Source organism: Geotrypetes seraphini, chromosome 2, assembly GCF_902459505.1.
Source record: "Geotrypetes seraphini chromosome 2, aGeoSer1.1, whole genome shotgun sequence".
NCBI lineage: Eukaryota > Metazoa > Chordata > Amphibia > Gymnophiona > Dermophiidae > Geotrypetes > Geotrypetes seraphini.
The window spans coordinates 108,855,572-108,972,638 of record NC_047085.1 but is presented as its reverse complement, the minus strand read 5'-3'; the positions used below and the strand labels follow the sequence as shown (position 1 = coordinate 108,972,638).

General features: G+C 43.8%; 2 protein-coding genes across 5 annotated transcripts in view; both read right to left on the bottom strand.

Annotated features, from left to right (window-relative positions):
• The window catches only part of GGH (gamma-glutamyl hydrolase), a 63,127-nt gene extending 43,745 nt beyond the window's left edge, over positions 1-19,382 (bottom strand). Inside the window, exons 1-2 of one of the 2 annotated variants that reach the window (XM_033929809.1) lie at positions 19,325-19,382; positions 4,220-4,334 (exon numbers count right to left, since the gene is read on the bottom strand). In XM_033929809.1, coding sequence (XP_033785700.1) covers positions 4,220-4,334; positions 19,325-19,367 — 158 coding nt within the window. In that variant the 5' untranslated portion in view covers positions 19,368-19,382. Of the gene's footprint in view, positions 1-4,219; positions 4,335-18,557; positions 18,757-19,324 lie in introns of those variants that run through there. The other variant, XM_033929808.1, reaches the window with a different exon arrangement.
• A 38,272-nt stretch (positions 19,383-57,654) lies between these two features.
• TTPA (alpha tocopherol transfer protein) lies at positions 57,655-116,830 on the bottom strand. 3 transcript variants are annotated; one of them, XM_033933432.1, is made up of 5 exons: positions 116,449-116,830; positions 83,003-83,156; positions 75,373-75,566; positions 59,227-59,337; positions 57,655-58,173 (listed from the first exon to the last, which is right to left on the bottom strand). In XM_033933432.1, exons 1-5 carry the CDS (start codon positions 116,650-116,652, stop codon positions 57,988-57,990), a joined length of 849 nt encoding a protein of 282 aa, XP_033789323.1. In that variant the 5' UTR covers positions 116,653-116,830; the 3' UTR covers positions 57,655-57,987. The 3 variants fall into 3 exon arrangements, with proteins under 3 accessions (XP_033789323.1, XP_033789326.1, XP_033789324.1); XM_033933435.1 differs by having other exon boundaries at positions 75,523-75,566; positions 116,449-116,823; XM_033933433.1 differs by having other exon boundaries at positions 83,030-83,156; positions 116,449-116,823.
• Positions 116,831-117,067: the final 237 nt, after the last annotated feature.

Genomic DNA, 117,067 nt, shown 5'->3' with positions numbered 1-117,067 from the left:
TAGGAACCAGGGAGGAATTAAAGACCATCATTGATAGAGGGTGGTGTTGTTCCTTATTCCCCTGCCCAGAACCCAGCTGGTTAACTTGGGAGATTACCCTTATTCAGGGAGTCAGGTGTTATTACTCTGGAGTGCCTTTAAACTGCAGGCTGTATTAAAGCCATACAGATCGATGAGAAGAAAGTGAACCAGTGCTGGGAGGCCACTAGGGCCTACCCAGGCTTGTCCAGGGGATTCCTGGACTTAAGAAACTTCTAAATGCCTTAAAGCTGCAAGGACTGAGATATAAGTGGCAGCTGGACTTTGAGTAGCTGAAAGACAGTTTGGACATTTTGGGGGTTTTTTTTCTTCTTTTGTTTATGCTGGACTTCTGAGAAGTGTTTATCAGAAGACAGAATTGAGACTGACTTAGGAGGCTGCCTAGGTGACTTGTATAAATGGAACCATGCAATGTCTGCTAATAAAAGACTTTTTTTTTTTTTTTGCCACTACCTGATGTTATTTTATTTCTCTGCTGCCAGTATTCAATGATCCCCATAAACAGCTTGGATTTGCGCCTGCGACGGGAGCTGGGATGAGGAGAACTAACCAAATTCCTCAGCCCTGTCACAGTATATAAGCAAAATATAGATCCAAAGAAACTCTGAACTTTTCTGGAGTCCCAAAGAACAATTTCTGAGCCTGAAACAACAGACCCAGAAAGCTCCCAAGCTAGGAGAACTTGAACAGGATATTAATTAGTGCTGCTAAATATGTGACATGAGGCAATAGACAAAAAAAACAAAAACCCCATCGCCAAAAGAGCCTATCCAAATTACAGACAAAGGTTTTTGGTGTTTCCCATAAGGAAATATTTAAAAGGGCCACCATCCATAGAAACATAGCAGATAAAGGCCAAATGGCCCATCCAGTCTACCCATCCATAGTAACCATTATCTCGTCCTCTAAGAAATTCCACATGTCTATCCCAGGCATTCTTGAAATCAGACACAGTCTCTGTCTCCACAACCTCTACCGGGAGATTGTTCCATGCATTTACCACCCTTTCTGTAAAAAAGTATTTTCTTAGATTATCTGTGCCTACTTCACCTCTTATTTATTTGGGATCGTATAAAATAACATACAAAATCATACAAAATACAGCTATTTGATTTTTAATTTGAAAAAAACACGATCATATCGGTGTATATTATCAAAAGCGCTTCACTGGCTTCCATTTGAGGCTAGAGTGTTATTTAAATTTGGATTGCATTAGTTTTATAAGTTTTATTTGGCTTAGCACCGGCATACCTTGTTTCCTCATTTTTAGTTTTTTTTTTTTTTTTAAGAAAAATATCCGTAGATCTGGTTGATTTTATTTTCCTTCAGCAAATGCATGTCGTTACAAAAAATTTTTGGATATGACCCTAGCATTCCAAGCAGGATTAATGAATCTTGTTTCTCCATTTCTTACTATCAATTTTGAAAAGATCTTAAAACCCATTTATTTAAACAATATAATATACATTATTGATTTTCATTTTATTATGTAGTTCAGTGTTCTTCAACCACCGGTCCATGGACCAGTGCCGGTCCACAGAAATTTCCTGCCGTTCCACAGGGCCAGCACGTGCATCAGGCCCAAAACAGTGTTCTTCAACTGCCGGTCCACGGTGCGATCAATGCGGCGTTATTTTCGAGCCAGCTCCCTCTTTCTAACTGATTCAGTGCACAAAGCACTGTAACATCATAGGGAAGGCTTCCAGATGAGGCACGGGACGTGCAAGGTGCAATTAGTATTATTATGGGGGCGGGGTCTGGGGTGGAGATTGGGTAGAGATGGGCGGGGTCTGGCCCACGACTTAGCCCAGTGTTCTTCAACTGCTGGTCCACGGACCGATGCCGGTCCACAGAATAATTCTTTTATTTCTGACGGTCCATAGGTGTAAAAAGGTTGAAAAATACTGATGTAGTTATAATGTACTTTTTATCTTTATCTGTACTTATTTTAGTCGATATTATGTTATCTTTATTCATTAGTTTTAATGCTTGTATTAGTTATTATGTATGATGTTATTATGTTGTATGCTGAGTACCTAATTGTGTAAACCGCTATGAACTGCTGCTTAGGCAGTATATAAAAATAAATTATTATTATTAACTTCATCTTATGCCCTCTCATTCCAGAGCATCCTTTCAAATGAAAGAGACTCGACTTATGTGTATTTATGCCACATAGGTATTTAAACGTCTATCATATCTCTCCTCTCCTGCCTTTCCTCCAAAGTATACAGAGTGAGATCTTTAAGTCTGTCCCTCTATGCCTTATGACGAAGACCATGCACCATTTCAGTAGCCTTCCTCTGGACAGACTCCATCCTTTTTATATCTTTTGAAGGTACAGCCTCTAGAATAGTACACAGGTGTGACCTCCAGAATTTTTGGCTTGTATCCAGTTACTGGTGCTAACATTTGCAGGCTGGAGCAAACAGCCCAGTGAGTTGGTTGGATTATGATCCTAGGAAGCAATTCCTACCAGTGCAATGCAATGTGAGCCTATTCTATGAACACAGTCAAACAGAAGAGGCAAGGGAGGTGTCTTTTCAACCAATGACAAAGTCTTTATTGAAACAATAATGGTTCTATTATTGTTTCAATAAAGACTTTATCATTGGTTGAAAAGACACCTCCCTTGCCTCTTCTGTTTGAATGTGTTTACTTGCAAGCGAGGTGTTCTGCTTCCTATTGTTAACCAGGTATGAGTAAGCATACCATACATTTACATACCTGCAGTTAACGCCAGCCATAGACTTAGCTTAACCATGAACCCGTAACTGTGGCAAAGATACCCATAACTTACAGTATTCTGTGAGTTAAATGTGGAAGTGGGAGCCCTATCAACACTCCACATATATCCAGCCCTTGCATTTACCCACTATCCCTTGAATTTATGGTGCTTTATGGTTTATGGGGTTTTTTTTTTTATATCCCACTTTGTACAAAGCGAGTTACAAAACACATACATAATAAAACACACACATACATATACATTAAAATGCGTAACCATAAACATATATTGCCACCCCAATAAACATTAACACACCAAAATCATCATAAAAAAATGCAATCGTCATAACATCTTTTTAACTACTCACTCTCTTGCACCCATCCCCATCTGTAAAGCCTATTCATGATTACTGACCAAAAAGATTAAAAGTATTTCATTTCTAATTTCAGTACCCATATTTCATTTGACAAAACAAATGGCATTTATCAAACGCTTAAAAACACTCAAACTCCCTTGTTGGAAGACTAGGCATCCAAGTGGCAGATGAAATTTAATGTGGACAAATACAAAATGATGCACATTGGGAAGAATCACAGTTACCAGATGCTAGGGCCCACCTTGGGGGTTAGCGCCCAAGAAAAGGATCTGGGTGTCTATAAGCTGTGCCTAACTAAGGGCTCCTTTTACTAAGGTGCAATAGCGGTTTTAGCGCGCGTTAGAGCTTGCGTTAGTATTTTTCGTTTAGCGCGCGTTAATCTTCAGCGTGCGCTAAAAACGCTAGCGCCCCTTAGTAAAAGGAGCCCTAAGTGTGGTTTACAGGATACTGCTCAGCAAATTTTTTTAGGTGCCATATACAGAATTTACCTCTATGCCTCTTACATGTGCTGATACAAAATAACACTTCACTTCCCCGCTCTTGTGTCTACGTGTACGCACATGACAATATTCTGTATATTTACATGCTCAAGTGGCATAAAATGTGGGCACCCTTTTATGGAATAACCTTCTTACCATCCATCACTAGTACTAATTTTTCTTATAATCCTTGCATTTGTTGCAACAATCTCTTTGATGCTGCTTCTGATGGCGTTTCTTCACTATTGTGTGGTGAACCCACTGAAATCAAAATCATTCAATGCCTATGTAATAATTTTTAAAAGCAAGATTGTACTAATGATTAAAACTGACACAGAGACTTATTCATGAAGTATAACAACAGTTCCATGATTTATGATGGTTCGTTAGAGATAAAATATTTTGTTAAGATTTGGAGACTGGTGGGTATTGAGTTACACCGGTAAAAAAAATGTTTTTGGATCACAAGTGTTATTAATACTTTTACACATAACATAGACATGCCCAATTAATTATGAGCCACAAAAATATACACTTGTGTGCTTCCATCGGGGCTTGGTTATAAAGTTACACAAAGCACAAGGAATTAAAGATTACCTTATGGGTACTACTCTTGCTCCAGCAGATTCCAGGGTCTTCACATAAGAAGCAGCGATGTAGGATTTTCCAATAGATAAGAATTCTTTTATGTGGATCTCCTGTGCCAATATACCTACAGCAACAAAGATATTAAGAATTCAATTAACACATACATACTGTAGAGGGAAATTCTATATATGGCGCCAAACATAGGATCCACAAAGGAGGCATGGCTATAGGGAGCCAGAGACATCCCTTAAAATGTGTGCAGTGTTATAGCATTCAAGATATCTGTGTTCAACTTACTTGCCAGGATTTATGCCTGGCTTCAGTTGGTGTAACTCTTCGTGCCCATATTTGAGAATGGATCCCAGTGCTATGCACTATTCTACAAAGGATGCTGATCCCAGAAAGCCTATTATAGAACACCGTTCAAAACTGATTTTTTTGGCACTAAATTTTGAATACCATTTATAGAATTTTCCCCATAATATTTGGACTTAAGACCAATGAGTGTCAACAGTTATATCCCAAGCCAAGTTCTGCTGCTGCTCTGACTTGGCTATCACATAGAGGAAAAAAGCTCCAGCTAAATGCAAATAAAATATTAGAAACAGAGAAACATGATGGCAGACAAAGGCCAAATGGCCCATCCAGTTTGCCCATCCGCAGTAACCATTATCGCTTCCTCTCTCTAAGAGATCCCATGTGTCTATCCCATGCCTTCTTGAATTCAGTCAGAAACATTCTCCGTCTCCACCACTTCCTCCAGGAGACTGTTCCACACATCTACCACCCTTCTGTAAAAAAGTATTTCCTTAGATTACTCCTGAGCCTATCACCTCCGATCGACTCCGCGATCGACTCGCATTGCCTTCCTGAGCTACTGGTCGATCACGATCGACGTGTTGGGCACCCCTGCGCCATGGTATAATGTATTGCAGTAATCCAGCCTGGAAATAACCAAGGAATGAATTAGAACATTAAGAGCTTTTGGTTCTAAGACTTTGGCTAAGGATCTAATGAGATGTAGTTTATAAAAACAGTTTTTAACTACGGAGCTAATCTGATCATGGAAGGATAATTTATGGTCCAATAATACTCCCAGTATTTTTGTCGTTGTTACTTTTTGTAGTGGGAAATTGTCTAAGAGTAATTGTGATGAAAATGTAAGATCCTTTTTCCATGTGAAAAACATTATTGAAGATTTAGATCAGTGGTTCCCAAACCTGTCCTGGGGGACCCCCAGCCAGTCAGGTTTTCAAGATATCCCTAATGAATATGCATGAGAGAGATTTGCATATAATGGAAGTGACAGGTATGCAAATCTCTCTCATGCATATTCATTAGGGATATCTTAAAAACCTGACTGGCTGGGGGTCCCCCAGGACAGGTTTGGGAACCACTGATTTAGATGAATTCAGGGCCAGCATGTTGTCTTTTAGCCATTGATTAATTTATTTTAACTTATTGTTTATATTTGTTACCTCATTAGAATCAGCAAAAGCGGAGAATCCAATGGATTGACTTAAAATGAGAAGTAGTGCTAAAAAGATATTGAATGGAAGAAGGGACAAAATTGAACCTTGAGGGATACCATAAGAGTTTGTATAGTTATTTGATGATGAATTGTTGAAGATAACTTTAGCTGACCTATCTTGAAAGTATGATTTAAACTAATTTAGAACTTGGTCATAAATATCAATGGAAGACAGTCTCTTGATGAGTAAATGATGGTCAATGGTGTCAAATGCTGCTGATAAATCGAGTGAAATCAGAAGTACAGATTTGTGGTGATCTAAGTAATATTGAATGTTAGTTGTAAGACCTATCATAGAGTGTTCTGTTGAATGATTAGATCTGAAACATGTCTGATTGGGATGAAGTGTATGAGTTTTTTCAATAAAGTTGCTTACATGATCAAAAATAACTTTTTCTATTAGTTTAGTGATAAATGGTAAATTGGCAATAGGTCGGTAATTTGATTCAATTGAATCTTTAGGATTTTTTATTATTGGACGGATGATTGCTTCTTTCCATTCTTTTGGAATAAATCCTGTGGTTAAACTATTTTCAATTATTATCTGAATGAAAGGACTAAAGAAGGAAAAGAAACGTTTTATAAAAAAGGGAGAAATTGAGTTAGAGCCTGCGCCTTTGACGTTGATACTTTGTAACAATTGTTTAAGGACCTCTAAGGTAGGTATTTGAAAATTGGTACATTTTGAAATAGGTAAAATTTGTGTTGGTTCCGTGTCTACATCAAAATTGCTTTTTGAACTAATGCTATCTCTAATTTTATTAACTTTTTTTACAAAATAGTTTACTAGATTTTGTGCTATTGGTTTATCTTCTAGTTCAGGGTTTTCTATTATTTTTGGAGCTGTAAGATTTTTTAAAATGGCATACCTCTTACTATGCACCCTAGCATCGTTCTAGCTTTCGCCATCACCTTTTCAACTTGCTTGGCCACCTTAAGATCACATACAACCACACCCAAGTCCCACTCTTCTGTTGTGCATACAAGTTCTTCACCCCCTAAACTGTACTGTTCCTTCAGGATTTTGCAGTCCAAATGCATGACCTCGCATTTCTTAGTATTACATTTTAGCTGCCAAATTTCAGATCATTTTTCAAGATTCGCTAGGTCTTTCTTCATGTTATTCACACCCTCTGGGGTGTCTACTCTATTGCAGATTTTGGTATCATCCGCAAAGAGGCAAATCTTACCTGACAGTCCTTCAGCAATATCGCTTATAAAAATGTTAAAAAGAACAGGCCCAAGAACAGAAACTTGAGGCACACCACTGGTAACAGCCCTTTCCTCAGAGCGATCTCCATTAACTAACACCCTCTGTCATCTTCCACTCAACCAGTTCTTGACCCAGCCCTGTCACTTTGGGGCCCATCCCGAGGGTACTCAGTTTATTTATTAGCCTTCTGTGTGGAACACTGTCAAAGGCTTTGCTAAAATCTAAATACACCACATCTCGCGTACTCCCTCTATCCAATTCTCTGGTCATCCAGTCAAAGAAATTGATCAGATTTGTTTGACAAGACCTACCTCTAGTGAATCCATGTTGCTTCCGGTCCTGTAATCCACAGGATTCCAGAAACTTCACCATTCTCTGTTTTAAGTGTTTCCATTAATGAGCTTACCACAGAAGTCAGACTTACTGGCCTGTAATTTCTAGCTTCTTCCTCATTTTTGTGTAGAGGGACAACATCCGCCTTTCTCCAGTTCTCCGGCATCATAGCCCAATTGTGCTTAATATTATTTGGATTGAGCTCACACCTTTTCATTCTCAATTGAAATCAAATTACATTTGTATTTTCCTGTACCCAGCAGGCTTGTAATTTGAGTTTATACTTAAGACAATGAAGAGTGATTTTTTTGGGGGGATGCCTCTAATGTCCGCCAGCCGCTGGAGAACCCATCAGTGCTGCTTCAGAGGGATGCCTCCTCCATCCGCCGGCCAGCCCTCCACGTCGGATGCCCCCCGCATGCTGGAGAGCCCCCAACCAAGTCCACGCAGCCGAGCGCCGCCCCACCCGCACACCACGCACAACACTGATGATTGATGCTGTGCGCGTCACACGCAACGCGCAGGCGGGATGGCACCCGGCTGCGCAGGCCCAAACAGAGGTCCTCCAACCTGCGGAAGGCACACAACATGGAAGGCTGGCCGGAAGACGGAAGAGGAATCCCCTGAAGCGGCGCTTCCTGGACTGTAAGTGCTCGTTTATCGGGGCAGTGCTTGGTTTGTGAGTCAAAAATTTGCTGAGTGTTTTGCTCGTCTTGTAAAACACTCGTAAACCGGGTAACTCGCAAACCGAGGTTCCACTGTATCTTGTTTTGAGATACAGCAACCAGAATTGAATGGTTACAGATCATTAACAGCAGATCAGCAATTTCATGTTTGAGTTCTTTCAGTACCTTGGGATGTTTAATATCTGGTCCAGGTGATTTATCACTCTTTAACTTGTCGATTTGGCTCAGTACATCTTCCAAGTTCACCAAGATTTCTTTCAATTCCTCTGCATCGTCACCCTTAAAAACCATTTCTGGTTTATGTAGATTTCTTACATCTTTTTCCATAAAGACTGAAGCAAAGAATTCATTCTAATCTAATCTTTCCTCTTATAAACTGCATCATCCACAATACAATGGAGCTTGACGTGGTTTACAATAAGATTTCAATCTAACATTTAAACTAAACTAAAACTTAGTTTTATAGATTGGGTCATCTACCAAATGGAGCTCGACTCGGTTAACAGTAAATGGTAACATAATACAAAAGAACAAAAAGCAGAAGAACTAAATTGAAAAAAAGTGGTTAATTTTCAAAATGTTTAACAAACAAGAAAGTCTTAAGAGCTTTCCGGAAAAGGAAGAAGGGTCCTAAACTTCTTAGTACAAGCAGTAAATTATTTCAAAGCTCACTCAGTTTGAAAGCGAAAGAATAACTGAATTTCCTGATAGATCTATTTTTACCCCTAAGGGAAGGAAAAAAAAAAAGCTTTAATTATTTTAGAACTTCTGGCAAGATGAGATCTATGCACATTCCAGTCTAAAGGAAACAAAGTAGTGAAAATACCAAATAGGATCTTGAAAGCAATGCAAATGCATTTAAAGTGACTTCTAAGATGCAGCAGAAGCCAATGTACATTCTTTGAGCAAAAGAATTGCATGCTCAAATTTACTTTTACCAAAAATAAGCTTAGCAGCAGTATTCTATACCATCTGGAGTCTCTGCAAACTGACCTTTGAAAGACACAAATACAGGGGTTCTTCTACTAAGGCGCGTTAGCCGTTTTAGCACACATTAAATGCTAATGCATCCATAGACTATAATGGATGTGTTAGCGTTAACACACGCTAATATTTAGCGCGCCTTAGTAAAAGGACCCGACAATGAATTGCAATAATCCAGCTTTGACAAAATGATTGATTGACCAAAGACAGAAAAATGTTGCTGATGAAAAAGCATTCTCACTCTTCTCAAAATGCGGAGGCTGAAAAAGCACTTTTAAGAACATAAGAAGTTGCCTCTGCCGGGTCAGACCAGGGGGTCCATCGCACCCAGCAGTCCGCTCCCGCGGCGGCCCATCAGGTCCATGACCTGTAAGTGATACTTTGTCTAAAACCCTTTAATACCCTTTCATGATCCTATCTCTACCTCTATCTATATCCCTCAATCCCCGTATCCTTCAGGAACTTGTCCAATCCCTCTTTGAATCCCCTTAATGTACTCTGTCCTATCACATCCTCCGGTAGCGCATTCCAGGTGAAGAAAAATTTCCTAGCATTGGTTCTAAACCTGTCCCCTTTCAATTTCTCCGAGTGCCCCCTTGTTCTTGTAGTTCCCAATAGGCTGAAGAATCTGTCCCTTTCTACCTTCTCTATGACCTTCATGATCTTGTAAGTCTCTATCATGTCTCCTCTGAGTCTTCGCTTCTCCAGGGTAAAGAGCCCCAGCCTTTCTAGCCTCTCTGCGTATGAAAGGTTTTCCATATCTTTTATCATTCTTGTCGCTCTTCTCTGAACCCTCTCAAGTATCTCCATGTCCTTCTTTAGGTACGGCGACCAATATTGGACCCAGTACTCCAGATGTGGTCGTACCATCGCGTGGTATAGTGGCATGATGACTTCCTTCATTCTGGTTGTAATACCCTTCTTAATAATACCCAGCATTCTGTTTGTTTACAAGAGAATTTAATTGATCCTTAAATATAAGTGAGGAATCGATGACAATACCCAATATTAACGAGGAAAACTCAATTTTCAAAGATTCTCCTGAATCTAAGGTCACAGCATAGGGAAAGGAATCTAATTTTAGGCCTAGCAAGACACTGAACAGAAAAGTCTTTAATTGTTTATGAAAAACTGAAAAAGATCTACATTCTTTTACATTTAACGGTAAATTGTTCCACAAAGCAGTAAAGAGAAAAGGAACAGAATGAGATTAATTGAATACCTTTAAAAGATGGAAAAGTGAATGAATATAAAGAAACATATCTACAACTACTTTGTCTCAATGCATGAAATGCCAAAGGATTGATTAAATTACTTACATTGGCCATACATTATTTTATAAACTAAACATGCGTATTTGAACTTCAGTCTAGATTAGGGGTAGAGAATGACACGGTGGTTGTTACCTGCGGCTAGCCGCAAACGGTGACCAAAAAAAAAGGTCACCGCGAGTTCGGGGACAAGGCCATTCACCACCCCGTGGAGCGGTGAATGGTAGCACGGGGCAGTGAACAAGTAGTGAACGCGCGGTGAATGAGGGTTCGATCCGGCAGCCCACTCTCTCCCGCCGGCCGTCCATGCATCTCCCTCCCTCCTTTTCCCTTACCTTTTCTTCTTGAAACTGGCAATTTCTATAAGGCTACGAGCTGTATTACAGCCGGAGCCTTGAAGTCGCGTCGCATTGCCTGCTGGAAAAAGTCTCCTCTGACGCAACTTCCTGTTTCCGGTTGCATCGGAGGAGACTTTTCTAGCAGGCAACCCGACGCAATTTCAAGGCTCCAGCTGTAATACAGCTCGTAGCCTTATAGAAATCGCCAGTTTCAAGAAGAAAAGGTAAGGGAAAAGGAGGAAGGGAGGGAAATGCACGGCTGGCCGGCGGGAGGGAGCTGCTGGACCGCGAGAAGGGTGCTGGGGATGGGGGATTGGAGAGGAGAAGACGCTGAAGACGGGGACGGTGACAGGGCAGTGAAAGAGACAGTGAGGACGGGGACGGGGCGGTGAATGGGACGGCAGAGACAGGTACAGGGCGGTGAAAGGACCAGTGGGGATGGGGCGGTGCAGAGGACGGGACAGTGACGGGGACAGAATTTTTTTCCCCATGTCATTCTCTAATTAGGGGTGTCAAACTCAGGCCCGCGGGCCTGCAGGGTAATTAGATTTGGCCCTCTGTTCCTTCCCTCCAGGCTTTCCAGTCTCACCTTCAAAGCAGCCTGCAGAGGATCGCCGGTCAGCTGTAGCGAACATAGTAGGCTGCCGTCAACCTCCGCTGCACGTTGCCTCTGCTGCTGTCCCATACGTCAGAGGAGGGGGTGAAACCGTGGCAGAGGGAACGTGCTGTGGAGGCCGATGGCAACCTGCTAGGTTCACTACAGCTGACCGGCAATCCTCTGCAGGCTGCTTTGAAGGTGAGTCTGGGAAGCTGGAGAATGCTAGAAAGAAGATGGGCCTTGGTGTAAGGAAGGGGGAAAACATGCAGGCCTTTGGGGGGGGGGGGGGGCGGCGGGCCCTGGTGTAGAAGTATACAGGGGAGGGAAGGAGGGGGTCCAAATAGACACACATATGATGGACTGAGGTGATGGGGGGGAAGAAATAATGGGTCTAAAAACAGAGAAGAAGGAGATGGAGGGAGGGAAGGAGCAGAAAGGTAGAGAAGTTGGACATAAGTGATGGTGTGGATGGGGGATACTGGATAGGAGGGTAGTTGGTAGACCCTGAGTGGTGGGGAAGGAGGGAGAAATGCTGTATGGAAAGGTAGTTGAGAAAAGGAGAGATGGAGGATCTGGGGATGGTGGGGTCCATCGTTGCAGTTGCGGGGATGTAGATAAAAAAAAGGAAAGATACTAGACCTCCGGGGGAGGGAAGGGAAACAGAAGAAGAGGACAGAGAAGGAAGATGGATGGTTAGCACGGAGAAAGACGAAAATGACAAATGGGCAAGAGACCCTGGCAAGTGAGTTATCAGAAGATAACCAGAGCCTGGGACCATCCCTTTCTCTCAACTGAATTTGGATCTCTCTCTCTCTGCTGTATTTCCTGGTCACTCCCACAATCTCTGCCCAGATGGGTCAGCAACGATATGACCTCTCTCTATAACTTGTTATCAAGCTCTATGCCTATTGGTCTCTTCTATCTACCCCCTCCCCTCCCCCAGCCCTATGGGTGTTCCCTGTGGATCCTTTGTCTCAGGGTCAGTCACACTTCTCCTTTCATCAGAAGCAGACAGCTCCCCACACCCCCTCTGAGCAGTACTACATTTCTCCCTCCGTATTTGCGGTTTCAGCATTCGCAGTTTCAATTATTTGCGGTTATTAGTTTGCTGGCTCCTCTCCCCAATTACATCAGTTTGCATAGAGAAATCGCTGATTCCAAGCGTTTACAGAGAAAATCGCTGATTCCCAGCACTTTCTCCACCGTGTTTTGCCTCTCCTTCAGGAACAGGCCAGGTCTCCCACCATGTTATTCGCAATTTCACCATATTCACGATGGTTTTTAATAGAAAACAGCGAATAACATATGAAAAAGTTATTCATGTTTTTTCTGTATTCATGGGTCTGTTAATCCCCCATTACAGTGAATACGGAGGGAGAAGTGTAGTCTTTTTTTACCTTAAGCTATCTGACCACATGCATGAATGATTCAGTCTCTCACCTCTGGAACTACTTTAATCTACCATATGACTCTTCAAATTCTGCCATAACTTTCTCCACTTCATCTACTATTGCAACATTCAGAACTAGAGTCTCTTGCCTAGGGGCAATGAACTTCTAAGAAATCTACAAGTTTGAGTAAATCAACTACTATACATTTATTCAATAAAGTTTCAGAAAATTATAGAGACCCCAGTGTGCTAAGGTTATATTTCCTGGATAGTATAATATATGTGTGCCTAAGAGTCTGGAACTGGGACAGTATGCTATATGAGACCAGAACAATGATTACCGTTTCCCAGCAGATCCAATATTGCCTCTCATATTATACCCTACATTTCACTAAGTACTAAATCTAAAGTAAATGTGCCTCACAGTATATTCAGATTTATGGACCACTTGGGTTCTGATCTTCCATAGACTTCCTCTCAACCTGGGTCTATTGCACAAACTCATAAGTGACTCTTAAATACTTTTGACTCTGTTCTTTCAGCAGTTACCATTTTAATTCAAGATTCAACATGTTTAGCATATACAGTGGTACCTCATCCGAACGCCCCAGAACTCGAACGTTTTGGAATCCGAACTTTTTTTTGTAGTAAATTTTGTCTCTGAATCCAAACGCTGCTTTGGAATCCGAACCCCCACACCCCCTCCCGACGGCCCTCCTAAGATCGCCGGCAGAAGGGTGCCCAACCCCTCCTGCCGAACCCCCCTCAACAACCCCCCCCCACCACGGAACCCCTCCTTGGCCTTACCTCCCAGTTGGCCGTCCGGCTCCTCGCACCGTCCGGCCAGCAGGCCCGCCTCCATCCAAATGAGGCGGGCCCGCCCCTCCACTGCCCAACCTATAGGATCCTAGGGCCTGATTGGCCCAAGTGCCTAAGGCCCCTCCTGCCAGCAATCTTAGGGGGGGGGGCAGGAACAGATTAATGCCTTTTCTATTGTTTTCAATGGGAAAAATTGTCTTGGAACTCGAACATTTTGGAATCCAAACGGGGTTCTGGAACGGATTAAGTTTGGATTCCAAGGTACCACTGTATATTAAGACACAAAATATTTGGAAAATAATAACAAAATGAACAGGGGAGGAATAGCTTAACAGTTAGTGCAGTGAATTGAGAAACAGGGGAACCGAGTTAAATTCCCACTATAGCTCTCTGTGATCCTGGATAAGTCACCTAACTCTCCATTGCCCCATGTACAAAAAAAAAAGGATTGTGAGACCACTAGTGCCCAAGACAATATGTAAACCACTTTGCACTATAGAAAGATGATATATCACATCCATGACCCTTTACTCTTTTACATTAAGAAAGTCATTTGCTAACAGACACCACATAGAAACATAACAGCAGATAAAGGCTAAATGGCCCATCTAGTCTGCCCATCCACAGTAACCATTATCTCTTTCTCTCTGAGAGATCCCAATTGCCTATCCCAAGCCCTCTTGAATTAAGACACAGTCCAAGAAGGGCTGTATTCCCCCTGAATTCAGCACCCTTTACCACCTATAAGCGAAAAAACATTCATATCCTGCAAGCCTACCCCATCAAAAGCACAGGATCTGCCAGGATCCCACAATTCTGACCTCAGGAAGGGCTGTATCCCCCCTAGATTCAGCATCCTTCACCACCTATAAGGCAGGAAACATCCATATCCTCCACTTCTTCCTCATCAAAAAGCACAGAACCTGGACGTTTTGACACAGTTGGGGGTTTAGTGCATAGACCATCCACCCTACTCACCAGAACTTTCTCAATCTGACTATTTTTTGTTTCCAAACCTTTAAAAGAGTTTGAAAGGGCAACAATTTTCAAGTGATTCTGAGATGATTGCAGCAGAAGAGCAGTATTTCAGTGACCATACATCAGAGTATTTTTGGAAGGGTTTATAGAAACTTCAGACATGATCGATGTGCCAAGTGTGTTGAACTTGGGTGTGAATTTGTGGAATAACTTATAAGTTTCAAGGCTCCACATCATTCCCTTATTGATTGGGCTGAGAACTTTCCAGTACCCCTTTGTAATCTATCATAAGTGGGGGGATGAGGAACGGTATGTGTAGTAGAGTGGGATATGGGCCCGAGTCCCCATCTCTAGTTAACTACACCACCTACCAGGCTACTCCAGGAACCTGCTTGCTGCTCTACTAGGACTGACCATAACATTTGAAGCTGTCATATAGACAGGTATGTACTGTTTTAATTCATGTCTATGGGGGGGTAAGGGGAGGGTCAATGACCACTGGGGAAATGTGAAGGGGCCATGTTTACATCCCTCCAGTGGCCATCTGGTCAGTTTGGGTAACTTTTTGCCACTTATTTCAAGTGCTATTCAACGACATCGATATCCATCTAGAAAATAGGTTTTGAAAATAGTAAATTGGAAGGGTTTGGAAGGAAAAACACCCATCTGTCCCTTTATGCAACTTTTTGGATGTTTTTCTGGTTTCTAGTGGCCTGTCCCAGAGCCATCTCAATGGATCCACAGCAGGTTGCAAGCGTCATTGGAGGATCGCTGGATGCTTGCGGCTGAAGCTGGTAAGGTACTGGCAGACAGAGAGGAAGGATCGCTACGAAGGGTGTTGAGGGTTTGAAGATTGCTGCCACAGGGTATTAGAAGAAGGGGAGAGCCATAGAGGTTTGCTAGCTGCCACAGGGTGTTGAAGGGAAGGACACAGAGAAGTAGCGTAAGTCATGTGTAAAAATCGATCCCAGATATTTTAGAGCTTTTTTACCCTAAAATTTCTCAACTTATAGTTGAGTATTTATGGTATTTATAAAAGGCACAAGGGCCTAAGTGTTGCCTTTATAAAAACAAATCACATCAGAAAGCAGTTACACAAAGTTATACCTGCTGCAAAACACAAATATCATTACACCTGTATGTACTAAACAGCAATAGGCGTATGTCTCTATATACACCGATTCTTATTGTCCTCAGCAAGGCCTACCCTTTTATGTGTGAATGCACCTACCTGTATGTAGAAAACACTACCACTACTACTAAGCATTTCTAAAGTGCTACTGGGTGTACCTAGCGCTGCACACATAAGAACAGCCTTACCGGATCAGCCCAGTTGCCTGTTCTCACTAGTTAGGTCATATAAAGAGACAGTCCCTGCTTGAAGAGCTTACAATCTAATAAAAAAACAAACAGACAATGGGGGGGAGGGGGGTCAAGGAATGGTGTGTGTTAGGAGTTGAAAGCAGCATCAAAGAAGTGGGCTTTTAAGGCTAGATTTGAACACATTAAGAGATGGAGCGTGACATATTGATTCAGGCAACCTGTTGCAGGTGTATGATGCAGCAAAGAAGAAGGGGCACAGTCTAGAGTTGGCAGTGGTAGAGAAGAGTGAAGATAGAACAGATTTGCCTAGAGAGCAGAGTTCATGGGAGGAGGGCTGCAGAGTGGATGCATTTGTAGGTCAGCAAGCGGAGTTTAAACTGTATCTGGAAGTGGATGGGGAACCAGTGAAGATACTTTAGGAGAGGCGTGACAAGTGTGAATAACAACTTTGGTGGAAAAGGAGTCTTGCAGCAGAGTTCTGAATGGACTAGTGAGGGGAGAAGTGATTTAGTGGACAGTTTAATACAGTGGTCTCAAACTCAAACCCTTTGCAGGGCCACATTTTGGATTTGTAGGTACTTGGAGGGCTTCAGAAAAAATAATGTCTTATTAAAGAAATGACAATTTTGCATGAGGTAAAACTCTTTATAGTTTATAAATCTTTCCTTTTGGCTGTCTTAATAATATTGTAATTTATAGCTAAAGAGACATATGATCAAGAAACTGTTTTATTTTACTTTTGTGATTATGATAAACATACCGAGGGCCTCAAAATAGTACCTGGCGGGCCACAAGTTTGAGACCACTGATTTAATACTACTTTCTTTATGCACTTAAGCTTTAAATACTTCATAGATAACATTACTATTTGGGCACAAAACATACATGTTTTGCATTGTGTTGCTGGTGAGATGGAATGGCGTAAGTCTCCTGGTGAGGGAGAGGGGATGAGAGGTGTGTCGAATGTTCTTCATATGGCTTTGATTTGGGTTTTTTCTCTCTTTTTTATTATTTTTTTAAATTATTATTTTTTTTACTGAGGTCATCATCGTCGTCGTCATCGTAGGGGTTAAGCAGATAGTTGGTTGTGTTTCTTCCTTTAGTCTTGTCCCTTGTATGAGAAACATAGGATGCTCCTGCATCTACTGCCACTGCCGCTTTTCCGTAGGTGAATACTAGACTCATCTTCCTTGGTGCTGAGGCTGCGGCCGACGTTGCTGGTACTGCTACAGCTTTTCCTTATGGGAATCATCTGACCGTCCTCTTTGTTGCTAAGGCTTCTGCTCCCACTGATGCTTAAAACCCATATAGCCAAGAGAAAGTGGGTCACATGTTTTGACAAGGTTGCTCAACACTTGGGGACTATTTCTCCTACAAAATATGCTTAACTATATCATATCCTTCTACTAGTTGGACAATAAAAGCTAATCTAGACTAAAAAGGTTTCATAAAAGTATAATGGCTCTCTTCTATGCAATAGACTTGGGAAAATGCATGGCTTTTTTCTAGGATAAGGAGCATAAAGAATGCGCCTGTGAACTCTGTCTGTATATAGGTGTTAAGGGCTTGATTCCCAGTGCAGCTCCTGATTGCTCTTTTACTCTTTCGATCTTACCAGATACTTATGACCTGGATTGGTTACTGTTGAAAATGGGATACTGAGCTTGATGGATCTTTGGTCTATCCCAGTATGGCAACTCTTATGTTTTTATGTTTGCCATTTTTAGAAAGGGACATATTTGAATATGTAAAACGGAAAGAGGTATTTGGATGTGTTTGATTACATAGCTTTTGTTGTTGTATGTGTATAATGCATTTGTGTTTTAAAATCCCTCAACCTAATTTTTAATGCCAAAGTAACAATTTTTATATACGACTCACCTTGATGGAAAGTTTTAATGATAATAGTCTCCATCCCCAAATTAAAAAATACATATAAAACTCTTTTTTTTTTTACCTTATTGTCTTAAATTTCTTGACATTAGAGGAGATACAGCTACACTTTATTTCGGTTCACAGCTAATTCCTAATTAAGACGTAAAGGACATTGGACAGCTTTACACTCTTTTCACTGTACATATAAAACAGCTCCAGTTATGTAAATCACAGCAGACGGATCGCCATGTAAAAATATACAGCAGCAGGTTAAGGAGAAGCTGCAGCTCTTGTTCCCCTCTACGAAGGGAAACTCGCTCCATGAAGTTCATTACAGATCCAAACAAACCGATCCCCAGTCCTGCCCGCAAGCTCCCTAATTATTGAAACAAAATATTGGTGGGACTATGGATCCTGTGGTCCTCCCCATTCTGCTGCCTATACAATGACCAAAGAAGCAAAAGCGGTCACGAAGCATCGCAAGTCACCGCATCAACCTGCAGTAAAAATTACCCACTAGTTGCATCAGACCACGGCTGAAACTCTCAAAACCAGAGACAGGAGCAAAAAGGCAGTTCTAGTACCCTCAGCCTACAGTACAATTTCCCACCCATTGCATCACTGCAGAGAAGCCCTTTCCCAAATAGTTTCTTTCATCATCCCTGCAAGTTTCCAAAGCGCTCTTCTTTTCTGCCCCTTAAAAACAGCAGAAAGAAAGCTAGCAGAAAGTCAACACAGTGCCCCCCCCCCCCAGTCCAACAAGAACCTTCAAACACACAACCGTACCTTAAAAAAAAACAACCAATAATTAAAAAATCCCCCACTACACACATCTCCGGCTTCAACACAGTCAATTCATGCCACACTGCGATCCATAACATTATACTCTTGCTAGTCGTATTCTAAATGTCCTGAACCTCCCTCCCGAAGCAACGATCAGACCTCCGCACACACAGCATATGTATCAGATCGGCAGCCGTTTCTCCGCCCAGAGAGCCCCTTCCTTACCTACGATGGGTCTGGGGTTCAAGCCGGCGGCAACGCTCATCAACCCCGCCACAAGCGCGACCTGCAGAGCCATGGAGCCCGAATTCCCAGCTCTGCTGCAGCTGATCAGCGAGGCACAGGAACGCTCACTCGCGCACACAAACCAACCACCCAAGCAGGCGCCAGTGCTGTTTCCTGTAAGAAGCTGACAGAACCTGACCAATAGGCTGCAAGAGGAGGAGGGGGGGGAAAAAAAGAGCAGTGCGCAGGGAAAATACTAAAGTACTTCCTGCTCGTCAGGTCGGTGCTGAAAGGCTAACATGAAATGGGTATACACGCCAGGGTGTTACAAAGGCACTCTGAGACAGGGTAGAAGAGAACTGAACTGGCAAGTTACCCCATTCAAAACGCAGAGACTTTTCGTCCAGTCCTGCTTTTAAGTTGATATTCCAAAGCAATGTGAGGGTATTGGATTCTACCCAGTGAAATCAGTGCTTCTCCTAGGACAAGCAGGATGAGTTATCCACATATGGGTGATGTTCCATCAGCTTTCTTTTGCAAATAGCTCAGAGATTTTTTTTTTCTCTCTCTCTGAGCACGATGCTTCTTTCCCTCATCGGGACCGGCAGACCTCTCCCACCTCCCTGAACCCCCCCCCCCCCGGGATGACCCTCATATCGGGAAAACCCATTGCAGCACCTCCGTCTGCCTCTCATTATTTCTTCCCACTCTGAGAACTCCATTAAGCACCTGAGTTGAGCCATGTGCAGGACAGTGGGGCTACCTACCAATCCCAGAAGTGTCCCTCCCCCCTGCCTCAGCAACGGCCATGATGGAGATAGCTGGCAACCAATTGCAGCACAGACCCAGGGGCAGTCCTGTGGAGCTCTTCACAGAGTGTGGGCGACATCATCAGTGATGGCATGTCAGACCACGCCTTCCTAAAGGTGGGGGGGAACTCAGCCTCAGAAGTTGTTCACTGCACTTTTGGAACCTGGCAAAAAGTGCTTTCCACACTCCACAGCTCACAGCCAGCAGGAGGGACACTCATTTCTATAGCGCTGAAAGGTGTACAGTAGTGCTGCCTGATTCAGAAAAAAAAATTTCAATTCGATTCGATTCAGCCTATTGAATTGTTTTTTTTTCGATTCGATTTTCCTGCTCAATTGGGTGTTGTTCTTTTCTTTCAAACATCCTGGTGGGTTTATTTTATAGCCTCTTCACCCCCTTTGCCTTTTCCTAACCACACTGGCGCTGTGGTATAAACAAAATAAACAAAAAAGACTTTTCCTCTCTGTTAAATCCTAGCTCACGTTTGCGGTCTAACACCAGCTCTGGCAGGATACAAGTTTCAAATCTGACATATTGTAATCACAAAACAGAAAATAAAATTTAGTTTTTCTACCTTTTGTTGTCTGGTTATTATTCAAATCTTGTTGGTCCCAGGCTCTGGTTGTCTTAACTTGCTTGCCAGGGTCTCCTTCTTTCTCCGTGCTAACCATCCATCTGCCATCTCTGTCCTCCCCTTTCGTTTCCCTTCACTCCCCCAGAGATCTGGCTTCTTTCCTGTTTTTTCATCTCCCTCCATAGATCCACCTTTTCTTAACAACCCTTTCTTCCAGCATCTCTCCCTTCTTCCCCATCACCCCAAGGTCCACCATCTCTCCCTTTCTTTTCCCAACTACCCTTCTATCCAGTATCTCTATCCCCACCTCTACACCATCCCTTGTGTCCAACTTCTCTCTCTTTCTGTTCTTTCCCTCCCTAAATCCCATTGTCCATCATCTCTATCCCTCTCCTCTATTTTTAGACCCATTATTTCTTTCCCCCCAAAGTCCGGCATATGCACGTCTCTTTGACCCCCCCCCCCTTTGAACTCCCCTTCCCTCCCTCCCTCTGTGTACTTCTACACAAGGGCCCCCCTCCCCTGAAGGTATGTCCCCCCCCCCTGAAGGCCTGCATCCCACCCCTGAAGACCTGCCTGTCCCTCCTGAAGGCCTTTGCACCATCCCTGAAGGCCTGTTTCCCCCTTGAAGGCTTGCCCCCCCCCCCCCTTAAAGGCTTGTCCCACCCTTAAAGGCCTGCATCCTACCCCTGAATGCATGCCTGTTCCCATTGAAGGCCTGCATCCCCCCTTGAAGGCCTGTCCCCCCTTAAAGGCTTGCATCCCACCCCTGAAGGCTTGTCTGTCCCCCCTAAAGGCATGTGCCACCATCCCTGAAGACATGTCCCCCACTTTAAAGGCCTGCATTCCACCCCCAAAGGCCTGCATGTCCCCCCTGAAGGCCTGTGCCACCATCCCTGAAGGCATGTTCCCCCCGAAGGCCTGTATCCTCCCCCCCCGAAGGCCTGTCCCCCCCCCCCGGAAGGCCTGTTCCCCCTGGCCTCCCACTGGTGGTGTCTGGCTTCCTCACTCCGGCCTCCCCGCACCGTTTACCTTACAGGAACAGCCTGCAGAGAAGACCGCGGTTCTAGTGATCTTTGCAAACTGCTTTGGAGCTGTTTCCTCTGCCGCGGTCCCGCCCCTCCTCTGATGTTAGAGGGAGGATCGCGGTGGAGGAAACAGCTCTGAAGCAGTTTGCAAAGATCGCTAGCACCGTGATCTTCTCTGCAGGCTGCTCCTATAAGGTAAATGGTGCGGGGATGCCAGGGGGGTAAGCCAGACGCCAGTGGGGGAGGCTGGGCACCAGCACTTCCCGACTGACACTCCCCTCTCGCCCTCTAAAGCAGGTGCGGCAGCAGCCATCCAGCAAGAGCAGCTCTGTGCTCCTGCTTTAGGGGGCGAGGGGGGAGGGTCAGCCGAATCGGGAAGCCGATTTTTTTGTGTTTTAAATTGATTCTAATCGATTCACCCGAAGTGAATCGGTGAACCGATTCGAATCGTGAATCGGGCAGCACTAGTATGCAGTGCTGTACATTTTAACATACAATAGACAGTCCCTGCTCAGAAGAGTTTACAATCACAGCAAGAGAAGCCCACACAGGAGGCACCATCACCGCACCATCACCACTCCTCTGCCTCCAGGCACAACGGGAAACGCAGCCAAGGGCACCGGCACAGACACGGGTGCATCCTGCCCCCTCTCTGCAGGCTCACCCCCTCATAAGAAGGACCCAAGAGAATGTTGGCGGGGTACATGGAGCCACCCAACCAGTGAAGCGGACAGTACATAACCCTGCGAACCACCAGGGTTGGACCAGCAGCAGCCGTTAATCCTCCTGCTGACCCAGCACCTCTCTCAGCGGGCAATACTCCCCCAATGCCCCCCTTTAGAGAAAGCTACAACAGCATGGTGCATTCCAGCGGCATGCCATGCACCCAAGCAATGGAGGAACAGCCAATCAGCGGGCAGACCAAGGAGCAGCAAACCAGCCTTCAGCCATGCCCCCGAGTCAACACCCACACAAAAAAAGAGAACCTACCCCAAGTTCCTCCAGAAACTCACAGCCCTTCTCAAAATCCACATGGGTGGAACCCCAGAACCCAAGACAGACTCCTACAATGGCTGGACAACTCCAGACAGGGAGTGGGGATTCCGGTCCACAAGAATCTACTGGATTGCGGAGACAAGATTTGGCGGACCCCCTCCTCAGATCGCCGACCAACATCTAAGAGACTGGAAGTGAAGTACCAGATCCGTACCGTCATTGCATCACATCCTCGCATGCATGGATGCCATCTGTGGGTGGGGCTCAGGGCAGAACAGAGCGTGCCACAGGCAAAACTGGGCAGGCCTGGGAGCGTGGCCATGGGTCTGGATTGTCCTTCAGGAATTTCTGGTAAACCTAGGCTGGGGCAGTGAAGGGTACAATAGTAGCTGTGGCAAGGGACATGGGATGAGACATGGAGCAGGGCATTGTTTCTTAACCAGAAGTAGGTTCTAAGACCCCCACCATCTCCTCTTAACCACACAAAGGCAAACTTCCTCCTGGGCCTCTCATCCCCCACCAAGCACACAAAATGAAGACTGGGTGGTCCAAGAGGGCCCATCAGTTGGTCTCTCCTATTCCCAACTCCCTTCCAGACCACTTTTTAATAATATCTCCATTTCTTGGTGCCTGACCTAAACCCGCTCATGCTGTGTGACAGGAAAGGAGACATTTACTAGCAAGGTCTTCATGAAGTAAACACTGTGGTAGTTCAGTGCACTAAAGCTTCAACGCACAGCATTGTAATACATATGCAAAAAAAGTGTTACTCCCAATGCAGTAAACTATCGGCATGCAAAGCACTGTAGCACTAAATGTGCTATTTACTAGCAATTCAGCAAATAGCATATTTAGCGCTACAGTATTTTGCATGTCGATAGTTTACTGCATTGGGAGTAAGACTTTATCCCAGGACAAGTAGGCAGCATATTCTCTACATGTGGGTGACGTCATCAACGGAGCCCCTTAGCAGATAGCCTCGCAAGCAAGCTTGCTTGAAGATCTTCAAAGCTTGTGAGTGCTGCACCGCGCATGCGCGAATGCCTTCCCACCGAGTCAGGGCACACGTCTCCTCATCTTGGCCTCAGTTCTTAGTGTTTCGCAGAGCCAAGAAGCCCTGCCTCTCTTCTCTACGTGCTTACTAAGTGCCTTCTTGCACCGCGGCTTGCTTTGTTGTTTTGTACGGTTAGTTGCTGTGCGACGCGTCTTTAATTTAAAAAAAAAACAAAAACTTTTATTATTTTCTTCCGTTCCTTCGGCCCGGAGGCTCCAGGGTTTTGACCAGGTTGCCTGGCCTCGTTCGGCCGCGGCTGGCCTTCTCCCCTATGTCCCGGCCTGTTACCGGGTTTTAGAAGTGCACACAGTGTGGTCAGGTGATCTTCATTAATGAACCTCATCGTTGGTGCATTCAGGTCCTGGGCTCCGTCCACCGGACTGAATCCTGCCTGCGCTGTGCCACTCTTCAGCCGCGGGCTCTTCGTAGGCAGTGTGCCCGGATCCTCGAGCTCTTCGGCGCTATGGAGCAGCCGGAGGACAAGACCTCGATTTCAGCCTTGGCCTTGGCCCCGGTAGCAACCTTGGCCTCAAGGGCCTCGACCTTGATCAAGTCGCCCCCGGCCTCGAAGGCCCCATCAGTTTACTGCATTGGGAGTAACTTTTTTAGCATATGTATTACAATGATATGCGCTGAAGCTTTAGTGCACTGAACTACCACAGTGTTTACTTCATGAAGGCCTTGGTGAGGTTAAGCACTCCCAAAGCTTGCATTTCAATTTCAATTTCAATTTTATTTTTGTTTTATTTATTTATTTTTTTTCCAATTCTTTATTCATTTTCATATCTCATAACAAGTATACAATAATCATTCAATATTCATACAATTCACTTGTATAATTCATATAATATTAAATCTTATATTATCCCCCTCCCCCTTCCCTTCCACACATATCAACATTTTATTTGAATCTCACACATTATACCCTCCTAATCCCATATCATATTATTCTTCTTTAAAAAAAAAAGTGTCTAATCATTCGAATAGTCAATCAATGGCCCCCAAATATTTTTAAACTTGTTATAATTTCCTTTTTGCATAGCAAGAATTCGTTCCATTTTATAAATATAACATATAGAATTCCACCAAAAAGTATGGTTAAGTCTTGTATAATCTTTCCAATTTCTAGTTATATTCTGAATGGCAACTCCTGTCATAATCATTAGTAATTTATTATTATTTGCTGAAATTTGACTCTTTGCTCTCATCATTGTTCCAAACAAAATTGTATCATATGACATAGCAACTGGATTTTCTAGAAAATAATTAATTTGAGACCAAATTGACTTCCAGAAGGCGTTAATACAAGGACAATAAAAAATTAGATGATCCAAAGTCCCTACTTCTAGATTACAGTGCCAACATTTATTAGATCTAGAGCTATCAAACTTTTGTAAACGTACTGGGGTCAAAAGAGCTCTATGCAACAAAAAGAACCAAGTCTGTCTCATAGATGCTGACACTGTACATCTAATTCTCCAAGACCAAATTCATGGCCATTGAGAAGCAGAAATTTGATGCTTAATCTCAATGCTCCAAATGTCTCTGAGACCCGTTTTTTGTTTTTTATTTGTAAAAACCATATATCAATTTATGCCACTTAGCGGCTTGGTGACCCAAGAAATCCGCCTGGAAACATAGGACTTCCAAACTATATTGATTATCAAGAACTTTCCATTCAGGGAACCCCTCCTGAACAGCCTGCTTCAGCTGCAACCACTTAAAACTTTGTGACTTATTAAAACCATATTTATGTTGCAGCTGTGAAAAACTAAGCAGCTTACCATTTGAAATAACATCATTTAAAGTTCTTAATCCTGCAATGATCCAATGTTTCCAGAGAATTTTATGACCGCCTATTTTAATCTTGGAGTTTAGCCAAATGGATTGATTTAATGATTTAAAAATTGGAATAGGTGATAATTTAGTAACATATCTCAAAGTCTTCCAAGTATCAATCAAAATTCTATTCCCTTTGTATCTATTAGGCATTGGTATACTCAAAAGATGAACCAAATGCATAGGAAACATGAGTCGCCATTCTAAATACAACCAGTCTGGGACATTCTCCATGAGCTCTGGAAGGACCCAATACATACCCTGTCTTAAAATATAGGCTTGATGGTACCTATAAAAATTTGGAAAATTTACCCCCCCTTCCACAATTGTTTTTTGTAACTTTACTAAAGCAATTCTAGGTCTTTTCCCCAACCAAACAAATTTTGTAAGAATACCATTCAACTTTTTATAAAATGACCCCTGAAAAAAAACTGGTATCATACTCATTTGATAACAGGCAATATCATCATTTTAATTGTTTGAACTCTCCCCCACCAAGATAAATATAAAGGATTTCATTGCTCACACATTTCCCTTACTTTCTTTAATAAAAGTTTTTCATTTTCCTTTACTGTATCCTCAATAGTACTTTTGATATTGATTCCTAAATATTTTAATCCATCTTCTTTCCAAACAAATGTAAATGAATCAAATAATCCTTTGGTACAATATACTTCCGATTTGCTCCAATTAATCTTGTACCCAGAAAACTTTCCAAATTTTTCAATCAATTCAAGCAAACATGGAATAGTAGTCTCTGGTTTCCTCAAATAAAGCAGAATATCATCCGCATAAGCGGAGAGCTTATATTCCCAACTTGAAAACGGAATTCCTTGTATCTCCTTTGCCTGATTAATAGCTATCAACAAGGGTTCCAAAACAACATCAAAAAGCAAAGGAGACAAAGGACAACCTTGTCTAACCCCCCTCTGTAAACTAAATCTATCCGATAAATTATTATTAATATATAGCCTAGCACCAGGGGAGCTATACAATGTCTGAATCATTTGAATAAAACCAGTCCCTATACCAAACCATTCTAATGCTTGATACATAAAAGACCATTCAACTCTGTCAAAGGCTTTTTCTGCATCCAAAGAAATTAAGAATGCCGGATCCTGAATATCTTTTGTTAAATTTAAAGTATGAAAAGCCAGTCTGGTATTATTGGAAGAATGTCTTCTTGCAACAAATCCTGTTTGGTGAGTATCAATAATAAAAGGGAGAGCTTTGGCCAATCTTAATGCCAAAGCTTTGGCTAAAAGTTTACCATCTACATTAATTAATGAAATAGGCCTGTAGTTTGATACCAAAGTATGATCTTTGTTTGGTTTTGGTAAGACAATAATTAATGAATCTGCCATAGTACCTGATATACAACTTCTATTCAGTTGGGATTGATATAATTTTAACAAATAGGGTAACAAAGTATTTTGAAATAATTTATAGAACTCTACCGTATATCCATCACCACCTGGAGCGGATCCAACTCTAAGAGACTTCAATGCTGTTTCTAACTCTTTTAAAGATATAGGTTCTTTTAAACTTCCTTTTATATGTTCAGGAATTTTATTTTATTTTATTTATTTTTTGTTTTATTTTTATTATGCATGGGCAGAGCTTATGTAGCAGTGGGCAAGGTTTTGAGTCATGGGGTCAGGGTTCTTAACTCAGGGGTGGGGGTAATTGAGGAGATGGGAGGTGGTGAATTGGGGGCAGAGGTCATGTGTCGAATGTGTGGTTTTGTGACTGGATGGGGTTTGGTGGCAGGGGGATTTTTTTTGTTGGCAAGAGTGATGTTGAGAGGGTTGTGACATCAAAAGGTGTGGGATCAAGTGCTAATTGAGCACACTCAGGGGGATGGGGGGACATAGGAATGGTTAGGGGTACCAGATTTTTTGTTCAAAAAAAGAGGATGTGTGGCTCTTCCCTGTTCCACTCCTGGCCCTTCCCCATTCCACCCACAGCCCTGCCCTGTTCTGTCCCCCAATCCCAGCACCACACAAACCTCATCTCTTCTGGGCCATATCTGGCGGGTCTCTGCTCATACGCGGTTGCAACGCGATGATATCACATGCATGGGCGCATGTGTGTGACATCATCGCATCACATCTGCACATGTGCAGATGCCCTCCAGACACAGCCCCAAGCTCAACACCTTTCAAAACCTGTCCAGATATCTGGACAGTTCTCTAAAAAGAGGACGTCTGGGTAGATCCGGACCCTAGGAATGGTTAGTGCCACTGTGGTAGCAGTACTATGATGTGTTAATGCATGGCCACTGCATTACATGCCCAGAATGATAGGGTAGAGGGCTTGCACTATTGGTCCCGGCATGTAATGTGGTAGCCATTTATTAGCTGGATGTCTTGTGTAATAAGTGTAGGGCAGATGCAAGGCATACCTCCTGCATTAAACACACAGCCTTTACATATTTACCACACATTATTTTGTGGTAAATATGCAGCAAGTGCAAAACTTACTACACCTGAATGGCTCCTAAATACATAAAGCTATTTTTATATGGATAAATGCTACCAAAGTCCAGGGTCAGGCTGTCTTCCACCTGAGCATAGTAACTGATGGTAGGTAATTAGCAACATGGCCTATCTATTCTGCCCAGTAGCTAGGAATGTACCTGTGTTCCTATTTGGAGATTTCCTTCCCCCTCCTACTACCACCTTGCCTTTGTTTAGGGTTGTAACTTGTGCCATGCAGGTTAACAACCTCCTTTTCTGTTTTGTTTAGTATTGAATTACCATTCAGTGCAGGTTATCTGTATGGCTTTTTTTGAACTTTGATAGCCATTTTAAATTATTATTATTATTTTGCAGAAAAGCTGTATAACAACATGTCATCTGTATAACATGTTGCTAAGGATATAAGAGGACTTGAAGCGGTCCAGAGGAGGGCAATGAAAATTATATTGGGATTGTGCAGAGAGATATATGAGAAGAGGCTTGAATACCTGAATATGTATACACTGGAGGAAAGAAGGGATAGAAGAGATATGATATAGATGTTTAAATACTTGAAAGGTATTAATCTACAAACAAATCTATTTCAGAGATGGAGAAACAGTAAAACTAGAGGACATAATATGAGGTTATTATAGGGTGGTAGACTTAGGAGTAATGTCAGGAAATACTTCACGGAGAGGATGGTGGATGCCTGGAATGCCCTCCTGCGGGAGGTGGTGGAGGCAAAAACAGTGATAGAGTTCAAAAATGCATGGGATAAACACAAAAGATTCCTAAACAGAAAGAGGATAGTTTTGACACAAAACTCAACAGATCAAAAACCACATCTTCATTTATGATGCGCAGGAGTTGTGCTTAAATAGCAGTTGAGAAAGAAGATGATGCTGGATGGACTTCTATGGTCTGTGTCTATGGCAAGACGGATCGTGTGTGTGTGTGTGGGGGGGGGGGGGGGGTTTGCTGGAGATAGCTGTTATGGTAATTCCAGCCTTGGGGCAGTGTGGAGAGATGTAGCCAATGCCGGACATACTTCTACGGTCTCCTTCCCATATGAGGCAAAAAGAATCAAGAGCAATTATAAGTATTTTGTACTATGTTCAAATCATCTGAATACAGGTCTTACATATCTCAGAAGGGGAGGGGACATCTTATACTGAAATTAAGCAAGTAAAATTAATAATTACTGGTTTGTTGCCTTGAGAATGAATGTGACTGTTGGGCAGACTGGAAGGACTATGCAGCTCTTTATCTGCCGTCTTTTACTATGTTACTATATCATAGAACAGTTCTACTAGCAGTGTAGCTAAAAAGGCATGGGAAGAGGGAAGAGGCAACAATGCCTCAGCTGGCAAGGATCTCCATTTCCCAACAGCTGAAGAAATGCAGAGCCCATCTGCTATCCTCTTTCAGGAATGGATGGTAGTCAGCAGCAGCTTGACACTGGCACCACAAGCAGGCATAGTTTTCATGCATGAACTGGTCATTCTCATAGTACTGCATTGGCAGCTCAAGTTGGTGCCACTAACTGGCATGCCTGGAAAACAAGAGGGTCCTGGCAGTCCCAATCTATCATGATTTGATGGAGTCACCAAGACTCTCTTGCTGTTTTCTCTGGGGATACTGAGAGGTAATATACTTGGGCCGCAAGGCCTCTCATGCTGTTATATGTTGAGATTTTAACTGGTGCTAAGGACATTTCCATGGATGTTTCAGGCAATTGTACCATTAATTTGGCTCAAAGTGACAATGACTTTGCATTGTCTGCAGTCACTCTTATTTGAATATGACCTGAAGAAGGAATGGGTGACAAAGCAGAGCTTGAAGTCTACAAAATCCTGAGTGGAGTAGAGCAGGTAGAAGTGGATCGATTCTTCACTCTGTCAAAAATTACAAGGACTAGGGGACACTTGAAGTTACAGGGAAATACTTTTAAAACCAATAGGAGGAAATATTTTATCACTCAGAGAATAGTTAAGCTCTGGAACACGTTGCCAGAGGTTGTGGTAAGAGCGGATAGCGTAGCTGGTTTTAAGAAAGGTTTGGACAAGTTCCTAGAGGAAAAGTCCATAGTCTGTTATTGAGAAATACATGGGGGAAGCCATTGCTTGCCCTGGATCGGTAGCATGGAATGTTGCTAGCTATTCCTTGGGTTTTGGTCAGGTACTAGTGACCTGGATTGGCCACCGTGAAAACGGGCTACTAGACTTGATGGACCATTGGTCTTGAGGGACCGTTGGACCCAGTAAGGCTATTCTTATGTTCTCATTTTGTTGCATTACTCTATTGCTTTTGATTTATGCAGTGCGTTCTCTTCATAGTTCCATGCATTTGCACTTTTGGACTGTTTATTCCACTGCGTTAGGACTATCAGGGACCCCTGAAGAAGACTATCTTGTCGAAACATGGACCGTGTTGGGTACCATGTTCTTGGTGGATTAGGTCCTCAAGGTTTTTATGTGGATCATTTTATTTATATGTGGATTGCTTACATTGACTCGTGGAACTTTAAAATTTTCAATAAAGTCCATTTCAGGAGCATCGTCACTCCATAGTGTTTTTTGGTTTCTTTTCATTTTGTTGCATGCACCTTCTACTGCTCTCTGGTTTTGCCTCTTGTTTGTGCAATAATTTGCTGTTTCAGCCTCAAAATATCAATCTGTATTGCTCAAAGTATTTTTTGATGTAATCTGCAGTTCTACACCACATAATGTCAGTCTGTGTATAACTCTGAAGAACAAATTACAGAAAGGTGGTAGTGATACAAAACTTAAGGGCTCCTTTTATCAAGCCGCGCTAGCAGTTTAACGCATGTAATAGCGCGCGCTAAACCACCGGCCGTGCTATCCGCTACCTCCTCTTCTTGAGCAGGTGGTAGTTTTTGGCCAGCGCAGGGGTTAACACGTGATGAAAAGTCACGTGCATTAACCCCGCTAGCATGGCTTGGTAAAAGGAGCCCTAAGTTTCTTCACATAAAAAAAAGTAGTAACAAATGTTTTAGGTGACTCTCAGAAAGTGACCAAGACATGACCTTGGTCAAAAGTACATTTTGCACTAATGTAAGCACATGAGTGTCCAACCTCAGTCCTCAAAAGCTTCAATCAAGTTGGTTTTTAGGATTTCTTCAATGAATATGCATGAGATTTGCATGCAGTGCCTTCACTGTATGCAAATAGAGCTTATGCATATTCATTGTGGAAATTCTGAACACCTGATGGTGAGGGCCAAGGTTGGCTTCCCCTGGTTTAGCTCATCTACTGAATCCCCTGCTATAAATTGTCACCAGACGCCACTTGAGAATATAAAGAGAAACTTGCTATACAAGCAAAAACTCATAATAATAACTTTTTCAGGTACATCAGAAGCAGGATGCCTGTGGTATGAATTCCTACTGAAATTGCTGATAGTTACTGACTTGTAACCTGTTAAAATTGTCCATAGTAGCTGAAGATTGGAGTGTGACCAACGTAACACCAATAATTTATATATTTTTTAAGATTTCCAGGAGTGATCCAGGAAATTATCCCCTCTTTTACTAACGCTTAGTGCCGGTTTTAGTGCCGGCAGCAGTGGTAACTGATCTGACGCTCACAGAATTCCTGTGAGCGTCAGAGCAGTTACCGCCGCTGCTGGCGCTGAAACCCGCACTGCGCATTGGTAAAAGAGGGGGTTAGATTGGTAAGCCTGCCTTCAGTGTCAGGTTAAAATAGTGGAAACTGTTATAAACAAGTTACTGAACATAAAGACAAACATGGTTTAATGGGACAGTCAGCATGGATTCAGCCAAAAAAATTCTTGCCTTGCCAATTTGCTAAATATCTTTGAAATGGTAAATAAATGTGGATAAAGGTGAGATGACTGATGTAGGGTATTTAGATTTTCAGAAAGTTTTTTACATAGTCCACATTAGAAATTCCTAGGAAAATTAAAAAAACCATTGGATAAGCAGGCAGTGTTCTGTTTTCGATTAGGAACTGGTTAATGGATAGAAAACAAAGTAGGGTTAAAAGGCCATTTTTCTCAGTGGATGAGGTTGAATAGTAGAGTGCTGGGCTTGGGGCAATTAACACATTTGTAATCTGGAAATCAGAATAACAAGTGAGCTGATTAAATATGCAGATGGTAAACTATCCAAAACTGTTAAAACCCATGCGGACTGTGAAATTGCTGGAAGATGTTAAGAAAGCAGAAGTTTGGGCATCCAAATGTCAGATGAAATTTAATGTGGACAAATGCAAAGTGATGCACATTGGGGCGAATCAATGGTCTAGTAAGGAATGGTGGGGGGCTGGTACCAGCACCTCTCCCCCCTTCTCCCCCACCACCCACCCACACATACCTCTTCACATTTTTGCCTGCAGCAAGCAGGATCTCCTTCCCACTGCTCGCATTGGCCTCATTCCTCCCTCCAAAGTCACTTCTAGTTTGCAGGACCAGGAAGTGACATGAGGGAAGGTTCAGCTAGCACAAGCAGCAGGTAGATCCTGCTTGCTGCCAACAATGATTTGAAGAGGTATGGGGGGGACGGCTTAGTGATACCGGGTGCCTCCACCTTGGGTGCAAACTTTCCTCACTATGACACTGGGAAGAATAACCCAAATCATAGTTACATGATACTAGGGTCCGCCTTAAGATTTGGCACCTTAGTAAATGATCTAGGTATCATTGTAGACAGTATGCTGAAATCCTTTGCCCAATGTGCATCAATGGCCAAAACAGGATTCTAGGAATTATTAGGAAGGGATGGAAAATAAGACCATATATATTTTAATGCCTCTATCACTTGCTCCATGGTGCAAACTCACCTTGAACACTATATGCAATTCTGGTTGCTGTATCTCATAAAGAGATAGCAGAATTAGAAAAGGGTCAAAGAAGGGCAGCCAAAATGATAGAGGTTAGACCTGTTAAGCTTGGAAACCAGATGGCTGAATGGGGGTTGGGGGGGGGGCAGATATAATACAGGTCCACACAAGCCTCAGTGCTGTAGAATGGGTTAAAGGTGATTTTTTTTTTTTTTTTTTACACTGTCCCTTTAGTCTTTGTAGCTTTTGAAACTTAAATTAAGTTATTTGGTGATACTTTTAAAATGAATAGGAGGAAATATTTTTTTTCATTCTATGCATATTTAAGCTCTCTGGAACTCATTGCTAGAGGATGTGGTTACATTTGCTTTGGACAAGTTCCTGGAGGGAAAAGTCCATTGTCTACTATTGAGACAAACATAAGGGAAGCCCTTGTTTGCCCTAGGACCGGTAGAATGGAATCTTACTATTTGGATCTGCCAGGTACTTGCAACCTGGATTGGCCACTTTTGGAAGCAGGATATTGGGTGTGATGGTGCAGTAGTCTAACCAGATATGCTACTATGTTATATAAGAGTGAAGAAGAAGAGGCAGACTTTCTCTGGCATCAGGATTTGGGATTGGTAGTACAAAATGCCAGTCCAGAGACATTGTTAATAATTTAGTTGCCACTTGTCACTTGCATTGCATCTGCCTCTGCTATATTGTATTTGTTTGACCAAAGACTGATTTCAGTAAACTGCAGGTTCAGAACACAGCTTTGGAATTGCCTAAATTTTTGTGAGAGAAAAGAAAGTGTGAGAAGCTTCTTACAGCTTCCCAGACCCAGCACTAGTCCCAACCAAATAAATACTGTTTATGAAAAGTGATATCCAGAATCTATGTACACTATAACCACAGAAACATGATGGCAGATACAGGCCAAATGGCCCATCCAATCTGCCCATCTGTAGTAACCATTATTGTTTCTTCAGGTTACATTTGATTGATTTTTACTCAGGTAAAAGTGAGAAGTTGAATTTAGTTACCATGTTTCCAAGATTTTATTTCAGTAAATTAAAAGGCAGAAAGAAGGACATCGTCCAAAAAAAACTTCATTAATAGAAAAGTAAAAGAACCCCCCCCCCCCCCACATAGAAACACTGCTGAATCACTGAACTCCCAGACCCCTCTCGCCATAGACCAGGGATGGGGAACGAGGGCCGCAATCTAGTTGGGTTTTCAGGATTTTCTCAATGAATATGCATTGCATACAATGGAGGCTGTGCATGTAAATAGATCTCATGCATATTCATTAGGGAAATCCTGAAAACCCGATTGGATTGTAGCCCTCGTTCCCCACCCCTGTCATAGACCCTTCTGCACCAATAAAGATGGAATAAAACAGAAGACCAATGACATAGGGGAATCAGCATCATTAATTCTACCTGGTGCAAGATTCATACTAATCCCAATTGCTAAACAGATGTTATAAGGCTACACAAAACACGGCAAAAGGCAATTCAGTTAAAATTCTTAAAAGATGAATCTATTTAGTAATGCCACTGAAATTATGCCAGACTAGGGGTTAAAATGGAAGTTATGATATGCAATTGAAACTATAAAAATAGACACGAGAGGGCAGCACAGAACTAGAACTGATACATACTATACTGGCTTGATGCCATTGATTTTGGTACTCTTGCATTCTGAAATAGTAATTTTTGAGCAAGATACGTGGTTTATGAGATTAGGATAAAGGGAATAATCCTGGGAGGAGATTTTTTTTTTCTTTTTTATAGTAACATGAGTGACCCTGGTTGCAAAAGTGTGAGCCTTAAGTTGATATATGTAAAGATCTTAACTTCTTCTACCCATGGAAAACAGACTATAAGGCTCATTTTAAAAAAAAAAGATAGACCTCCAAAAGATGGCATAAACCGGCACTTGGATGTCTTACTAGTCAAAACGTCCAAGTGGACATTTTCAAAACTGACTTTCTGGTTGTTTTGTCTCCAGTGCATCTAAATATTAAAGGGGCATATTAGAGGCGTATTTTGGGCAGGATTATGGTGTACTTAGCACTCTGACATTTTACAGTGAATAACACAGGCCAGTCAGGGCTTTCTTCCCCTCCCACTGCATCCCACAATACATTGGGAGGAGGAAGCCCCATCATTTGCAGGACGTGAGCCCTATAGGCAGGAGGGCGTGAGCTTCCCTTCTGCATTTGATCTTCCAAAGGTATGGGGGGGGGGGGGTTTTTCTAAGAATCTGGGAGGTAGGCCCAGGAATGTTGGGGGGATGTCAGGAGGATATGGGGGATATTGGGAGCATGTCCGGGGGCAGTCCAGGATGTCAGGGGAGGAGTGTAGGGCTCAGCAGCTCAGCTGATCCTGGCAATTAGCTGAACTGCCAGAAATCTCTGAAACCAGCTTTGCGGACGATATGATACGAAGTTATTCAGAGTAGTGAAGATGCAGAGGGATTGCGAAGATCTACAACGTGACATAATCAGGCTCGAGGAATGGGCTGCGACAAGGCAGATGAGATTCAACGTGGACAAGTGTAAAGTGATGCATGTTGGTAGCAAAAATCTCATGTACAAATACAGGATGTCCGGGGCGGTACTTGGAGAGACCTCCCAGGAAAGGGACTTGGGAGTTCTAATTGACAAGTCGATGAATCTGTCCACACAATGTGCAGCAGCGGCGAAAAGGGCAAACAGAATGCTGGGAAAGATAAAGAAGGGGATCACGAACAGATCGGAGAAGGTTATCATGCAACTGTACCGGGCCATGGTGCGCCCTCACCTGGAGTACTGCGTACAGCACTGGTCACTGTACATGAAGGACACAGTACTACTTGAAAGGGTCCAGAGAAGAGCGACTAAGATGGTTAAGGGGTTGGAGTTGCTGCCGTACACCAAAAGATTAGAGAAACTGGGCCTCTTCTCCCTCGAACAGCGGAGATTGAGAGGGGACATGATCGAAACATTCAAGGTACTGAAGGGGATAGACTTAGTAGATAAGGACAGATTGTTCACCCTCTCCAAGGTAGGGAGAATGAGAGGGCACTCTCTAAAGTTGAAAGATTCCGTACAAACATAAGGAAGTTCTTCTTCACCCAGAGAGTGGTGAAAAACTGGAAAGCTCTTCTGGAGTCTGTCATGGGGAAAACACCCTCCAGGGATTCAAGACAAAGTTAGACAAGTTCCTTCTGAACAAGGACGTAAGCTGGTAGGGCTAGTCTCAGTTAGGGCGCTGGTCTTTGACCAGAGGGCCACCGCATGAGCGGACTGCTGGGCATGAAGGACCACTGGTCTGACCCAGCAGCGGCAATTCTTATGTTTTTAGCTGATGGGGAGTCCTTCTGCCACAATCAGCTGATAGGAATCCTATGGTTTGTTTGTTCTTTTGCTCTTTGGATGGTGGGAGGGGGTCGTGACCACTGGGGTCATGCCTTAAATCCTCCAGTGGTCTTGTCAATTTTGGCATCTTGGAAGTTAGACACAACTCAACAGGTCTAACTGCTGGTGGAACTTAGACACAACTCAAACAGGTTTAACTGCTGGTGTTTAAGTTTCCTCTAGGAAAGCTTTGATTATGGCTGGGGTATGTCCAGGTAGAAGCCTGCCCGATTCCAGCTCATACCAGACCTCTCAACATGCCCCTTTGCTCTCTGGATGCACAGCAGCTTAGAAGTGCTGCTGCACGTCCAGAAAGTTGGTTTTGATTATTGGCACTTGGACGTCCCTGCTATTAGGACATCTAAGTGCGGACTTAGGCTGTTTTTTTAGACGTTTTTAAGTTTGATTATGAGCATCATAACCTGGACTTACCATGGAAAAACTGAAGGCAGGAATTTTCAATGGTCCACAGATCAGACAACTTTTAAATCACCCACATTTCATAGCATCAATGAATGAAAATCATGTGCCTGGTCTTAATTTGTTTTATTGTGTACAACTTTCTTGGCAACAAGAAGGCAGACAACTACACACAATAAGTAGAGGATATGCTCTTTCATTTCAACAGGCTTGGCTGTAACATGAGTGTAGTTCATTATCTGCACAGATTGCTTTCCAGAGAACCTTGGTGACTTAAGCAAAAAGCAAGGTGAAAGATTTTACCAAGACATAAAAACAATGGAAGCCAGATACCAAGGAAAATGTTGGAATCTTATGCGGGATTGTCCTGGCAGATCCCACTCTCGGAAGTCTTACAAAAGGAGCTTCTTGTGTTTCGAATGATTGGAAAGTTTGTATCATAAACTTCGTGCTTTTGGTATGAAATAAGATTTTTATGTCGTAAACTTTTCTTTTAATTTTTAATGTTTCCTTCATGGTTAAAAGATATTAATTTAAACACTACATTAAAATGAAGAGTGGTATACGGCACATGTTCTGTATCTAAAAAACTAGCACTAATAGGAGAAAACTGGTCCCATTTTTGGAATCAGCAGGTGTGATGTGCAAGGTGTGCCTGCTAGGACTGTCCCTAGTATAAAGCCCATTGCCAGAGCAGATGGTTCCCAAGCTATTCCACTAAAACCCCAGTGTAACCTTTTGCCTGACATTACTCCTGTAGCCAGCAGAGGGAGTCCTAGGGCCAGACTGCAGGTTTTCCTTCCCCCACTTAATCTGGGAAGGAGAAACAGGATATCCGGCACACCTGAGCGTTTGGGGCGTGGTTCACAGTTCCTAAACCTGAGGTCTGCCCTGCTGGAAAGGGAGAAGGAAAACTGGAGTGAAGCTAGGCAGTCGCAAAGCTCAGGGCTGGGAGTTCTGTCAAGCTGTTCGGTTCCTGAATCTATGGAACTGGTTGAGGCTGGAGCAGAGTCACCTGCAGGCCCTTTGGAAAAGTTCCAGGGCATGGAACTGGATTTGGAGCCGGAGCCACTCACAGAGTTACCTTCCAGCGTGCAGCCCATGGAAGACAGCTAATCCAAGGCAAGTGTTCATTACCGTTATTTGTGGATTACAAATATCCAGGTTTTTCTGGAGGGACTATTTTTGAGCAGTTCAGACTGTTTTTGTATTCAAGGTGGTGGGGTTAGCCCCATGTTAAATGTGGAGGGATAGAGGGCCATATCTTGGCAATATTCTATCACGTGGAGCACACCACTACTGCGGCTGGAGGAATCAGTGCTGGGGCACTGGTTCAGGCACAAGTCTTTTGGGGAGAAAATAAGGACTTATACTGGAACTACGGTATATCTTTGCTATACAGAGAATCTTTATGGTGTGAGATTCTGACTAACAGAAAAGAACCCCTTTGTTGTGGAAATTCAAGGTTGCTGATTTTGGTTTTTTTTTTTTCTTTTTTGTTTTTGAAACTCTCTAGTTGGAGAGATAGTGCACTGCCATAGGACTAATAAGTTTGCCTAATCTGAATGTGCAGAGACTTTCCTATTGACAGTCATTGCCTGACAAAATTTATGTTCTGATTTCTTAGTTTTGTGGACTGTTTTGGAAGCTGAAGTTTGAAGCAACTGTTTTGTTTTTGGTGCTACAAATTAAATCCAGTCCAGGTTTTTGAGTTTTACTTTCCTGATTCCAGTGTGTTTTCTTTTGCTAATCCTGACTTATCATTCCTTGTGTAGTCAGCCACAGCACACAAAAGCCAAAATCCATGTCCCAGTGGCTCAGGACCCATTGCCCTGACCCCGTGGGTGACACAGGTCAAATATACCCAGAAACAGGGCTAACATTTGAGGCACCAAAATGAGTGTTGGCCAAAATGAGTGTAATCAAATATTTTACCAAATGTCAGGGCATAATTTGGACCTTTTGAACTAAATCTGTTTTGAAAATGTATAAAGGCCAAAAAGATACCCAAACTGACCAGATGACTACTGAAAGGATGAAAATATGGCCCCCACACATTCCCCCAGTGGTAACTGACCCCATCCCACACTCCAAATAGCTGAACATAAGAACAGTACATATCTGTCTTTATGACAGCTGCAGATACTATGTAGATCTATGGAGTAGCCTGGTGGGCAGTGCAGTAGACTGCAGAAAAGGGGACCGAGGCCCATATGCCAGCCTAACTAGTACACTTCTGGTGGAAAGTGTGAGCCCACCAAAACCCCACTGTACTTCCATATAAGTGACACTTGCAGGCATAAGGGCTATTGTGGTGTTAGACAGATGGGTACAGTAGGCGGTACCCTTAGTGTGAAGTTCGCAGCAGTGCCCCCTACTGCCATGCTTGCATGTCTGTGTGGTCAATCCATTAAAAATGCTGGCCCCTCCAACATACAAATGGCTTGTTTTGGATGTTATTAATTTGGACTTTTTTTCCGATAATGGCAAAAAAAAATTAGACATCTAAGTGACAAAATATCTATCTGGGCCAAAAAAAAGGACATTTTGCAGGTTTGAAAATGGACATTTCTTCCGCCCAATATTTGGACGTCTCGTAGGAAACATCCAAAGTCGGTCTTAGACGTCCTATCAAAAATGGCCTATTTATTCAGGATTGATATGGCAGATGAGGTTTGTGTCTTTAAACTTAGGGCTAGATTCACTAAACCTTCCGATCCTGTACGGTGATCGCAAAACCAGTTTTACTGAGTGATTGAGTCGGGCAGTTTACAAGCAAATGATTTGCATTAAAAAAAATGTAGTGAATTAATCGCTGTTTCAAAATCGGCCAATAGCGATTGAATTGCTACCTTTTAGTGAATCTGGGCCTAAACCTCAATGACAGCTACTGAATGAGATTTGCAGTAAATAGAGACAATTCTATAATTTGGTGCCAAGAAGTAGGCACCAGAGTGGGGTGCAATTAGGTGTACCTAAGTGCGATTATAGGATTGATGCTAAGTTGTTCTAGAAAACTAGTACAAATCTGCTTTGGGGTGCCAAAATTTAGGCCAGGTCAATGGGCATACCTGGATGCACCAATCAACAGGTATAACTAATAATCTATAAGATGCTCCACTGAAGTCCATTGATATGTGCGAGAAAAACATATTTCTAAGTGCTTGTATATAGAATTGCCTCAAATATGTACTGTGTACCTTCTTCTTTTCTGTAGAGCAATTCTTATTGGCTTTAGTTGTGTACTGTTGCTGAAGCTAGTGACATAGCCAAGAGTGGGCACAGGCCCAACCAGTAATAGCACAACTCTGATCTCCAGGTCCTACCATCTAAAAACTCTCAACACTTTTTCTTCCTCCGCACCTTTTTAAAGTTCAGCTCTTTGCTGGTAGTGGGCAGTGTGACTGACACATTGTCTACGCCAGCCCCACAGCCTTCCTTCTGATGCAAATTCCTGTTCCTGCACAAACGGAGTATGTCAGAAGGAAGTTTGTGAGGCCGCTGAGAGCAGTGGGTCAGTCACGCTGCCGCTGAAGAGCTGAACTTTTAAAAGGTACAAAGTGGGCACTGGGTGGGGATTGAGAGACCAGATTCCCTAGGCAGGAGGGGGAGAGACCAGATTGTTTGTGGGGCAGGGTTTTTTTCACAACCCTACTTGAGCCAAGGCCCACCCAAAATTGGGTATCTAGCTATGCCCTTGGCAGAAGCTAGAAGCAGCTCCTTTTTCCAAATGGAGGGAGTAAGAAAGAGCCACACCTCTAGGTCTAAGGTTTTCTTGTTTCTGAAGAACCCCTGGGAAGATTTATGGAAACTGAAGGAAAAACATTGCCTTGTGGAAGTCTAATCATTTACCTCAACTGCAAGATACATACTAGTCATTTGCTATGTCTAGAAAATTGTTTTACTGCTATAAAATTACTTTGCCACTTTCTGAACACTTCCCTTGAAAACCTGTGAATTTTGAATTTAGTGAACTATGTGCGAATTTAAATCCTGCTGTTCTCACTTAAATGGCTTGTGACCTTGGGCAAATCAGTTCACCCTCCATTGCTTCAGGTATTACCTAGACAAGGGATGGGCAACCTTAATCCTTGAGGGCTGCAATAGTCATTTTTTCATGATTTCCCCAATGAATATGCATGCATTCTACTGTATTGATATAGAATAGAGGCAATGCAATCAGGGCCGCCATCAGGGCAGTACCACCAGTCCTGCATTCAGGGGCCCGGAGCTGACAGGGGGCCTGGGCTCCCCCAGGGTTCTAGGCCACAGTCTAGGGGGAGGGGCGGTCCGCCCCACATGGACAGGAGAGAGCTGGACGGGGGACCCGCGGAGTTCAATACATCTCGAGCCGCGAGGCTCGTCTTCTGTTCCTGCCTGCCCTGCCGCTCACATATAGCCGATTGCAAGTGTTCCCCGATGTCAGCGCTGACGTCGGAGGGAGGGCTTAAGCAAAGCTTGCCCTCCGAAGTCAGCGCTGACGTCGGAGAATACTTCCGGTCGGCTATTTGTACGCGGTAGGGCAGGCAGGAAACAGAAGATAAGCCTCGCGGCTTGAGCTTCGTTTTGCTGAGAAAGTTGCAAAGATGGGCTGGGAGGCAAATGCGGAACACAAAAGGGGGGAGGGAGTGCGTTTTGGACACAAGGCATGAACTTGGGAGAGAGGAAGGGAGGGAAAGAGATGCTGAGGTGGGGGAGGGAATGGGTTTTTGGACACAGAAGGCATGGACTTGGGAGAGAGGAAGGGAGGGAAAGAGATGCTGAGGTGGGGAGGGAATGGGTTTTTGGACACAGAAGGCATGGACTTGGGAGAAAGGAAGGGAGGGAAAGAGATGCTGAGGTGGGGGAGGGAATGGGTTTTTTGCACACAGAAGGCATGGACGGGAGAGAGGAAGGGAGGGAAAGAGATGCTGAGGTGGGAGAGGGAATGGGTTTTTGGACTCAGAAGGCATGGACTTGGGAGAGAGGAAGGGAGGGAAATAGATACTGAGGTGGGGGAGGGAATGGGTTTTTGGACACAAGGCATGAACTTGGGAGAGAGGAAGGGAGGGAAAGAGATGCTGAGGTGGGAGAGGGAATGGGTTTTTGGACACAGAAGGCATGGACTTGGGAGAGAGGAAGGGAGGGAAAGAGATGCTGAGGTGGGAGAGGGAATGGGTTTTTGGACACAGAAGGCATGGACTTGGGAGAGAGGAAGGGAGGGAAAGAGATGCTGAGGTGGGGGAGGGAATGGGTTTTTGGACACAGAAGGCATGGACTTGGGAGAGAGGAAGGGAGGGAAAGAGATGCTGAGGTGGGGGAGAGAATGGGTTTTTGGACACAGAAGGCATGGACTTGGGAGAGAGGAAGGGAGGGAAAGAGATGCTGAGGTGGGGGAGGGAATGGGTTTTTGGACACAGAAGGCATGGACTTGGGAGAGAGGAAGGGAGGGAAAGAGATGCTGAGGTGGGGGAGGGAATGAATTTTTGGACACAGAAGGCATGGACTTGGGAGAGAGGAAGGGAGGGAAAGAGATGGTTGTGTACATGGGGAATAGAAGAAAGGAGAATTTTTGGTCATAGGGAGGGAGTGAGGTACAGATAGTGGCATACCAGGGTGGGGGGGGGCGGTCCGCCCCGCTCCGTGTTTACGTCCCAAGGGGGTACACAGCTGGCCACCCTCCAGTGTTCTCCTTAGGCCAGCAAACTGCGGCTCTTTAGCCACTTGAGTGCCACCGCCGCCATCAGGAACAGGCCGGCGCCAAGTTCTCCCTGCTTTTCCCTGTGGGGCCGGCCAACTCTCGCCACTCTCGTCAATTCTGACATCAAAGAGGACGTTCTGGGCCAGCCAATCGCTGCCTGGCTGGCCTAGAACGTCCTCTCCGACGTTAAAATTGACGTCGGGTGGCGAGAGTTGGTTGGCCCCGCGGGGAAGAGAAGCAGGGCGAACTCGGCGCCGGCCTGTTCCCGATGGCGGCAGTGGCAGCCTATTCCCCAGTGGCGATGGCAGCATTTTCCCAATGGTGGTGGCATAGGGGAGGGCAGGGAGAAAGAAAGAAAGGGGGGACAGGAAGCCAGAAAGAAAGAAAGGGGGCAGGGTGAAACAAAGAAAAATGGGGCACGGAAAGAGAGAGAGGGAAAGACAGACATACAGAACGAAAGAGGGTGTGGAGAGAGAAAGAAGGGGGCAGGATGAGAGAGAGAAAAACAGACATACAGAAAGAAAGGAGGTATGGAGAGCGAGAAAAAGAAAGAAGGGGCAGGGTGAAACAAAGAAAAAGTTTGGGGAGGGAATGAGGTCTGGAGAAGAGGAAGCATACAGGAGGCTGAAAGAAGGGAAGAAATATAAGAAATATTGGATGCACAGTCAGAAGAATAAAGTGCAACCAGAGACTGATGAAATTACCGGTAGGAAAAATGGTTTTATTTTCAATTTAGTGATCAAAATGTGTCTGCTTTGAGAATTTATATATGCTGTCTATATTTTGCACTATGGCCCCCTTTTACTAAACCGCAATAGCGTTTTTTAGCGCAGGGAGCCTATGAGCATTGAGAGCAGCGTGGGGCATTCAGCACAGCTCCCTGCGCTAAGAACCGCTATCGTGTTTTAGTAAAAAGGGAGGGGGAATATTTGTCTATTTTTGTATAGTTGTTACTGAGGTGACATTGCATAAAGTCATCTGCCTTGACCTCTTTGAAAACCCGCGGAATATAAATGATAATTAACATTTTCTCTGCGTACAGCGTGCTTTGTGTTTTTAAAATTTTATTGTTGGTAGATCATTTTGACTTGGCCACAAAGGTAAGGGGGAGGGAGGGAGGGGAACTGCTGAAAGACATCTAGTAATCCTTGAAGGCTTGACTGTGCAGGGAATTATTTTTGTAAAATCATGTTTTGTTATGTGACTGGCATTATTTAGACTTTAATTTCTATGAATAAATAGAATGAAAATGATATAAATTACTTGCTTGTTTTTATGTGCGTGTGCTGAAGGAAAGTGGAGAGAGAGTGGGCTGAGGACGCTGAAGGGAAATGGGAAAGAGAGAATGGGGAGAAGACGCTGATTTATAAATTGACAATTGTACAGAATATTGTTTCTTTTTTATATTCATCCATAGCTGCATGTTAATGATGTGCTCATATGCACTTATTTATCATCATAACATATACATCATCATTAACATGCAGCTGTGGATGTGTAAGGACAGGCTGAGGAGGATGGATGGGAAGGAAGGAAGGTGCACATATCAACATATCGTACATTTTTAACATGGATGATACAGCTATAGGCAAGCAGAGAAGGATGGGATCATACAGATGTGTATGTTCAGATATGCGCTCAGATGTGTAGTTTTTTCTGATATATTTATTAAGCTTACAGTATTTATAAAAACACATTTAATACTTGTTACAAAAAATATTGTGCAATTGTGATCTACTTCTGGCCTACAAAGGTCAAAAGAAATCCTTAACTGAGATTTTACATTCAAAAGTGAATTATAGCTACTAGCACTATTATTTATTAGTTATTTACTATGCAGATGTTTGTTAGTTTGTTATTAGTTCAGTATTAGACATATAACATAAGAACATAAGCAGTGCCTCCGCCGGGTCAGACCATAGGTCCATCCCGCCCAGCAGTCCGCTCCCGCGGCGGCCCGAACAGGTCACGGCCTGTCTGAGTCACCAGAAGGGGCCCCCTTGCCACCTTGGTTTCCCATTGAGTCCTATCTTCCCATCGAAGTCCTAACCCTCCGGTCTTGCACATGCACGACCTGGTTGGATTTCTATACTTATTACCTAGTTAGCTTTCTATACCTGTGTTACATCCCAGCACCTCTCTCAGTATCCCACGATCCCCCAATTCCTCAGGAATCCGTCCAATCCCTGTTTGAATCCTTGTACCGTACTCTGCCTGATCACTTCCTCCGGTAGCGCATTCCAAGTGTCCACGACCCTTTGTGTGAAAAAGAACTTCCTTGCATTTGTTCTGAACCTATCTCCCTTCAGTTTTTCCGAATGCCCCCTCGTGCCTGTTGACCCCTTCAGCCTGAAGAATCTGTCCCTATCCACCCTCTCTATGCCCCTCATGATCTTGAAGGTCTCTATTATATCTCCCCTGAGCCTCCTTTTTTCCAGAGAGAAGAGCCCCAGCCTATCCAACCTCTCGGCGTACGGGCAGTGTTCCAGCCCTCTTACCAGTTTCGTTGCTCTCCTTTGGACTCTCTCGAGTACCGCCATGTCCTTATTGAGGTACGGCGACCAATATTGAACGCAGTATTCCAGATGTGGACGCACCATCGCTCGATACAATGGCATGATGACTTCCCGCGTCCTGGTTGTTATGCCCCTCTTTATGATGCCCAGCATCCTGTTGGCTTTTTTCGAGGCTGCTGCGCACTGTGCAGATGGCCTCAGTGATGCATCCACCAGCACACCCAAGTCTCTCTCAAGACTGCTGTCTCCCAACAATGCCCCTCCCAATTTGTAGTTGAACAACGGGTTCTTTTTCCCTATATGCATGACCTTGCATTTTTCCACGTTAAAGCGCATTTGCCATTTGTTTGCCCAGTCTTCCAGCTTGTCCAGGTCCCTTTGCAGGTCCTCACACTCCTCCCTGGACCTAACTCTGCCGCACAGTTTGGTATCGTCTGCAAATTTTATAACCTCGCACTTTGCCTCCTTTTCCAGGTCATTGATAAATATGTTGAAAAGTAACGGCCCCAGCACCGATCCCTGTGGCACACCGCTCGTGACTCCCCACCAGTCAGAGTATTGTCCCTTTACTCCGACCCTCTGCAGTCTACCCGACAACCAGTGCTCGATCCATCTGTGCACATCCCCTCCCACCCCGTGGTTCCACAGCTTCCTAAGCAGCCTTTCATGTGGCACCTTGTCGAAAGCCTTTTGAAAATCAAGGTAAATGATGTCTATAGGTTCCCCATTATCCACCCGACTGCTTATTCCCTCAAAGAAGTACAGAAGGTTCGTTAAGCATGACCTTCCCTTACAGAATCCATGCTGGCTTGTTCTCAGTAGGCCATATCTCTCGATGTGCTCGCAAATACCGTCCTTGATCATAGCTTCCACCATCTTCCCTATAACTGAAGTCAGGCTCACCAGCCTGTAGTTCCCGGGGTCACCCCTCGATCCCTTCTTGAAGATAGGTGTGACATTCGCCAATTTCCAGTCCCAAGGATAGGTTGCAAACATGCTGGATTGTGCCCGCTATTTCTTGTCCTAGTTCTTTCAGAACCCTTGGGTGGATCCTGTCCGGGCCCGGCGATTTGCCGCATTTTAACCTGTCTATCTGCTTGAGGACATCCTCCTTACTTACCTCTATGTGTTCTAATTTTTCAGCCTGTTCCCCACTCATGAGCTCCTCTGAGTCCGGTATATTAGATGTGTCTTCTCTCGTGAAAACCGACGAGAAGAACGTGTTCAACCTCTCAGCTACCTCTTTATCCTCCTTAATCACTCCCTTCCTATCCCCATCGTCCAACGGCCCCACCTCCTCTCTCGCTGGTCGCTTCCCCTTTACGTAACTGAAGAATGCCTTGAAGTTTTTCGCCTCCCTGGCCAGCCCCTCTTCGTATTTCCCTTTTGCTTTTCTAACTTCTCGGTGGCATTCCTTTTGGCATTTCCTGTGCGCCTGGTGATTTTCCTCCGTTGGGTCCTTTTTCCATCTCCGGAAGGACACTTTCTTGTCGTTTATTGCCCTCTTTACTTCTGTTGAGATCCAAACTGGGTCCTTTGACCGCTTGTTCTTGCCGCCTTTCCTGAAACTTGGGACGTACATTCTTTGTGCTTCCTGCAGGGTGTCCCTGAATAGGGTCCAGGCGCTTCCTACAGTCTCCTAAGGATGTTTTTGAGCTTCCTCCCCACCATTTCCCTCATAGCAACATAGTTCCCTTTCCTGAAGTTGAGCGCAGTTGTTGCGGTCCTCCTTACTGTGGGTGTCCCCCTTTCTAATGTGAATCGGATCGCGTTGTGGTCACTGTTGCCTAGTGGTCCTCCCACTTCTACCCCTTTTGCAGGCCCCTCTAATCCGTTTAGGATGAGGTCAAGAGTAGCACTCCCTCGTGTCGGTTCCCTGACTAGTTGCTCCATGAAGCAGTCCCTCACAGCTTCTACAAATCCCGTTTCCCTAGTGCAGTTGGAGTGACCCGTACTCCAGTCAATCCCCGGGTAGTTGAAGTCCCCCATCACTGTTACACTTCCAGTCCTGCATTCTTGTCTCAGTTCAGCTTCCAAGTCGTGTCCGATTTCCTCCGGCGTACCAGGTGGGCGATAGTACAGCCCCAGTTTTATGCCTGCACCCTTGTTTCCCGGCAATTTGACCCATAGCGATTCCAGCCCCTCTGCCTTCGTTGCCATATCCATACCCATCATATGTTAGTTTAGAATAGATAGGTATAGATTAGTTTAGTTTAGGTTAGGTTAGGGCCCTGCTGAAAGAGTCTACCTTGACGTGGTTGCAGGCTTACAAATCTTTTGGTCAAAGAGTGCGGCGACAGAGAAAAGTATGTGTGTATTCGGCCCATGGAAGAAGGGGGAGGGTCGGGGGGGAGGGAAGGGGTGCGTGGGGGGCCCAATAGGATTGCTCAGTAAGGGGCCCAGAAATTTCTGATGGCGGCCCTGAATGCAATCAAACACATTTCATGCATATTCATGGGGAAATCCTGAAAAAATGACTGGGTTGCAGCCAACCTCACCTTGAGTATTGGGTTCAATTCTGGTTGTTGTATCTCAATAAAGATATAGAAGAATTATAAAAGAATTAAAGAAGAGCAACCATCGATTGGCCCGCCTACTCCATAGGGCTTTAAACTAGGTAAGTTGGGGGAGGGTACATACTTATATCCCAGAGCAGTAAGAAACCACCCTGAGGAGGCAAGTCGCACTCACACTACCAAGTCTAAGGTAAGTACCAATGATATCCACAATAATTCAGGGAGAAATATCACTGATAATTTAGGAGCCACACTAGCTCATAAAGGAATTTCTTCACAGATATGGAGGGCTATTTATGTTAATGCACACAGCTTGGGCAATAAAATTCTAGCATTAGAGACTGAGATAACAAACGCCGATCTTGACGTGATAGCGATATCCAAAACCTGGTTCACGGAATCGCATGGGTGGGATATGGTTATACCAGGGTACAACCTACTTCGTTGCGACCGAGAGGGTAAATTGGGAGGAGGAGTAGCGCTATACACTAAGGAAAGCATCAAAATCACCAGAATCACAGATGTTAGATACACCGGGGAATCCCTCTGGGTGAACCTGGCCAGAGGGAATGAAAAATGCCTATACCTTGGGGTGATATATAGACCTCCCAGGCAACAGGAGGACAAAGACATGGAATTAATCGAGGACATAGAGAACATCACACTGCGCGGGGACACAGTAATGCTAGGAGACTTCAACATGCCAGATGCAGATTGGAACACACTCTCCGCGACTACGGGTAGCAGCAAAAGAATATTAACCTCCATAAAGGGTGCACGTCTCAAGCAATTGGTATTGGAGCCCACCAGGGACCAGGCGTTACTAGACCTAGTTCTCACCAACGGAGATAGCGTCACGGAAGTCTCAGTAGGAGACACACTGGCCTCCAGCGACCATAATATGGTATGGCTCAACCTCAAGAAAGGTTTCCCTAAGACAAACACAGCAACAAGGGTTCTCAACTTTAGAGGCACAGACTTCAACCGCATGGGAGATTTTGTCCATCAGGAGCTACATAAACAAGCAATATCTGACAATGTGGAGGATATGTGGTCGTCTCTGAAGTCCATCCTACACGAAGCAACAGACCGATACATAAAGACAGTAAGTAAACGCAGGAGAAACAAAAGACCCCAATGGTTCAGTAAAGAAATTTCAGACCTAGTTAAACAGAAAAAAGACGCATTTATCACCTACAAACATTTAGGCAGAGAGGGGGCGAAAGAGGACTATCTAGACAGATCTAAAGCTGTCAAAACAGCAGTCAGAGAAGCCAAACTCCGAATGGAGGAAGAGCTAGCACGGAAAATTAAGAAAGGGGATAAATCTTTCTTCAGCTATATTAGTGACAGGAAAAGAAACAAAGATGGGATAGTACGCCTGAAGCAATCGGACGGTAACTTTGCGGAGTCAGATTCTGAGAAGGCAGAACTACTAAACAAATACTTCTGTTCAGTGTTCACCCGCGAAGCGCCGGGAGCTGGTCCACAGCTGCAGACGGGAGATAACCAGAAAGACCCGTTTCAAGATTTCGAATTTACGCCCAGTAGCGTCTATGACGAGCTATCAAGACTCAAAGTAAACAAAGCCATGGGACCGGATAACATAAGAACATAAGAAGTTGCCTCCGCTGAAGCAGACCAGAGGTCCATCTTGCCCAGTGGTCCGCTCCTGCGGCGGCACATCAGGCTCACTGCCTGAACAGTGGTCTCTGACTAATTTTATAATTTACCTCTAATCCTGTCCCTATAACCTTACCTCTACTCCTACCTGTACCCCTCAATCCCTTTGTCCTCCAGGTACCTGTCCAGACCCTCTTTGAAGCCCTGTAGCGTGCTTCTGCCTATCATATCCTCCGGCAGCGCGTTCCATGTATCCACCACCCTCTGGGTGAAAAAGAACTTCCTGGCATTTGTTCTGAACCTTTCCCCTTTCAATTTCTCTGAGTGCCCCCTTGTACTTGTGGTTCCCCTTAGTTTGAAAAATCTGTCCCTGTCCACTTTTTCTATGCCCTTCATGATCTTGAAGGTTTCTATCATGTCTCCCCTGAGTCGTCGCTTTTCCAGGGAGAAAAGCCCCAGCTTTTTCAGTCTGTCAGTATATGAGAGGTCCCGCATACCCTTTATCAGCTTAGTTGCTCTTCTCTGGACTCTCTCAAGTATCGCCATGTCTTTTTTGAGGTACGGCGACCAGTACTGAACACAGTACTCCAGGTGCGGGCGCACTATTGCACGATACAGTGGCAGGATGACTTCCTTCGTCCTGGTCGTGATACCTTTCTTAATGATACCCAACATTTTGTTCGCTTTCCTTGAGGCTGTGGCGCACTGCACCGACGCCTTCAATGTTGTGTCCACCATCACTCCCAGGTCTCTTTCAAGGTTGCTCACCCCTAGCGGTGATCCCCCCATCTTGTAAGTGAACATCGGGTTCTTTTTTCCAACATGCATGACCTTGCATTTCCCTATGTTGAAGCTCAGTTGCCACTTTTTGGCCCACTCTTCCAGCGTTGTCAGATCTTTTTGGAGGTCTTCGCAGTCCTCCATGGTTTTGACCCTGCTGTACAGTTTAGTGTCATCCGCAAATTTAATAACCTCACATTTTGTTCCCGACTTCAGGTCGTTAATAAATATATTGAACAGGAGCAGTCCCAGCACCGACCCCTGTGGAACTCCGCTCGTGACCCATTGCTAATCTGAGTAATGGCCTTTTACTCCAACCCTCTGTTTCCTGCCCGCCAGCCAGTTTTTGATCCATCGGTGGACCTCCCCTTGCACCCCGTGGTTCCATAGCTTTCTTAGCAGTCTTTCGTGTGGTACCTTGTCGAAGGCTTTTTGGAAGTCAAGGTAAATGATGTCTTTGGACAGTGGCGTACTTAGGGGGGGGCGGGCCGCCCCGGGTACCAGCTCATTAGGGGTTCTCGAGCCTTGGAGTCATGGCCCGGGAACTTCCCTGCTATGGCCCGACTCCAAGGCTTCCGTGAGTCCCCGAAGTGATCCTGCCTGAGCCCTCTCTCAAATTCCATTCACCCACGGCCACACCACCCGTCGCCGTCGGAGCTTGGTCAGCAACTTCCGGTTTCCGGCTGGGTGGAAGCAAGAAAGGGAGCCCGAGCCGCGTGGGACACTGCAATTAAGGCAGGAACTGAGGGTGAGTATCGCTGGGCTGCTTGGTGGTGGTTTTATTGTTATTTTATTTCTGTCCGAATCAATTTTTTAAAAAGCCCAAAATCGGCCTCCCGAATCATCAACTGACCCTCCCCCCCTAAAGCAGGATCGGCAATTTCCTCTTGCTAGCCGGCTCCTGCTTTAGAGGGCAAGGGGGGAGGGTCAGTTGGGAATTGCTGCAATGTCCTGCTTCCCCTCTGGCCTCCTGACCCGTACCTAATAGCATTAGACAGTACTAGATGGGGGTGTAGGCCTTAAGGGGTGGGGTGTAGGCCTTAAGAGGGAGGTGTAGGCCTTAAGGGGGGGACAGACCTTTGGGTGGGAGGTAAAGATCTTCGGGGGGGGGTGTAGGCTTTCAGGGGGGACAGATCTTCGGGTGGGGGGTTGCAGGCCTTCAGTGGGGTGCAGGCCTTCAGGGGGGGTGCAGGCCTTCAGGGGGGTGCAGGCCTTCAGGAGGTACAGACCTTCAGGGGGGGTGCAGTCCTCCAGTGGGGTGCAGGCCTTCAGGGGGGTGCAGGCCTTCAGGAGGTACAGAACTTCAGGGGGGGGGGGGGTTCAGGCCTCCAGGGGGTGCAGGCCTTCAGGGGGGTGCAGGCCTTCAGGGGTGGGTTTAGGCCTTCAGAGGGAGACAGACCTTTGGGTGGGAGGTAAAGTCCTTCGGGGGGTTGCAGGCCTTCAGGGGTGGGGTGTAGCCCTTCAGAGGGGGGACAGACCTTCGGGGGAGGAGGGGGTCCTGGTGTAAAAGTACACAGAGGGAGAGAGGGAGGGGGGGTTCAAAGATACGTGCATATGCCAGACTTTGGGGGTTAGAAATAATGGGTCTAAAAACAGAGGAGTGGGAGAGAGATGGTGCATAATGGGATTTAGGGAGGGAAGGAACAGAAAGAGAGAGAACTTGGAAACAGGGGATGGTGTGGAGGGGGGATAGAGATACTGGATAGGAGGATAGTTGGGAACAGAAAGGGAGAGATGGTGGATCCTGGGGTGGTGGGGAGTTGAGAAAAGGTGAATCTGTGGATCGAAACAAAAAAAGGAAAGATGCCAGATCTCCGGGAGAGGGAAGGGAAACGGAAGGGGAGGACAGAGATGGCAGACGGATGGTTAGCACGGAGAAAGGAGACCCTGGCAAGCAAGACAACAAGAGCCTGGGACCAACAAGATTTGAATATTGACCAGAGAACAAAAGGTAGAAAAAATAATTTTATTTTCTGTTTTGTGATTACAATATGTTAGATTTGAAAAGTGTACATGAGACAGCTTGAAATGGGAACTTTTCTATTTTTGTGAATGTCAAGGCTGAGTTCAGTTAAAATATATGCTTTATAAGAAAATATAATAATGTGTTTTATAAAGTTTATAAGCATTGCTGGCATACTCGGTGTTCCTAGTGTTGGTGGTGGTGGTAGCATGTCAGTGTGTTGAGAGGAAGAGGTAGTCTGGGAAATTCTGCTGAGCAAACTCTGGGCCCATTTCCACCCCCAGTTAGTCCACTCCACTCAACTGGTTCACACACTGAGTGGGTCTTTGGGTGTTATTTCTGGGTAGTTGTTTTAGAATCTCTTCCAGTGGTTTGTCAGTATCTCCTTCTGGTCCAAGGAAGGAAACTTTGTCAACCTTAGCATTGACCTTCAGAATATGTTTGTAACAGCGCTGCTTGTGTGGCATTAGGCTATGTAGTGATCGAAAGAAAAAAACAGACCTTTGCACATTTTTGCACTATATGGTGGGTGTATGAGGAGATTCATTTCCTGCACAGTTAAGTCCGTGTGAAGTTACCTTGTGCTGTATTTGACATCTAGCAAGGTCTCTGTTTGGAAGGAAAGATCTAAGCTTAAAAATGAAGTGGCCAGAAGTTATGTTAAAAGTAGATAGCGTAGCTGGTTTTAAGAAAGGTTTGGACAAATTCCTGGAGGAAAAGTCCATTGTCTGTTATTAAGACATGGGGGAAGCGTCTGCTTGCCCTGGATTGGTGCACTCAGCAGCAACAAATACTAGTTTTGGCTGGCTCTTTCCCCGCATTTCTCCTCTCTTCCCCACGATTTAATATCCAGTTCAGGCAGTAAGTAAATACATCGGCAGGGGGGGTCTGGTAAGTCTTGGGGGCTGGGGATGGAAGGTGAGAATCAGTTCTGTAGGCTATCAGAAATTTGCTTAATTATCTACTCACACAGAAAAGCAGTAAAGTCAATAGGTTCTCTGAGTGGGAACAACCTGTTTGATCTTGCACTCTTGTGACTGACCAATTGTTTATTACTGTTTAATTTATCACATTGATTAATTTGAGCACAACTGAGGTGTCCTATGATGGTGTGCACTGCAGGCAGAGGGTGATTAACCTGTGCCTTATTGTGTAAAGCGCTGGAGAATTCTCTCCTCTCGCTTACCTCTCACGCTGAGGTCACCCTGCTTCAGTATAATCATTTATATGATTTATCTTATAAACATTATTACGTGGTCTTTTCCTCAAGTGCTGAGACATCAGGTTGTTCCCACTTGGAGAACCTATTGACTTTTACTGCTTTTCTGTGTGGCTTTAACATTTTTGCTATTCAGTATACCTAAACTATTATTCAGTAGAAAAAATTTAGTTTGTTCAATCAAGCAGAACATTCACTCATAGAAGTCCAATGTCCACACAGGATTTGATTGAACAAACCAAATTTTTTCTACTGAATAATAGTCTAGGTACAATGAAAGTAAATAGCAAAAATGTTTGAGTAGATAATTAAGGAAATCTTTTTCATATTGCTTGCTTATGGACTGGGAAAAAAGACTGTTCAAGCAAATGTCTCCAGAACTGCTTTAATGGAAAAATGTGATTTTTTTTAAAGTACTTTGTGAAATTTATTGTTGTTGTGAAATTTATTGTTGTACTTTGTTTAAACTTAAAAAGCGGTGTCATTAACAGTGAATCGAATCGAAAAATCGATTCAACAGGGTGAATCAAATCGAATGAAATATTTTTCTCTGAATCGGGCAGCACTATTGGCTACCATGAGAATGGGCTACTGGGCATGATGGACCATTGGTGTGACCCAGTTAGGCTATTCTTATGTTATGTTCTCATCTGTAGGGGCCTTTGTTTTCACTTCTTATTTTAATGTATTTTTTTCCTGGGAACTTATCAGTGTTTTTTTATAATGGGAACAAAAATGGAAGAGAATTAATGTGTGTGGAATGGGGGGGTAACTAATTTCTTCAGCTAAATAATTCAATCCACTTCAAACAGACATAGGAGAACTTGTGCACCATTCACACACCCTTCAACCAAAAACGTCAAAAGAGAAAAACTGTTCGACAACCTCCTAGCCATTCCAGCTGCAACACTCGACCCCCAACTCTACAACCAATTGATATCAACCACAGCCCTTCTATTCAAAAAACACATAAAACAGAACTAACACAATCAGAACTGTCCCAAGCATCACCTGCAACTACTCCATATGTACTTCTAATGTCATGACAATTTAGACATAATTTATGTTATGTTATGTTTGGAATAATGGTTACATATATGAGGTTCAATAAAAGAAAATTTTCACTGCCTGTTTCTATTCTGACCATTTATTCCATTTCATGGTTATTGCAAAAAAAAAAAAGAAAAAATTTTTACATGGGGGGGGGGGGTGTGTCAAAAAATGATGGGCCCCGGGTGCCACATACCCTAGGTACGCCACTGTCTATGGATTCCCCTCTATCCACCTGGCTGTTTACCCCCTCAAAGAAGTATAATAAGTTCGTGAGGCATGACCTGCCCTTGCAGAAGCCTTGCTGGCTCGACTTTAGCTGCCCATTTTTTTCGATGTGTTCCCAGATGCTGTCTTTAATCAGTGCTTCCATCATCTTTCCTTGTACCAAGGTCAAGCTCACCGGCCTGTAGTTTCCTGGGTCCCTCTTTGAGCCTTTCTTGAAGATGGGCGTGATATTTGCTCTTTTCCAGTCCTCTGGAATCTCTCCAGTTTTTAGGGATAGGTTGCATATTTGTTGAAGTGGCTCAGCTATTTCATTCCTTAGTTCCTTGAGTACCCTTGGGTGAATGCCGTCCGGTCCTGGCGATTTGTTGCACTTTAGCCTGTCTATCTGCCTGAGGACATCCATCTTGCTCACCTCTAGTTGGACCAGATTTTCATCCTGATCTCCTTTTCCGATCTCCTTGGGTTCCGGAATGTTGGTTGTGTCCTCCATTTTGAAAACTGACGTGAAGAACCCATTTAACCTGTCCGCTATCTCCTTTTCCTCTTTTACCACTCCCTTTCTGTCTCCATCATCCAAGGGTCCTACTTCCTCCCTAGCTGGTTGCTTCCCCTTGACATACCTGAAGAATGATTTGAAGTTTGTTGCTTCCCCTGCCAGTCTTTCTTCATATTCTCTTTTTGCTTTCCTAACCACTCGGTGACTCTCCTTTTGGTTGTCTTCTGTTTGGTCCTTTTTCCATTTTTTGAATGATGCCTTCTTATCGCTTATCGCCTTTTTCACTGCATTTGTTATCCACACTGGGTTTTTTGTTCTATTTTTCTTGCACCCTTTCCTGAACTTGGGGATGCACAGGTTCTGTGCTTCGTGCACCGTGCCCTTGAGTAGGGTCCAGGATTTTTCTACGGACTCTATCTTCCTTGCGGTATCGATGAGTTTCTTTCCCACCAGTTTCCTCATGGCATCATAATTCCCTTTTTTGAAGTTGAGTGCTGTCGTTGTGGTTCTTTTCACCTTTGATGGTCCAATTTCTAGCCTGTACTGGATCGTGTTGTGATCGCTGTTTCCTAGTGGGGCTAGTACCGCCACCTCCTTAGCGGGTCCCCCTAGTCCGTTGAAGATTAGGTCAAGAGTGGCATCTCCCCGTGTTGGTTCCGTGACCAGCTGTTCCATGAAACAGTCCCTCGTGATCTCCATGAATTTGGTCTCCCTCGTACAGTGTGAGTGCCCGATGCTCCAGTCTATTCCCGGGTAGTTGAAGTCCCCCATCACCACCACACTTCCGCTTTGGCATAACTGCCTCAGTTTGGCCTCCAGGTCCTGGTCGATTTTTTCCGATTGTCCAGGTGGGCGATAGTACAGACCCAATTTTATGTCTGTTCCTGCTCCTCCTGGTATTTTAACCCATAATGATTCCAAGTCGTCCGCTCTTACTGTTGTTTCCATCCTGGTTGAAGGTATGGAATCTTTTATATATAGCACCAACATGGCATCCTTCCGCCCCTAATCCCTCTATCCTTCCTCGCCCCGACACCAACTACCACCAGATCAGTCCACAGACATAAACTATCCTTCCCCTCTCTACACGGCATCCTCCACGCAGGTAAACTGGGTAGATCCCTCCTCTCCAAAATCACGGGCCTCTGGAACGATCTCACTGTCCCGCTGCGGAACCTGGGCTCCCTCCAACTATTCCGGAAACAACTGAAAACCTGGCTTTTCTCTAGCATATAACATCTCTTCTCCTGATTACATCCCCTCTTTTTATGCTCTGTAAACTCTCTCTCTTCCCATATTTTTAAACTTTGTAAACCGTGTCGAGCTCCACTTCCGTGGAGAAGATGCGGTATATAAACCTAAGGCTTAGTTTAGTTTAGTTTAGCGCTATTCCTCCACCCTTTTTGTGTGACCTATCTCTCCTGTAGAGTTTGAACCCTGGTAAGGCCACATCCCATTTATTTTCATCAGTCCACCACATTTCTGTTACTCCGATTATGTCTAGGCCCTTTTTGCAGGCTAATACTTCCAGCTCTCCCATTTTAGCCCCTAGGCTCCTAGCGTTAGTGTACAAGCAATGTAAGTCCCGGTTGTTCGCCTTTCTTGCTGGTTTTCCTCATGGTTTGGCACTCCTGGCGTCCCCCTCGTAAGTTGCTAGTCCCCAAGCCTCGTCTCGGTCATCCTCCTCCTGTGGTGTATCTGTTTCATCCTCAGCCTGTTTCCCCATTTTTGGTTGTCCCTCTGGGATCTATTGTTCTCTTTTAGTCCTGCTTACCAATGACATTTGTGCCCTAGGCTCCTGCGATCTATCCTTAGGTCCTTTTTCAATAAATTTCAGCTCGGTTCTTAGCCCTCCTTTACAGTGCCCTTGTTCAATATCCTTGACCCTGGTCCTCTGCATTGCGTCCTTAGGTCCTTTTCCCAAAAAGTCCCACTTAGCCCCGATCCCTTTTTTACAATGTCCTTGCTCAATGCCCCTGGCCCTAGGCCCTTGTATTGCTTCCTTAGGTCCTTTTTCCAAAAATTTCCACTCAGTCCCATGCCCTCTTTTACAATGTCCTTGCTCAGTATCCTTATTTGATACATTTGTCCGATGTGTCAGATTGACTGTCGGCTTCCCCCTCTTTAGTTTAAAGCCAAGTCTATGATGCTCTGGACGTTGCGTGCCAGCATCCTCGTCCCAGTCGTGCTCAGGTGCAGTCCGTCTCTCCTGTAGAGTTTGTTCTTTCCCAAGAAAGTTGACCAGTTCCGAACAAAAAGGAAACCCTCCTCCTCGCACCATCTCCTGAGCCAACCGTTTATTGCTTGTAGTTCACTCTGCCTCCGTGTGTCCGCTCTCGGTACAGGCAGGATCTCCGAGAAGGCTATCTTGCATGCCCTCAGTTTCAGTTTCCTCCCCAGGATCCTGAACTGATCAGTTAGTGCAGTCCTGTTGTAGTCCCTCCTGCTGACGTCGTTGGTTCCAACATGGATTACTACAGCTGCCTCCTCTGTCTCGGCCCCTTCCAGGATCCTTTCAATTCTGTTGATGATGTCCTTTGTTCTTGCCCCGGGGAGACATGTCACTAGTCGGTCCTTTCTCCCTCCTGCTATGTGACTGTCCACTCCTCTCAGGATCGAGTCTCCTACTACGATAGCAGATCTCCCCTTCCTCAACTGTCTCTCCGGTCTCAGGTCTGTGTCAGTGGCGCAGTCACCTAGTCCTTCCTCTGTGTTCTGTTGGGTCTCCTCCTCATCTGCCTGTCCAGTTTCCCCGCAAGGCCCTACTTCCATGGTGTCTGGTGGATGATATCTTCTGGCTCATGGGACCCTCGACTACCAGAGGGCATCCGCTGAAAATCAGGGGAGGGAAGTTTCATGGCGACTCCAGGAAGTACTTCTTCACCGAAAGAGTAGTGGATCATTGGAACAGACTCCCACTCCAGGTGATAAAGGCCAGCAGCGTGACGGATTTTAAGAGAAAATGGGATACTCACGTGGGATCTTTAAGGGAGTAAATTCAGGGGAGGGGATACTTGGAATGGGCAGACTTGGTGGGCTATATCCCTTTTCTGCTGTTTTTTTCTATGTTTCTATGTTTCTAAGGGGATGGAATTCTTCTTGTATTAGGAAAAACTTAAGAGGTTAGGTCATTTTAGCTTGGACAAGAGATGGCTAAGGGGAGATATGATTTGAGGTCTAAAAATCCTGAGTGGTGTAGAATGGGTACAAGTGAATTGGGTTGGGTTGGTTTGTTTTTTACTCCATCAAAAATTACAGAGACTAGAGGACATTCAATGATGTTACAGGGAAATACTTTTAAAACCAATATGAGGAAATATTTTTTTCACTCAAAGAATAGTTAGAACAGCACAACTGTAGGTCCACACATGAAATACAGAAAATCAGGGCCTAGATCAATCCTTCCCTGTAGGCATGGACTTCTAACTTCTGTGGTTAAAGTCGAATCTGATTGATCATATTCATTGAACACTGCTGCTAAAGCATTCATCTTTCACAGGATGTAGTAGTTTAGCATTTAAAATTAACTTTCAGTTTGTTATAATTTTGTATGTCATGGTTCTTTTAAGCACCAATGTACCTCATTCCATTTTGTAGCTTATGTATAAAATGAAACAAACACCACCACCACCAAATCAGTCAAAGGATGAATTTATTATGTAGTAAAAGGACAACCCAACATGATTTATGTTTCAGTCAAAAGGCCTGCATCAGGAATCTAAAAATATTAAAATCAAATACAAATTCATATAAATTTAAAAAAACAAAAACATCTGCTAGGACCAATACAAGCATTTTCATGTCTATGCAAAATCATTTCATGGTTTTTTTTATATCTGAAAGATTTGTGGAAAATCACAGTTAATTCTCAGAAACCTGCAATCACAAAACATCTCCTAAGTGACCCCCAACGAAAGAACAACTTCATTTGGCTCAGTAAACTGCATTGTACATTCATTATGGACAGCTTATTTCCTTCTCATTGGTGAACTAGACAAACTTAGAAGATAGTTCTCAGACTTCATTACAAAATCTGTCCATTCCTCACAAAGTTCAGCCATAGAAGAGCCAGTACCACCATATTCCTGTGGGAGAATGCTTTTTTGGAAGTGCTGGTGAAGGCTGTGCAAGTAATTGGTCCCATGCATGTGTATCTGAAACAAAAAGTTGAGCTAGCTATTAGCTATTGGTGGTTTACTTAGTTCCTCACACTTCACAACCAGCATTGCAGCATTTGGGTGTCTGGGTATACAATCATAGTTCCTTCTTTCCAGTCAAATATCCAATTTTATAAGATGAGAATTTGGTCTCTTTGGCTTCTGTGGCTGAAATCATGATTGCTACAGTTGTTTGGGTCTCACTGCATCTGCATTTGTGACCAATGGACTTGCCCACCAAAATGCAAATTCATGACCAATGGACTTTCTTGCCTCAATCACCTCAAGCTTGATCCAATCAGGTTTAAGAACCCGCTATATATAAAGCCATACTGTAGACTTAGCAGCACACCCTGAAGAAAGCCACAGTTTGATGGCTGAAACATTGGTTCTACCTACACAGACGCAATGAGACCCGGACAACAATCAAGATGAGAATTGTCTAGGAAATTTCACTCACTGTTCCCAATTAAAACAAACAGTAATCACTTTTTGCCTACTCCTGGAGTCAAGCCTCAGGGATGATAAATAAGAGAATTTGCAACCCTTGCTCAGAATACTCTGGGATCAATATTCAAATGATTTAGGCCAGTGTTTCTCAACTCGGTCCTGGAGTATCCCCTTGCCAGTCAGTTTTCCAGGATATCCACAATGAATATGCATGAAAGAAACTTGCATATAATGGAGGCAGTGTATGCAAATCAAGTTTATGTATATTCATTGTGGATATCCTAAAAGAAGAAAACACATTTTCCATTTGGAATATTCCCTTTGGCTCATGATGCTTGCAGAAAGAACATAGCTTCATGAATTACAATTAGGTTGCTTTTACAGTGATTTAGCTAATGAAATATTAAGCGAAAGCCCCCACTCTCAAAAAGAAGCAAGCAACTTGAACCTAGGATAATTCATTGGATGAGTCAAGGACAAAGGGAATCTATATAATTGTGCATAAAGCTGTATTGTTGCTCACTTCAGTGCATGCTGAAGGAAGAGGTTTTAAGTTCTGAGAATGACATACTCTAGGAAGATGTATTCATGGTCACTCACCCTTTCTTTTATTTTCTCTGTCAAGAAGAGCTTAATTAGTGCAAAGACAGAGTGGAAGAGTAAAGGTTCATTAATTAGGTGAACGCCACGAACTTTTAATGGAAAGGAATCCTGTCAAAAGAGGGGAAAAACAGAATTGGTGAGTAGAAAAGAACAAGCAGCAATATTATGAATACAACAATCATCATCTCCCTATGATTCCCACCATCACCTTGATCATATTTGTAGCAGATGTGAGTGTAGTTAGTTCTTCTTTTCTCATTCTGTCTGAACTTTTATTTTTTTTCTTATTATATAATAATCTTATTGCTAAAAAGTAATATTCACTCCCAGTCCTTGAGAGCTGCAAGCGGGTTAGGTTTTCAGGACATCCCTAATGAATATTACGACGGGGAAGCCCCTGTCACTGGCTCAAAGCCTAGTCTAAACAAAGCTATGAAAGAAAATGGGTCTATTCCTAAGTCAAGGAACCTGCCCATTAACTCTGTTCCTAGTTCCAAGGTCAGACAGACAAAGAACAGAGAGAGTATGGCAGAGAAGAACAGAATTCCTGCTGCAGTCCCCTTTTACAAATCCCCTTCTAGCTCTCAGGTTAGATCTCAAGTCAGACAATCTGACACAGAAAGGGTTAAGGAAAGGGGTGGGGCTGGAAGGCAAAATGTGCTCAGAGCACAACTGAATATTGCACAGGGGGATAGAATCAAGCCCAGCTGAGAACTCATGAAGCAATCAGGAACTTGGAGGGAAGTAAGATCCTCACAGGGCAGGGAGCGGGAGGCTAGAAGCTCAGCCTCACAGCCTTCATCTTGCAAACCTTCTGTCCCGCAACATAGCCACGCTGACATAGGGTTGCCAGATTTTCCAATCGGAAAATTCGGACCCCTAGACCGGCCTCCAGGCCTGCTCAGTTCCACCCATCCCCGCGCTAATCCCGCCCCCAGTCCTGCCCTAGGCCCACCCCCGCTACCTGCTCTTGGGCAGGGAGGAAATCCGCGCATGTGCAGATTTCCTTCCTGCCAGACGAGATTTTGAGGAGGCTTTTCAAAACCCGGACAAAGTGCTGGGTTTTGAAAAGCCATTTGGACCCCTGGACATGTCCAGGCTGAAGCTAGCTGGAAGGAAAAGGCTCTCTGAGCAGAGCTGACCAAAATCTGCTCAGCAGGAAACTATGTACCCTGCTTCATAGGGTGATGAGTCCCTTATGCCTCTGAGGGGAATGAAATGGAGTGGAGCCCAGAAGCAATGGATGATATGTCTGAATTAAGCATGAGTCAGTAAGGTACTGTGTGGGGGAAGGGAAAGTAAATTTGTTGTAGAACAGATGATGGTCTAAAAGTACAGTAAAGTCCAGCAGCCTTGGCTCTATCTGTGGCCCTTAGAATGTCGTGGTTCCACTTTGTCCAAAAGGACCAGCTCACCCTTAAATAAGACATCAAGCTGGAACATGAAATAATAAGTTTCAGTTGTATCAGTTCATTGCATCACCAGATAAAACACAGACACAGAAATGGGCCCAAAGAATGCCCTGCTGTATTCAGTGACTTTGAGGAAAAAGGTGGAAGGTTTTCAGATTCTGTATATAATTCCGATGCAGGTCCAATTCCTACATTCTTCCTTTCTTTCCAACTGATGGCCATAAAAGTGTCAGGCTGGAAACACTAACTAGAGGTATTAGGACAGGTGTTTGCTTGCAATACAATAGTGAAAGCGACCTAACAATGCCTAAATTCAATTACCTCAAAAAACATATAACACTGTTAAAACAAATCAAACAATGCAATGACTAGTAGCATAAGCACTTGATGTAACAGTAAATAAAGAAGCATATGAATAAACATCCATTAACAGAATTAGGCAATTATGAAGGCCAGGGGTGGCCTTAAAATTAGGCAAACTGAGGCGGTGGTCTCAGGCAGCACTGCTGATCTGCTCTCTGCTGCTTCCCTTCCAGGCACCTAACACTTAATTCGTTTCCCCCCCCCAATTGGCATTCCCCCCCCCTCCCCGGCTCACATCTATGTTTCTTTTGCTGTAAAAGTTGCTGGATGGCAGTGAGCTACCCTGGATACAGTCTCGGCATCTTCACTGCGACCCACCCCAGTGGAAACAAAGTTATCAGAGGGGCTAGAAGGGGGACAGGGAGAGATGGCAGGGAGGTGGGTTAGAAGGGGATAGGGAGAGATGGACTTCAGGGAAGATGGAGGGGACAGGAGAGGGAGAGATGGCAAAAGGGGTGAAAAGAGGTCAGGGAGAGATGGGAGAGGATATGAAAGGGGAGAGGGAGAGATGAACTTGGTGGAGGAGGAAATTAGGGGAGAGAGAGATGGACTTGATAGAGGGGGAAAATGGGGGGAGAGAGATATAGACTTGGTGGAGGAGGAAAATGGGGAGAGGGAGAGATGAATAATTCAGAGATAGCAGGGGGGAGGAGAGATAGACAGGGAAAGGTGGGAAAGATATGGACTCGGAGCCAGAAGGGGGAGGAGGGAGAGAGAGATGTCAGATTTAGGAGAAGGGGATAGAAGGGCAGAAAGGAGAGATGTTGGACTTGTGGAAGGGAGGGAGAGAAAGAAAGAGGAAGGAAATGCTAGGTTACAAGGATGGAGTAAAGGACAAGGAGGGTGATGCTAAACATGGTGGATAAGTAGGGGAGAGTTGAGATAAAAATGGAGAGAGTTGAGAAGGAGATGAGTGAGAGGAGAATAATGAGTACAAAGGGTAGAAATATGGTAGTGGGGAGCAGATAAAAGGGAACAGGAAGATGGGAAATGTGAACAATCTGCCCAGATCATTGTATCATGCACCATCCATGGCAGTATTCAAATCCTGACTAAAGGCCCACTTATTCAAGGTTGCTTTTAACTCCTAACCCCCACTCGCTTTCAAGCACCCATACTTGAGGAACCCCTTAACCCTCTACTTGTCCTGTTGTCTATTGATTAGACTGTAAGCTCTTCTGAGTAGGGACTTTCTTGAATGTTCTAATATACAGCACTACTTCTGTCTAGCAGCGCTATAGAAATGATAAGTTGTATCCGTAGTAGTTTGCACTGGGAGATCCAGTTTGAAAATAGTAAATCTGGGTCAAGCTGAAATCCTACAGAAAATAATAGTCACATGAGGTTCTGTATTTGATCCTTGAGTTTTATTTTTGCTTCTGGGGTGAGGCAGAGCTCTCAGGGGCTTGCATAACAAGTGATCTCTACAGGCCAATAACTGAAAATTGTTCTTTCAGTGGCTTGGTTATATGGAAAAGGGCTTTAAAAAACTAGGCTTAATGATAGCAGCTCCCAGTGAAAGGTTATGCTGCCATAGAACCAGTTCTGATTTAGCTTAAAGTCCAAAGGAACAGAGAAAGACTGCCAAAGTTTTGGAATGTTTTCTCCATCTATATATTTTTTTCACCCTCATGGAGTCTTTTAGGGGATGCTATGCTAAAGCAGAAATAAGACAACAGCTGGTTCCCAAATGCTGTCAGCCAATAAAGTTCTCATAATATCCAAGCCGTACATTCATGAGATGCATTGTAAAACGCACCTTGTAAAAAAAGTATATACGGTAAGTATTGACATAATAGGTCAGACCAAAGGTCCATCATGCCCTGCATCCTATTTCCAACAATTGCCAATCTAGGTCACAAGTACCTGGCAGGACTTCCCTAAAAGTGGCAAGACTCCATGCTACTTATCCCTAGGGATAAACATATTTTCTCCTATTTTAAATGTACTACTTAGTAACTCTATAGTAAATCTCCTAGATTTTGTATTTTTTGAAAGAGCAAACAATGAATTCATGTTTACCCATTCTGTTACTCTTGACATTTTACAGACCTAAGATATCTCCTTTCAACCTTTTCCAAGCTGAATTGCCCTGATCTCTTCAGTTGTTTCATTCCTTTTATCATTTTGGCTGCCCTTCTCTTTACCTTTTCCCAATTATATCATTAAAAAAAAGGGATGATTAGAACTGCACAAAATACTCAAGGCGTGATTGTACCATATTAATATAGACTCTATATAGAGGCATTAATATTTTTTTGTTTTACTCTATTCCTTTTTCTAACATTCTAAGCAGATTTCAACATATCCTCCATGAAGACACCCAGATCCTTTTCCTGGGTGGTGATATCTAGTATGGAACCTCTATTTATCCACTATAACAACAAACCTCCATGTATCTTTTCACCAGCATCTACTTTCCTGCCTCCTCCCTCCTCCTCAGGATCTGTCTTCCTACTACTTCTTCCACTATTATTTATTTCTATAGCAGTACCAGACACAATCAACGCTGTACATTAAACATACAAGAGACAGCTCCTGCTGCTTACAATCTAATTATGGCAGACATCCTCCCCTACTTTTTCGGCATTTTCTCCCTGCTTTTTTCCCCATCACTCCCTTCCCCAGCAGGTATCCCCATGCCTCCTTCCACCAGGTAACCTTTTGTCTCCCAACCTGGGGGAGGGTTCTTTTATGGGGTAGGTTCTTTTAAGGGGAGGGCTCTTGGAGTGGGCAGACTTTTTGGGCCGACGGCCCTATTCTGCCGTCATACTCTATGACTCTACTTTCTTATCTATTTTACTGTATTATTTGATAGTGAATGTTGATTGTTTCTAACCTTTGGTGTCCTTGTCAGTATTACTTCTCTCTCCCCCCCCAATCATTTTCTATATGGTAGCCACCTTCCTTTTCTATTTCACTTTTTTCTTTTCTTTCTCGCTCTTAGTAGGGGATGTTTTAATATATTCTCTTCCTTTTTCTATCTCCTCATTTACATTCTTTCTCCTGTACTTTCTCTTCCTCATCCTCTTTCTTCTGTATTATCACTTTGGATTCTTTCCCCTTTCCTTTCCTTCAGAGTTCAAGAATCTTGTCATCTCCTGCCATCTCTGTTCTTCCTCTTCCCCCTCTCCCACATGTCACCCAAGTTTCCCCATCATTTCTTCCCTTTGATCTCATCTTTTCACCTCTCCCCATTGCTAGCTTCTTTTCCCTATCTCTTCTGACTTTTGTTGTCTCCTCTCTTTGGGCATTCCTATTGTCCAATAGCTATGTTTGTATGCTCCATTCTTCCCTCCTATTCTTTGCACTCACTTTCCCAATGTTCTTGCTCCCTTCCCTGCTTCCTCTCTCTTCCCATCCTGTACATTTATAGACCTCCACAAAACCAAATCCCCAAAGACTAGGAACGTGGGATCTCTCAGAGAGAGAAAGAGATAATGGTTATTGTGGATGGGCAGACTAGATAGGCCATTTGGCTTTTATCTACCATCATGTTTCTATGTTTCTGTGAGTATTAATAACTAGTAGAATATTCAGTATCTGAAGTACTTATTTATTTTTTAAAAATTTATAAACCACCTAAACTCTAAGCGGTTTCCAAGTATCAAACATTCATAAAGTTACCACAAAACCCAACAACATATTGTCTAGACACAATATATAATTATTCTCTGCAGCCCACATGTGGGCAACAACGGACAGCTGGAATATTAAAAGTTTCCTAAATTAAAGCATATATTGTTCACTGCGGCCTCTACATACCCTGTTTCCCCGATGGTAAGACACTGTCTTATTTTTTTTGGAAGGCCAAAATATGCTCTAGGGCTTATTTTTGGGGGGATGCCTTATTTACCCATGAAGAAGACTACAGTACACAGTTATTGTTGAAAAAAAACAGAATTTTATTACGTTCGTGATAGGTACGTTCGCAATGCGTTCGTTGGAGGAAGAAAACGGTCGGCTGAAGAATCGGTCGGCCGAAAAATCGTACCGTGTATGGCCAGCTTTATCCATCATACCATATATTGTACCATTTAATGTCCCCAATGTTCTCCATCAGGGAAACACAGTAAAGAGATTATTCTGTAGTGCAGCATCAGAGGGGGCTTGACAATGTGAAACCATTGTTTATATACCGTATGCATTTTAAACAGGCTTTATATACAGTAAGTGGTATTGCTCACAGCAAAAGAAACCTGTCTGCGTGTCTCACTTTTGGATGTTCTGGCCGTGAACAAACTCCTGCAGTCTCCGTTAGGGAGGGATGAGGGAAACTGCCTGTGTTTCCTTGCGCGGAGTCACGTGCGCGCGCTGCAGTCCTGTCACTTCCTCCTCTTCACTTCATGACGAGGCGCGGCACGCAGCCATGGAGGCAAATACGGTAGACGGAGGGATCACACGGAGTCACCCACCGTACCACCCGATTCGGGTAAGCGCAGGTATCGGTGGGTGGCTTATTTGCGGGGGGGTGCCTTATTTAACATTTTTTTCTAAAAAGGGGGGGGCTGTCTTATTTGATGGCCCTGCCTTATCATCGGGGAAACACGGTATAGGCATCAGCAAATAACTGAGTTTTTAATAATCTCTTAAGAAGAACTTATGTGCACGACAAAAGAGCGGAACTTAGGCGTGATTGTATGTGATGATCTTAAGGTGTCCAAACAAGTTGAAAAGGTGACTACGAAAGCTAGAAGGATGCTAGGTTGCATAGGGAGAGGTATGGCTAGTAGGAAAAAGGAGGTATTGATGCCCCTGTATAAGACTATGGTGAGACCTCATTTAGAATATTGTGTACAATTCTGGAGGCCGCACCTTCAAAAACATATAAAAAGGATGGAGTTGGTCCAGAGGAAGGCTACTAAAATGGTGTGTGGTCTTTTTCATAAGGTATGGGGACAGACTTAAAGATCTCAAACTGTATACTTTGGAGGAAAGGCAGCAGAGGGGAGATATGATAGAGACGTTTAAATACCTACATGATATAAATCTGTATGAGTTGAGTCTCTCATTTGAAAGGAAGCTCTGGAATGTGAGAGCATAGGATGAAGTTAAGAAGTGATAGGTTCAGGAATAATCTAAGGAAATACCTTTTTTACAGAAACGGTGGTAGATGTATGGAACAGTCTCCCAGAAGAGGTGGTAGAAGCAGAGACTGTGTCTGAATTCAAGAAACCTAGGTTAGGCACGTGGGATCTCTTAGAGAAAGGAAGAGATAATGGTTACTACGGCTGGGCAAACTGGATGGGCCATTTGGCCTTTATCTGCCATCATGTTTCTATGTTTCTTTTTTTTATTAATACTTTATTGATTTTCACATTTTCATGATAACATTAAATCATATTGAAATCAATAGTATCTACAATAATAATAAACAGGCAATAAGAAAAATAGGAAAAAAAAGTAAATCGTAAAACTGTTTGTTAGCCCACTATAATACATGAAGGGAGGTGTAAACCCAATAAGTCGGAGCAATATAAGGAAACTCTTAAGGCATTTAGACGGACTTCCTGAAGTGAGTCTAAAATTAAACTACAAGCTTTACTCTTGTCTATTAACAGGGGTACTTGCTGTCACCACTCCATTATCCACGATAAACCTAGATAACTGTGAAGAATCAAAGAAAATATATCTTGCTCCTTTAAAAGTAATCAAGCATTTACAAGGAAATCTTAATACAAAGGTAGCTCCCAGTTTTAAGACCTGGGGTCTCAATAGCAAAAACTGTTTCCTCTTCTTTTGTGTACATTCTAATTTTTTGATTCAAAAAGAGTATATCTTTATGTTTAAAAAACATCTTCAAGAGCCAATCTCTATCAGAATCAAGAGCTAACTGTAAAAGTGTAGCTAAACCGATCTGATCTATTCCTGATGTCTCTAATAAATGTGTTAAGTCCAATAAGTCAATTACTGGTTCCTTTTGATCTTCCAAAGTCTTCTTCTTTCCCAGTGGAATATAGTAGATCTTAGAGATAGGTGGGAATGAATTTGGGGGGATTTTCAAAATCTCCAGAAGATACTTTTTAAACATTTCCATCGCTGAAATAGTTGGTGATATAGGAAAATTAATCAGTCTTAAATTATTTTTTCTTGTCATATTTTCCAATATTTCCAACTTAAAGTTAATGTTACCATTTTCTTTCATTAACAAATGATTTTGTACAGCCAGACTTCCCAATTTTTTTCCTTGTTCCAATGATTTATTCTCCAGTTTTCCTACTCTTTGTTGCACCATCAAATAATCTGAAAGTATCCCAGAACAATGAGAGCCGAAAGATAATTGAAATGTTGAAATTGCTTCCCAAATGGAGTTTAAATCAATCACTGGGGGCTGTTGTAATGGAGCAATTGTAATTTCCAAAGGCAAATCTTTAAAGTTCACAGTACCTGGAGTAGAAGTTTCCAACAGGGGTTCTAGTGAGCCCACCTGCAAGTCCAAGTTTCCACGCAGTGGCAATTGTATTGTCGAAGCAGCCATCACTCTCTGTACTGCCCATTCTTCTTCCTCCTCTGCACAGCTTACGGAGGCGGCTGATACATTCCCTTCTCTCCCTGTGTCCAATGACACTGTGCAAGGGAGTGGCAGCGCCGATGTTCTTCACTCATCCGGGGACAAGCTGACTGCCTTGAAAGAGGTTGAAGGACTCTCTGACCTGCCTTCACCGCTAGCCAAGGTCATCTCCCAGGAATTCCTTTAGGCCCACGCTCGATGAAAACATCCATCGAACCAGAAAGCGGCACTTGCGACCCAGGCACTGAAGGGAAAACCCGGGTCTATGACTTTTGCTTCACCTTATGGGTAGGAATCGATGGCTTTCTACGAGCACCCTCAGGCCGCCATCTTAGCTAAGCTCCTCCCTCCGTTTTTAAGATGTTTCTATGTTTCTTACATTTAAAGCAATCTGTACATAATCTTAAATGTTTCACCAAAGCATTCCACAGGGACACAACATCCACCAAAAACATTCTGGATGTTACAAGGTGCAATATGAAATATTGCTCATCTCATTGAATGTACACTGATATAAACTGATTCAGGGTTTAATCAAAAGGCAGTATAGTAAACGTATTAAACTATTCCTATGGAGGGTAGAGGGATGTTTACAATTATGGGTCTATGCATGGGTAGTAATTTTGGAGAGGTCACTAATGGGTATGTTTCTAGATAAAGAAGAATTATATGGGGTTAGTGATGGGTGTTTATCTGACAGGGCAGTTATGGGTCTATGTCCCTTAGTTATAAGGGAAGTTATGAATATAGAAACATAGAAACATGACGGCAGATAAAGGTCAAATAGCCCATCTACAGTAACCATTATCTCTTTCTCTCTCTGAGAGATCCCACATGCCTATCCCAGACCCTCTTGAATTCAGACACAGTCTCTGCTTCCACCACCTCTTCCGGGAGACTGTTTCATGCATCTACCACCCTTTCCATAAAAAAAGTATTTCCTCAGATTACTCCGGAGCCTATCACCTCTTAACTTCATCCTATGCCCTCTCATTGCAGCGTTTCCTTTCAAATGAAAGAGACTCGACTCATGCACATTTATATTACACAGGTATTTAAACGTCTCTATCATATCTCCCCCCTCCCGCCTTTCCTCCAAAGTATACAGATTGAAATCTTTAAGTCTGTCCCCATATGCCTTATGATAAAGACCACACACCATTTTAATAGCCTTCCTCTGGACCAACTCCATACTTTTTATATCTTTTTGAAGGTGTAGCCTCCAGAATTGTACACAATATTCTACATGAGGTCTCACCAGATTCTTATACAGAGGCATCAATACCTCCTTTTTCCTACTGGCCCTACCTCTCCCTATGCAACCTAGCATCCTTCTAGCTTTCGCTGTCACCTTTTCAACCTGTTTGGCCATCTTAAGATCATCACATACAATCATGCCCAAGTCCCGCTCTTCCGTCGTACACATAAGTTCTTCACCCCCTAAACTGTACCGTTTCCTCTGGTTTTTGCAGCCCAAATGCATGACCTGCATTTCTTAGCATTAAATTTTAGCTGCCAAATTTCAAACCATTCTTCATGCTTCGCCAGGTCTTTCATCATGTTAGTCACACCACCCGACGTGTCTACTCTATTGCAGATTTTGGTATCATCCGCAAAGAGGCAAATCTTACCCAACAACCGTTCAGCAATATCATAAAAATGTTAAAAAGAACAGGCCCAAGAACAGACCATTGAGGTACACCATTGGTAATATCCCTTTCCTCAGAGCAATCCATCTTGATCACTACCCTCTGTCGCCTTCCACTCAACCAGTTCCTGACCCAGCCTGTCACTTTGGGACCCATCCCAAGGGCACTCAGTTTATTTATTAGACGTCTGTGTGGAACACTGTCAAAGGCTTTGCTAAAATCTAAATACACCACATCTAGCGCACATCCTCTATCCAATTCTCTGGTACCCAGTCAAAAGTCAAATGATCAAATTTGGGTTAGGGTTATGAAGGAATTAGGGCTATGTGCAAGTGTGGGTATATTTGTGTGGGGAGGAGTTATGGTGGGTATAAGGGGAAGGGAAGTAGTAACGAATAACTGCATATTGGTGTACTTTTCAGAGTAGGTAACAGGAACAAAGCTAAATGTTAGTGACTGGAATGTTTGTTTTAGGGCACTGACTTGCAACTATGAGTTAATGGATGTTATGTTCTGGCATGTTTAATTGTGATGAGCCAATATATTTAAAATCCTGCTGTTAATCAGTAATCAAGCCTTGCTTTCCACAAAACATTTGGACAGTTTACACAACCTGGGCAAAGTGCTTAAATTACAAACCAGTATGTATTGTACCAGCATAGATCACTGGATCCCCACCTTTCCTACATTGGAAAAACATTCAATATAAACTCATGTTTTGCCTCAAATATTGTATATATTATTCACTAGAGAAAATGTGAAGAAGGGCTTTTATTTAAGCTGTTATAAGGGTCCTTTACTAAGCGCCACAAGGCCCTAACACACAACTAACGCAGGTTAAAATGGTGTACATGGGATGCGCTCAGACATCCTGCAGTAAGTGCCAATTTAGCACACACTAATCCACAAACTAAAAAAAATTATATTTTTGGAGGGGGCAAGTCAGGGGAGCATTCCTCAACTAATCAGCTAGTGCAGCTAAATTACCAAGTGCTAATCACTTAGTACAGAATTACCACATTAGCCCTTACCACTTATAAAATGAGGAGTAGTGTGTGCTCATATGGTAATGGCTCTGCATTGATGGCCACAAAGAAAGAAGAAAACCAAGGTGATCCTACACCACTTGAAGAGAGAAGAAACACAGTGGGAAGGACCCAAGGGTGAATCAGGATCTCATCAAGGATTGTCCTTTATTAGTCACCAATGGTGTACAATACACATATGCTCAGGATTAAAAATTGTAGTGAAACAACAAGACTCAACACACAGTTATCATCAAAAGAAACTAGTCTGAGCAATCAGTGGCACAGACGCCTCTTTCCTGAGCTGCGGCTCAGGAAAAAGGTGTCTCTGTGCCATATTGGCTTCTTTGAAAATAACCTTCATGTTTTTTTGGTTGTTTGGATTATTCCCCCGCCTGACTTGGGTCAGTGTCTCTAGGAAGATGGGGGAAGTGGTGTTCAGCAAGTATTGTGGGCAGGTGTCTAGGCAGCAGTATGATTTAGCATATTTAAAAATGAGACATCTCATATCATTGATCTTGGCTTCCTTGAAGTTGGTCCAGAGTCTGGCTGCTGCTGTTGCCTCATGTGTGATATCCTTGGCGAGTGCTAATTGATTCCATATTATCTTGATTTTCTTTTTAAAGTAGGTGGCTAGGTCGGAAGCTGTGGGGTTATTGGTATTATTGCTATTATTTAGGGAGTGGCCGGTTGATTTATTAACCAGAATAGTTTGTTCATATTTAGTGGCCATTTAGGCTTCGGTCTGATAGTACTGGTTGTATCACTAGATTTATCATCAGCATTCAACCTAGTTCATCATTCTCTATTTCTCAAGGCACTAGCTTCATTAGGTATCAAAAGTGTTTATTTATTTCAAACATTTGTATTCCGCTTTTAGCCAAAGCGGCTTACAATTAACATACACTCGGGTCCTGATTCTGTATAGGACGCCCGGGAGAGGTGTCCTATACAGAATCGGGCCTACACTAAACTCCGATTCTGTAACCGGCGTCCATGTTACAGACGCCGGTTAGAGAATTGGGTTAGATTAGACACGGCCGCTACACTTATCGCGGCAAGGGACATGTATAGCGGCCGCCTGTCCGATTGCCAGCAGGAGGATGCCCAACTCCTCCTGCCGGAACCCCCCTCCCCCCCAAACTCAATCGCCGGCAGGAGGATGCCCAACTCCTCCTGCCGGAACCCCCCTCCCCCCCAAACTCAATCGCCGGCAGGAGGATGCCCAACTCCTCCTGCCGGAAAGCCGGACCCCCTCCGAACCCCCCATGCTAAAGACCCCCCCCCCCAACTAACCTTTAAATGTTGGTTGACTGGACGCGTCTTGCTGCTGTCCAGCCGACAGGCCCGCCTCCTGGAAATGAGACGGGCCCGCCCCTTCCCGGCTCATCCCCGCTAAATCTAAGGCCTGATTGGCCCAGACTCTAGAAACCTGGACCAATCAGGCCTTAGGCATAGCGGGTCCGCCCATCCCCACTAATCCTAAGGCCTGCAAGCAGGAACTTATCTAACCTTTTCCCTGAAGGGTACTTCCCCTATAACAGCCTCTGGAAGAGTGATCCAGATTTCTACCACTCTCTGGGTTTGTACTGAATCTATCCCCTTTTAACTTTAGCGAATGCCCTCTCGTTCTCTTCACCTTGGAGAGGGTGAACAATCTCTCTTTCTCTACTAGTCAATTCCCTTCATTATCTTGAATATTTCAATCATGTCCCCTCTCAGTCTCCTCTTTTCAAGGGAGAATAGGCCCAGTTTCTCTAGCCTCTCATTGTACGGCAACTCCTCCAGTCCCTTAACCATTTTTGTCACTCTTCTCTGGACCCTTTCAAGTAGTACTATGTCCTTTTTCATGTACGGTGACCAGTGTTGGGACAAAGTATTCCAGGTGGGGGCGTACCATGGCTCAGTACAACGGCATGATAACCTTCTCAGATTTGTTTGTGATCCCCTTCTTAATCATTCCTAGCATTCTGTTGGCCTTTTTCGCCACCACTGCCACACACTGCACGGACGGTTTCATTGACTTGTCTACAAGTACAGTGGTGCCTCGCATAACGGACGCCTCGCACAGCGAACGCTGCGCACAACGAACTTTATGTCTTGATCCGTACAACGAACTTCGTTTCACACAACGAAGTCGCCCGAGCTGCATCCTTCCGCGCAGGCACTGCGCTTAACTGCCCTCTCTCCGCCTGGTTCCCTCTTGCCCCCCCCCCCCGACTCCCCGACACGATCGGGGCAAGAGGGAGCTCAAGCCCTCTTGCCCCCCCGACTCCCCGACACGATCGGGGCAAAAGGGAGCTCAAGCCCTCTTGCCCCCCCCGACTCCCCGACACGATCGGGGCAAAAGGGAGCCCAAGCCCTCTTGCCCCGCCGATTCCCCAACTCCCCGACAATATCGGGCCAGGAGGGAGCCCAAGTCCTCCTGGCCACGGCGACCCCCTAACCCCACCCTGCACTACATTACGGGCAGGAGGGATCCCAGGCCCCCCTGCCCTCGACGCAAACCCCCCCCCCCCCCAACGCCCGCCCCCCCCCAAGAACCTCCGATCGCCCCCCCAGCCGACCCGCGACCCCCCTGGCCGACCCCCACGACACCCCCAACCCCCTTCCCCGTACCTTTCTGTAGTTGGCCGGACAGACGGGAGCCAAACCCGCCTGTCCGGCAGGCAGCCAACGACGGAATGAGGCCGGATTGGCCCATCCGTCCCAAAGCTCCGCCTACTGGTTGGGCCTAAGGCGCCTGGGCCAATCAGAATAGGCCCGGGAGCCTTAGGTCCCTCCTGGGGGCGGGGCCTGAGGCACATGGGCCCAACCCGACCATGTGCCTCAGGCCCTGCCCCCAGGAGGGACCTAAGGCTCCCGGGCCTATTCTGATTGGCCCAGGCGCCTTAGGCCCCACCAGTAGGCGGAGCTTTGGGACGGATGGGCCAATCCGGCCTCATTCCGTCGATGGCTGCCTGCCGGACAGGCGGGTTTGGCTCCCGTCTGTCCGGCCAACTACAGAAAGGTACGGGGAAGGGGGTTGGGGGTGTCGTGGGGGTCGGCCAGGGGGGTCGCGGGTCGGCTGGGGGGGCGATCGGAGGTTCTTGGGGGGGGGCGGTCGTTGGGGGGAGGGGGGGTTTGCGTCGAGGGCAGGAGGGCCTGGGATCCCTCCTGCCCGTAATGTAGTGCAGGGTGGGGTTAGGGGGTCGCCGTGGCCAGGAGGACTTGGGCTCCCTCCTGGCCCGATATTGTCGGGGAGTTGGGGAATCGGCGGGGCAAGAGGGCTTGGGCTCCCTTTTGCCCCGATCGTGTCGGGGAGTCGGGGGGGCAAGAGGGCTTGAGCTCCCTTTTGCCCCGATCGTGTCGGGGAGTCGGGGGGGCAAGAGGGCTTGAGCTCCCTCTTGCCCCGATCGTGTCGGGGAGTCGGGGGGGGCAAGAGGGCTTGAGCTCCCTCTTGCCCCGATCGTGTCGGGGGGGCGGGGGGGGGCAAGAGGGCTTGAGCTCCCTCTTGCCCCGATCGTGTCGGGGAGTCGGGGGGGGGGCAAGAGGGCTTGAGCTCCCTCTTGCCCCGATCGTGTCGGGGAGTCGGGGGGGGCAAGAGGGCTTGAGCTCCCTCTTGCCCCGATCGTGTCGGGGGTGCCAGGGACCACACGGAGTCACCCACCGTACCACCCGATTCGGGTAAGCGCAGGTATCGGTGGGTGGCTTATTTGCGGGGGGGGGTGCCTTATTTTACATTTTTTTCTAAAAAGGGGGGGCTGTCTTATTTGATGGCCCTGCCTTATCATCGGGGAAACACGGTAGAAAAAAAAAAAAAAATGAACAGTTAAGTCCCAGTTTTTGCCGCTGAGACTCTGCCCTCTCACTGTAAAATTAGACTCTACTTAGTCTGTCTTTAAATTTAAAAAATGTGTGTTGTTTTAAAAAACAATTATGTTTTTAGATGTATCTAAATAAAAATAATAACCAAAAATTTATCTTTTTTTATGTCATCTTAGCATATTTTATGCTACAGAACGAATTATTTTTTTTAACATGTATTGTTATGGGAAAACGCGTTTCACACAACGAACGTTTCACATAACAAACTTGCTCCTGGAACGGATTAAGTTCGTTGTGTGAGGCACCACTGTACTCACAAGTCTCTTTCCTGTCGAGTATAGCACCAGACATCCTGTATTCATGCATATGATCTCTGGTACCAACATGCAACACCTTGCACTTATCCACATTGAACCTCATTTGTCATTTCTCGGCCCATCCCTCTAGTGTGTTTATGTCTCATTGCTAAACAAATCAACAGTGCATTTTTTGTTCTATTTATGCTACATCAACACACATCATTTAATGTAAGCCCCATTGTTCTCATACGGTAATGTGATTTACCAAGCATGTAAATCACATTAACATATGTTAAAACATTTTAGTAAATGAGGTTCTCGGTTAGTACCTGAGACAACGGAGGCTGTATGACTTCCAAGAGTCATAAAGAGCATCTACAAGGTTTGAACCATCCTGAGCTTTATTTTACCCTTAAACACAATGGGAATTGCTCAAACTCCATAAATATAGGTAAGTTTAGTATTGAGCAATGATAATAATTTAGGGGTTGATTATATTCAACCAACGATGCTCAGAGTTTTGCTGACCATAGATAGCATTATGCCCAGAAATTCAATGACAGGCCATGTCTGGGCTTTGGTATCGAATTTCCAGGTTTGCAGGGCTGGCTACACTATAGCCAGTTAAGTGTGAAATTCATCATTGACATTTATAAGGTCCTATTTATACAGTGACTTTGGCTAGTTAAGTGCTGAATATCGGCTAGTTAAGTACTGACTTTACTCCCAGAACTGTCAGTTTTGCTTTATGTGCTAACTGGTCATTTTCAGTGCCACTAATTAATTAAGTGCAGATGAAAGTGACTTGTTAGCTCTGAAAAGGCAATCCGATTTAACTGGCCAAGAGCTGTTTCTGGCAGGTTAAATCACTTTAAATATTGACCCCTTAAAATTTAGTATATAAAAATACAATAGCTGACAGTTTATGTTAGCTGTTCTGTGCTCTATCTAAGAGTATGTAGAAACACTTTGAGCAATGCATCAGAAATTAGAACACTAATTATGCTCCAACTTGAAAACTAAGGTAATAAACAAGGTAAACAGCCCCTATGGCTTTTTAACAAGCATTAAACTCACTGTGAGCACTCCGGCTATTTTCTTGGCAACTGTTGGGGTAATTTGAAACGCATGAGCAAATTGCCAGTCCTGAAGATCAAAGATAGTTTTGACCCCATTTCTCTGTGTTTCTATTTCTTTTATAATGAGTTCTGATGTGATCAGACTTACACGAAACACTTCATATGCTGTAAAAAGCTTTGGGTTCCATCGCCCTGTAAAGAAAATTAATTTTAATTTAAACTTCTAGGGCTCCAAATGTTTATATTAGACATTTTTTCCAATTAACAAGTAACAAGACATGTAACAAACAGCATTCATACATCTGAGCAATCAATATATTGCTGTAACAAGGCCCGTTATTTTTTATTGTAACTCTCTCAAACTTGTAAGTATGGCAAATAAAAAATACCCACAAAAAGTTGAAAATGTGCCTAAACAGAAAAGTCTTGTGCCTGATAAACTACCAGTACACAGGCAAAATTACACAAACTGGCCTCAAAATCCAAAGGATAACACTAAACGGTTAGCAATAAGCTCAAGTTAGAGTCTCTCATATCATACACCATATTGAAAAAGGCAGAAAGTAAAAAAACTCACCTACTTAGCAGAGGGAAGAAAAACCTTTCATACCAAAAAAACGTATATTAAATCACAAATCTATGTAGTTAATCTCCCCTCTGCTAAGTAAGTGAGCTTTTTTTAACTTTCTGCCTTCTTATATTTTGATAAATAGAAAAATCCCACCACATATTAAAAATTAGGGCCCGATGATCATTCCATTTACTAAGAGTAAGTCTGATGACTAAAACCTATCTGAGTTCAAGAAAGCTTGGTATAAGTACATAAGTTTCCTAGGGGAAAGGAAGGGATAGAAGATGGCATGGATGGGCAGACTGGATATGCCATATGGTCTTTATCTGCCTTCAGTTATCTCTTGAGTTCCCATGGACTACCCATATAAGAAATCTGTATATCAATTGTTCCAATACATCGCAGACCCTCTCCCATATGGCAGACCAGAAACATGCTAGATTTGAGCAATAAAATAATATAGGGGAGACATATTAGTTTCAGCTATACTTGACCAACAGGAGTCAGTAGCAATATGAGTCACTTTAGAAGTCTTACATGAGGTCAGTGGCGTACCTAGGGGGGGGGGGCCGCCCCGGGTACCAGCTCATTAGGGGTGCTCGAGCCTTGGAGTCATGGCCCGGGAACTTCCCTGCTATGGCCTGACTCCAAGGCTTCCGCGAGTCCCCAAAGTGATCCTGCCTGAGCCCTCTCTCAAATTCCATTCACCCACGGCCACACCCCCCGTCGCCGTCGGAGCTTGGTCAGCAACTTCCGGTTTCCGGCTGGGTGGAAGCAAGAAAGGGAGCCCGAGCCGCGTGGGACACTGCAATTAAGGCAGGAACTGAGGGTGAGTATCGCTGGGCTGCTTGGTGGTGGTTTTATTGTTATTTTATTTCTGCCCGAATCAATTTTTTAAAAAGCCCAAAATCGGCCTCCCGAATCATCAACTGACTCTCCCCCCCTAAAGCAGGATCGGCAATTTCCTCTTACTAGCCGGCTCCTGCTTTAGAGGGCGAGGGGGGAGGGTCAGTTGGGAATTGCTGCAATGTCCTGCTTCCCCTCTGGCCTCCTGACCCGTACCTAATTGCATTAGACAGTACTAGATGGGGGGTGTAGGCCTTAAGGGGTGGGGTGTAGGCCTTAAGAGGGAGGTGTAGGCCTTAAGGGGGGGACAGACCTTTGGGTGGGAGGTAAAGACCTTCGGGGGGGGGGTGTAGGCTTTCAGGGGGGGACAGATCTTCGGGTGGGGGATGCAGGCCTTCAGGGGGGGTGCAGGCCTTCAGGAGGTACAGACCTTCGGGGGGGTGCAGGCCTTCAGGGGGGGTGCAGGCCTTCAGGGGGGGTGCAGGCCTTCAGGGGGGTGCAGGCCTTCTGGAGGTACAGACCTTCAGGGGGGGGGTGCAGGCCTCCAGGGGGGTGCAGGCCTTCAGGAGGTACAGACCATCAGGGGGGGTGCAGGCCTCCAGGGGGGTGCAGGCTTTCGGGGGGGGGGGGGGTGCAGGCCTTCAGGGGTGGGGTGTAGCCCTTCGGAGGGGGGACAGACCTTTGGGGGAGGGGGGGTCCTGGTGTAAAAGTACACAGAGGGAGAGAGGGAAGGGGGGGTTCAAAGATACATGCATATGCCAGACTTTGGGGGTTAGAAATAATGGGTCTAAAAACAGAGGAGTGGGAGAGAGATGGTGCATAATGGGATTTAGGGAGGGATCGAAAGAAAAAAACAGACCTTTGCACATTTTTGCACTATATGGTGGGTGTATGAGGAGATTCATTTCCTGCACAGTTAAGTCCGTGTGAAGTTACCTTGTGCTGTATTTGACATCTAGCAAGGTCTCTGTTTGGAAGGAAAGATCTAAGCTTAAAAATGAAGTGGCCAGAAGTTATGTTAAAAGTAGATAGCGTAGCTGGTTTTAAGAAAGGTTTGGACAAATTCCTGGAGGAAAAGTCCATTGTCTGTTATTAAGACATGGGGGAAGCGTCTGCTTGCCCTGGATTGGTGCACTCAGCAGCAACAAATACTAGTTTTGGCTGGCTCTTTCCCCGCTTTCTCCTCTCTTCCCCACGATTTAATATCCAGTTCAGGCAGTAAGTAAATACATCGGCAGGGGGGGTCTGGTAAGTCTTGGGGGCTGGGGATGGAAGGTGAGAATCAGTTCTGTAGGCTATCAGAAATTTGCTTAATTATCTACTCACACAGAAAAGCAGTAAAGTCAATAGGTTCTCTGAGTGGGAACAACCTGTTTGATCTTGCACTCTTGTGATTGACCAATTGTTTATTACTGTTTAATTTATCACATTGATTAATTTGAGCACACCTGAGGTGTCCTATGATGGTGTGCACTGCAGGCAGAGGGTGATTAACCTGTGCCTTATTGTGTAAAGCGCTGGAGAATTCTCTCCTCTCGCTTACCTCTCACGCTGAGGACACCCTGCTTCAGTATAATCATTTATATGATTTATCTTATAAACATTATTACGTGGTCTTTTCCTCAAGTGCTGAGACATCAGGTTGTTCCCACTTGGAGAACCTATTGACTTTTACTGCTTTTCTGTGTGGCTTTAACATTTTTGCTATTCAGTATACCTAAACTATTATTCAATAGAAAAAATTTGGTTTGTTCAATCAAATCCTGTGTGGACATTGGACTTCTATGAGTGAATGTTCTGCTTGATTGAACAAACTAAATTTTTTCTACTGAATAATAGTCTAGGTACAATGAAAGTAAATAGCAAAAATGTTTGAGTAGATAATTAAGGAAATCTTTTTCATATTGCTTGCTTATGGACTGGGAAAAAAGACTGTTCAAGCAAATGTCTCCAGAACTGCTTTAATGGAAAAATGTGATTTTTTTTTAAGTACTTTGTGAAATTTATTGTTGTTGTGAAATTTATTGTTGTACTTTGTTTAAACTTAAAAAGCGGTGTCATTAACAGTGAATCGAATCGAAAAATCGATTCAACAGGGTGAATCAAATCGAATGAAATATTTTTCTCTGAATCGGGCAGCACTATTGGCTACCATGAGAATGGGCTACTGGGCATGATGGACCATTGGTGTGACCCAGTTAGGCTATTCTTATGTTATGTTCTCATCTGTAGGGGCCTTTGTTTTCACTTCTTATTTTAATGTATTTTTTTCCTGGGAACTTATCAGTGTTTTTTTATAATGGGAACAAAAATGGAAGAGAATTAATGTGTGTGGAATGGGGGGGTAACTAATTTCTTCAGCTAAATAATTCAATCCACTTCAAACAGACATAGGAGAACTTGTGCACCATTCACACACCCTCCAACCAAAAACGTCAAAAGAAAAAAACTGTTTGACAACCTCCTAGCCATTCGAGCTGCAACACTCGACCCCCAACTCTACAACCAATTGATATCAACCACAGACTGCAAAACCTTCAAAAAGAAATAAAAACCCTTCTATTCAAAAAACACATAAAACCGAACTAACACAATCAGAACTGTCCCAAGCATCACCTGCAACTACTCCATATGTACTTCTGATGTCATGACAATTCAGACATAATTTATGTTATGTTATGTTTGGAATAATGGTTACAGATATGAGGTTCAATAAAAGAAAATTTTCACTGCCTGTTTCTATTTTGACCATTTATTTCATTTCATGGTTATTGAAAAAAAAAAAATAAAAAATAAAAATTTACATGGGGGGGGGGGGGCAAAAAATGATGGGCCCCGGGTGCCACATACCCTAGGTACGCTACTGCATGAGGTCTAGACACTTTTGTGTGCATTAAAATACCTTTGTGTGCATTAAAATGATCAATGTTAAGTGAGAGATTCAGGCTGCTTTAATCCAAAACAACTCCCACTGTTTGATTGCAAAATATCATTTTTGTCTTTTCCCAAATTTTTTCTACTCCCATAGATGGCTTTTGATGGATAATAGTGTGGAAAATATGACATCCTCTTCCTAGAAGCCAAAGTTCCATTAGTGAAATGTTCAAACTGTCAATTGTCTTATAATGAGGAAAAATTTACTTTGCTAGATCGAATAAAATTTAAGGGTACATCATACAAGAATCCCATTTCACCTCTGTAAATGTTTATATGAGCTGATTTTCAACCACTAATTGTTCTAAATGCCAAATCCCATGTGACTTACCAGCACACCCTATTTATCTTTTGCTTTTGGTTCTTAAAATAATCATTTACAACCATGTTGCAGGGCAAATGCCTCATAAGAGGAAGAAATTGGAGAAATTAACCTTGTGCTGTGATTTTGACTCTCTTACTCAGAGCTTTCTACCCGTATTTTACCCGACCAAATGAAATCAACCAATATACGAAGGGGTGCTGAAAAGTTCTCAGTATAACCAACCAACTTCTTAAATTCGGAGCATTATTTTGCCACTGTAGCTGAAAAGAATGTTACCTTATTTCTTTAAGTGTCAATTTGCAGAAATGAAATTCTACATTTTTTTAACAATGTTTCAGATCACTGATTGTACCATATCCACATTATTCTCTTCCTGCTTGGGCTTGAGAACTTTTCAGTACTCCCTTGTATCTATTTCTAAAAGCTCCTTTTACAAAGCCGTGGTAAATGCATCAAAGCCCGTAGGAATTGAATGAGCTTCAGTGCATTTACTAAGGTAGCATCGCTACCATGGCTTTATATAAGGGGCCCTAAATCTAGGAAGTAATTGACCTTTGGCACGGTAACCATTTAATTGCCTCTAACCTTCCCCACCAAGTCGTATATAAAGGTGATCAGCAGCCTGCAAAACTCCTGATAGACTAACACATTTTTATTTACTGTATCTAAAATATTCTTTCCATACCATACACTTATTTTTTTATTTTAATAAATTGAAATTAAATAAACAACAACTTTATAAAGCATTGTTAAGTCACAATGACATATGACTACAAAAGTGGGAGTAAACTAAGAAAAAACCCCTAGAGCTGGATTAAAGAAAAACAAAAAAGAAAGAAAGAGAAGAGAAGACTACAATTTAAACACTATAATGATCCTGCTATTTTCAAGATCTACCATCATCCTGGACAGCAACACTTGAAGAAACAGGAAGCTCCATCATTTTGTCTTAATTGCTCAGGTTCCAAAAAACTATCACATATTTAACATCAGAAATAGTAACTACACATTAACAAATAAATCTCAATTAGCAATGCCCTCTCATAGACAAAACATCATGATATACAGTAAGAAATTTACATCTTCAGTGGTTGATTAGCCCTACTTAAATTAGGAAATATCCATACTTTTAACCCATAAATAGTGCAGACCTAGGAATGAAAAATAGACATAATACATGATATCTACCATATTTTTCGCTCCATAAAACACCCTTTTTCCACCGTGGAAAAGGGGGTGCATCTTATGGAGCGAATACACCTCCGCCCCACCCCACCCCGGTGATCTGTTGCTGCTCGCCACCCTCTTACCCGCTCACTGCCTCAGGAAAGGAAGAGAAGGGCCGCTGGCATGCAATCGGACCCACAAGTCTTCCCCCAATATCAATTCTGACATCGGAGAGAACTGACGTTGGTGGAAGGCTTGTGAACCTGATTGCATGCCGCCAGCTCTTCCCTTCATGGAGTTGCGGCAGTAGTAGGCAAGTGGTGGACCAGGGAGGAGGAATCGGCGTGGCAGGGTGGAAGGCAGGCAGGCTTTGGTGTGGGAAGGAGGAATGACAGAGGCTGGAAGGCAGTAGGGGGGGAGGGGAATGAACTCAGGACATAGGAAGGAAGGAAGGAGGAAGGGAGGGAATAGAAAGAGACAATTGTTGGGCCTGAGGAAGTAAGAAAGGAAAGAAAGAAATAAAGAACTATCTTGTTCAACCAGAAATCACCAAACAAAGGTAGGATTTCAATTTAGTGATCAAAATCTGTCTGCTGCAGTATATTAAACCCTGGAAGTACTGCAGTTTTAGATGCTTGCACCCAGTTTTATAAAATTGGAATTTAGATATCCATGCAATATATAAACGCCAGCTTATTGACGCCTAGAACATGAATAGAGAATCTAAAATAAGGGCCACAGACCTGAATATTGTTGGGTGATTCCAAATAGATGGTGGGGAGAAGAGAGTAGAAAGAAGTTGAACTGCAAGAGTAAAGGTGAAGCAAAATTAGCTTGACAAAGATAGCTTGAGCAAAAGAAGAAATCAGACTTACACCAGGTTGAGGAATGGTCAGCGAGTCCCACTGCTTTAAGACTGCATAGGCAAGAGTGGTTTATAGCACTGAAAATAGCAAAGAAATATAGATTTATAAGAGCCATATTAAGAAAGAAGTGAAAATGTTAGCAATGCTTATAGATACCCAAAGATACCCAAGAGGAGGAGGAGGAATAGACTCCAGGGAGAGAAAAATACCTTGTACTTTACCTACATATAACTCACCTTGAGCTACTACTAGGAATGAGCCAAATCTAAATTTCCACATCATCACACTTGATATGTTTATTAACCTATTAGTAGGCACAACCATCTATTGCTAAAGAAACTGTTAAAGAGATTCATAATTTAAGATTTAAGGCAGCTCTTAAAAAACGTATTGCTTTAAACTGACCTTTCCCACTAGCTTCTGAGTAGCAGTTCTCCCTTAATTGTCACTCTCTGTTGTTTTATTAATGCACTCCCCTCCTTCCTTTTGTACCTCTTATAATCATTTCTTGTAACCTAGGCCTCCTAAGCAGTCCTTTCTCCTTTTCTACATCCTTAAAATTGTTGTAAACCACTGAGATATATCCATTATTTCTATTTGTGGTATATCAAAGTTGAAATGTAAAATTTATTCCACTTCTTATTTACTCTATTTGTACACATAAAATCTGTTAATAGAGGATTTCTACTGATAGTGACAAGGAAACACTCTTTAAAATGTTCCCACCCTGCTTCAATTAAACCTGAAGCCTCTTGGGAAAATGTCAACGTTAGCTCTTGCCAAATAAGGGATTTACATAAGACTATTATATCACATACATTGTTATGCTGAAAAACGTTTAGATACTGGAGTGAATGGAGCAACTACACAAACCAGTTTCCTATTATAGTTACCTAATAAATGAAATGCAACTGCTTACCAATCCTATAAATTAGGACTTTGCTACCTGAGGAATCCCTTGACCTCAGAACACCAAGGTAACCAGCAGACAGAAGGTTCTGGATAGAAGATGGACGCAAGTCTGCACTGATTTCAGGGCACTCAGCTCTCCATCTGTGATAGTTCTTCAAAAGCTGAAAAGAGATGGATTCGATTAAAGATATATAATTAGAAACAATGGAACCCAGAGTCTATAGTAGGATGAATGAAAACTCAGCAATCAAACTTCTAAAAAACCTCCATGCCTGTGACCCTGGCTCTATTGTCAGCTCACTGGGTGCCAGTAGTCAAACGTTGCGTCTTCAAGGACCTGATAATAGCGTTCAAATCCTTGCATGACATGGCGCCAGGCTACATGACAATCAAGCTTCCTCCATAGGTGCCACACATTTGCCTCCACTCCCAGGATGAAATATGCCTCAAAATGCTCCCCCCTCCCCCGGTCGTGTCCTTCAACTACAAACTGTGTGTTCAGTTGTTTGGGGGTATGAATGCGGGGTGTTTGTGGCATGACTGTTGAGACTTGGAGCCGGGTGTCTGTGGTCTGTGTGTGTTCGCTTGGGAATTTTGCTATTTAAAACCGTTAATTGTGATGGGCATCCAGCAACAGGGTTTCTATGCTATGAATCACATGATGCTATTCTGGTTTTCATTTGTTGTTTTCTCTGGCTGTTGTATTTTTCTGTGCTTTCTTCCTACTGGCTGTGTGTGTCTTTTGCAATTGCTAATAAAGATAAATAAAAACAAACAAACAAACAAACAAACAAACTGCCAAACAACATTCCTTCTCCCACTTCAAACCAAGCCACTGAAATCAACTGTCCCATAGATCGGATCTCTTGAAGGACTCCTCAACTTCAGGAAGGCAATAAAAACATACCTCTTCATCTAATTCCCCTGCCCACAATTGATGGATCATAAATTTATTTATTTGGTTTTATATAACTTAACATAAGTGTGCTTATAGACCGCGTTACCAAAAAGTTCTACGCGGTTAACAAAAAATTATAAACATTAAACATAATCAAGGATGAATGAATTAAGTAGTCAGATATTTTGTGAAAAAATGTTTTCAGCTGTTTCTAAAATGTCTATAGTAATCAGCTGAGAGCAACAGTGATCGAAATTCACTTTCATGAAAAGCTACCTGGGATGACAAAAAATGATTAAGAAATTTCTTATTTTTACAACCCTTTACTGAAGGAAAATTAAACAAAGCATGGGGTTTTCTACTGTGTTTGTGAGTAGCTATGGAGAAACTATTAACCAAGTAGGTAGGGGCTGCTCCATATAAAGCCTTGTAACAAAAGCAACCCAGCTTAAACAGTTCCTGGGCCTTCACAGGCAATCAATGCAATTCACAGTAGAATAACATTACGTGATCAAATTTCTTCAGTCCGTAAATCAGTCTAACTGCTGTGTTCTGTATCAATGATAATCTAGATAATTCTTTCTTAGTGGTTGACAAATGTTACAATAGTCAAGGAGACTCAATAGTAGTGATTGAACCAATAATTTGAAGGCAGAAAATTCGAAATAAGATCTAATAGTTTGCAATTTCCATAAAGTAAAATAACTTTTATGTACAACAGCATCTATCTGAGTTTTCATAGTAAGATGTTGATCTAATACGACTCCTAATATTTTAATTGTTGGGTGGATTACGTAAGATGTTGAGTGCATTTTGATAGAAGGTTTGTGAGAGATTTTAGTAGGTGATGCTACAAAGAACTTTGTTTTTTCAGAGTTAAGCTTAAGTTTGAATTGCTGCATCCAAAAATTCATCTTTTCCATTATAGTCTCAATTTGAGTAATAATCGGCATAACTGAACAATCTTATATTCAGATTGCTTAGACATACACCTAGCAATGAAAGGTAGACATTAAATAATGTAGGTAATAGTGGAGATCTTTGGGGCACGCCACAAGGATTCTTCCAGCTAGAAGAAAATTGAGTCTGAAATCTAACTTGATAGGAATCTAGTTTCCAAAAATCCCTTAAACCATGAGTAGACATTGCCATATAAACCTAAGGCATCCAAGCAGATTAGTAAATTGGTATGATCTACTAGATCAAAGGCATTACTCAGATCAAATTGGAGCACCAATGCACTGCTGCCTTTGCTTAATAGGCTGTTTAAGTGGTCCAGCAGTGTAGCTATTACTGTTTCAGTGTTGTAAAGAGATCTAAATCCGGATTGTGAATTATGAAGTAATAAATGTTGTTCTAGATATTTTGTCAATTGTATATGAACCAAGCCTTCCATGAGTTTTACAAAAAAGGGAATTGATGCGATTGGTCTATAGTTAGATGGCAATGAGATGGATTCTTTAATGTTTCTAATAATCGGAGTGATAATTATATTGCCATCATCTGAAGGAAATTTTCCCACATCTAAAGAATCAGTTATCCACTCAAATAATTTCAATTTGAAATGTACAGGATCGGCCACCATCAAATCCAGAGGACAGGGGTCTAACCAACGGTAAGATTGTGCATATTTTTGACAAAGTTTAATAAAATTATGCCAGTCCGGCTTTTCAAAGGCAGACCAGCACAGATCTGCGTGAACCCCATCCTCTTTTGAGTTAAAGTTGAAATATGAGTTCGAAGGACTAGATGGATAGGAAGATCTCAAGGATAGTACCTTAGAGCTAAAAAAAATTAGCTAAATTATCTGAAGATGGAAGGAGTAACCAAGAGGATTGTTTCTTTTTAGTAATATCAAATACAGAATTAACTAGCTGGAATAATTTTTTAGCTTTGATGTTTGTAATCCCTATTTTGACAGTGTAATATGTTTTTCGTTTATCCCTTATCATTAATTTGTAAATTCTGATTTCCTGCCTCCATTTTACTTTATTTCAGTTGATTTAGATTTCAACCATTTTCTCTCCAAGCGTCTTACAATAATAGTTTTCCAATATATAGTTACATTCATAGCCTTACAACAAACATTACATAGATTATTCTCTAGACCAGGGGTACCCACACTTTTTTGGCTTGCGAGCTACTTTTAAAATGACCAAGTCAAAATGATCTACCAACAATAAAATTATAAAAAACACAAAGTACACTGTATGCAGAGAAAATGTTAATTATCATTTGTATTCGGGGGGGGGGGGGGGGTTCAGAGGTCAAAGCAGAATACTTTAAAATATGCAATGTCACCTCAGTAACAACTATAAAAAATAGACAAATATACCCCCCTCTCCTTTTACTAAACCTCGATAGCAGTTTTTAGCGCTGGGAGTTGCGCTGAATGCCCCTCGTAGCTCCTGATGCTCATAGGCTCCCTGTGCTAAAAATCACTATCGCGGTTTAGTAAAAGGGGGGCCCTAGTGCAAAATATAGACAGCAGATATAAATTCTCAAAATGGACATATTTTGATCACTAAATTGAAAATAAAATCATTTTTCCTACCTTTTTGTCTGGTGATTTCATGAGTCTCTGGTTGCACTTCCTTCTTCTGACTGTAAATCCAATATTTCTTTCTGTCTGCCCCCTCCCCCCCTCCTCCCCCCGTTTTCTTTCTTTCTGTCTCTCTTTCTTTCTTTTTTTCTCCTGCCCCCTCTTTATTTCTGTATTATCAGCTGTTCATTTCCCATACGTTTACTTTTGCCCTGTTTAGGTCTATATAGTCTAGGCATACTGTTTGTAACCAGCCATCATTTTAAGTATGTATATGCCCTATTTTAGGGGGGGGGTTAAGTTCTTTTAGCATGTTATTTCATTAATTCTGAGTTCGGTGTTACAATTTATTGTTCTTGGTTTTTAGTTTACACATTATTTATTCTTTTCTATGACATGTTCGCATCGCAATTTTACTCAAAAGTATAAATAGGTATCCATATTTCCATTCAAGTTTCATCACGGTGCTCTGGTTTTGGCTCCAGTATTTGTCACTTCCATCCACAAGGTCTGGCTATCCCTTACCGTCTCATATTTTAAAGACTCACTCGTTATAATTAGTGATGATCCACACGTCTCTTCATAATGGACATGTCCGATTTTAGCATTTGGATCTTAGTACTATGGGTTTGGTCTTTTCTGGTTTCCTTTCTATAGTCTGCTTTTCGTCTGAAGTCTTTTGAGATTAGAATTACATTTTATAACATATTTTTGTGGTTATAATTGTATGACATGTCTAAATCGGTCAAGTTATCCATTCTTTTTATTATTTTTTGTCCCCTCATAGAGAGGCAGACCGCTCCGGGTGCCAGCCCTAGGGGGGTACACAGCCGGCTGGATCCAGAACCTTCCGAGCTGTTCTAAATGGCAACTGCACCTCACCACGGCTGCCGTACTTATTCTGAAGCAGAGTCGGCAGCAGACTGAAGTGCAGGAAGGTCCCACGATGACTGCATTTGCCGCCTCTGCCTCCAGAAGACGTAAGTGACGTCGGAAGGGGTGGACCAACAGCTGCAGTCATTGCGGAACCTTCCCGCAACTCCCTGCGTCTGCCGGCCCACCCCCTCCAACGTCACTTACATCTTCCAGAGGCAGAGGCAACAGAAGCAGTCATCATGGGACCTTGCTGGTTTGGAGGGAGAGAGGAGCATAGAAGGGTGGTGGAGGGAGAAAAAGGGGGTCAGGGTGGTATGGAAGGGTGGTGGAGGGAGAGAAACGGGGCAGATGCTGATGGAAGTGGGGAGAAGGGAGAGGAGACCATGCCAGACCATGGGGGTGTGGGAGATGGAAGGGAAGAAGAGGAGAGAGATGCCAGATCATTGGAGGAGGGAAGGGAAGAAAATGGATGTCGGAATAATAGGGGTGAAGGGAGAGATGGAAGTGGAATAGAAGGAGAGAAGATGCCATATAGAAGGGGCAAAGAGAGAGAGAGTAGACAGTGGATGAAAGGAAGAGAGTTACAAGACTATGAGGAAAGCAGAAACCAGAGAAAACAATGTAGAAAAAAATTCTATTTATTTATTTTTTTGCTTTAGGGGAGATGCATCGCTGTTTCTGTGGTGTTGCATTGTATGCAGAGTCCAGCTTCTTGGTGGTTCAATTTAACCTTTGTCTACGTTTTTCTATTTTATCCCCCCTTTTACAAAACTGTAGTGTTTTTTTAGCACCAGCCATGGTGGTAATTGCTCAGAATTCTATGAGAGTCTGAGCTGTTACCACCAAGGCTAAAAATCACATTACAGTTTTGTAAAAGGGAGAGGGGTTAGTTTGTGATTACATATTCCATACTAGGCGAAGGTGTTTTCTGTGTTCTGTGTGTTCGAAAGGCATGGTTTTCAGTTAGGATTGACTGTGTAGGATTGATCTGTACTAGTCTGGCTTGTTTAGTTTTACAATGGGTGTATTGATGTACTGCTCACTGCAGTATGTAAGATGCTGCCTTTTCCTAGGTACACTCTTGTGTGATGTGTGGATTGTTACTAAAAATCATGTTTTTCATACAGATGGGGGGTGTCAAAAAATGATGGGCCTTGGGTGTCACATATGCTAGGTACACCACTGCCTTCATAGTTTATATTTAATCCACAAGCCTGCTTTTAGGACCTACAGGGTATGTATCCCTCTGATTCATGACAATTTCACTTCTCGTGTTATCTTATCCATTCTTTTTATTATAGAACTGCCCAGATAAGCATCATTCTTTGACGTGATTGGACCTTGAAAACTAACGACAGTGTTCTCCCCAGAAATGTTTTCCAGCCATGAAAAACATTTGCTGCATTTAGTGTGCCACAAAAAACATTTGCTCCGTTTAGTGTGCCAGAGTTAAAAAAGTTTGAGAGACACTGCTCTATACCATTTGAAAGAGGGCAAATCTCTAATTATTCACTTCTAGAATTGGATACTTCTTAAATTTAATAAAAAATTATGGAACAAGTGTCAAACCTTAAGAAAGGCAGTCATATTGAACATTGGAAAATAACTAATAATAATTAACTAATACAAATAGTACACATTTAGGGCTCCTTTTACTAAGCTGCGATAGCAGTTTTACTGCGTGCTTAGCTCGCGCAGAATTGCCGCACGTGCTAGACACGCGATGAAGGTCCTCCCAAGCAAAGCATATGTTTCCATGCTACTTATGCACAGATGGTAAGGTTTATCTCTAGCATGACTATCGCTGAATTGTATCTAATGATGTTTATTTGAAATTTTCACATAGCCATTTCAGTTTGACAGAGCTGGTTCAAGGCATGAGTCAAGTGAGGCTCTGGCTCAGGGTGTCATAGCTCAAGAGCTCCTTATGCCTGCATCACCTGCTGAGCCTTCACAGCAGTGAGACCATGACTAGTTAGTGATTCTTAGCACCGTCTTCTTTTCTCTGTGCAGCCACCAACACCATCTCAGGTTTTAAACATGAGAACAGGTACTTCCTCATTCTTGCATTTAAAGCTGGGGAGGTGGTAACTGGAGGAGAGCATCAATCAGCTTTTTACAGAACTGAGAATACCTTTCAATGTTAGTAGATGATGAAGTGAAATTATATGGCACATCACTTAGAAAAGAAAATGTTCGCTATTTCTTTGTATATCTCTCCTCTTCTTTTCATCTCAGTTGCAAGTTTGTCAAGAATTGTGCAAAAGGTGCTGATACGAAATTTATCTCTGGCATTCAGATATACTTCTGGTGTATCGCCATCATTGGGTAGCTTATGGCCTAAAAAAATGGGAGCATATTACTCCCTATTATCAGAAACTTCACTGGTTGCCGATTGAGGCCAGAGTCTTGTTTTAATTTACATGCATTTGTTTTAAATCAATCTTTGGCATGTCAGTAGGCTACCTTGCTCCTCACTTTGCTTTGAACCATTCTAATAAGCCTACACGTAGAATTCATTTGTTTATATACCCTCTTATTAAATTATGTCGTTGTTAGAGGTTTCTTGAGAGAACCTTCTCTTTTCAGGCTGCTAAATTGAATGTTTGGTTTGGAAAAATCATGCTAGGAGCTTCTTCTTATTTCTTTTTTTTTTTTTTTTTGTATATCAACCTTGTTTATTGAGGAGTGAAGAGATACTGCCAGACATGCCAAAAGACACTTCACATTCAAGGGCCTGAAGATAATGACTTTCCACATTGAGTCACAAGCCTTTTGGGAAAAAATACTGAACGTGACGTCAATATGAATCTTCATGCTTGATATACTTTTCATTCCCAATTTTCGATCTACTGCCTTACTGGGTAGGTGGCCTCACTTCTATCCTAAAAAAATATTCACTCTCCCAATTAATATAATTAACATTAGATGTGCTGAATGTTTTGCCTAATATAATGCTCTTCTATGTCGGTTTCACTAAGGTCTAAAAGTGGTTTACACTTCTTCATTTCTAATAAAATGAAGCTGGTTTCACTTTAATCAAATCATTAGGAGAATTGAACTTTATAGGTAGAAAAATACTCTTTTGGTGACATTTGCAGACTTTTATAAGGAACATCTTCAGTTTTTGTAACGGGCATCCATTTAAACACCTCTCTCAAGCACGGCACTTCCTGCTGCCAACACTGTCTGTGGTCTGCAGAAGAATATCCTACACGCACTACAGTTCATTTCGTTCAGAAAATAAACCAAAGAAAACTAAAGAAATAAGTTTATTTGGAGTTAGGTGATAACGCCCTTCAAGCAGTGCTCAGTAGGTCCTGTAGGGCTTTCTGCTGTGCAGCATTGAGCTGCGATATGCATTCTGTCCATAATCCTCCAGATGCCTGAACTTGGCGAACAACATTAGCTAATCGTTTTCCACATGAATCTTCATTTTTAATAGAATCAAGAATGCCACCATCTGCAATTATGCTGAATATTTTGGGTAAATTGGAGTTATTTGGCCCTAGCACAATTGGGTTGTTGCTTTCAATAAGATCACACAAGTAGCTAAAGGTGTGGACAGCTTCCTCTTTGTCTTCATGTAGTGGAAGCCACGATAACCAGTGAGGCAGGACTTCCTCAACACTTATAGAGTCAGGCCGGAACTTCATTATTTTCCCCACAGCTGAGATACAGTTCTCTGTTGCATTGATATTTTCTTTGGTTTTGGAGTCTGCAGACTGAATAACCCTGACCAATAACGGAAGGGCCTCTGTGCAGAAAGGACGATAATTGTCTCCACCAAATTGTGCCATAACACCAATCCCATAAGCAGCTGCTTGTCTAACTTCTGGGCTGTTGTCACATACTGACTGTAGCATTGGCCTCAAGAAATATTCAATGTATTTGAATGAGGATGGACTACAGTGCTCTACAACATCATCAAAAATACACAACCCCCACTGTCTGTCTGGCCAGGGCCGGTGAGGACAAATTAAATTGACTATTACAAATTATTACTATGACAAATTAAATTACAAGATGAAGATGATAATGATGTTTACATTTTGACGAAAGTTTCTGATATTTTGCATTCAATATTCAGCAGTTACAAGGAGAAAGTGCTGCCCTGGTTTGAACAGCTTCTTCTTATTTCTATTTTAGAAAATTATTAAAGACACAACTATTTGATAAGTTTGTATCCTAATGCACTCTTTGCTTTTAAAATAATTATGCATTTCTTATATTTTACAATTTGATGTATTTCTATTATGAATTGTATTTTTCGCTGCATGGTCAGCTCTATTTGTTGTGAACCGCCTAGAACCATTTCTGGTCTGGCGGTATATAAGAATAAATTATTATTATTATTTCTGTACGTTTGCGAGTTGTAGCTGACTTATAATCAACATCTGGTAACATTTCCTTTGCATCCTTTTCAAATTCATCTCATAAAGTACATAGTTGGTCAGCACATGTTTTTAGGTCACATCCTCATTTTATAGCACTTTGTTTATGCTGTAAAAATTCTGCAAAATCTCATTCCAAAAATTCAACATAAAGACCGATTCTAGCTCTTGCATCTTATCTGCAATATCATTTGCTTCTCTTCTAGCGTCTCCCTTTTGTGACTGGTCTTCGGCTATATATTCTAATGCTTCCAAAATTTCAAAGAAAGATTTCAAAATTGCTGTTATTTGCCATAGCATGTGCCTCCCATCTTGTATAAGAGAGGGATTTTAAGACACTTTCATTTTTAATACGATCTTTAAGAATTTTCCACCGGCTGAAAAAAAGGTATAGAGTAACTGTACTGTAGGGAAGAAATTAACAACCTCTTGACAGCAGTCAACAGCACTTCGGCCAACCAGATTTACCCACTCTTACTAAGGTGTGTTATGCTTTTTAGCGCACAGTAAATATTAGCGCGCACTAATATAGTAACATAGTAACATAGTAGATGATGGCAGATAAAGACCCGAATGGTCCATCCAGTCTGCCCAACCTGATTCAATTTAAATTTTTTCATTTTTTCTTCTTAGCTATTTCTGGGCAAGAATCCAAAGCTTTACCCTGTACTGTGCTTGGGTTCCAACTGCCGAAATCTCTGTTAAGACTTACTCTAGCCCATCTACACCCTCCCAGCCATTGAAGCCCTCCCCAGCCCATCCTCCACCAAACGGCCATTTACAGACACAGACCGTGCAAGTCTGCCCAGTACTGGCCTTAGTTCAATATTTAATCTTATTTTCTGATTCTAGATCCTTTGTGTTCATCCCACGCTTCTTTGAACTCAGTCACAGTTTTCCTCTCCACCACCTCTCTCGGGAGCGCATTCCAGGCATCCACCACCCTCTCCGTAAAGTAGAATTTCCTAACATTGCCTTTGAATCTACCACCCCTCAACCTCAAATTATGTCCTCTGGTTTTACCATTTTCCTTTCTCTGAAAAAGATTTTGTTCTACGTTAATACCCTTCAAGTATTTGAACGTCTGAATCATATCTCCCCTGTCTCTCCTTTCCTCTAGGGTATACATATTCAGGGCTTCGAGTCTCTCCTCATACGTCTTCTGGCGCAAGCCTCCTATCATTTTCGTCGCCCTCCTCTGGACCGCCTCAAGTCTTCTTGCATCCTTCGCCAGATACGGTCTCCAAAATTGAACACAATACTCCAAGTGGGGCCTTACCAATGACTTGTACAGGGGCATCAACACCTTCTTCCTTCTACTGACTACGCCTCTCTTTATACAGCCCGGCATCCTTCTGGCAGCAGCCACTACCTTGTCACACTGTTTTTTCACCTTTAGATCTTCGGACACTATCACCCCAAGGTCCCTCTCCCCGTCCGTGCATATCAGCTTCTCTCCTCCCAGCATATACGGTTCCTTCCTATTATTAATCCCCAAATGCATTACTCTGCATTTCTTTGCATTTAATTTTAGTTGCCAGGCATTAGACCATTCCTCTAACTTTTGCAGATCCTTTTTCATATTTTCCACTCCCTCTTCGGTGTCTTCTCTTACTAATCTTGGTATCATCTGCAAAAAGGCACACTTTTCCTTCTATCCCTTCAGCAACGCTAAATGCTAATGCGTGCATGTTATCCCATGGACGTGTTAGTGGTTAGCGCATGCGTTGATTTAGCACGCGCTAAACGCATACTAAAACGCTTAGAAAGAAAGAAAGAGAAACATAGAAAGATGACGGCAGATAAGGACTATAGCCCATCAAGTCTGCCCACACTATTGACCCACCCTTTTAAGTCTACTGACCCCCTTGATTATAATTATACTGCCATTCTATTGACCCACTCTTTCAGGTCTATACCCTAGTGACCCTATTCCTTTGCTTGAGCCTCGTAGGGATCCCACATAGGTATCCCATTTATTCTTGAAGTCTGGGATGCTGCTGGCTTTGATCACTTGCACTGGAAGCTTGTTCCAATGCTCAATCACTCTTTCCGTGAAGAAGTACCGTATTTTCGCGGATATAACGCGTGCGTTATACGCGATTTTACCTACCGCGCATACCCCTCGCGCGTTATATGCCTGAGCGCGGTATAGAAAAGTTTTTAAACATAGTTCCCACCCCGCCCGACGCCCGATTCACCCCCCCAGCAGGACCGCTCGCACCCCCACCCCGAACGACCGCTCGCACGCGCTCCCACCCGCACCCGCATCCACGATCGGAGCAAGAGGGAGCCCAAGCCCTCTTGCCCGGCCGACTCCCCGACGTCCGATACATCCCCCCCCCCCCCGAAGGACCGCCGACTTCCCGACAATATCGGGCCAGGAGGGAGCCCAAACCCTCCTGGCCACGGCGACCCCCTACCCCCACCCCGCACTACATTACGGGCAGGAGGGATCCCAGGCCCTCCTGCCCTCGACGCAAACCCCCCTCCCTCCAACGACCGCCCCCCCCCCCAAGAACCTCCGACCGCCCCCCCAGCCAACCCGCGACCCCCCTGGCCGACCCCCACGACCCCCCCACCCCCCTTCCCCGTACCTTTGGAAGTTGGCCGGACAGACGGGAGCCAAACCCGCCTGTCCGGCAGGCAGCCAACGAAGGAATGAGGCCGGATTGGCCCATCCGTCCTAAAGCTCCGCCTACTGGTGGGGCCTAAGGCGCGTGGGCCAATCAGAATAGGCCCTGGAGCCTTAGGTCCCACCTGGGGGCGCGGCCTGAGACACATGGTCGGGTTTGGCCCATGTGCCTCAGGCCGCGCCCCCAGGTGGGACCTAAGGCTCCAGGGCCTATCCTGATTGGCCCACGCGCCTTAGGCCCCACCAGTAGGCGGAGCTTTAGGACGGATGGGCCAATCCGGCCTCATTCCTTCGTTGGCTGCCTGCCGGACAGGCGGGTTTGGCTCCCGTCTGTCCGGCCAACTTCCAAAGGTACGGGGAAGGGGGGTGGGGGGGTCGTGGGGGTCGGCCAGGGGGGTCGCGGGTCGGCTGGGGGACGGGCGGAGGTTCTTGGGGGGGGCGGTCGTTGGGGGGGGGGGGGGTTTGCGTCGAGGGCAGGAGGGCCGGGGATCCCTCCTGCCCGTAATGTAGTGCGGGGTGGGGTTAGGGGGTCGCCGTGGCCAGGAGGGTTTGGGCTCCCTTCTGGCCCAACTACACAAAGGTACGGGAAGGCGGGTGGGGGTGTCGTGGGGGTCGGCCAGGGGGGTCGCGGGTCGGCTGGGGGACGGGCGGAGGTTCTTGGGGGGGGGCGGTCGTTGGGGGGAGGGGGTTTGCGTCGAGGGCAGGAGGGCCTGGGATCCCTCCTGCCCGTAATGTAGTGCGGGGTGGGGTTAGGGGGTCGCCGTGGCCAGGAGGGTTTGGGCTCCCTCCTGGCCCGATATTGTTGGGGAGTCGGCGGTCCTTCGGGGTGAGGGTGCGAGTGGTCCTGCCGGGGGGGGGATGTATCGGATGTCGGGGGGGGGCATCAGGCTTTCAGGATGGGGACAGACCTTCAAGGGGGGACAGGACTTCAAGGGGGGACAGTGCACGGAAAGTCGGGGGGGTGAACGGAGAGTCAGGACAGCGCACGGAAAGTCAGGGCAGTGCACGGAAGTCAGGGGGGGTGAACGGAGAGTCGGGACAGCGCACGGAAAGTCAGGGCGGGCGAAAGGAGCGTCGGGCATCATGCGCGTTATATGCCTGAGCGCGGTATAGAAAAGTTTTGGTACATATCATCGTGATTTCTGCACGCTATACCCCTGTGCGCGTTTTACACAGGTGCGCGTTATATCCGCGAAAATACGGTACTTCCTGGTGTCTCCACGAAACTTCCCTCCCCTGAGTTTGAGTGGATGTCCTCTTGTTGTCGAGGGTCCTTTGAGAAGAAAGATATCTTCCACCTCGACACGTCCCGTAATGTACTTAAATGTCTCAATCATGTCTCCCCTCTCCCTACGTTCTTCGAGAGTGTAGAGCTGCAATTTGTTCAGTCTTTCTTCGCACCTTTGTAAAAGACGGTCTTAGTAAATGAGCTGCACATGGCACATATATAGCAAACTTGTTTGTTAAATATAGAAACAAAAAGAATATTTTGTTTGAATTATTATGCGACATTCAACATAGTTACACATTTCATAAGCAGAATAATACGGACAATTTAATTCCCAGCTTACTGCTGAATCATGTGCTTTAATTAATACAGAGAGATTTTGTTTCAGAATACATTGGTGTTTCAGAAATACTAAATAAAAACGCTTGTAAAACTTGTGTTTAACAAAAACTGAAATAAATTTAACTATGTTCTATCAAAAAAGGCTGGAATAAAAAAAACTAAATAGTACTGAGATAGTAGACCGTGCAACATTAGTAGACATGAGTACATTTCACACGAAGGCATGTTTGACGCACAACGCCATTAGATAAGTGCGCCAAAATGTCTAATCTCATATCCAAAAATAGAATTACACGCATTCAAAATATATAAAATGTACTTACATTTTAATAGATTAAGGAGCCAGAACAGAGTGTGCTATTGGAATAGTCATTAAGCAACTTTGCGGCTGTTTGAGGATTTGAGATTTGGAAATCAAGAAGAGGTTATGCACCTGCAATTAACACCAGTGACAGTTGGCAACTAAACTAAGAACTTCTTATGAGCTAGTACCCGTCACTTGCGCTGTTTCAAACGCGTCTAGACTTGTTCAAAATTTGTATAGCTTCCAATCAGCGAGCACATTGTACTTTATTTTGCAGGATAAATATGATGACACAAGAGAGAACGCTTTATAAACAGAACTTATTAATTTTTCATTAAATTTTGAAAGTGGCTATAAATTTAATTAATTTAAATGATAAATTTGGCTATGAAAAATTTCTGTGGTGCCCCCCTTCCCTTGATGCCCTAAGCACGTGCTTACTTTGCTTGTAGGGATAATCCAGCACTGCTAGATCGGATGGGAGACAGAGGAATGCAGGATGGGGGAGAGAGACAGAAAAAGTTAGAGTGGTGGGAAGAGAAAGAAAGAGACATCTGCATCAGAGAGGAGGGTGAGAGAGAGACAAGGGCAATAATGTTCAGGAAGGGGAAAAAGTAAGCAGTAATGATGGTGTGGAGGGAAGACAGGGACAAACAAAGTGATTATACGACTATTTTCAGATGATAACTAAACTGTTCAACGTTATTAAAACACATGCAGACTGTGAAAAAATTGCAGGCAGACCTTAGGGAATTGGAAGACTGGGCGTCCAAATGGCAGATGAAATTGGGAAGAATAACCAAGATCATAGCTACCAGATGTTAGGGTCCATCTTGGGGGCCAGAACCCAAGAAAAAGATCTGGGTGTCATTGTAGACAGTATGGTGAAACCTTCTGTCCAATGCATGATGGAGGACAGAAAGAGCAAACATGATATTAGGAATTATTTAAAAAGGGATGGTTAACAAGACTAAGAATGTTATAATGTCTCTGTATTGCTCCATGGTGCGACCTCACCTGGAGTATTACGTTCAGTTCTGGTCTCTTTATCTCAAGAAAGATATAGCGACACTAGAAAAGGTTCAAAGAAGCCTCACTTCGGTGCCAGGCAAAATGGTAGAAACGATTATAAAAAATAAAATTGCCATTTTACCTGACGGCAAGCACTCATTTTTAATGCACTTCTGCATGACATCTTTTATTGGTTATTGTTTGAAGTTTGGCAAACACCTATTTTAAAGGAAGTATTTTCCAATACTAATCGATATCATCTTTGGAGGCTGAAACATGTTGGCCGAAACATGTGCATGTCGAGTCATTGGATGTCCAATATAACAACTGGGTGAAATTCAAACAGAAAAAGTTCCCAAAAGACTATGTCATTGGATGTATCATTGTGTCATTGGATGAATAAAGATTCTAACACTATCAGATGAGTTGGAGGACACTTTTATTGGTGCACATCTATCTGATTTGGACAATTCCATTCTTTTTTTGGAACACGTAGACAAACATGATTTAATGAGACAGAGTCAGCATGGGTTCAGCCGAGGGAGATCTTGCCTCACAAATTTGCTTGACTTCTTTGAAAGATAAAGGTGAGCCGGTTGATATAGTGCAGGGCTCGAGATCTACTGTAGGTCCTTGAGATCTACTGGCAGGCCAGGTTTTCAGGATATCCGCAATGCATGCATGAGAGAGATTTGCATACCAAGAAGGCAGTGCAGGCAAATCTTTCTCATGCATATTCATTGTGGATATCCTGAAAACCTGGCCTGCCAGTAGATCTCGAGGACCGGACTTGGGTAGCCCTGATATAGTGTATCTAGATTTTCAGAAAGCTTTTGATAAAGTTCCTCACAAGAGGCTCCTGAGAAAATTAAAGAGTCATGGTATAGGTGGCAAAGTTCAGTTGTGGATAAGGAATTGGTTATCGAATGAAAAACAGAGGGTAGGGTTATGGTCATTTTTCTCAGTGGAGGAGAATAAACAGTGGTGTGCCGCAGGGGTCTGTACTGGGACCGGTGCTATTTAACTTATTTATAAATGATCTAGAAATTGGAACAACAAATGAGGTGATTAAATTTGCAGATGACACTGCACTGTTCAAAGTTGTTAAAACGCATGCGGACTGTGAAATATTGCAGGCGGACCTTAGGAAATTGGAAGACTGGGTGTCCAAGTGACAGATGAAATTTAATGTGGACAAATGCAAAGTGACACGCATTGGGAAGAATAACCTGAATCACAGTTACCAGATGCTAGGGTCCATCTTTGGGGTTAGAGCCCAAGAAAAGGATCTGGGTGTCATTGTAGACAATACGATGAAACCATCCACCCCCAGTCCACCGCCGCTGTTGCCTGCCAGCCTCCCTCCTTCCCTCCCTCCAGCGCTGATTCAAACCCCCCGTCTGCCCACTCGCTGTCGCTGCACCTTCTTCTTGCCGCCCAGAAGCCTTCTTCCCGACGTCAATTCTGACGTCGGAGAGGATGTTCCGGGCCAGCCAGGCAGCGATTGGCTGGCCCGGAACATCCTCTCCGATATCAGAATTGACGTCAGGAAGAAGGCTTCTGGGTGGCAAGAAGAAGGTGCAGCGGTGGCGGGCGGGGGTTTGAATCAGCACTGGAGGGAGGGGAAGCGATCACCTGTCCTGTTGTCCCCGCACACAGCTTTGGGATGCTGTCCCTGAAAACGGGACATTTTGGCATCCCAAAGCGGTGTGTCGGGACAACGGGATGGTCGGTCCAATAACAGGACAGTCCCATTGAAAACAGAACTTATGGTCACCTTATCTACATACCTAGTGATCAAATCTCCCACTATAATGGCTGTCCTAACCCTTCCCTCTTGGGCAGAAGCCCCTGGAGACAAATTCTTGGTACAGAAGGACATTATATCCCCTGGTGGGCAGGTCCTGGCTACAGGGTTGCCTCTTGCTTCACCAGGGTGATGCTCTCCTTTAAGAGGGCCTCCCTCCTCCGAGGCAGCACACAGGCTTCCAGACTGGAGGTGGGACTTTTCTACAATGTCCCTGTAGGTCTCTTCTATGTACCTCTCTGTCTCCCTTAGCTCCTCCAAGTCTGCTACTCTAGCCTGAAGAGATCGGATCCGTTCTCTGAGTGTTAGGAGCTCTTTACACCGAGTACACACATAAGACCTCTCACCAACTGGGAGATAATCAAACATGGAATATGATAAGGGGAAAGCTCTCAATGTGGACTACTGTTATTTTCTTTAATCCAGGTTATTATCAATAGGATCTCATTGTATACAATAGACCCTTGCTAAAATAGCACAAGTTTAGTAGTAAAATAATACGAGGGCTGTTCAAAAAGTATCAGACCTTCATTTTTCTTGCATAAACAAAGCTAGGGAGGTGTGGTTTGGTACACGTATGTAGGCGATCCTAATGCACATGCTTGAATTTTTTCCCGCCTACAGAAGCTGTCAGTCGCCAGCAGACTGCCGATGAGTGAGGAAGTGTAAATGAGTGCCATCTGATTTTCATTTTTAGCAAAATGACAGAAAAGTTGAACAACACTACTGCATTAAATTTTGTGTAAAGCTTGGTGATTTCCAAGTGGAAATGATCCGCAAGATTCAATAGGCCTTTGGGGACAAAATAATGTGCACTACACAGATAAAGGAGTAGTACAAACCCTACAGAGATGACCACACATCAATGGAGAGTGAAGCACGTTATGGTAGGCCTTCAACATCTAGATATGAGATCGTCATTGACCAAGTGAGGACCCTGGTGATGCAGGATCGTTGAATCACCAAGGGGTACTACCAAGAGGTTCTGTGTTGCCTTTGTAACAGTGTGAGATGCAAACAGCTGGACCTATGGGTAGTGGGCAATTGGCAGCTCCATCACGATAATGCACCTGCTCATTCTTCACATTTGATATGGATTTTCCTGGTCAAACACAACACACCTGTGATTCCTCAGGCTCCAACTCTCTGTGTGACTTCTGGATTTTCCCCTGAAAGGGACCAGATTTCAGTCAAGAGAAGACATCATGTATAATGTGACAGACCAGTTGAGAGTAATCTCAAAAGAGGCATTCCAGTGCTGCTTCCGACAGTGGCAGAACCGTTGGAAGAAGCATGTGGCAGCCCAAGGGGACTACTTTGAAGGAGATTAGTATAAGATTGTTGTATCAACTGGCACAATGGGTAAACCTTTTTGTTCACTGGCTCCTCTACTGACTAAGACTGTTTCTTACTCTCATAAGGCTCCCTGGTACCTTCCTTATCACAGAAAACTGAAACAGAAATGCTGAACCCTGGAGCGTAAATGGAAAAAAAAAATCAAGATCTCCTGCTGATAGACAGTCATGGAGGGATAGTATCAGGTTTTATAATGCAACATTAAAAAAAGCTAGGAAAAGTTTCTACGGTGATAAAATGATCAGATCCAACAATCAAAGTAACACCTTGTTTAACATCTGGCGCTCGTTAATTACTAACAATGACTTGCCAATACACTCTTCCTCTCCAGTAGCGGATGACTTAGCAAAATTTTTTAATGAAAAGGTGGCTGTTATAAAAAAGACTCTTTTCCATCATTAATTTCTTATAATTCTCTGGTGTCGGGTGATACTAATCCAATCGCAATTCCAGCAAATAGAATCTGGACAGCCTTTGAGTATGTATCTGAGGCCCAGGTCGCAAACCTATGTAATTAATTAAGATCCTGCAAATGTGCTCTGGATCCATTCCCTTCATATCTCTATGAGAAAATTCCTACTCAGGCCATTTCATCTCTTAGCATACTTATTAATTCTGCCATATCAGGTCTTTTTTCTGCAGAGATGGGTCACATTGTTCTGTCCCCACTATTGAAAAATGCTGACTTAGACCTATCCTCACCATCTAGCTATTGACCTATAGAGAATATAACTCTACTGACCAAAATGTTAGAGTCCATTATATCTGCTCCGCTTTCATCATATTTAGAGAGATTTTCCATTCTTTTATCTTGCCAACATGAATTCAGACCTAATCTCAGTACTGAATCTCTACTGATCTCATTAATCTCTAAGGTTCAGCAATTGCAAGCGTGCAATAGGTTTGCAATTTTGCTACAATTTGATCTATTGGTGGCCTTCGACGTCGTTCACCATGATATTTTGATTTACCAACTTTCTCAGATAGGTTTTGATTCCACAGTCTAAGACTGGTTTTCAAAATTCTTACGATCTCACTCATATACTGTTAATATGAATGATACCATGTCATCCTCTTGGAAGCTTTTATGTGGAGTCCGCAGGGATCACCTTTATCACCTATTCTTTTCAACATCTACATGACTACTTTGAAGCTTTTCCGTTTATCCCCCTGCTAAACACTGTTTACTTATGCAGACAATATCTTTATTCTCCTTGAGATAGACTCGAATCTCACTAACCTCGTTGGGAATATAATAGAATGTATAACAAAACTTTAGTCTTACTGTACAAATGAAACTGACCGAGTACAAAACAAAGTTACTTTGGCTTGGCTCAAAATTAAGAGCAGCTACCTTCGTTCATTCTGTTGCCTTCAGGATCCTCACTGCAGATTGAATTCTCAAGTAAAGTTCTGGGTGTCATTATAGATTCAACAATTTCATTCAATGACCATCTTAATTCTCTGGTAAAAAAATGTTTTTTAGTCTCCATATGTTGAGGAAAGTGAAATCCTGTTTCCATCAACAACACTTTACTTTCCTTGTTCAATCAATCATCCTTTCGAGGCTGGATTATTGTAATTCGGTCTTTAAGCTTGACCAAGAAAAGCTTTCAAAGACTTCAACTGATCCAGAATACTGCTGCTAGGCTGATCTTTGCAAAAAGTAAATTTGATCATGTCTCTCCGCTCCTGCAAAAACTTCATTGGCTTCCAATAATTTCCAGGATTTATTTTAAATGTGCCTGCTTAACATTTAAGATCTTGCATGGCATCCTTCCTCCTTTAATTCTCCTGTCCTGGAATTCTATAAGATCTGACATTACCAGATCTACTCAAAAATGTAAATTGTCCTTTCCTACGTTGAAAGGCGTTACCTACATTGGCAAACTAGGGAAGCCTCTACTTTTCAAAATTACTGAGCTGTGGAATAATTTTCCCATTCAACTGCGCGATCTGGGCTCTTTCCAACCATTTCGAAAACATCTGAAAACTTGGCTATTTTCAAAGTTGTAAATTCTGCTCCTCTTCATACTATTCCAAATCCATATTGTATCTGTTCTCCTTTCTAATTTCTTGTAAATCGTGCCGAGCTCTACTGTTATAGAGAAGATGTGGTATATAAGCCTAAGGTTTAGTTTAATTTATCTGAATACAAGTATTTTTTTATGAATAAAGGTCTGATACTTTTTGAACAGCCCTCATACAGCTTAACTGCCAGTAGTTACACTTATGGATAGATGAAATTCCAAGTAGGGATGTGCAGGCCAAATTTTTTGTTTGGTGTAGATTCCCATGCTTGTGCGATTTGTTTTATTCTGATTTTCATTTTAGGAGCAATTCCATTAATAGTGCATAAGTGGATTATTTGAGTACGAGGGACCACTGAAAAATTCTCAGCCCAATCAAGAAGAGAATGATGTGGAGCCTTAGAACTTACAAGTTATTCTACACTTTTCTTGACACTTTTCATTTCAATGATATGAAATGAAATGAAAAGTGTCAAGAGAACGGTGTCAAGAAAAGTGTCAAGAGGACGGTGAGAGTCTTGAATGAGACAAGGTGCTAGGAGGTGGACAGAGATTGAAAGAGGTAAGACTGTAGTTCCCTGAAAGGAGGAGATAAAATAGTGGTATGATAATACAAAGCTCAGAGGCAGATACAATTGAGAGCTAGAGATGAAGATTATGCTGGGAGTAATGGAGATAAGAGATTGAGAGGGATGGGGACAGCAAGGAAGATCTTGAGAGAGACAAACTAGGGGTACTAGAGGAAGAGGTGGGGGAAGATGGAACTTTATAGAATGATAGTGAAATGTGAGAGATAGAGAGAAGTAGTGCTGGAAAGAAAACATAGATGTAGAGAAGAGGATAACAAGAAGTGATATGTAGGCAAGTGTGGTATAAGTTGGGGGTGGGGTTGAGATAAGGAAGGTAAAATGTACCATCAGCACTAACATAAGATGGGTTAAACAGGAATTGTGCTGCTATCTCCTGGATGACATATCGAATTAAGCTCCTCTGAAACTGGTAAGTGTTAAAAATCCCATGGTGCCTTTTGCAAAAGCAGAAATCATTCCAGAGTTATAGGCATAACTAGACCAAATCCATTTTAGAAAATTAATCTTCAATTGTGTTATTGTATTATTTAAAATAAGTGTAGATTATTGAAAGAGTATATACATGGAGGGGCATAATCGAAAGGGACGTCTAAGTCCGTTTACGTCCATCTCGCAAGTCGTCCAAAGTAAAAAATAACTTAAGACACATTTTCGAAAAATACGTCCAACTTTTTTTTTGTTTCGAAAATCATCTAATTATACGTCCTGCCGATCTGATTGTCCAAGCTGCTAAATCATCCATCTTTATACCACATTTTCGTCCAAGTCCAAAACGTCTAGAACAAGCTCTGTTGGATGTGGGAGGAGTCTGCAAAGTGATGGACTGAACACTCAGACATGCCATCTAAATAGTGGGGTACCTTAAAGGGCACTGCTGTGAACTTCACAAAAAGGATGCCATGTCTTCTCCTCACTACAGCTCCCTTATAGATCATGGTGAGCCCCCCAAACCACCTTAAGAATCCCCTAGACCCACTTACCTACCACCTCAATAGTGCTTATGGCTGCAGGAGCCACTTATATGTCAGTACAAAAGGGTTTTGGGGGTGTATAGGGGAGTGCACATGTTTAAGTATCAATGCAGTGATTACAGGGGCTTATGGGCATGGGTCCTCCTCTCTATTGGTCCCTAATCCACCCCCAAGATGACTTAAGCTGCCTCTGTGCTAGATGACTAGGCTTTCCTATGCCAGGTGGCCAGGTGATGATGGTCTGGAGGCTGAATTTTAAAGATGTGATTAATATTTTAATGGGGGGTGGGGGGGTCAGTGATCACTGGGGTAGTGTGTGGGGGTCTGTTTTATGTGTTTGCAATGCTTATCTGGTGAGTTTAGGTGGGTTTTTGTGACTTAGACCACGTTTTACATGGTCTAAGTCACAACGTCCAAGTTCCGTTGATCATGGGCTGTATAACTTGGGTTATACATTCTGTACGACCAAGTCTAAGTCGGCCCATGTCCCGCCCAACTCCCGCCCTCGACACTCCTCCCAAAACGCCCCGTTTAGCTTTGGTTGTTCAGCTGCACTATGAAGGCCTAGGTCGTTTAGAAATACGTCCAAAACCTGTTTTTAGTATCGGCACTTGGACGTTTTTGAAAAATGTTCGTCCAAGTGCCGACTTAGGCCAGTTTTTGGACGTATTTCTCTTTCGATTATGAGCTCCATATTGATTAATAAATGGGTGGGTGGCTGGAATAAAAAGATTGATTTTGAATTTCTGTAAGTTGAATGTGCTTTTCTTGACTTGTTATATGTTCTTAAACTTGTGTATTGCACTGTTAATATTTTAAAATTAATAAAGATTTATAAAAAAAAAGAAAATTAATCTTCAAGAATACAACCTCACACAGATTTTAATAGCCGAGTCTATCACTGATGCTACTGTCATAGGTCTTACTCAGTTTAGTTTTAATCTGCAACCCCTTCCCACTTAGGACCCTTTTAAGGGCATTTTCAAATCACTAAAAATGTCAAAAAACAACATAAATTGGCACTTGGATGTTTTTCTCACCAAAACGTCCAAGTGCCGATTTTCAAAATCATCTTTCTGGACTTCTTGCGAGGCATCCTAACTGCTGTGTTTTTGTTTGTTTATTTATCTCCTGTCCTTATCCAGGGCGAGTAACAATTTTACATGCAAATCACATCAACACAACCCTTACTTTAACCAAAATACACACATACATGCAATGTATAAAAATACAAGTGACATACAAATTGCTTCAACAGCAAGCATTGGAATACATCAGAGTATAAAAATGCCTATGATATAAAAGTCACTACCATGACGAGTATCATTAAAACCAATAACACAAAGCAGATCAAGGAATACAACATGACCTGCACTCTATACTCAACAGTCACCACTACTGCTCCCTTAAGCACTCTTATACCCCATATTTCATCATACAGAACAAAAGTCTTTTCAATGTGTTCTTAAAGTTCTGTTTGTGTGTGTGTGTGTGTTTTAGAGGTGTGTTCTGGGTGGGCTTAGTCTTGGACATCTTGAAGTAATAATCAAACCTTTCCCAAGACGTCCTGGACGGAACTTTTATGTTCTGAGCTAGACCTGTTTTAAAAACATTTAAGTGCCCAAACTGACCATATGACCACTGGATGGATTACACTATGACCTTCCAACACTACCTCAGTGGTCATTGATACCCTCCCACCCACCCCATAAATCTGAATGAAATAGTGCATACCTGACTCTAAAACAGCAGCACCAAGTATGGGAAATCCTGGGAAATCCTTGTAGAGCATCACACAGGTGTTTTATGTAGCCTAATGAGTGGGCTTGTGAGCTAGAGGCCCATAAGCCACTCTAACCACTACATTTATGGTTGAATTTGTAAGCCCACCAAAACCCACTCAAATCCTACTATACCGCCATATAGGTGCTACCTGCAGCCATAAGGGCTATTGGGGTGGTAGACAGGTAGGTACAGCAGGTTCAGGGGAGTTTTTAGAGGGCTCAGCATACATTAGAAGAGGGGTTATTATGGTGAGATATACTTTTGACACCCTTTATGTGAAGTTCACAGCAGTGCCCTCTAAGGCGCCCCACTGCTCTATTGACTTCTACATGTGGCCAGTTCATTACAATGCTGGCCCCTCCCACATCCAAATGGTCTGGATTTGGATGAACTTGGATGGTTTTATGGTCAAAAATAGCAAACAAAGTTGGCCATCCTAAGGGTGGACATCCTGGCGGCCAAGACATCTAAGCAGGAGATTAAAAAAAAAAAAAGTCATGCAGTGTTGCTGGCTTTGAAAAAGCACAGTTACTTATCGTAACAGTTGTTATCCAGGGACAGCAGGCAGCTATTCTCACAAGTGAGTGACGTCATCCGACGGAGCCTCGATGCGGATGCCTCACAAGCATACTTGCTTGAAGAAACTCGAAGTTTTGAGTCGCCTGCACCGCGCATGCGCGAGTGCCTTCCCGCCCAGCGCAGAGCGCGTCTCCTCAGTTCAGATAGCCAGCAGAGAAGCCAACCCGGGGAGGTGGGTGGGAAGTGAGAATAGCTGCCTGCTGTCCCTGGATAACAACTGTTACGGTAAGTAACTGTGCTTTATCCCAGGACAAGCAGGCAGGCATTCTCACAAGTGGGTGACCTCCAAGCTAACTAAAGTGGGATGGTGGGAGAGTTGGCAACTTAGGAGAATAAATTTTGCAATACTGTTTGGCCAAACTGTCCATCCCGTCTGGAGAAAGTATCCAGACAATAGTGAGAAGTGAAGGTATAAACCGAGGACCAAGTAGCAGCTCTACAAATTTCCTCAATAGGTATAGATCTGAGGAAAGCTACAGAAGCTGCCATTGCTCTGACCTTATGGGCTGTGACTTTACTGTGAAGGGGTAATCCAGCCTGGGCATAGCAGAAAGAGATACAAGCCGCCATTCAATTGGAGATGGTACGCTTAGAAATAGGATGTCCCAACTTGTTCGGATCAAAGGAGACAAAAAGTTGAGGAGGAGCAGTTCTGTGTGGTTTGGTGCGTTCCAAGTAGAAAGCCAAAGCACATTTACAATCCAGAGTATGAAGAGAAACTTCTCCAAGATGAGAATGAGGCTTTGGAAAAAACACTGGAAGAACAATGGATTGGTTAAGATGAAATTCCGAGACCACTTTAGGAAGGAATTTTGGATGCGAAGAACCACCTTGTCATGATGGAACACTGTAAAAGGTGGATCTGCAACCAACGCTTGGAGCTCACTGACTCGTCGAGCAGAAGTGAGGCCAATGAGAAACACCACTTTCCAAGTGAGATACTTCAGATGAGCCTTGTCAATTGGTTCAAATGGAGGTTTCATCAGATGAGTAAGAACAATATTGAGGTTCCAAACTACAGGAGGCGGTTTGAGAGGAGGATTGACATTGAAAGTCCTTTCATGAATTGGGAAACCACAGGATGAGCCGCGAGGGGTTTCCCTTCAATAGGCTGATGGAAAGCAGCAATTGCACTAAGAGGCCAGAATGAGAAAGGTGCAAAAGATAGTCCAAAACTGAAGATAAGGAGGAATGTTGAGGCTCCTTATGATGAGAAAAACACCAAATAGAAAATCTAGTCCATTTTTGGTGATAGCATTGTCTAGTAGTAGGCTTCCGTGAAGCTTCCAAAACATCCCTCACAGATTGGGAAAACTGGAGAGGAGCTATGTTGAGAGGAACCAAGCTGTCAGGTGGAGAGACTGCAGGTTGGGATGAAGCAGAGATCCCTGATGCTGTGTAAGCAGAGAGGGAAAAACTGGTAGAAGGTATGGCTCCCTGCTGCTGAGTTGAAGTTGAAGGGAGTACCAGGGTTGTCTGGGCCACCAAGGAGCAATCAGAATCATGGTGGCATGGTCGGTCTTCAGCTTGACCAGCGTCTTATGAATGAGAGGGAATGGAGGAAACGCATAAAGAGATTCGTCCAGTCCAGAAGAAAAGCATCTGCCTCGAGGCGATGAGGAGTGTAAATCCTGGAGCAGAACTGAGGCAGTTTGTAGTTGTGGGGCGCTGCAAAGAGGTCGATCTGAGGAGTCCCCAACAGAGAGAAAATGTGATGAAGGGGCGTGGAATGGAGAGTCCATTCGTGAGGCTATAGAAGACGACTCAAGTCCGCCCCCTGAATGTAGACAGCTTTGAGGAAGGTATTGAGGCGAATTGCCCAATCCCAAACTTTCAGAACTTCCTGACAGAGGGAGGCAGATCCTGTGCCTCCCTGTTTGTTGACATAATACATGGCAACCTGATTGTCCATTCGAATGAGGACTACACGGTCGTGAAGAAGATGCTGAAAAGCATTGAGAGTGTTGAAAATCGCCCTGAGTTCCAGCAGATTGATATGACACTGACGATCCGTACTGGTCCAATAGCCTTGAGTACGGAGACCATCTAGATGAGCCCCCAAGCATAAGTTGAAGAATCTGTCGTGAGAACTTTCTGATGTGGGGGCGTGTGAAAAAGTAAGCCTCTGGATAGATTGGAAGAGAGCATCCACCAGCGAAGAGACTGTGTCAGAGCAGGAGTGACCTGGATGTGTCGAGTCAGAGGGTCGGAAACCTGCGTCCATTGAGATGGCAGGGTCCACTGAGGTATTCTGAGGTGAAGTCTGGCAAAAGGAGTCACGTGTACTGTGGAAGCCATGTGACCCAGAAGAACCATCATGTGCCTCGCCGAGATGGATGGGCGAGAGGACACTGAATGACAAAGATGGAGAAGAGCTTCCAGATGTTGTTGAGGAAGGAATGCTCTGAGTTGGACTGTGTCCAGAACAGCTCCAATGAATTGAAGAGTCTGAGAAGGCTGTAGATGTGATTTTGGAAAGTTGATTTCAAATCCCAGACTTTGCAGGAACCAGATAGTCTGCTGGGTCGCTACTACGACCCCTTGAGACGTGGAATCTTTGAGCCAGTCATCGAGGTATGGAAATACTTGAACACCATGGTTCCTGAGAGCTGCGGTCACCACTACCAGGCACTTGGTGAATACTCTGGGAGACGAGGCCAGGCCGAAAGGGAGTACTCTGTATTGATAATGCAGATTTCCCACCCGAAATCTGAGGTACTGACAGGAGGCCGGATGAATGGGAATGTGTGTGTAGGCCTCCTTGAGATCTAAAGAGCATAACCAGTCGTTCTGCTCGAGGAGGGGATAAAGAGATACCAGGGTCAACATGCAAAACTTTTCTCTGACTAGAAATTTGTTGAGCACCCTGAGATCCAGATTGAGTGGAACTGGCTCAATAACTCGAAGCTGAAGCAGAACTTGAGCTTCCTGAAGAAGAAGGGCGGTCTGGGAGGAATTGGAAGGATACTCTCTTGGAGGATGTTCCGGAGGAACTTGATGGAAATGAAGAGAGTATCCCTCCCTTATGATGGAAAGGACCCAGAGGTCAGTCGTAACAGTTGTCCATCGGTGGTAAAAATGATGGAGACGACCTCCGATAGGGGGAAAACGGGAAAGGGCAGAACGATGGAGGTTATGCTCTGTTCTAGGCAGTCAAAAAGGCTGAGGAGCCTTAGATACAGCAGGCGGCTGAGGCTTTTGCTGCTTCTGGGGATCCTGCCTCTTGACAGGCTTACGAGTAGAAGGAGCCTGCTTTGTGGAAAACGCCACTGATAGATTTGAGGAGGGCGTGTAGGTCGAGAAGGAACCGGCTTCGGCTTCGTTTTGAGAATAGATGCAAAAGACTTCTCATGGTCAGACAGTTTCTTGGTGGCTGCCTCGATGGACTCATCAAAGAGGTCATTGCCTGCACAAGGAACATTAGCCAGCCGGTCCTGCAGGTTAGGATCCATGTCGATAGTACGAAGCCAAGCAAGATGTCGCATGGCCACAGAGCAAGCAGTAGCTCGAGCAGTTAACTCAAAAGCATCATAGGATGACTGGAGAAGATGCAGACGGAGTTGTGATAAGGAAGCAATAACTTCTTGGAACTCAAAGTGAATACGAGAATCCTGATAAGGCATAAACTTTGGAAGAATGGAAAGAACTCAAAATAGGTGATGAAATGAAAATTATAGTTGAGGACTCTGGAGGTCATCATCAAATTCTGGTAGATGCGACGACCAAATCTGTCCATCGTTTTACCTTCCCTTCCCGGAGGGACAGTAGCATACACCTGGGAAAGATGAGATCTTTTCAAAGAAGATTCAACCAGAAGGGATTGATGAGATAATTGAGTATACCTAGAGTCCAATTTGCCTGGAACAGCTGGAATGGTATAAGGAGATTTCAGACAGCGGACAAAGGTTTGATCCAAAAGCTTATGGAGAGGAAGCTTGAGAGATTCAGCCGGAGGTTGAGGGAGATGCATGGTCTCGAGATATTCCTTGGAGAACTTCGAGCCAGTATCTAACTGAATATCCAAGTCAACTTCCATCTGACGAAGGAAAGATGAAAAGGAAAGTTGATCCGCCAAAGCCTTGCCTCGAGAAGGACTCGAGGAGGTCGAGGCAGCTTGGTCCAGTGAAGATGGAGACCTGGACGAAGAAATGGAAACCACCGGGTCCTCGAGGTCCGGAAGCAGAAGGCTCGATTGAGGCGGTGGAGAAAACTGAAGAAAAGGCTGCTTGCGGTGAGGCAATGCATGCCTGGATGAATGCCTCGATCTGTGATGCGAGCTGTGCCTTGAAGCAGGCCTCGAGGATTGAGGAGAACGTGCCTCAGTCGAAGCCCCCAGAGAATGGATAGGGCTGGAGGCTGTGGAACGAAGCAGTGGAGGCTGAGAAGAGGAACCTCGATGCACTCGCAAAGACTCTGCTCCTTGCTTCGAGTGTGAGGGTTCCCGTTGAGGCACTGGCAAAGAATCTGCTCCTTGTTGTCCGTGCCAAGATGCCAGACCAGACACTCGCAGAGACTCTGCTCCCTGCAAAGAGTGTGCATGAGACTGAGACATAGGAGGCGGCTCGACCTCGCGGGAGACCGCTGAATGCCCAAGCTTGATTTGTGAGAGAAGCTTCAGCCCCATGGTAGTAAAGAGCTGAATGAACTGCTTCTCCAAAAAGGTCTGGAACGAAGCCGGCAAGGATGGATCCGCGTCTCCAACGGGACCACCTGCACGGGCCTCATGTTCCCTCGAGGCAGTGTGAGAGTGCTTTGACTTAGAAGTCTTAGGCACTTTAAGCACCACCTTGGGAATGGGCTGCTGCCCTATCTGACCTGAAGAGACAGAGGAAGGCATCGCAACAGGCGTCGAAGACAGAGCCGGTACAAACGAGGCAGGTTTGATGAGGCTCGGAGTGGAAGCTGTGGGTACCTGGGGGTACTGATAGATAGGACCCTGAAGCCGTTGGCTCAATGCGCAGCGGCGGCAAAGAAAGCAAACAGGATGTTAGGCATGATAAAGAAGGGAATCACGAGTAGATCAAGGGAGGTCATAATGCCGCTCTATAGAGCAATGGTCAGCCCACACTTGGAATACTGTGTCCAACACTGGTCTCCATACCTGAAGAAGGATATAACACTGCTGGAGAGGGTGCAGAGGCGAGCGACGAAGCTAGTAAAAGGTATGGAGAACTTGAGCTACAAAGATCGCCTCAGAAAACTGGGATTATTCACCCTTGAAAAGAGAAAACTGAGAGGGGATCTGATAGAGGCTTTTAAATTGCTAAAAGGAATCGACAAAATGGAGCAAGCTCACTCACCAGCAGGGGGAAAGGTTGGTGAGCAAGTATCAGTGTTATTCACATTGGCAAATGCGACCCAGACCCGGACCAGAGGTCATGGCTTGAAGCTGAGAGGGGACACGGCCAGGACAAATGTCAGAAAGTTCTGCTTCACACAGCGAGTGGTGAACGCCTGGAACTCTCTCCCGAAAGAGATGGTGGAGGAAACCACCATTCTAGGATTTAAGGGAAAATTGGACGCACATCTTCTTGCAGGACACATTGAGGGATACGAATGACTAATGTATTTGCCAGGGTATGCCTGGCTGAGCCGCCGTGTGTGCGGATCACCGGACTGGATGGACCCCAGGTCTGATCCGGTGTAGGCATTTCTTATGTTCTTATGTTCTTATGGATGAAGTCGAGGGCGAGGCACCCTTCGAAGACGAGAGTTCCATCAAAGACTCTGAAGAGCTGCTCCCACAGGATACGACGACGCTTAAAAGCACGAGTCTTAAGTGTTGAGCAAGGCAGGCACGATTTCGGGAGATGTTGAGGCCCAAGACACCGAAGACAGCGTCGATGAGGGTCCGTGAGGGAAATCGCGCACAAGCACTTGGAACACTTTTTAAAACCGGTTGCAGGCCGGGACATAGGCCGAAAAAGCGCCGCCACAAGATCAAAGCTGTGGGGCTGCGGCTGCGATGCCTGCCCGGTCGAACGAATGGAAGAAAATATATATATATATTTTTTTTTTTAAAGAAAAGAATAAAGAAAAAACAGCGATTCGTGACAAAAAGAACACAAAACCGCGGTCGTAGAGAAGGCACAAGTGGAATTAGTTCACGCAGAGAGTCAAAGACGGACTTCTCGGCTCCGCGGAAAAGTAAGAACTGAGGAGATGTGCCCTGCACTGGGCGGGAAGGCATTTGCGCATGTGCGGTGCAGGCGACTCGAAACTTCGAGTTTCTTCAAGCAAGTATGCTTGTCAGGCGTCCGCATCGAGGCTCCATCGGATGACGTTACCCACTTGTGAGAATACCTGCCTGCTTGTCCTGGGATAATGCCTGTTTCTCTGCCACTGACTTTGAACGTCTTGCGGGAAACATCCATAGTCTGACTTAAACATCCTATTGAAAATGCCTCTCTTTGTGTCTGTTCCATGCATGCTTGAATTCTATACTGACTGACTACTAACAGCTCTGATCTGTTCCTCCGCTATACAAGTACGCTTCTAGAAATTTGGAAATACAAAGAAAAAAAAAAAAATCAAAAGTAGCACACCTTGAATCCAGGATAAAGTCTAGATCATTTTGCCAAGGGCTTTGCCCATACAGAATGATTTGGGACCCTAAGAAATATGCTATCACTGAAGAAACACAAAGCCTTTATCCTATAGCCAAGACATGCTGTCCGGCAGATTCACTTTATGAGCCATAATGAATAGTGCAACACCTGTTAAAGAATCTAATTATCTTCAAAAAGATTGTCTCCTAATGCATGCCTTGTTATCTATATTGTCAAAGCAGCAGACTAACAAATTTTTGAACTTGTCTGGATAAGATATTTTCACCCAGGCAGTCCAATAATGCCCTGTTTCATTCCTACTAATGCTGACTGAGATCTCTAGAAGTGTAGAACCCTGAGCTGGAAACAACATTTGGTAACTAATTTGGATGTACATCACTTTTCACAACACCAGCTCAGTACACTTCTCCCTCCGTATTTTCTGTGATAGGGGATTAACAGAACCCCAAATACAGAAAAATCACAAATAACGTTTTCATATGTTATTCAGTTTTCTATTTAAAACCATTGTGAATATAATGAAACCGCAAATAACATGGTGGAAGACTAGGTCTGTTCCTGAAGGAGAGGCACAACACTGTGAAGAAAGTGCTGAAATCAGCAATTTTTTCTGTAAACACTTGGAGCCAGCAAGCTAAAACCCGTGAATAATCTAAACCGCGAATGCTGAAACCGCAAATACGGAGGGAGAAGCGTATACTAATGTAGAATATTACATCAACAAAGCACTGATATTGGTCATTTTGATTTCCCCAGTGAAGGAAAGATGAGTCAATGCCCCTTGGGGTTCATGCATGTTGAAATTAGGACAAAATATTTATAGCATTCTCCAAGGATAAACAAACAAACAGAAAGAGTATCTTTGTTGGCCAGTTAATGGGTGCAATGTTGGTGCTGCTCTCTTCTAATCAGAAAACTTAAGATTTGGTTTCCTGTTTAGTTTCTTGTTCCAGTTTAACATAGGAGCTGGGAGAGATGGAGAAGCAGCACATCCTGCACTGTGTCGTACCACACAGAGCCGGTGTTAATATGTTGGGATCCAGGACAGAAATTTGACAAGGGGCTTCTTTCAGCTTCAGACAGGCTTGGGGGTCCCCTGTAGCATAAGAGCTCCATGACAATTACCCTGCTTTCAACTTCACTTCCATGTGGTTCTCAGTACAGTCCTCAGGACTAACCTAGCCAGTTGTTTTCAGAATACTGACAATGAATATACATGAGATAGATTTGCATACAATGTAGTTAATCCATGCAACTTAATCTTATTCATATTCATTGTAGGTATCCTGAAAACATGACTGGCTGAGCACTGGGTTGAGAATCCTTGGATTAAGCCAGTGATTCCCAAAGTGAGTTCTCCAAAAATCTAGGATTCTGTGAACTCTCTTTAGGGGTTCCACATCACTCCTGCCTATGCTGGCTCTGCTGACAAAATGGCTTCTGGGAGCTCCCATGGCAGCCTCCTCACAAGACTGCTGTGGAGGTCTAGGCAGCCATTTTGAAATTGGAGCCGACATGGGTAGGAGCACTGCGGTTCACTCCTGCTCAGGCCAGCTCCAATTACAAAATGGCTGCTGGGACCTCTAGTGGTAGTTTTGCAATGGAAGGTCCTGGCAGCTGTTTTGTCAGCCCAGCCAGCAAGGGTAGGCGTGACTGGGGATTGATCCTGTCCCCTCTACACTACCAACAACATAGGCCTCGGAGGGAGGCCTATGTGTGGTTCCAGGAAAGGGGATTCCTTATGTGTGTGGAGGGAGGGGAGGGGGGGAGACAGTGAGGTTCTTCGGTGTATGAAAAAGTATTTTCAACATAGGGAAAAAGTTTGGGAATAACTAGTACTTCCCACACCCCTTACAAAAAAAAAAAAAATAAAACCCAAAACACTTTGCCAGCTACTGCTAGAAATAAAAATGCTATGGCCATGAACACTTATTTGATGCAGTGTTTGTATTGTGCCTCCTCCTGATCTCCCTTTAACTAGCTACTGCAAAATGGTAAACATCAATGTGACCGCACACTGGGTGAAAGTTCCACCTAGGACTGGTTTAGGGGAAATGGCAGGCTATTCTGATAACTCTTGAGTTGCATGTGTGCTCTGCCACAGCCCAGAAATATTTGCTCCATTGATTAGTCAAACACTGTCAGGTAACCTTCAGTCACTGCCCTGGCTGACTTGAGAGGTCAAACAATACTGGAGGTTTTCAAACTGCCTTTTTCTGCTATCTGGTATTTCTGATGAGCTACTCTAGATCTGTTTATGTATTTTTATAAAGCTTCCATAGCTTGCTGAGATACCAGAATGGCTGTTCTAGATGCCTGGCTGGCATTCTAATTTCTGTGATGCACATGGATAGATGTTTCAGGTCTTCTTGGGAAGTTAAATATTGATATAGGAACAGAAGCTGAACTTTATTTTGGCTGACATACAGTTCAAAACAGATTCTAGTCCTTGGAAAAAGAATCCATTTGCAGAAGGTGGAAGCTGCTACTTTGTAAGATGTGACAATAAAAATATCAAATTGCAGGTATCATTATAAAGTCTCTCTCACCCATACACAAGTGTGTTATGCAAAAGTCCTTAAGTAATGATTTTAAATGGCCAAAGTTTTCAACAAAGCAACAAGAAATATATTTAGACATTTAGTAAAAACTGAAATAATTTACCCCTCTCCTTTTTTATTGTGCTATTTTTGAATTCTGAAGAAATTGCTTTGAAAACTCCAGTTTTGTCTTTTTACTTTTTCACTGACCACTTGTAGGTAGATCAGGGTACATCTTGGCATACCACCCTCACTCCTCCCCCCCCCCCCACACACACACTTCTACAGAGCCCCATGCAGCTACTACTATCAGTTATGCAAAGGCTACAATGATCTGAATAGAAAGCCGAGGAGAGCTAAAATGGTGTTGGGATCAAGTCGTGACTGAAAAACTGAGGCATGAGCAGGTCAGAAAACATATTAACCTTTATTTAAACTTTCTTCCACCTCCTCTCCCCCCCCCCAAAGGTGGCTATCTCCTTTTGCCCTTCCTTCCCCGACACCCCCTACATTCCAAAATAACACCCCAGATTTACTGCTGCGTAATAATTATTCAAATTTTCTTAATACCTCCAATAGGACCCATTTGCAATATTAACTATATTTTTACTTCATTTTAACGGTAGTTCTCCTTATACATTAAAAAAAAATTAACCGGATCTCATTGCTATTTCTAACGCTGCCAGATTTCCGAATTTTGAGGGAACCCGGTAATTTTACCAGACCCAATTTTGAGAGCTATGTGAAGAGTGTCACAGGAGAAGGCTGTCTGTTCCCTCCCCCTCTGAGCAAACTAAGATCATCCCTAATTATGCTTTTCACCTCTGTACATGTATTAGACACGTAGTATCTTAGACACGTGTTTGCCCCTCGACTGCTTCACCCAAACCCTAAACACAATCCTGAACTTTTGTGTCGGAAGTTATAACTGATTTCCTTCCCCTTAGCCCCTCCTGTTCCTTTCTTCAGCATTTTTTTTTTTTTTTTTTTTGTTACCTTGTAAGCTAGATCGATGTTGAAATCCCTGGCTCTGAGGAAGGGCAGTAAGAAGTCGTCAGCCAAGCCAAGTGGCCAGTGCTCACTCTCCCCTTGGGCTCGCTGTCTTAGAAGCTCGATGGCCTTTCTAGCCACCTTAGAGTGGTCGGGCAGCTCGTTGAGTTTCGGGTCTCCCCTGCTGAAGTCTACTGGCTCCTCTGACATACTGCGGCGGTAGCAGAAGCCGGGAATGAGTGCAGAATACCAGGGGCAGGCTGTGCATAGCGCACCCCTCGCCTTGCGCTAGTCAAGCAGATCCAGCATTGCTGGTGCCAGTAGCACCACATAGTTTTTAGCTGTGCATTGTTTCTAAAGGGGAGGAGAGAGAGGCTGTGGCTAAAAATGAAGAGAAAAAAAAAGATTAGGAGGAGGGAATAACAATTAGGAAGGCTAGAAGCTAACAGGATGAGGTCTGGGTAAAACTAGGATTTGGAGTTCCTGGTTTTTGTTTTTTACCTTGTTCTAACAAGGATGCAGCATTTAGGATTTCACTAGCACTTAAAACTGCTAGGTGGGTGACCCTGAGCACCATATTTTAACAATATCACAGACTGCTCATCACATTCTCTCCTCTGCCCTT

Excerpts from the sequence above, each read along its gene's own strand:
- TTPA (XM_033933432.1), bottom strand. The coding sequence starts at position 116,652 with ATGTCAGAGGAGCCAGTAGACTTCAGCAGGGGAGACCCGAAACTCAAC. Across the intron at positions 83,157-116,448 it reads ACATCGATCTAGCTTACAAG|CTTTTGAAGAACTATCACAG; the intron begins GTAACAAAAAAA and ends ATCTCTTTTCAG. Across the intron at positions 75,567-83,002 it reads AGTCCTAATTTATAGGATTG|GGCGATGGAACCCAAAGCTT; the intron begins GTAAGCAGTTGC and ends TTTTCTTTACAG.